Source organism: Bicyclus anynana, chromosome 8, assembly GCF_947172395.1.
Source record: "Bicyclus anynana chromosome 8, ilBicAnyn1.1, whole genome shotgun sequence".
Classification (NCBI taxonomy): domain Eukaryota; kingdom Metazoa; phylum Arthropoda; class Insecta; order Lepidoptera; family Nymphalidae; genus Bicyclus; species Bicyclus anynana.
In genome coordinates this window covers 8,153,477-8,270,885 of record NC_069090.1, presented here as the reverse complement: position 1 = coordinate 8,270,885, position 117,409 = coordinate 8,153,477, and the positions used below count along the sequence as shown (strand labels likewise).

Genomic DNA, 117,409 nt, shown 5'->3' with positions numbered 1-117,409 from the left:
TAAATTGAACTTTATTTTGATTGTATTAGTGTTATAAATAATTATTTGGCTCAATTGCTTATAATGTCGAATCATCATTCGCAAGTACAATCTGTAGTTGTCTCTTTGATTCGTATGTAAAGGAAGATATGTATTACTCTGTATTTATGAGTTTCATCGGCTTCATCTCGGGGCTTGTAAAGATATCATTCTCTATTCTGTAGTTGATAATGATGATGACTTGAGTGGTAAATTCGTAAAGAATAAAGTCTAAAATATATATGTAGGTATGTATTACTTTTAGCAATAGTTTTATCTACATAATATATAATAACTTTAATTATTTACATTTTTTTATCTACATTCATAAAAACATAAAATAAAATTCCCCATTTTTCGAATGTAAATTTAGATGATAATTTAATATTATTGTATCACCACGCAAAAGCGATACAATTACAAACCACAATATTTATTTAACTGATAGTAGGCATAACTTTGTTTTGAATCCGGCGGTCAATCAAAGGATCGGGTTCCGGTTCGGGTCTTACGGGTGTTCAGTTCAAATACCTACCTACTTCAAGCCGCGTCGCAACGATACACAAAACCCAAACAACCCGTGACCCGAATGATCGAAATGATCGAATCATTGAGACCCGATCTCCATGAGTATGGGTCGCGATCGACCCGGGTTTTACGAAACGATCGAATTACACAGGTCTAAGTTGGACATTCGACATATTTTATTTTTTGTTGCAAGCAAGCAAGCTGATGTGATGTGATAGCTCTGTGCACAGACGACAAATGATATGAATTATGATGAAGATACTTACTCTACTCTTTGATATGAAGGCTCTGTGTCAAATATGTTCCTTGCTCTGTGTAGTGTGTGACTCCACAGATTACTAGCTAGATAGAGATACTGTGTGGCTCTATATTATTAACAAGCGGACGCCCGCGACTTCGTCCACGTCGAAATCGGTGTAAACTACCCCTACTTCAACTACTATTTCACAACATTTTATTTATATTTTTACAAGTTTTTAAAGTATAACAAATAGTTCACTAATCATTTTACATTTACAAATGTACCTTGAAAACTGAAGGAATTTCCATACAAATTTATACCCCTAGTTTACTTCTTTCTCATTTTATTTTCGCGACAAAAACTATCCTTATTATTATTACTTATTACTTCTATTATGGTCACAAATCCTGGCAAGTTTCATTTGATTTCATTCAGTAGCTTCAGCGTGATGCCCGGTAGTAAAAAAGACGGACGGACAGACAGACAGACAAAAAATAACAAAAAAGAGTTTACGGCTTCAGTATCGGTCATATTAATTATAATGCCCTCTAACAAATATTTTCAAAATATATTCAATAACTTGACAACCCGGTCAAGTTTCGCTTTTACTCTTAGGCCATTATTAACTGGACGTGGTTCGCACCTAAATTCACCAACAAAAAAGTCTGTCATTTTTTGTCCGTGCGTTCGTCACTGCGGCACAGTCGTGACTGCCTGCACCCCATGCACGCCCTGAGTTCGAGGTTCATAGGTATAGCTCGCGTTTCGACCTCTAGTACGAAGTCAAACTACTGCTTGTATATATATTTACTGTGACATTGCTTAGACTATCCACAGATTAAATACATAGAATACTCGATTACTGATCGATGTTTGGCTGTTTGGTCAAAAGAAGCGATTCTTTTTATAAATTGTTTTTATTAAAAAATTGATAAAATTAAGGTTTAAATACTTTAAAATGAAACGTTACTCCATCTTTTACTAAACTACAAGTTTTTGGCCGTTTTTTATGCCATTTAACTACACAAACCGGCATTTTTAGGGAGCTCTTTACACAACGAAAACGATTACAACAATGAAACATCGATTCTATTCTATAGCAACAGTTTTTATAAACGTGTTAGATTATTGGTTTTTGATCTTTGCTAGAGGGAGTAGGTAGCAAGGCAGATCCCTATATAATTCGTCTGAGTCTGACATAAAAGCCATTTATGTATTTAAAGTCTGTGCAACATACATCATTAATTAATCTGTGCTGAAACTGCTGTCAAGTGACAACCAAACTGTCAAGGTCTTAAACCTTCATTTGACGTTTGTGGTCTCAAAGTTCTCAAACCAAACCAACATAACCTACCAAAATTAATTCCTTAAAAAATAGTTATAAAAACTCTTTACGTTTGCGACGAAAACTTTGAAGAATATTATTGTGTAGCAATATATGTATTTATTGTTTTAGAAATGAAGTTAACGTTATGTTTGTTTCGTCGTAATAGACTTCCAAATGGTCATATATTTCGGGGTAAAGACCGTCTAGTCAGAAAAGTAGAACCCAAACACCTTCGTAAATTGGAACAAAACTTTGCTGTTGAAGAGCAAAATATGTTTTATCTGCGACATCCATACTTAACAGAGGTTTGTAAAAATACGGGGATAATATATTTTGGCACTCACAAATAACGAGATATTTATTGGTAGATAGTAGATTTCCTCCTACAACCTCACACACTAATTTATATTTATATGAAAGATATTATGGATATCCCCAAAAATTTCCTGTTTAATCTAAATATCATTTTCAGGAAGAAAGCCATGGACATGCAAAAGCATTGGGTAAACAGGAAGCTAGGAAAAAACAATTTGCGGACACAACCAAGAGAATGTTCAAAGAAGATGTCACATTATACGAACGGTTACAGCATCTGAGAGTCAAAGAAGGGTGGGATTAGAGAAATATGTTCAATATTATTGGTCATTTAGTTTTACTACATATAATATTATAGAATTAGAAGGCAATAAAGTTTACGAAAATTGGTTAAAAATTTTATTCACACTATTAAAATAAATAAAAATTATCACAATGTATTTATATTCTTATAGAACTTAATTTCTGATACAGTTAGTGACAATGTAGGTTTATAAATCTTTTATACACTAAATTTCAAAAACATGCTAACATAGTTTCACTTTAAACAAAGTGTTTAGAAACTGATACCCATCAAACCCATCAAACCATCATTATGTGGGTTTAACATTATCACTATGGTGAGTGCTTAAAGTAGATTCAGTAAAACAAAACAAAGTTTTGGCTGGTTAAAAATCACTCAATTTGGAATGTTCTATTTTAATAAAAGTGAATTGCAATTATCACAACAGTTTTCTAAATTAATGTCACCCTTTTTCTTAAATAATAATTAGAGATGTGCCGACTCTGCTGCTATCATAGTCAGCTAATAGCACTGACTAGTCTGCTTATGAATTTGTAAACAATATTATGTATGAAGGAAGAAAAATACATCCTAAAGTTTAATTCAGCTCTTTCACTTCCATATAAAATATCAGTAATGTCTGTATTCTTAGGGTGCCCACTCACTTACAATTTTTAGTTGGCCGACTATCAAACAACTAAATTGCAAACGCTTACAGTTTAGTTGGACAACTTTTTAATTGTGCATGACCAGAAGTGAGACACACAGAGCTGCGATGCTCTGATAAGATCGTGTCTAATTTATTAGTTGGAGAAGATGTGCGGGCTGTCATATATTGCTATACCTGTTAGTACCTACACTACATTCTGCGATTTAGTCGGCCAACTAAGAATTGTAAGTGAGCGGGAGCTCTTACTCGGCCATATCAGCAAGCAAAAGTAATTTTTTTTTAATTTAGAAAGTATTGAGTATTATAATAGTTAATTTTTTAAATTACGTTTAAGTTGACAGTTAAAATGAACAGGCTGTATAGTTGAAGTCATTGCCTGTGACAAGTATCTACTCCTACCGTAAATTAAAAAAGAATTCGCGATATTTTTACGCACATGAATAAAAAATTCATTGTATTTTAATAATAAAATAAAAACTATAAAACAAGTGAGGTTGATATTACATGAATTTTACATCTATAGAGATATTACAAATTGAGATTTCTTATGTTCAGTATTTCCCTCATTTTGGAAACATTTTGCTACATACTCTCTCTGTAACTATTCACGTACGTTCTCGCGACGACTTCTTTTCAGAATTCTTCTTTTGATTCATATAATCCTACCCTTGGTCGGCATTCATGCACGCGGATGAAAATTAAGAAAACAATACCAAGTAAACGAAACATATAGACACAATCAAAGTCGGCCTCTTTGCAACTAACTATTTGGCTAGTCAGCTCAAGTCTTAGTCGGCACATATCAAAAATAATATAGAAGTATTTGTACGACTTTTGTAGCTATTGTAATTTTGTAACTACATCAAGTACACTGGAAATGCAAACCATTATTTTTGAAAAAATTACAATATTAAGTATAATAATATTTTTAAGATTAACTGCATATATAAACAACACTTAATAACATTTAAATATACATAACATACATTATGATTATTACATTATGATATAGTTAAAGCATAAGTACAATTTGTTAAAAATAAAGCATAAATACAAGTTGTTTTATAATAAATACTTTACATTATTCCTTAAAATAAATGAGATAAGTTACTTATAATATCAACATAATCAAGGCACAGCTTCTAATATTAATAAAATGAAGAGATATCAAACAATAAGATTTTCTTGCAGAAATAACAATAGATACAGGTATGGGCTTAAATTGATGAGCCCAAACCCAAGTGGCAAATGCAAGTGATAAGTAAATAAAAATATCCTAACATTACCATACAGTGATAAAAAAGCGTCATAATTTGAGATTTTATTTAGGCTGTATACCTATTCGGTTTCAGACAGGTAGTTTTGATAAAATTATTCATTTTATAATAACAAATTTTATCTATAAAATCTAACAACAAGCCAAACTGAACTGCATGAATTTTATATCAGAATAAATATTCGTTATATATCCATTAATCTCCAACGTAAACTATCGTAAATGCTTCATAAATATCAAGAACGAGATTTTCGTACAAATATTAATACTGGTTTAATATAAAATATATTATAAACTAATTTATATTTTTAATCCAAGCAAATGGATCATCTTTCAGATCTTTTTTGTACAGTGGTTTACCCTGATAAAGCAGTTCCGCAAATTGTGACACGACAGGATCTCTCATACATGACGCAACCGAAATTACTTTTTCAGCCTCATTAAAGAAAAATATAACAAATTTTAATGATGAGATATCCCCTTCAATTTGGAAACTGACAGGTTTACCACATCCAGCATAACGAATTGACTTGCCAAATACCATTGTCCAGAAAAATGGGACAGTTTTGAGAGGTGTTTCTTTCTTTAGAATATTCTTAGCTGCGACTTGACCATGGTATTGGGCTAAGCCTATATGTCCAATAGACATAGGTTCATTATCTAAAGCGTAAACTGGAGCGAAAGCAATATCGCCACCGGCGTATATGTTTTTGATATTAGTTTCCAACTTATCAGTGACTACAACCGCACCGTTTGGTTTTAATGTGATACCACTATCTCTGAGAAATTCTGTGTAGAATGTGGTTCCCACACCCAAAATTAACATATCAGCAGGAAGTGTTGTACCGTTGGTCAATTCTACAGATTTAATTACGCCATTTTCACCATTACATTTCACAATAGTGGTTTCAAAATAGAACGAAACTCCATTATCTTGGAATAATTTTTGGAGACTCTGACCTATTTCTTTACCGAATATTTGACCGAGAGGCGCGACGTCTTTGCCCACTACAGTCATAGATTTGGCTTTCGAGACGCACGAGGAAGCAGTCTCCAAACCAATAAAACTCAAGCCTAAGACCACAACATCTTTATCTTTTTCTGTACCCAACGTTTTAAGAATGTTAATAGAGTCATCGAAGTTTCGAACTGTAAATATGTTTTTTAAATCTACGCCTGGTATATCAGGTACGCGCGGCTTTGAACCGGTAGCGAGATACAACGAACTAAATGATAATTTCGAGCCGTCGCTTAATTCTACGGATTTGCTGTCTGCGTTCAGTTTGGTCACTTCGACTCCTTTTATAACATTTATGTTTGCGTCTTGATAGTACTGCTGAGATCTGGCCTGCAGTTTATCTATGTCAGTCACCGTGCCGATCTTCGATACCTTTATTCTGTCGTATGGTAAGTAGTTCTCCTTAGCGACTACAGTAATTCGTCCAGTGAAGCCTTCGCTCCGAAGCGTCTCTGCGCAGGTCGCGCCCGACGGGCCGCCGCCGACGATCACGACGGATGACTCATCAAGCGATGACGTCAATCCCATATCTTTTATTCGTTTGTTGGACTTCAAGTCGCTAAGTTTAGCTCTAACCTGAAATTAAAAAATCGAACTTGTTTGACTGAATGTACATTGGATTAGTTAAAAACTGGAACTTGAAATCCATATTACTGAATTTTAATTACTAAACAACGTCAAAACAACAATTGTGACGGCCTCTGTGGCGCAGTGGTATGCGCGGTGGATTAACAAGACGGAGGTCCTGGATTTTGGGTCCTGGTGGGAGGCTTCGGCCGTGGCTAGTTACCACCCTACCGGCGGTACGATGTAGAGTAGAAATCGAAAGGGGTGTGGTTTTTTCATCCTTCTCCTACCAAGTTAGCCCGCTTCCATCTTAGATTGCATCATCACTTACCATCAGGTGAGAATATAGTCAAGGGCTAATTTGTAAAAAATAAAAAAAAATTGTGCGTGACCAATGTGGTCACAGTGTTAAGACAAGTTACAGTCTAAAAATGAATGCTCACAGTGCACGTTAAGCCATTGGTTGCAGTCATTACCATTATCACCTGATAGTGATTGTTGCAAAACAATATAAACATTTAACAACAGAACGCCAAACACATTGGAGCAGCGTGTTGGGTCAAAGCTCCATATCTCCTCTCCACAAGGCGTTAGTAATGCAATTTCCATATTTGGCGTGTTAAATTAGGCAGATAACTTATGTCAACTACTAATGACGAATTTTCCAGTGAATCCACTGGGCAAATGAAATTATTTATATTTATAATATAAAAACTAGCGGACGCCCGCGACTTCATCCGCGTGGAATTCAATTTTCACAGATCAGGGAACCATGAACTTTTCCGGGATGAAAAGTAGCCTATGTGTTAAGCTAGGGTATTATTTATCTTCATTTTGAATTTTAACCAAATCGGTTCAGTAGTTGCGGCGTTAGAGTAACAAACATCCAAACAAATATCCAAACAAACATCCATACAAACTTTCGCGTTTGTAATATTAGTAGAATAGGATATGATTTTCCTCTTTCCTACTACAAACCGATTGGAACCTCGGGTTTTAAAAATACTCGAATTTCATTCCATACTGTTAACTATACCTAACACGTTATGCTAATGTGTGCACCTGTAATATAGTTAAGATACCGTCACATACAAGGTCACATTGAAACTAAAAAAAAAGGAAATGATCGCATAGCCTTACTCACTAACAACACATTAGTCACATACACATACTGAGATACTAGTGTACACAGTTATGGCAATAAAATTCATTAGTACCTAGACCGATATATCGCTATCAACCCGTATTCGGCTCACTGCTGAGCTCGAGTCTCCTCTCAAAATGAGAGGGGTTAGGCCAATTAGTCCACCACGCTGGCCCAATCCGGATTGGCAGACTTCACAGAGACGCGCAGAGAATTAAGAAAATTCTCTGGTATGCAGGTTTCCTCACGTTTTCCTTCACCGTTTGAGACATGTGATATTTAACTTCTTAAAGTGCACACAACTAAAAAGTTGGAGGTGCATGCCCCAGACCGGATTCGAACCCACACTCTCCAGAATCGGAAGCGGAGGTCATGTCACGGCTCACCGATATATAGCAGAATATAAATAAACTGTATTCTATGATAAAACTGAGTTTTCATATACCCTAGCTGTGACCTGCGGACTCGCGTAGATTTTTTCCACGTGAAAATTTGTTTAAAAAGTAATGTAATGAATTCCAGACCTTAAATCTGTGCGGATCCAAATTTGTTGAGCAGTTTTAGAGTTATAAATCGTGTAGTTACAGTTACACTATTTTGGCGCAGTGGTTAGCGCGGTGGATTTACTAGTCGGAGTTCTTGGGTTCGATCCCCGGCTGGGCCGATTCAGGTTTTCTTAATTGGTCCAGGTCTGGCTGGTGGGAGGCTTCAGCCGTGGCTAGTTACCACCCTACCGACAAAGACGTACCGCCAAACGATTTAGCGTTCCGGTACGATGTCGTGTAGAAACTGCAAGTGTGGATTTTCATCCTCTTCCTAATAAGTTAGACCGCTTACATCTTAGAATGCATCATCACTTACCATCAGGTGAGATTGCAGTCAAGGGCTAACTCGTAAAGAATAAAAAAAATTGTAACCAGGTTAACAAACTGCTTAAAAAGCGTAAAAATAGGTTGTCTGGAAAGAAATCATGTAATCATGATATTATGAACCCTTTTTAACCAACTTCCAAAAAGGAGGACGTTCTTCGTTCGGCTGTATGTATGTTTTTTTTCAAGAAAAACTGCTGACTGGATTCGTCTTTTACTTAGAAAAAAAAATGTGGAAACCGCGGACAAAGTCGCGACAAAGTATTTCCATAATAAGAACCATTTTGATTATCTATAAATATATTTGAAATACAGACTGTATAAGTATACCTAACTTTAGATATTAGATTATTATATAAGACAAAAGGTCAATCAATGCAGTTGGTTATCACATTGCAATATCTTAATCACTTTCGAGATAGTCTATATAACTATACTAAAGTCTAACTAAATACATATAAGACAAATGCAATATGATTAAAGTATACAAATCTGTGTGGAAATTGATTAGAGCTGGGGTGAATGAACATGAAGTTTTCATGTTACACTATTATCATCATTTACCATAGGTAAATAACAGCCAAGTCAAGCAATAATTTATGTTTGAATGAAAACATTTATAAAATACAGTTAAGCTCATACATTATCTTTTATCAGAGTTGCTATGGGGTTTCATGGGATACACCAGTAGTCAGATTACATCTCCTACCAAAATATTTAGTTAGCAGTGTACATGCCAGCAACATAAATACAACAGGCTATTGGCCAATAACACTCTGTTTAAGAATTTAACAATATTTGCATATCTTGTAATAATTGAGAATTTTATGCAAAATGAATGGAAATATTTATAAATAGAAAAACAACAATTTACCTTAACTTCTCCTTTTTCAGATACAGTGACTTGATAGCAAGGCAGAGAATCAAATCCAGGGAAGTCCTCAATGTCTCCTGTTTTTAAATTGAAGCATGCTCCGTGCCAGGGGCATCTTATTCTACCGTCACCTAAGGCCCCAGACACCAATGGGGCTCCGTAATGAGTACACTTAGTGCCTACAGCACTAAATTCTCCATTCTGTTTGACAACTAACACTTTCCCTTCTTCTCCAAGTTCAAACACTTTCATCTCATTTTCTTTGAGATCATTCTCTTTACACACCACAGACTCAACATATTCACAAGTTGAATCAGTGCGCGATATAGTTCCACCTTGTGAAAAAAAATAATGGACTAAGTACAAATTACTTTTATTAGAGATTGTCTGGTTACTACCACCAGGAACAATACCGGTTGCAGTTATTATATTTGTCGAGAAAACATTAGATGAGGCCAGATTTATGAGGGAGTGCTTCAAAGGGACTATTTCACACTTGAAGCCTGGCCGCTCAGAGCTTGTCTTTCTGACAGGTTGTGAGCGAATGAGACAAACATCTTTGATTATGTTGTCTCATTATTTTGTCTTATCCAATATGAGATGAGACAAAAGTCCATTTGCTCACAACCTGTCAGAAACACAAACTTTGAGCCTGGCTTTAACTTGGTTAATCTCTATGACTTCTATTATCGAGCATGTGGTTATTGTATGAAGTGTCATCTGTTAAATATAGATTTTCTCTTTACATCAAATAGGTGATCTGTTTGTTCTACCAATTGATACTATAAAAAAATTGTACTATTTTGTATGTAGTGGTCACTATCATCATCATTATTTTTATCAGCTGATGGACATCCACTGCTAGACATAGGCCTCTTTCAAGGATCTCCAAGCACAACAGTTTCGAGCCTTGATGTCCTCGGTCCACCTTGTAGGGGGTCAACAAACACTGTGATTTTCAGAGCATTGCCACTTCAGCTTCACGACTTGCTGAGATATGTCAGTGACTTTGGTTCGTATGCGGATCTCCTCATATCTGATTTGATCACACAGAGAAACTCCAAGCATAGCTCGCTCCATCACCTGCCGAGTGACTTTAAGCCATAGTAGTAGTATTGAATTATATTGTAGCACACAAGTAGGTTTGCTTTAAGAAATAAACTGTTAAGGTGTTCATATCATTATTTTACATTCATGACATTAATTAAAATTGCACATAGATGTGATCAAGATCTTTTAATAGATGATTTGCTAATAAAACCCGAACAAAGAATTAACCTTAGTACTTACGGTTTTCGGGTTCACTTTTTGCTGGGCCACAATTTGGTGAATACGACCTGGAGTAGGAACTTCCCATTTTGTTTGATGTTAAGATCTGTTGACCTAATTCCGGAATACCAAGAACTAGTATTAATTTTTCAGACAATTATTGACCTGTAATATTACACTTGAGAGTTATAAATTGGAACTGTGAAATGGAACTTAGTAAATTGAAACGATTATGGAGTTTAAAAAATTTAATAAAAGCAATAGGAAATTAAATTTTCCAAGTCGAAAGAATAATCAGTTAATGTTTAGAAAGGTATCACCTTGAACAACCCGCCGGGCGCCGTACGACCTTAGCCACAAATATTCTACACTACACAAACGGCTAAAACCACAACTGCGAAATAAATAAAAACATTTCATGATTTTTCCATTTCCTGTCACCACAAACGTCAAATAAAGCCAGTTAAAGCCTGTCACTAATCTACACAGATTAAATTATTAGTAACTTAGCCATGTCAATGTCATGCTTATTTCAAACCACAATAGATTATACAGGTTACCAAAGAGTATAACTTCAGACTGACAATCACATCGCTTGCACACGTTAAACTGATTATTCGTAACTCGATCACTTGATCGGTGTTTTGCTGTTGCGTCAGAAGAATCGATTCTTTTTAAATATTGTTTAGAATTAATGATAATAATTAAGTTAGAAATATGTACTTACAAATGAACGTAACTTTATCTTAAATAAATAAATCTTTATTTAGTGAATTACAAGTTGTTGACCGTTTTTAATGCCATTCCATTACACAAATCGTCATTTTTAGGCAGCTCTTTACACGACAAAAACTATTACAACAATGAAACATCAATTCTATATAGAAACAGTTCATTTAAACGCGTTAGATCATTGATTCTTGATCTTGGAGCTTGGGCAGATGGGTAACATCTAGCGAGTCAGGTCCTTTTATAATTGATCTGAGTACAGTATGTGTATGGTGTGTTTCTATGACTGCGTAAGCCACAGAATATAATATAAATATACTCCTCTATGCCACAGACTAAATTATATAAATAATGATAATGAATGAAGTTTGAATATGAACGTGGCCTTGTCGGTGTGCTAGTGCTATGTTTTTTTCCATCTTCGTAAACTAAATTTTATCTAAAAATGTCCGACGCAATTGTGCCGCCCAAGGGTCAACCTGTTCCCGGTGATCCTGAAAAAAAGGGATGGCTCTTTAAGTGGACGAATTATCTTAAAGGATATCAGCGAAGATGGTTCGTGTTGTCAAATGGTTTATTATCATATTACAGGTAAATTATTTTTTCATATTAAAATTATAATTAAAGGCATATTTGTTGATATTATCGATTATTTCCAATAAGTATATGTCCATATTTAGTTTTAAAAAATATATATAATAATGTATTGTTGTCCAAGTAATCATAATTTTTACTGTGGATTTTATCTTTAATTTAATCAGTTAATGTTTTGTTCACGCCTGAGATATGCCGCCTCGACATACTAAACACGTTGGTATTTAATTTACCATAATTTTCGGTAGTGTGATGAAGTCAGCAAGTTAACTGTACATGCCCTTTCGTTCAGAGCTGCCCACCTTCGTATCGCTCTTTGATAATTTTCCTTTACTGTCCTATTCAACAATGAGAATGCATATGTTTTTTTTTGTATTTCAATATCTCCTGTGTTGTCTGACAATGAGTTTATGCTACTGCAGGGATTCTGGACAACATTAGGAATGGAATAATACAAATTATACTACAATGGTCCCTTTTTAACTAGTCATATTAGATAACTTGCATTTCCTTGCCATCCAACAATTATTTGTTGAAGGGCAAAGAGAGACATAGTGAGTTATTTTTAGAAAACTCTAATATCTTTGTAAATGGGATGAATGGCTGAGACTAATAAACAGCCATGGCTGACAGACAAACAATGTAGAATGCCTGCTTTCTGTATCCACAGCTGTAATGCCATGTGTGTAATGGTCAAATATATTTATTTAATATAATATACATTACACATATTTCTTGCCCATTGCCTTTTACTTTGGGCCAAAGGGTTGTGTTGATTGTATGTATTTTTTGTACTTTTGCTCTACTTAGCCAGCCATGTTTTGGATGAATTTCACCATATTAAATGTAATTAGATTTGTCTCCAATACATAGCAATCTAAGGATTCAGTGTGTGTGTTGGGTCCACTGGCAAAGAGAAAAACTCAGAAAATATCCTAAGACTTGTGGCAGTGTGGTTAGGTTGAAAGGGCTCCATAAGACCCATTTTAATACCCACATTCATTGCTCATGTTGTACTCCTTGTCCATTCAAATGTGGTAAAATCCTGCTACAGCAGCATTCAATATAGTAGTACATTTAGCAGTTTTGGTTCTATATTATTCCTGGGATTTTCCATTACTTCTATTAAAAACCTGACTTACACAGTCATTTAATTAAAGTTCATTCATGTTAAATTCACACAGTAATTTTTTTTATTCTTTTTGACTTTTTAAATTAACTTATTATGATTTCCTTTGTATTGAAATTGATCTCTAATTATACTTAACATGTATAGCTTATTTAAATGGTACTAGATATTATTATAATTTCTACCAGTAAATCACCAGATGTTGTTGTTTCAGAAACCAGGCTGAGATGTCACATACATGCCGTGGCACTATATCTTTGCTTGGTGCATTGATTCACACTGCAGACTCATGCACATTTGTTATCAGCAATGGAGGCACACAGACTTTCCACATCCGAGCCCATGATGAAGTAGAGCGTCAAAGCTGGGTCACAGCACTTGAACTAGCGAAGGCAAAGGCCATGTAAGCCATTTAAAAAAACATAAGTCAACCTTCATTACATTAAATATTAAATTTGAAAAACAATTGTAGTAAAAATATCAAATTTTATAAAATTTTAAAGACCTACAAATAATAATATAACTTTACTGAAATTATTATGGTGTCAATTGTATGTTGTACAGTCGGGCGCAGGAATCAGATGATGATGAAGATCAAATGTCAACGGGGCCAGCAGTTATGGGTGGAACTGACTGTGATAATGAAGATGCAGGTGGAATAGCCCGAGAAATGGGAGCTAGATTTCATGACTTGCGCACATGTTCTGAACTGGTCGCAAGACATGGGGCAGCTCTGCAGCGCTCTCTTGTGGACTTGGAGATACCTCCCACTGACACTACAAAGCAAGTCTCTGAGCGGGCCACTTTATTTAGGATATCCTGTAATGCAATGATGAATGTAAGTTGTACTACTAAAGATTGTCTGTTTTTATCAAATGACATTATGATAAATATTAGGTGTGGAAATTTAATTTTCATATTCATTTAAATCCTGCAATTATTTCTAATTAGTTGCTATTTGCAAATCTACTCTGACTGAACAACTACTTTTCACTGGAATGTAAAGGTGTTTGAAGATTACTAACCTATGACCGGCCACAAAAATATTTGAATTCCTATGAATTTATATTTGTTATGTAGGCATGTTCAGAGTTCATGAGTGCAGCAGCAGCATCCAGTGCCCGTATGAGCCGGGCATTGCAGCATGAACGTGAACAGAAGATGAGACTACAAGAGGTAGTTGAACAACTGGCACGGCAACACGACAACCTGGAGAAGACAGTAACTGCTAGAAGTACTCCTCACACAGGTAAGCAGTGCAGATAATGTAAGTTTATTGTTCTCTAGAGCTCTCATTTCCAGTAGGCCTAGAAATTGACTAATCTCAACTAATAGTGGCACTACTGGATATACCACTATCTCTTTCATTGAGTTGGAACTGGTACAACTCTGCCGCCATTGGAGGACATTATGTCCATTTCTCTACACTAGATATTTTTTTTAGACAAGCTAGACCTACAGAAATTCATTAAAAGAGCTATTAACGCATCTTTTATTTTTATAGTTTTACAATAACAGTTAATAAACTGTTACATTAAAAACATTTTAGAATAAGTTTTAGAGTTAGAGAAATAACAAAAAAGCAATTGAATTTTATTATTTAACTACTATGTATTCTAAAATAAATAAAACAAATGGGTTTAAAAATGAAATGTTTGAAATTGAAATCGCGCTGATGATATTTTACTTTGTTTAAAACCGTCGCCATTTATTTATGAAAAATTTTAAAATTAATTTGTGAATTTTAAAATTCAGTTTTTCACATGCATTTTTCCGGGATAAAAAGTCGCCCTTTATTTTGCTCATTAGCTGCCTCTATCGTCCAGTGAAAGTTCCATTAAAATCGGTCCAGCCATTCCAAAGATTAGAATGAACAAACATGTGGACAAAAATCAACTAAAACAAATACAAAGAGCTTGAAAAACAGTCATTTTAAAATCACAAACTCACCCTTGTTTTCTTTTTTAGTTGCAAAAAACATACATACAACCGAACGTAGAACCTCCTTTTTGGAAGTCGGTTAAAAATGAGATTTTTGTGGTACTCTCTGGTTGAATTTTCCTTTTACATACTCTGTGACTGTTTAACCGACTGACACAGACTCGAAAACACTAGAATCCATAGTGACTTCGTGACATCAAACATAAAAAAAAAGAAAGTTGACGCATGACTCGTGAGGTGACGGATATTTTTATTGGGCGATTTGTAAATTAATAAATCTGGATTGTTTTTGAGTGCATTTAAAATTAATAGTGGAATTAGAAAATGTTTTAACAAATAATTGGTTCCGGTACGTAAATCGCAATTGTTTATATTTAGTTTCGGTTGTCGTTCTTTTTACAATTTTGGTAGATTCAAGGTTGAAGGTTGTGTACGATTACAATAAAATTTCTCTAATTGGTACAATGGGGAACTTGATTCTATATTTATTTACCTAATTATCGTTCGCCTGGTATGTTAGTAACAGTAGCAGTACTGTGTCTTCTCATCAGTGACATACGTGTATTTCGTGATCTTGGCCTTGCGGATCCAGTGGTTTTCATAAAATTAATGTTGATAGATTAATTAGCGATGCTCATGACAATAATTCTTCGTTATAGTATTCAGTATGGGCGGCAAGTGTAGTACAAAACCAGAAAGTTTATTGGTGTTAGTGGATTTGGACATATTCAAATCCTACACATCACTTTTACACAAGTCTCAGAGTTACATTAGGGCAACAGGAATAATTTTACTTGGTGCGTGTTTTCTCCATCCACTTCTTCTGTCTTTGTTTTTTTTAAAGAGATGTTTATCAAAATGTTTCTCTCTATCCACTAAGTTAGTACTAATGCTTTTGTATATTAACTATGCATGCTGCGTTGTACCCTATAGTTCTTGATCCCATGGGATTACAAGGATAAAATATAGCCTATGTTATTTGGAGAAAGTGTAGCTTCAATAGTAAAAGAATTTTTAAAATTGGTTGAATAGTTTTGAGTTAAATTGTAACAAACAGACAAAAAATCAAATCTTTATAATATTAGTTTTACATCATGCTTGCTTATTTTTCAGGAAATGTGCAAAACCTTATTTTATTTACAAAACTGTTCAAAATTATACAGTTAATGAATATACAACTATAAAAATGTAAACCAAGTTCAAATTAAGAGTGAAAAGGTTAAATGGTTTTCATTGATGAATATTTTCTTTTTTTTTTTAAGAAACTAACAAAAATGACAAAAGTTGTGTATTGTAGGAGGGAAAATATTTCGCCTCACTTGAGAGGAAATGTCCAGTTTGTTCCAATGGTGTGTAAACTACCTGTATGCAATGCTTTACCCAGCACCGACTCTGCAAAGTGATGTACCACTGCTTTTATTCATTTAAGCGTTTTTATGTAACTTATGTTTCAATTTGTTAGAAACCATAAAAATTGCTTTATTTAATTTTTAGATATTGTATACTCGACACCTAACTTCTAGTCTGCTCTGAAGTTGCAACACGGTTCACAATTGCAAGTTAGGTGGGATTGGTGTCACATTTAGGCTGGTTTTAGAGTCACGCTTAGAAGACTTCCTCGATTAGTTAGAGGGGAATGAGAATACGGTGGATGGTGCGCTATGCGCTGAGCGTTCAGTGCCGATTGTCAGCATCCGGTCAGCATGACTCTAAAACCAGCCTTAATGTAATTGGTTATAAGTTAAGAATAGGATGAAAAGCACCTTATGTTTTTGTCTGTACCCTGACAATGTGTATGTAATATTTCAAGATATTAGCTTGAGCTGTGTATGAAAAACAGCGAAGAAACCCACATATCTAATATTACTTAGGATATATCACTACTTATTCTGTCTTGACTGTGTCAAAAACTGTATAGTTAAATTTCGTCATTTACATAAATTTACATATATCCTTTGGTCATACCATTACGTGTGAATGGCTGGTCTGATTTCACTATTTTTTTTTTGATGTGTTTGTTATTGTTAGGTTGAAATTTAAAAAAGGGACAGTTGAAAGTTGACATCGAGTTTCACGCGTACGAAGTCGCGGGCGTCCGCTAGTGTATTTATATTTTGTTGAAAAAACTCATATAAGATGATTCATAACTTACAAACAAAATGCTAATAAATGAATATATTAAATTTTAGGTCATTCTCTAATGATCTACAACACTAATATAGTTGTTTATTTAGTTTCCAATAAAATCAATATTAATAAATCACAATAGCACCATTAGATAATCAACTCATTTGTCTGTTGTTATATTTTACAACAATTTGTAGTATTTGTTTTTAATTTATATTGTGGTATGTCAAGAATAATGTAAACATGTTGATTTCTATTAGTGTTGTTGTATTAATCACATAAACGATTGATAGAAAAGATACCTAATCATGTAGTCAGAGCATGTGAACAAAGGAAAGAACAGACTGGTTTCGTTGATGCAACATATTATGCACTTGATAAAATTAAACCAAGAGCCAGTCATTTCCTGTGTGTGAATGTTTGTATCAGATATTAGTATATCTTTAAGTAAACCAGCGGACTGTGTGAATTTGACATTTCTATTCCAAAAAAAAAATAAAAATCATTTATTCAAGTGAATTTAGTAAGTAAGCAGTTTACAAGCACTTTAGAAACATCAAGTTTGATTATTTTTAAAGTCACTACCGCCGGTTCGGTAGGCAGGTTCTGCTGAGAAGAGCCATCGATAAACTTAATATTTGCTCTTATTAATATAAATATTAATTTAAAAGTTTTCAAACCCCCAGAAAGTCCTGAAATCATTAGAATAAAAGTAATGATAAAAGATAAAATAAAGACTGCCAGAAATGCTTCACATAAGTCACCTTGAATACAAAAAAATCAAATTGAAATCCTCTCATACATTCAGGAGCTATGATGCCATAGGCAGGCAGACACACACACATACAGACACATCAAATTTATAACACTCATCTTTTTGTGTCTGGGATAAAAAACCATTCTTTGTCATAATTTACAATTGGTCAAATCATTACAATTTCTTTTACTTTAATCTGTGAACATGAAAGCAAATCCAATGGCCTCCAAGCATCTTTATTCATTATTCTATTATATATCATATCCCCTTATAGGGTGAATTTTGAAAAAACCCTTCTGGCATCTGCCTACATCATAATAACTACCTCCATGTCAAATTTTATCACAATCTTATACAAGTGTGTTGATAGATCCATTTGTGTATGTAATTTATTTTACGTTTGTTACCATCTTTTTTTGTTTGTAAGAGTACTTTCAAATTAGTCCCATTTCATTCCATAAAAATCGGTTTAGTAATTTTGTGTTAAAATCAAAATAACTGACATATGTCTATGAAGTTGGTTTCTATTTTTATATAAAAAAAGTTAGGTTACAATACATATATTGTTTTTTATATATTTATATATATTGTGATATTAATATACACAAAACACTTAGCCTCTGTTTAGTAGAGATCAAATAATAATTGAATATAGGTTTGCTCCACATTCTTAGTATATGAGTATGTCTTAAATATATCCAATGTACACAGCTGTGTACACTATAACATTTCTATCATAAAATAACTTGTCTTTGTCAAAGATTACCAATGTTGAAATAAAATGAAAAGTTGTTATTTGATAAATCTATACATCATACGAGTAGATATATAATTGTATTTTATTACCAAAAAATATTTTTGTGGAGATTTCGTAGAAAAATTAGCAGGTTCCAGAGGTCTAGATAATCACAGGATATACATGAATACTCTTTTCCCTTTGTCTGGTAAACAAACTAACAAAGAATTTATATTATTATTATAGAAACAATCTGTAAAAACTATATGAAAATCTATTTAGTAGACAAAGAGTCTAGCAAAAACAGGAAGATCTTAGAGTACACATAAACATTTAACTTAACTTAAAGAGAGTTATTTAACTCGAAAATCTGATACACAATTTTGTCCCTACTATATTATAGTTTTTTGTAAGTAATTATTTTCTTTGTACTCAGGAGGAAACGGTTCGGGACAAGGTAACGAAACCGATGAGGAAAATGAGTTCTTTGACGCTATGGAAGAAGGAGTCTCCTCTGCTATGGAGGACAAGACTTCGTTTGTAATTAAAGTGCCTGTAAGTTTGTCATGTCTTAAGTTTGAATCATTAGACTCAGAAGTTTAGGAGAAAAAGAGATTGACTGTTCAATTCCAATATATTTTTCTTGTATTTATTTAATTGTAATTACTCTTAACACAAGCATCTCTTAAAGAGAAAAAAAAGCATACTTCAAAATGGAGGATGTTCTCAAGTTGATCTTGACAACTTCCTCCTTTTTGAAGTTGGCTAAAAAGTGGAAGTATTTTTCCTAAAGAAAGAACTGTTACATATAATATACCTGTTATTTTGTAACATTAACTAATTTATATTCAGTTTAGTTTGTCAGCTGATGGTAACCTTGTATTAGTTGCAATGAGTGCACAATGGTTTGATTAAGTAACCAAATTATGAGAGACGTCATTATTATATTTCAACAGTGTTTTTGTTCAGTCATTTTATATTTGGTATGTGAGTGTTTTATTTTAATGATAGAAAACCTACCTTTCAACACGACACATACATTTATAATGAATTCTATGATTTGCAGGTAAATAGAAAAAACAAAGTAAAAAGTGGGGAAAGTTCTGATGAGTCTGAAGGTGAAACTTTGACGGAAACTCAACAGGTTTGCGTCTTTTTATTTAGTTGTAGTAAAATTTATAATGACTTCATCATTATAAATTATTTAAACATTTTGTATGTCGAAAACTACTGAATCTATAAAATTAAGTGTGTTACATGAAAACGGTTTTTTTTTATCATCATCATATCAGCCGATGGACGTCCACTGCAGGACATAGCCCTTTTATAGGGACTTCCAAACATCACGATACTGAGCCGCCAGCTTCCAGCAAATCCCTGCGATTCGCTTGATATCGTCAGTCCACCTGGTGGGGGGGTCTACCAACACTGCGCTTTGTAGTGCGGGGTCCCTATTCCAGCACCTTTGGACCCCAACGTCCATCGGCTGTTCGAACTATGCCACCATCCGCCCACTGCCACTTCAGATTCGCGACTCGTTGAGCTATGTCGGTGACTTTGGTTCTTCTGCGGATCTCCTCATTTCTGATTCGATCACGCAGAGATACTCCGAGCTTAGCTCCATCGCCCGCTGTGTAACTGAGCCTTATGAGGCCCATAGTTAGCGACCAAGTCTCGAAACCATATGTCATCACTGGTAACACGCACTGTTCGAAGACTTTTGTCTTAAGGCACTGAGAAATTTCAGACGAAAAGATATCGCAGAGTTTCCCGAATGCTGCCCAGCCGAGTTGGATTTGGCGGTTCACCTCTTTATTTTTTTAAAATCACGTTTATTATTAATAGACAATAACTATAATGAAATTGTTTGTGGTAGGTGATATTTGTGGAAGATAAGGAGAGAGCAGAGAGTGCGATGGGCGGCGCGGATGCGGCCACGGCCAGCAAACTAACCGACAACAAAGAGAAACAGGAAATTGTAATATGGGTGAGTGAAATTATAATAACACTAGCAGATTCTTGCGGTTCCACCCGCGTAGTTCTCATTCCCGTGGGAATACGAAGACAAAATATATATATAAACTGTGTTACTCCCTGATAATATAGCTGTTTATTGATGTAAGAATTTTTCGAATCAGTAGTTTTTATACAAATAAACAAATCTTTACTATTTTTGTTGACAACTGTAAAAAAGTAGCCACCAATTTCCAAATTGTAAACTATTTTAGTGTAGGTAACAGGTGAACAACGATGAATTATTGTATTGATTTTTGATTTAACTCATATTATACCAATTTTACGATAAACTTCCATAGTCCAAACGAGGAAGCATTGGTGATAATAACGCTAATGTGGTTTGAAGCTACAGTTCCCCAAGTGTATGCGTCATTCCATTAGAAAACAAATAACACAATTAGTAAATGTATCTACTTCATTTGTTGTTTGTTTTGATGATGTTAATAATATTTTTGACACAAGAAGGCCTAACATGCGACCATAGAAAATTTCTTTTTACGAGAAATAGACAAATTTAGACCAATAGCGGCGAAATCCGAAATACAGCTATCTCTTTCATTGGTTTGGCACGAAAAAGATGGGACAACTCCATTAGTTGACATTTGACTATTTCTCTTCTATACAAGAAGCTTTACCTTTATTCGCGTTTTCACTACTTGCGCTACTTCGCGGCAAAATATTTCTTTATTCGAGGATCTGACTGCGGAAAATGAAATCAAATCTGCACATTCAAACTTACACTAACTTAACTGCAATTATTGCCAAAATTGCGAATGGAATAGGTCGTTGTAAAGTGAAGGTTCAGACAGGTAAACGATTGTCGTCATTTCTTTATGAAAATTGATCCATCTATGAAACTAAGTTTTATACATATTTATGAGAGAAATTGGATGCCACTGCTAATTTCCAAATTAAATTTCTTATTTCATTTATATAGAGTATTCCGTACCTCAAAAGAAAAAAAACGGTACCCGTTTAGGATCACTTGGTTGTCTGTCTGTCGAGTTGAAATTAAAAGCACATGTTCAACTTTACATTACAGCTTACTTTGGGGCTAGTTAGTGATGTGTATTGTTTAAGTATATTTATTTATTTGAAAAAAAAAAAGGTTAAAATTAAAATCAAACTTCAAAGTTAACTTAAAAAAGATTTAAGTAGTTTATGCCGCAAAAAACGTATTCTTTGACTTAAAAGTAATAACATTTTACACTTAGAAGTATCTAGCGGACGCCCGCGACTTCGTCCGCGTAGTATCCAGTTTTTCAAAAGTTCTGGGAGTTGAAAGTGGGGAAGAACCAATAAGAAATAAAAGAATAAGTGCATACTCGAGTGGGATCTCAAATGAAGGCGCACTGAAAGATAATATTGAATAAATGGTCAGAAACTTTCGTTTTTGCGGTTGTAGCCCCACGTGTCGGAGGCCACGTCGAGTACAGTGGACGGGCACCCGCGGCGGACGCGCGTGCCCGACAAGCCCAACTACCCGCTCTCACTGTGGTCCATCATGAAAAACTGCATCGGTTAGTATCTGTGCAAATCCTTTCTCCACAGGTTTCTTTTGACTATAACCAATATTAATACCATATATACCAATATGAGCCGTGATAGCACAGTGGATACTTCAGCCTCCGATTCTGGAGGGTGTGAGTCGAATCCGGACCGTGGCATGCACCTCCAACTTTTCAGTTGTGTGTATTTTAAGAAATTAAATATCACGTGTCTCAAACGGTGAAGGAAAAACATCGTGAGGAAACCTGTATACCAGAGAATTTTCTTAATTCTCTGCGTGTGTGAAGTCTGCCAATCCACATTGGGCCAGCGTGGTGGACTATTGGCCTAACCCCTCTCAATCTGTGAGTAGACTCTAGCTCTCAGCAGTGAGCCGAATATGGGTTGATAATGATGATGATGATGACTATGACCAATATTCCTGTTCATCTTCAAGTAGTATGATAAGACTATGTTAGGAGTGGGTATGACAATAGTCCAGCATGTTGGGATCGAACCAAAACCTCTCAGTGAAGAGTCCAGCCTCTTTACCCAAGAGCTATAGAGGAATTGACTTTAGCAATAAAATCTAGTAATTAGGGATGTAAAAACATTCCCTTTAACATTACTTAAAAACTTATGTCTAAACAAATAAGCACATGTTATTTTCTTTGTATAAATTTAATTTTCCACCTATACTGTAGTTTATAGATACTGCTCTATGAATGTGACTCGTAGTTTATCTTATATCAACATGTTGCAAAGGTCAAAAGTTCAAGAAGCTGCTTTTTGAAATAATAATAATCGTCATGCATATTTATATACGATAGACAAGATAATACTGTAAAGAAATCAATTAGGGGGTATCTGATACCCCTAATAATTCTGTATCCTCCTCCTCCAAAAATGTCTACAATCGAATCCAGTTAGAGATAGATCTATACTTACGAAGGAGTTAACTGCTGAATAGAGTTTTGTTCGATATTTAACTCTTACGTTAGCATAAGAATGGCCGGTCTGCGATTGGACATTTCAATTATTCAGATTCAACATGGAACTGTGTTGCATTACATTGTGCTTGGGCAGCTACATATTATGTCACGTCTTTTGTCTCAATGCCTGAAAACGAAAGTCTAAACATTACGTGTGTGTTGTGATGTTTTATGGACTTCAAAAATAGACTTAGGGGTAAGAAGGTTCTGAGTCATTCAGTCTGAGTGAGAGCTATTGTCGCAGTATCTTTATGTGATCCAATCAGAAATGAATACATGTTATGTATAATGGCCATTGGCTAGTGTTACTATGTCAGTACCAAGTGTCAGTCAGTAAGGTCAAGGAATGGCATAGATATAATATGGTAGGCAGGACATGCATTTCGAAGAAACTATGAACACTGGCTCAGAAGGTGTTCGTGTAGTGATAATTCATTGTATCCAATGCTTGTGTTGGTTGAATATGTGAACTAATGAATTGAAAGTGCAGAATCGTTGGTAGTTACTATAAGAGGTCCAGCAGTGGATGCAAGAGGGCTAATGTTGATATATCTTTTCACAGGCAAAGAACTATCGAAAATCCCAATCCCGGTAAACTTCAGCGAGCCGCTGTCCATGCTGCAGCGGCTGGTGGAGGACTACGAGTACTCGTCCATCCTGGACCAGGCGGCGCAGTTCACCGACCCCGCGCAACAGCTGGCGTACGTGGCCGCCTTCACCGTGTCGTCGTACGCCACCACAGCGTGCAGGTACGTGCAGCATTGCTGTGATGCACTCCGAGATCTGTCCATGCTCCACTGGCTGGTGGGAGGCTTCGGCCGTGGCTAGTTACCACCCTACCGACAAAGACGTACCGCCAAGCGATTTAGGGTTCCGGTACGATGCCGTGTAGAAACCGAAAGGGGTGTGGATTTTCATCGTCCTCCTAAGAAGTTAGCCCGCTTCCATCTTAGACTGCATCATCACTTACCATCAGGTGAGATTGTAGTCAAGGGCTAACTTGTAAAGAATAAAAAAAAAATGGAGGACTACGAGTACTCGTCCATCCTGGATCTGGATTATGTCCTTGTGCTAGGTTTTTAGTGGATATTCTGTTCTTACCACCACATTTTCTGTATATTTGCCTCATTCTTTCTTTACCACCTCTGGGTATTAGTAACAATATCTGTATTGCTGTCTGTGGATATGGTAAAACGATATAAAAAAGAAATGTAATATTAGTTTTAAAATAGAGTAAAAAAAATAGAACACAGTGAACAGTGCAGTGATTGTCTCCATACATAATATAAAGAGTGATTGATGTACGTAAATAGCTTGCTCAATAAGCAGGGTCACGAACTCACTTGTCCCATTAACCTGCATTATTTCAAACATGAATTAGACCACAAAATTGAAGAATGTTGGAGTTTCAATTGCAGTTTTTTTTCATATCGTCACAAGTTGTTTGACAAACCACTGTACCAACTTGGGCCTTTGTATCATGAGGTCCTAGGTTCGAATTTTGAATCTGGTTAGTAAATATTGAGCTCTACTGTTTTACTAGATATTCTCAATACAAATTCACAGCCCAAAGTTGGACAGTTGGTGGTTTTACACCTTCATGTCTCAGAGAGCATGTTAAGCCGTCGCTGTCCTTATTTAACATCTGATAGTGATTGTTACAAAGTCAATCACTATCGCCTTAAGCCTACCAATGTGCATTGGAAGAGATTAAAGGGTCTAAGTTCCCCATTCCCACTCCTACAAGGAGGAAGTCCCGCTGGCCTTATCGCTATTTTAGTCTTTATTATCAACTCATTAAAGTAAACAAATCAATTGAGAAACCTTCTCTGCCTACTGTATGATATCCACCAGTAGGCACCGGATGACATTTGTTAGAGTAATTTTTATGAAATTCCCGCGGCTAAATATTATGACCTAACAAATGAACTGACTAAAAATGGCTATGTTAGTCTTTACACCGTAGAAGTAGGTGCGAGAGGATTACCAGCAAAATCTCTCTATAACTAGCTTAAAGACCTTGGCCTATGTAGAAGTGCAGCAAGTACTATATTAGAACGGGTATCCAAAGCTGCTCTAATAGTATGTTACCAAATTTGGCTAGGCAGGGTGAACAACACGAGCGGAGGAGGTCAGTGTTGATCGATCGTCAAGGAATTAACCCTTAACCCTACATCCTATAGTCACAAGTCCAGGACTCTGCTCGGAGTTTTTCTCTCTAGCACGCGATATTCGTCTCCCCTCTGAATTCAAATTGACAGCGCGTTACACAAATGACAATAAAACCACCATAACCAAATTACAATGAAAATTACAATTACCATAACCATTAAGACATTAGCGCCGTATCTGGGGGACTTCTTTCATGAAAAGAACTATCCGAATCTCACTCTCGTATATGTCAACTAGCATACGTTAAAGATTAATTAGCCTGGTGGCCCAGTGTTGAGACATTTAAATAGCCTGCTAATGCTGATGTTTCAGGACAACGAAGCCGTTCAACCCGCTGCTGGGCGAGACGTACGAGTGCGACCGTATGACGGACCTCGGCTGGCGGGCCATCTCTGAACAGGTAAGGTGTTTTATACACTTTATTATAACTAAAAACCTGATTCTCGAACAAATAACGCTCAGAAAGAGGAGCTGGGTAGGGCAAGTCTTACGCAGATCATCTGGTGTTGCAGTCCTTCCAGTGACATCCTAGTGGGGGCAGGAGAAAACTTGGTAGGCCAAAGGCAACATGGAAGTGAAAGTCTGATGACGTCACGTTAACAAATCCTTTACAAACGGAACGTTTGACAAAAATATTACTAAACAATTAGTTTGACGTCTAGCATATCAAGTAGCATTGTGACGTTGCAAAATGGAAAGTTTTTGACGATTGGAAAATTTGTAAAAATACATGATTTTTAAATTATGTTTTATAAGAAATCCTTAACTTTTATTAATTAATATTGATATATTTCGGACCCTTTTTCCATGAACTACACGAAATTAATATTGTTTATATTAAATTTGATACAATTAAATTTCCCTATTCCTTAACCCTACGTCCTTTGGTCACAAGTCCAGGACTCTGCTTGGAGTTTTTCTCTCTACCACGCGATGACCCGCACGGTGAATCCATAGAATGCTAAGATTCGTCTCCCTGTCTATTGATCAAAATGTAGCTGTTATAAAACGACATAGCTGTTAGCCTATTTGGATGACCAAGTACATGGTTGCTGTTGAGTTTATTGATAGCTTTTCGTGAAGTTCAGAAAGCAGGATAGAGTCTGTACAAAAAGTCTAACTTTACATATCAAAAGTGTTTGTAATCTAAGCCTATTTGAAATAGAGTAAATTTTGATTTGTGAAACTTTTTCGCATTGTAGGTGTCGCACCACCCGCCGATGGTGGCGCAGTTCTGCGAGGGGGTGGCGGGCTGGCAGTGCTGGCAGGAGTTCACCATGACCACCAAGTTCCGCGGCAAGTACCTGCAGGTCATCCCGCTGGGCGGCGCCTTCGCATACTTCCCCGCTGAGGGCAACAAGTACACTTGGAGGAAGGTACGGTGACAGGACGAACACCAAACACTATACTAGAGCTTGGTAACTTCGTTCGTAACACTCCCGATGGCCCGCGGGAGCCGGGGGGCGTGTAGCGATGAATGAAAGGCCTACGACTGATGCACCTCACTTCCCCACACGCACGATTTCACACTACCGCAATCTTTCCCCCCGTCGCCCGCATATCATGGGAGTGTCATCAACGAACTTTAAGACTAAAGCCAAACTCAATGTGGATAGATACCTATAAACAATTTAACATTAATAATAAGAAAATATATTGATTACATTAATGAGAATAAATTTGACTTATAAGCTTAGAACAATTAGGTATATAATATTTTTAAATAACATTTTATAAAAAATGATATATAATTTTAATTAAATTACGTATAAAATGACTTTAATGTTCTGCCTCTATTTTTAATTTGTTTGTTGATAAACATTCCACATTGCGTTTGGCTTTAGTATAGATAGTTTTCAATATTTTGATGTATGCCCAAACTCAAATAAATCCATTTTGTCTCTGTCATGCACATTATTCAATTATCTCCATTTGAAGAGCGGTGATAGCCCAGTGGATATGACCTCTGCCTCAGATTCTGGAGGGTGTGGGTTCAAATCCGGTGAAGGAAAAACATCGTGAGGAAACCTGCATACCAGAGAATTTTCTCAATTCTCTGTGTGTGTGAAGTCTGCCAATCTGCATTGGCCCAGCGTTGTGGACTACTGGCCTAATCGAGGAGACTCGAGCTCAGCAGTGAGCCAAATATGGGTTGCTAATGATGAATAGCCCACTGGCCAGGCTTACATGTTAATAGAATAGGGAATTTGGCGGTGGGTGTATACTTCAGCCCTACTTGATGTGTACTGTTTACCAACAAACAAATTAAAAATGATTGCTGATTTCATGATTTATGGACCTGTAAAGAGAAACAACATTAAAAGCTATTGCTTCAAATATTCACAATCATAGTTGCAATTATATGTCATAAAATTGCTATCACTTACTTGTACAAAAACCTCGAGAATTTTCCTATAGATGGATTTTATAATAAATAGAGTAAATCACACATCACAGATAATACTTTGACGTATGTCTAAACAGCGTGGGAAATTCAATTTAAATGAAGTGTAAAAGAGCTTAATTTACATTGATAATTTGACTTGGTGTCTTGCTTCAGGTGACGACGACGGTGCACAACATAATCGTGGGCAAGCTGTGGGTGGACAACCACGGCGACATGGACATCGCGGGCGAGGCGGGCCCCGCCGCCGGCTACGTGGCGCACCTCAAGTACCTGCCCTACGGCTACTTCAGCAAGGACACGCAGCGCAAGGTCACCGGCGTGGTGAAGGACCCGCAGGGCGTGCCGCGCTACGTGCTGCAGGGCCACTGGGACAGCCGCGTCGAGGTATGCCTATTCATTGTATTGTTTTGTGAAATTAAATATTTATATGTGTGCTGCTGTATAGACCACACGATTGAAGTGAAACTTTCTTGAAAAGATGAAAAAATAAAGCGCCATCTTTGAGCAGGCATTGCGACAAATTCTTGAAATGCCCAAAAAGGGATTGTTAAAAAAAACCACTAACCTTCCCATAATAAGAACCCCCATCAACACTATTCCTGTAGATGGCAGCTCGCTCAATTATACTTCAACCATTCACCAACTTACTCCTCAAATTTTACTTCGACAAATGAATTTTGAATTTGTATTGTAGGTTGCGCCAGTCACCTCCGCCTCGCCCGACAACACCGTGTGCAAGACGGGCAAGTTCACGCTCGCCTGGCAACGCGTGCCCGCGCCGCCCGACGCCGACAAGTGCTACAACTTCACGCTGCTGGCGGCGCAGCTCAACGAGCCGGAGTCCGGCGTGGCGCCCACCGACTCGCGCCTGCGCCCCGACCAGCGCCTCATGGAGGAGGGGCTGTGGGACGAGGCCAACGCGGAGAAGCTGAGGCTGGAGGAGAAGCAGCGCGCAGCGCGGCGCGGGCTGGAGGCGGCGGCGGAGCAGGCGGCGGCGCGCGGGCTGGCGCCGCCCCCGCCGCCCGCGCCGCTGTGGTTCACGCGGCAGGCGGCGCCGGGCCAGCCGCACCTGCGCCACCTCTACAACCACCGCTACTGGGACGCCAAGCGCGCGCAGGACTGGGCCGCCTGCCCCGACATCTTCTAGTGCTAGTGCTGACCCGTGCGGTATAACGTGGAATGTATTCAAAATGTGCCCTGACGTGTGCTAGTGCTCACCCGTGCGATAAAACATGGAATGTATGAAAACTGTGCCCCAACATCTTCTAGTGCTAGTGCTGACCCGTGCGATATTACGTGAAATGTATGAAAAATATTTAACTTCAGTGATGCTTCAATGGAGTGTGAACACCATTAAGCTTGGTCTATCGCTCCAATTCAAATTTCAATTAGTATTTAGAATACTAATTGAGCAATGAATAAATGGAATAGTTCCGCTCGCTAAGTGTTAAGGCGAAACAGTACAACTGTATAATAGTGTAAGCACTGCCCTTTGCAAAGTTGGTATATAAGAACTGAGCCATTGCAGGCTCTTAATAGCTTAATTTGGATTCAACACTAAAACCGATCACTCATCACAACCTAGTTGCACAAGTTAAATTTGAAATATTCAATGTTAAAAAAAAAAATGTGCAACTGATAAAATTATTGCTGCAACTAGTCTTGAAACATGTGACCATTGTGTTTACTTGTATTGTACACAATTCTCTGATAGTATTATTCTCTACACCATAGGTTCTCAACTTTATTTTGTTCAACGCCCCTTTTGAGAGGTATCTTCATCAGAATATAATTTCTTAATGCTTAAAAAATAAATTAACAACTTTTTTTATTATACAATTTAATGTGGATCTAAAATCTGTTCAATCTGCATCTACTTAATTGAATTTCTACTCATAATATTTTCCAAGTCTGAGGGAGCCTGCTGTAGAGACTGTATTATTTCAATCTATTTTCTTCCTGTTGTTACATCTTGTTGTCTTTTGGTTTTCTCTCAAGTTGGGTTTTTTTTGCACAAAAGTGGCATTATGGCACATATTAAGAACCTATGCCCTATATCTCAGTGTATGATTTAAAATTCAAACCACTACATAGTTTTTCATCCATATTTCATTTTTGCAATCATCTAACATAGTTATTTCAGCCAAATGTCTTTGATAACATCATTTGTTACATCAAGTAGCTGTGATTTTTCTGTTTTAATGATCATCCACAATGATTATTTCAACAAAATTATTTTGTTTAACGGTTTTTGTAAAAAAATGGCGTCACTACACTAATGCTACTTTACGTAAAATGTCATTAGTACTGGTGGTAGTGTAGTAAAAATAATGTTAGATTATCGCAAAAATTAAAATATGGTTAAAAACTATGTAGTAGCCCATATTTTTAATTGTATACTGACATACATAATAGATAGGCTGATATTGTAAACAATTGTGTACAACTGGCTGTGCTGCTAAATGGTAGACGTCTACATATCCGCATTGTAAGTATCAGCCACATCACATCAAACTGATTGAATTCGTATAAAAAGTCGTACAAGTGTGGCGACTGATACACATCATATAAATCTCATGAATCTACCGTAAAATAAAAATCTATTGAATGTGATGCGGATATGTGGACACATTCCTAAAGTTGGAACTTTAGAACTATGTTGAATGTTTTAATTTATTATATTGAGTCTCACAAGCTGTTACAAATATTATTAATACTGTACAATTTGTATAGTGCAAGTGTATATTTTGTTCATTTCATATTTCCCGTCACTCAGTTTTTTTTATAACTACTGTCATTTGTAAGGTCTATTCAACATCAGTTTAGATAGACTAATGTAACATGATGGGATTAGCCTGGCAAAAAGAGGAACTATCATCTGGCATTAATAGAGGAACTATCGCCAATATGACAACATATGTGAAATAGGGGTTGAATCCTTTATTATTAAAGCTTTAGCTATGAAATTTTAGGTACATAAATCATGAAATAGATATGAAATATAATTTATTCAAGAATTTTTAAAAATTAATTAAAAAATTAAAATCAATCAAAATTTAACCGAATGTTTTCAGAAATATAACAAAACAAGAATTTTAAGAATGGGGTTGAATCTTTTTATGAAAGTGTATTTTGACTTACCCTATTTTTTAGCGGGAGTCCGCTAGTGATTCTATATATTAATCTAGAATTCATACTATTAGTATGTGTGCCAAATTTCATTTAAATCAGTTCACCTGTTTTTGTGTGATCTAGTAACATACATACAAACTTTTACATATATATTAATATGATTTTGTAGCAGTAACTTGACATGAGAGAACACATTTTTTAGTATTTGTCAGACGTAAGACATGTTTATTTTGTGAACTTTCCCTCTCAATTGAATAGTTTACAAATCTGTTGTAATATATGTACAGTATTTTCATATTGTAATGAATACTTACTTTTTTGTGATTTGAATTTTAAAGATTATGTAAATCTTACAATAATGTATCAAATAGGTGTTTGATTTTGAGTTATATGTAACAAAGTAAATTTACAAGTTGTAAATTGTAAGTAGACCTTCTTCGACTTTTGTGTTTGTTTTGATTAGATAGACATTTTATTTTGTTTTGTTACTATTTATAGAACGCCTGAGATGAAAGAGAGAACGATAGTGTCAATGCCACCGCTTAAGTCCGGCCGCTCAGAGACGTGCGTTTCTGACAGGTCGTGATTGTTGAACTGCGCTTTTTCAAGGTTATGCCAACTGTTTGTCTTTGTAGTAATGAGACTAAATAAAGAGGCGATTGTAATTGAATGTTTGCTCCATTCGATCACAACCTGTCAAAAACGCAATCTCTGAGCGGTCAGACTTTAGTGGTTGCCTATGACATTTTTCTCTTTACAAGATATGTCATTACACATACCGCTCGCTTTCGTGCCATTGCAACGAAAGAGTGAGCAATGACATAAATATGTTATTTTTATTGGACCGGGACGAAAGAGCATAGACAACATACTCTCTTGGCGATACGTTAGAACACGTGTATAGGTCAATTCCATTAGAATAACAAACTCACTGATTAAAAAAGAAACATAAATGGGGACAGCAAATTCCCAAATATAATTTTTGTAAATTTTTCAATTTATTGCCAGAGCTAAGTGTCGATTAATTCGGCGACGTATTGCTTTGCAGTTATCTTTTCTATCATATTTTTAACCAACTTCCAAAAAGGAGGAGGTTCTACATTCAACTGTATGTATGTTTTTTTTTGTATATTTACCATTGTATAGATCGCACTGTGGAATGTAAACTCGCCCTTTGCGAGTCTTTAGTGTATTGTGACAACGAAACTCAATTATCGGCATACCTACTACTGATTTACATTTTTATATGACAACAAATACTATATTGTATTTTTTTTGAAAAATAGGGTCATTGTATAGAAATTTCAATTCCAACATAAACAGTATGGATTTTTTTTATACAGTTTAATTTATTATATAAAATTATTGTAATTGTAATTATGCGAAGTATTAGCTTTAGTATCATTAAATTCATTCAAGTTAATTTATATTAGACGGTGAGAAAAAGTATAACGAGGGTGCTATTTCCATTTAAAAAAAATAGCACGCTTTTCACGCTTCCATTTTAGATAATATTAAAGGAATTAAAATAGTGGGCACGGAAAGCTATTTAGAAACAGTATACCTAATTTATATAATTAATAAATAGTAATCAATTAACATAGGTAAATAAACTATTAAGCTTTTAAAGCTATAAATGACGATTATTATAATCAGGGGGTTAATTATGCAACTTTGATTCAAATGAAGTAGTTTATTTGCAAGTTTTACTGTTATACCTAATAATAAAATATACGAACGACTTGCAAAGATTCTTAGTTGTTTAAATAGACGATTTTAGGTCTTCTAAATATTCTTTCTTCTAATTTTGCCAAGTGTCGCGTATTAACTCTCTGGTTTAAAAATACAATGCAAAAAACGTTAAAAAAAAGATTTTTACGTTTTAATTTGTCACAGGCTTTTGGCATAATGTGGTCAAATTCAAATAAATCCTTGTGACAAATTGAACAACAAAAATCACAACTTCTATTCTGAAAACATTTGTTTATTTAAGGACATTGGAAACTATCAAACCTGTTTGACAAATTTTGCTTTCCAAACTTGACGTTTTCTTCAAGCTATGTTTAACAAAGTCGCAAATTGTCAAATTATTTGACAAACACTTTGTGTTGACATGGTTTTGACTAAGGTTTGATCGTTTCTAAGGCGCTTAAGGACTGAAGTCAAAAAGTACTAATTAACTACAAACAATAGAGGGTGACAAATTAACCAGAGGTCATGATTTGACAAAATATAGGCTTTTTCTGAAACTACCCTTGCCAGTATAACATGTTAATTACTGGGCACCCCGTCCTGTATAGTATCACCGTTCGTTCGGTGTTTATTATTTAATATTTATTTATGTGACAGTTCCGAGACATAATAAAAATTGCTCTTGCGTACATTTATGAGATGATAGTTTAATTTTTAGGCGAAAGCTGACTTGAAGCTTGGATGCTTTCACTTTAAAAGCATGACGAAGCTTTCGCTGCTGACCTGACGCTATCCGTAATGCCTTATCGTAAGAGCAATGGTTTGTCATAAGTGTTAAAAATAACTCAAGTTTATATCAAAGCACATTCTAATCTCATTGTTGACTGTACTGTTGATATGGACTTGACGCGGTTTATAGTATTTTGTAAGATCTATTACAAATTGTACATTTTCAAGTGGATGTAAGATAATTTGTTAATATTTTATTATTAATAGAAAATATTTGAATACAAAGCCATAATCTCTGTATCATGTTGATTATAAAAATAAAATATCTCACTAAGATTGTGTTTCATTATATTTCAAAATGCACCAAGCTGCTGCTTCATAGAAAAAGTGCAAAAATGCACTGCCTACCATATTAACTCATTAAAAACAATATAGAACGAATTTCCCTATTGTACGTATAGTGCTTACCCTAATTAAAAACGTTGAGCACAAAGCTTTTTAAAACTTTTGTAAAAAGTTTCCCATCTTCTTTTTTCAAAAAATAACGAACTGTAATGGGCATATTTAAAATTGTGGCTGCCTACGAGGCTCAGCTCGTAGAAACGAGAAACAAAAAAAAGGTTCTCAGTTATGGGTTAATAATGCATGATTTGACTTAACGTTATAATGCAGTAAGATTACAATTAAAATGAAACTACCCGTAATTTCAACATTTTTATTAAGAAAACGGAAACAGTGAAAAAGTACTGTAAATAGCAGTTGTTACATAATTGTTAATATATAAACAAAACATTCAATTAAATGTTACTAGATTTTTACTCTGTTACCTAAAAATAACAAATACTGTAACTATTACTTCTAATTAGTATTCACCCTAATTAGATCACTATGCAACTTTAATAATTGTCTAACTCCTAATTAGGGTACATTCTTCGTTTTAAGCTGAAATATTTACAGTCACCACGATCGCAAGCCTTTTAAAGTATTCAAAGTTACGGTTCTACCCTCACAAAACACCTACATTCCACGTAAAGTTTCACAAAAATGGACTTAGTCTCGTTATGACGTCAAGTTGTCTGTTTATTGTTTGCTCTATGATATTAAATACATCTATGTCCAAAGTTAAACTAATATGTATGTACATACATCATCGCATGTAGCTACCTACTCGTATGTTCGTAAATGTAGGAATTTGGAAGTCGTGAAAAGGACTTTTGATATGAAGGTTTGAACCTAATTCACTTGAACATTAGATAGGCTAGCGACCATGCTGAACTTTGAACAAATATAAAAAAAATGCATTTTTTACAGAAGGGATTATTTTGGATGTAATTACATCTAAATAATATACAAACAATATAATTTCAAACTCAAAAAATTTATTAAGAGGAACTTATTTACTAAGTTTAGAAACAGAATAAAAATATAGACCGCTGAGTTAGATGTAAAGCAGATAAATATATTTTTTTTTATTTTTATACATTGTGATATACGACAGTTGCCTCGACTTCTGAATATAATATATAAAAAAAAAAACATCAGTCCAGCGGGAAAAATAAAGGAGTAAATAATTTCATGGTCTCTTGAGAATATAACGATGATTTTTTTTCGCACTAAAAATTTTCATTATCATCATCATCTTAATAATCAACATGTTATTAAAAAACAATAACTATTATTCCTTCAAATTATGTAATTACAAAATTTTAACATAATTTATTTAAGATATTTATATTCAGAAATCAAGACAAGTGCACAAAATGATGTATCTGCATTAATTTATTTATACATTTACACTTCGCCAATATTTTCTAAGCATCATCACTTCAGTTCTCAGGAACCGAACCACTTAACCTCAAAATAAAGTAATGCTATAATCTATTTATATTTTCACAAGTAGACTTTTTAGAGCTCGAGGCATTATGCATTTAAAATATTTCAATAAATATAATGAATATAATATTGCAGCTATTAAGAGATAGTATACAATGGCTTAAAACAGCTCAGGCGAAAGGGCCAGCGAGCACTTCTAGTTGCAAGAGTGACTCGCCCCACCTTGTACGCTAAAAACAATGCTTATAGTGTTTTTCAGTTAGCATTGGTATGGTGATAGTTGCCTTATGACGTTCATAATACGTACTATTATCGTAAATCGCGGCAAACTCTCAAGAGTGAAACGAACTGTCACCGTATCCATGCTATCTGAAAAACATTTTAATTAACGTTTCATTAGGATACGTCAACGACATCTTGTGACGAAAATACCGCACTCTTGTGTGTCATCAAATCAAGAAAGAGAACTTTCTCGATTTTCGATTTTCCCGCCAATGGTCCGTCACGAAATCCCATAGCGCTATCCTGGGCCTAATAATGGAGTTCTCCAAAAACGAATCAAGACGGTAATTCAGTTTTACCTTGAAGTCAACATTGCCAGCTCCAGTTCAAACGAACACACAAAACATTTCACGTACCTACGCACTTAAAACAATAATGACTTTCCACTATCCTTAGCTCCATCCGGCGGAAGTTTCTCAGACTAAAGCCATATTCATCAACTCAGACCTTTTCATCTCTAAAATCAACAAACCCAACATGTCTGCACAATGCACATCTATTTACATTTTTACAAGGAAATGAAATAAATAATATTTTTATGCTTTTGATATGAGCGTTTACAGTTTACGCCAATCGTTCTCTAAATACCGAACATAAGGAGATAAAAAAAAACGTTTTTTTTTTTTCGTTATTATTGTCTTATCTGTCTGTCTGATTCGAGCTGGGCTCCGACTGTATCTGACAACATAATGTTTATTACAGATTGATCAAATATTATTTTCCAAATTTTAGTATTGTTTTAAATTGAGACACTAAAAATGGTTTTAACTAAACAAATCGGCGAGAAGCGAAATAAAGTTCAACATAAAATTAGTACAAAATATTAATTCAAATGGTTAAACGAAACAAATACTTTTTTTAAATAATGTAACATTTTTTTCTATATTAGGTAAACACATTTTCATAAAACAGCCTTTTCTGGGTATGAATTTTTATAATGTACAAAACTATAGCATATTTTATTTTAATATCTAGTTATGATTTACATAATCTTTGACACCTACAACAATTTCGTTAATAAGGAATACGATTAGGTACACGACACTAATGAATCAGTTATAGGGAGCATATACATTGGTCGATACAGAACGCCCGTATGTGAAATATATCTGGAACACATTCCATACAAAAATTCGAGGAATTACTTTGTGTAATCAATTTGATAGTTCTCTATGTAGCACAAATTAAACAGTAGACATTGTGATACTTAGCACTAAATAAAATAAATAAAAACTCAAAATATCGTTTCTTAGTTTATTACAAGGTGATACAATAGTAGTTTTTAACCGACTTCAAAAAGGAGGAGGTTCTCAATTCTTAATAATGATAATAATTTTCTACCTATGAAACTACTTTATAATCATTCTATAAATGAAACACTAACTCAACGTCCATCGTTTATATGTATAATAATTATGACCTGTCAGAAATGAACCATTATTTCAAAGAGCGGATTTTACTAGACTACTCGAAATGCTCCGTATCGACAATTGTAAATGTTCCCTTAAAGCGTATACACATTATCCAATCTGACGCGCCAATGAGATTTAGCAAATTTCTAAGGCTAGACTAGGTCCTAAATATTCAGTTCAATGATCATGTGGCAAGTTTATCATTGTAATTACTAATTAAAATTGAGATACTTAATGTTAATACTACAAAGCAAAACGAGTTACTTAATATAAGTTTTCAATATAGATATAGGTACCTATTGTAGCTATTCCTGATAGGGTTGTCAATTTAAGGGCGATCTTAGATAAGACAGTTATATTTGTTATTTTTCTTGTATAATGTAAATGCCTCACAATTAATTAACAAATAAATATTCCTCAGTGAGGAGTGGTCGTAGCTACCTAGCCTAGTAGTTATATGCCATCATAGCTATCTGATTGGATAAAGTGGTAAAGATTCCAGACAGTAGTATAAAAAAACACACACATGGAGTAACCAGTTACGGTGAGCAAAACTGTCACATTACACAGAAAGACAATATTGAAGATATTTTCATATTTACACTGACCACACACATATAATATATTCAAAGGCTTACTGTGATAAGTATATTAATATTATGACGTATATTAAATTTAAATACTAACCATACAAATCTTAAAAAGATATTTATAAGCGATCAATAACGCTATGCTCACAAAAATACGGCTTTGTTTTTTTTTCATCTCGACTAGCTTTGGGTCTTACAAGTTTAGCCCCTTTAAGAGTTGGGCGAAGACAATTTCTTTAGCTAAGTGATAATATTCGATACTAGACCACGACAAACGGCTGCCCTTTACACAATAGCAGATCCCAAACTTCAATTTACGACTGTAATAGATATATTTAAGCGAATTAAAAATAATTATCAGGACCTTTATTTTTACGTAACATGTTATAGAAAATAAGGGTGTATTCAAATTAATCACCAACGCCTATCATAATCACGTTCCACTTGGGGATCAGAACTATACTAATAATATTGATATTTTTCGATTTGCGTTTTTTTAACTCACTAGGTATATTATTTACATCAACGCTTAAAACGTACCATAATCCATACCACTTGAGTTTATGATGCATCGTTAGCAAGCAAGTGGAACGAGAAACACTGCGCCGGCGGGCATGGTCGTGATTCTTAGGAACCAAGTGGAACATAACCTATGTTGACGGGTACGGTAATGATACGCATACCTGTTACACGGTCTCGATACGATATTCTGAAACGATCATATAACACGTCTCGAGTTTCAAATTCGTCTCTATCTATAGTATCGTGTTAAAGAGAGATAGTAACTAATTCGAGTCTCACATTGTCTTATCTCTAGTATGAGTCATTTAATAATCGCGTGAAATTTAAATACACCCTTAACCTATTTATGTTTACATAATGCTCTGCTTTGTCTGTAGGCGCATGATTCGTCAACGAAATATTTCGTGAAGGCAAAATTACCTACTACCATACGTAGCGACCAGTCCCGAAACGGAGATATAGCTCTCTCTGTCGTTGCAATGGAACAAAAGAGTGATATTTTCGGTTCGATCGCTACTGGTTCACAATGTCTTTGGCTTGGCTCACATATTAGGTCGATTGGTGTATTTACTTGTAGTTTTAGATCAAAGATTTTATACTATTAGATATGTCACTAACGCGTCGAAACTGAGGCGGACTAAAGTGGCTAATTGTCTCAATTTCAATTACTTAGTTGTACCTATTGTAAACAACGAAAGTTATTTAAACAAATAATACGTAAATATTGTCTACAATGTCGAGTTGTGTTCAGGAAGTGCAAAAACTACATATACATAAATATATAAGTAAACACAAAATTGTGCATATATGTGCGTGGAGTAACTAAATTCGGATCACTTTTTTCCGGTAATTTTGTAGACACGTAACATATCTAATAGTAGGATCAGATGGAGCGCTGCCACATCAATCTATATACGACAATGTTTTTACTTATCATAATTGTAACGTATTTTTTATGGAGGCAAATTAAAAATTTATTATGGTATGAGAGATTCAACAGCAAGAGCTTACTTAACAATTTCAGGTGTCAAAGAAGTCTAGAGAAACAGGATGACTGATTCCTCATCATTTTCATGTGTTACATCTGTTGCCCAAGTTGGTACATTAAAACATTGTCTCTTATGTAAAATGTATGAAACGATCAGTGGCGTAGCTTGGGGGCCTTGTATCAAAATTAGTTGGGAGGCCCAATAGACGAGGGGCAAGTTCCGAAAATACCTTAGCAGTTTTCATGTTTTTTTTTCTCTGGGAAGCAACCAGATTAAATTTTACTAATTTTTGGTTTCACATTTAAGGGGCCCTGTAATCCGGGAGGCCCTACAAAGGATAATGAATTATTTATTATGCTTAATGTTCAAACCATTTCTATAACATTGCATGAAATTTAATAAACAAACAATCAAGTCGTATTTTTCATATGAGAACATCACATAGATTATCATTATAACAAGTATAACGTTTTGTGGTCTCAGATCTATTCACCTAGTAATATGTATAACTGTACCTATATATCGTCGTCAATTAATATTCCAGTTAATTAGTTCGATTTAATTTTTTTTTTCTGATTTTTCATCATAATATAAATATCTTTTCCAAATTATTAAGTTAAAAAAAAAAAGTTTTTTTCATTCCATCATAAAAAACAACATGATTGATTGAAATATATTTATTATTAATTGTTTTATGAGTTTATAATATTTTTCGTTTTCGGCTATTAATTTTGCTGGTTTCTTATAACAAAAGTATTTTAGTAGGTATTTGAGATAGTATATTCAATGCGCTTTGGTTAAAGATGTCCACTACATTTTATACATTTGGAAGACATTTGTATACAAGCGCTAGGTAGGAAAATGCAATATCTAAGGCCGTTCACCCACGATACTAACGACAAGCGACTCGTGGTTGATACGCTGTGCTGTCATACAATATCGCTATCCTCTGAAAACGATACGACGTACGACTGACACGTTTAAGGTCGTAGCTCATTAGACCACCCGGGACCCGACTTGCAAAGCATTGTGGATGCCTAGAGACGGGTGGCTCTAATGAGCTACGACCTTCAATGTCAGTACCACGCTACTGGATGTATCCCACTCATATAAGATTTAAACTCGGAATAACAGATAATAAGTTGTAAATTCGTATACACCTTAATTTTAGAGTTCTAAAAGTTTTTTAAAATGTCTCTTAAAATTACGCAAACACGAGACTCTATGTGATTATTGAGAACACTTTTAGAACACAAAAACGAAGATGTATTAGAGTTTAAAACTTAGTATCTCTCATTCCGTGGTTGACCTATTTTCCCTATTTGATCTGTGGGTTTTGTTGTATATCTCTGTGGGAGAACGACATAAGGCTTCCGTCACATTGGCACAGAGACAGAGCTGAAGCGACAAGGCCGGATTAAAGAGGTCGGACGAGCGGACAAAGTCGCGGTCGTCTGCTTTTATTCTACAAGCGATCTAGCGCTGCACATTTTAATAGTATGGATAAACTTAACTATTATTTTAGCGCTGCAGCAAATACCTCAATCAGCCAGGCGACATGATTTTCTTTTGGTAAAGTTCCTCTAGTACGTAGAACATAGTAACTCAATGACGATTCTTATTTATTAACCATTCGCGGACCGCGAGTTTATCGGTGAGCCCGTCTGCGTTGAAGAAGCCGACAGTCAGGGAATGCGGTTTTAATCTACCGTTGTGAGCCATTTAAAAAATCTTTATATTCCTCTATCGCGCATGCATGATACTGTGCTCGCCTATTGCCCTTAGTGAGTTTATATTTTTTTACATGTCACGTAACGGATGCGATGCGACCGGTCGTCCATTTAGGAGTCAAATGAACTTACAAAAGGAAAATACACTATTTATTTACTCATTTAAGGGTGAGGTTCCAAACAAGCGTAATTTTGTGAGTTGTCAGTCGCGTAATTTCGGTCGCAGAAATTCGCTTTCAGTCGGAACACAACTCATTTTGCGACGCCGTGTGACAGGAACCGGACCTTTAATGAAACCGAATGCAGCAGAAATTACGCGACTGACAACTCACAAAATTACGCACGTTTGGCCTCAACTTAAACCTAATAATGAGAGTTACATTTTTTTGAGCCGAGCCTGGGATTTTATGGCATTGACCTTTGTACGCGAATATTCGCTCGACTCGAAAGCACTAGCAAATGCATATTTGTGTTTACTTAAAAGTACCATGAACTCGAGAGTTCATGACATAATATCGCAAAAATATTTAGCGATTTGCGACACTTCTCTTCGATTCTGCGCCAGTGTGAAGGGAGCCTTACATTAATTGCTGTTATAAATGCAGGTCTTGAAGTCAGAGCCTCTTGGCTGAAAAGTCTTTCATAATATCATAGTTATTATTAATTGTTAGGTACCAATTCTCTTTCATTGGGAAAGTGATTCTTGTCTCCAGTATTTATATACAACCAAATTTCAAATTCTGCAAAAGATGTCGGTTAGCTTGCTTTGCTTAAAATTCTGAATAAGATTTAAAAAATGGAAAATTTCTTCATATTTGTTTAATTTTTGCTTTTAGATTAGACAAAAAAAAAACAATTTAAAAAGTAAGCTGACACCACGGCCTATTATAGACATGAAACTTTCACGTAACTTACATTAACTTATCTTATGTACATAATTTTAGAGAACATAAAACGTGTATGCATACTACATCAATATAGATATAGTATCCAATTTTATATATTTTTTTCAATAATACATAAAAATTTAAAATTTTAACATAAATGATTTGTATCTTAGTTATTGTACATGTGAGTACATTATACTAAAAGAAGAATCTATAGAGAAACAGCTTAACTATAGTCTGGCAAGTTCGTTGATGACACTCCCATGATATGCGGGCGACGGGGGAAAGACTGCGCGGGTGTGAAATCGTGCGTGCGGGGAAGTGAGGTGCATCAGTCGTGGGTTTTTCGTTCATCGCTACGCGCTCCCCGGCCCCCGCGGACCATTGGGAGTGTTACGAACGAAGTTGCCAAGCTATAACTCTTCGTCCGGTCGGTAAAGGTGCGAGGTGAGACGTAAGAGGCGGGAGAGGTGCGGGCGGCAATGGCAACATTCGCGCTTGAAGGGCTTGTCCACGTTCATCTTCATCATCATTATCAACCCATATTCGGCTCACTGCTGAGCACGAGTCTCCTCTCAGAATGAGAGGGGTTAGTCCAATAATCCACCACACTGGCCCAATGCGGGTTGGCAGATTTCACACATGTAGAGAACTAAGAAAATTCTCAGGAGGAAATCTGCATACAGGTTTCCTCACGATGTTTTCTTCACCGTTTGAGACACGTGATATTTAATTTCTTAAAATGCACATAACTGAAAAGTTGGAGGTGCATGCCTAAGACCGAATTCGAACCAACGCCCTCCTAAATCGGAGGCAGAGGACATAACCACTTAGGCTATCACGGCTCTTCTACATTAGTAGACAAGTATTGTGATTTTGGCTTGTCTCAGGTTTCCCGAGTTCTTATTGTAGTGTAAATGCTAGACGAGATAAGAACGGTCTTTAGACCGTGCATCGAGACAACGGAATTTTGATTATACTGGAAATCGCTTCTGTCAACAGTGCTAAACTAAAATTCACTCTATATAACCGTTATTAAAGTCCATTTTCTTATGACAACACATTAGCGTATGTCATCTTATATGAGGATACGCAAGGCTCGCCCCCTTGCTCTTTCTATTGCTAAAGAGTTTGCTTTAGCATACTGTTCTGTGACCTGCCTATGTTCCGTCTCTAGACAGTCTAAAGGAAAATCACGAAAAGTCCTTTTCATGAAGTCCCCCAGACGCGGCGCTAATGTCTTAATGGCGCTCATTGTCATTTAGTGATGGCGGTCTTATTGTAATTTGTGTAGGGCGCTGTCAATTTTAGTTCAGGTTTTAGCCGCGGTACTTCTTTCATGAAAAGGACTCTAACATGAATTACTAGTCGTTAATGAATGAATAAGGAATACGCCAGGTATCCTCCTCTGTCATCATACCGCGCGCGACTGTACCAAGTGAGAGAGGACTTACTTAACCGGTTTGCCTATAGTCACACGTTGAAGTAAATCTTTAAATAAAATAATATATGTTCATGTATATATAACTTATGTATATACATATATATAACTGACAAATAATTAAAAAGAAAAAACGTAAAATATTCGTCTATATTAGTGTGCAAACAATTCGTTAACCATAAATCTCTAATTATTGTTATACATATAAAACGACTTTTAATCATGTTACAATTCATAAAACCTAGCCAACAGAAAATCAATACAAGAACTTTGACATAATATTAAGAGACTTCCACTCGGCCAGTTATAACTTATGCGATGCAATTAATGTTCATTTTATGTACAATGTAAAATAGTATGACTTAAAAATACATAACAAATTAAATATAAGTAGCTAAATAGTTAGAGAGGATCTATAATAGTGAATACGTAACAAACTCAAGCACAACAAACATTAACATAACAAAACATGTTTCTTTTTACATTCAGTTTTAATTAACAAATATTTCGGCTTCTTCAGCTGTTAGCTACTTTGGACAATTCGTACATAAATTTTGATACATTACTGAATACACATTTTTACATAATTATATAATTCCAGGCATAAGGGAACGTTCTGTGGTTTACGCATTTGGGGTGAGAGAATATTTTTAATACGAGGGCTGCCATTTTTAGCCCTCATTCACATGAGAGCTTTTTTAACAGACGTTAAAAAAGCAAATATAGTATGAAGTTAAAGAAAGTCTATTTCCAACGCTCAAAATTGAAAACGCAACACTGCTCGAAAAAGCGTTGTGTTTTGAAAACGCTGTCCTGTGAATATATAGGTACTTGGATGCATTTGTTGTATTTGAACGTTTCCTTAACGTCCGTTAAAAAATCTCTCGTGCGAACGAGGGCTTCAGTCGTGTCGTTCGCCAACTTCCCGCGATTATTAAAAAAAACAAATGGCATTTTAATACATGCACTTTTATGCATTTTGAGATTGTAACATGTTTTATATGGAATTCATATATGTTGCAGGGGTACCTCCAGGGGACCATTCACCCGCTGAGTGTCGAATTCTCAAACGCATAGTTTAAATTGGACACTTAGCGAGTGAACGATCCCCTGGGGGCGCCTCCAAAACTTCTACGAATTCCACTGTTAATCTTCCAAATCCTAAAACAGAAAAACGCGATAGACACAAAATATGCCAAAGACGGTTGACGAAAATAGGTTCGCATTGTGTAATATTTTTCAAAGAATAATCCAGATCACCCCAGGCAAATATGAGAAATCTATTGCCCAGCGGAGACGTCTGTGAGTTACAATACGTTTTCTATGTCCCCGATGTGTCTTCAACGAATCAGTGTCCTGTAAATCCTAGAGTAGACCTAACCTAACCCTAGATTAATTGTTTTTGCGTGTGCCGCTGGGTAGACACGTTACTTTGCAAAACGGTCCCATAGCTCACCCATCAGTCCACAATTTGAAACACCATAGTGTCTGTGGGGATTAAAAATGTCCTCCCATGGCGAGGCGATATCCATGAGATATTCCCAAAAAACAAAAGAAAGAAAAACGACAGAATATTCCCTTACACCTAATAGTATGACTGCAAGTAACGTTTGTCCATCAAAAGATGGAGTACTAACTAACAGTACTATAGGCTAGTCGTATGGCTGAGCCCTCAACCGCGTAGTACAGTTAACCAATGATATAATGCCGTGAATAGAAATAAACAAAATTCAACCAATGGCGGAGCAACCGTTATTTCTTTCTAGCGTTAGGACGAAAGAGATGTGACTGGGACAACTCCATCGCCATTGGGCGATATTTTGGTGGACAAGGAACTCAGACAATATAGATAGAAGGACCAGTATCACACCCAAAATCACGAACAAAATTGTCTGTCATTTCCTAAGGAAAACGAGCTCAGATTTATTATATGTCTTATACTAAACTATGAGTTTTTTCCGTTTTTAAAATAAAGTTGTCACACCACTGTACCACAGGGATGAGGACTCAAGTCTTGTGATTTGCCTGTACTGCAAGTTCGCGTAGTGCTATAATAACAACAATAATTATTAATTATAATAATTATCATTATTTATTAGCACCGTCCAGTTCGGACAGTAAGCCTTCAATCAGGGCTGCCGGTCATATTTTCATGTTATTTTTACTAAGCCTGTTTTTAAGTTTTAACTACTTTTTTGCATTCATGCAAAAATAAGTAATGTCTGTTTAAGTTAACTCATTTTGTATATTATACAATTTCTGGCAACCCTGACATTCATACTACTGAGCCATATTAGTATTTTTTGTGTGCGATTATTGAGAATCGGGAATTTTGTATTTGTAGTAAATTAAATTTACCCTAAGAAAACACACAGTTTGTATGTGGTTGATTTAAAAACAACTCAGTAGTACAAATAGCATGTTCATTTACAATTGCATTTTTGCCCTAACCCTCGTGAGATACGCGAATAATACCATGATCATAATAAAAGGCATCACATAATTCATAAAGTAAATAATTTCTTTTTTTTTTGTTACTGAATCTTTTTTTAATAAGAGTTAAATGCTCTAGACCATTTATCTTATATACAAAGCGTAAAAGTAATCAATTTCAGCATCAACGCTATAGTCTGCATATGCATTGAATCGAAATATACGAGCACGACATCGTACGACCATACTATTGTTTGTCGACAACAACTCGATTTCACCTCGGGAGTCTTTCTCTCGTCTCCGCACTGACTGCACCAGCAACCACATTACACTCACATATTTAACGTAGCTTCACTTACATCGTATATCGAAACTCACTCGATAGTTCACTTTGAAAGTCAACGGTGGCCGTCGTCGTCGGCAGCGATTAGTTGTTGCGCGCCGCACACTCGCTGAAGTAGTGCACCTTGCTGCCGCCGCGTATCGCGTCCTCCCAAGCTGCAACAATAAACAGACGTTATAGACGTCGAGTACACGTGGTCGTAGTCGTTCACATACGAGTGTGTGTGGTGCGGCTACCTGCGGCCACGTAGTCGACGATCTGGTGCAGGCGCGCGGCGAGGCGCGGCGCGGGCGGCGCGGGCGGCACGTAGCGCAGCGCCGCGCAACCCGCGCGCACGGGCACGGCGCCGTGCGCCAGCAGGTCGCAGCGCGCGCCCAGCAGCTGCTCGTTGACGTCGAAGCCGAAGGTGACGCCGTCCATGTCGCGCGGACGCGCGCCCGCCGCCAGCAGCACGACGGGCGGGCGCCGGTCGGCCACCACGTCGGGCGCGGGCGGCGCGGCGGGCTCCTTGCGCGCGCGCGGCTCGGCCGGCTCGTCGGGCGCGCGGCGCGCGGCCAGCGCGGGGTAGGCGTCGGCGGCGGGCGCGGCGGGCCGCTCGTCGCCCTCGGCGTAGAAGTTGCACGACTCGATGAGGTCGGGGATGTTGTGGCGCGTGCGCGCGATGTCGGCGTAGGAGGCGCAGGCGGGCGGCGGCGCGGGCGCGGGCGGCGGCGAGTGCGCGCAGTCCGTGTCGTCGTTGGAGTCGTTGCTGCGCTCGGAGGCGGGCGCGGAGGCGGGCGCGCGCGCGGGCGAGGGCGCGCGGCGGCGCGGCGGCGAGGGCGCGCGCTCGTCGGCGCGGCGGCGCGCGCGGCGCTTCTTGGTGACGGTCTGGAAGTCGGCCAGCTCGGGCGGGTCGGGCTCGAGCAGCGCGCGCGCGTCGGCGCCCCACGAGCGGCGCTCGGGCTTGGCGCCGGGCGGCGGCTCGCACGTGAGGTCGGCGAGCGTGGTGCGCGACAGCTCCTCCAGCGACGAGGCGCGCTTGGGCTCGCCGCCCTTGTCCTTGCGCCGCTCGCCGGAGCGCTTCTTGCCCTTGTCGTCGTCGTCCTTGTGCTTGCGCAGCTTGGGCGCGCGCGCCGTCTCCGCGTTGGACTCGATGAAGCGCAGCACCTCGTCGATGTCCTTGTTGCCCTGGTATCCGTCTATCTGGTGCGATTTGATGACGGTCTCGTTTTTGGACGTTTTTTTTCTCCTCGGTTTCTTTTGTTGGCTGGAGCCCGAGAGGGGCGAACCGAACCCTTGCACCGCGTTGCCGTTTTCATCGAGAGATTTCTGTAAACGGTAGTGCACAGTGAGTATAGGAACCTGAATAGGAAGGAAAAAATAGATGTTAGAAGTTTCAGAACACGGAGCGGCAGAGCACGAATCGTGGTCAATCGTGATGATCGTAGCGATGCGACAGCGCGAGTGATCATGATCGCGGATGGGACAAGCGTCAGTGCGGTGCGGTGGGTGCGGTGCGGCGCGTACCTTGTACTCGGCGGCGGGCGCGGGGCGCGCCAGCGGCAGGCCGCCGAGAGCGCTCGCAGCCGCGCCGCGGGGCTGCTCCGCGACACACAAAACGTTACACTTTCATTGGCATATCAACAAACATCGATTTCGATTCCTCTCTGTCACACCATTTGCAATCCTAAAGTATTAATACCTGAACGGTATACACAAAAGTGTAATTATGTTAATAGCATGCTAAAAGTTAAGTATCACTGTGAAATATGATATTAATCGGATTAGATGCTATTGTAAAAATCATATGTTTACATAGTAAAATCACTATGAAAATAACTGCTCTAAGATTAATTTTGTTATGTTGACTGCATTTGTAAAGCTCACTCCGTTAAATTTATCAAATGCACTCTTAGTTCAATAGCCATTATGCAACCATTTATAATCTATACTATTAATTATGTAATGTATTTTTTTGTATGAGTGTGTGTACTGTTAATGAATTTGCTCAACGCGTCGCCAAGCTGAAGTGACACTGGGCGGGCGACAAACAGTTCGAACCCGTCATACCTTAACAGAGACAAATAAGTATGTCCAGTGAACATTCACCGGCTGATAATGTTGATAGTGATATTTACAATATCTACTATATGTCGATGTTCACACCACCTTCAAACTGATCAAAAGGCAGAAAATACTATATTATTTTTCGCTTTTTGACCGTTTCATAATCTAATGCAGTGCATGTATGTGTGTGTGTTGTGCGTGTGTGTGTGTGCGTGCGCACCTGTTGCACGGGCGAGGTGGGGTGCGCGGGGGCGGCGGGCGCGGCGTGCGGCGGCGAGGGCGCGCGCGGCGGGAAGGCGCCGTCCATGAGGCACGCCACGGCGCGGTAGCTCGACACCAGCTGCAGCGGCTGCGCATATCATCGCGTGAGGACCAATATAGGCTCAGTACAGAAAGGGCGAATTCGCTGCGATTCACTCGCGCGTGTTACGCGCGACCGTTGCGTCCACAAGGTGTGTACCAACACGCGAGCATTTGAGGAGGAATTCAGTACGAAATATGGAGTTCGCTAGAGCGAATTCGCGCGTTAACTGGACGCAACAAGACGTCCCTAGTATTTCGACTCGCACGCAATACGCGCGAATCAAGCGCGCGTCGAAAGTATGGCGTAGTGCACGCGATTTACGTGTCTCGTACTTCGACAACGCGCGTATGAATTCGCGCGACATGATTCGCGACGAATTCGCCCCTTCTGGACAAGGACATAGACATTCTACTTGGACGGCTTGGCTTTGTACGATATAGTCTGGTGTACAGACAGGCGTTTGAGCGGCGCTTTTGTGTAAACTGGTCCTGTATCCATGACGTACGTCGAATCTCTTTCTTGTATGGAAATGACATTCACTAAAGACAGGTCACGTGATCAAGTTGTTGATCGGATCTGTCATTCCCATACATTTTGCTAGTTTTCGAAGCGTTCGCGTTTGTAGAAAGAGAGTCGACGTGCCACATAGCTAAGGCTCCTGAAGCGTTAGTTACAATCGGGATGATGACAAGGTTTGAATAGGTATATTGATTTTTATGATATATTCGGGTAAATAAGGTAATCGTTAACTAATTTATACATAAAAAGCCAAGATTGTCTGGATATTTGCAAAATAAATAAGATTATAAAACTTCAAAATCTATTAAAAATCATTTATCGTAATTAGATGAAATATCATACAGTTTTAGCTTCCTTATATTAAATGTGACATTTTTCAATACATGAACTATAAACATAAGCGCACAAATAACAAAGGTATTAGTAATTTTGTTCGTACGTTCATACAAATCTAACGATCATTATGGACCTACGACGTCATTAAATCGTACCATTTTGTATGGGGCGTTTTTCAGGTATCCGCGGAGGCGCCGCAAATCTGACCCTTTAAATCCCTGTAGCTCCGAAAGTAATGATTGCAGATTACCTGTTACTTTTACAAAATTGCTTTACTATTAGCATACTCCTAATTTATATTTAATTTACAATTTAAAAAACTGTCATCATTCTTATATTCTTAGTTGGCCGACTAAATCGCAGTTTAACAAAGCCTAAGCAAAGGTGCATTAAAATAAATGCCACCATATTGGATTTGTAATGACGTTTCTTAGCTAGTCATGTATTGTCATCAGAACGCAGAGCGTGTGCAAAATTTCATTCTAATAGACGACCGGGAAGTGGGTCAAATTAAGATTTTCTTACATACATAATTATAAGTGAAGCTTATATAAGCGTGTTGAAAAAAATCCTAAATAATACATTTTATTTCATTTATTGTCGACATTTTTTATGTACATACTTATGCTAAATGAAAGCTTTCTAGTAGCAATACTTTTGGAGCTAAACCACGGACAGATAAACGGACATGGCGAAAGTATAAGGGTTGACTACGGAACCTTAAAAAAGCGTTTATTGGTGGCAGCTCAAAAATCATCGACCATTACAAGAGCACAAGACACATTATACAAAGCACACACACAGAGCAAAGCTAGATTATAGTCGGATGCAATATTTTTGACCCGCGCACATGACACTGCTCAGTCCACGTTTTTATAGCTTGGCAAATTCGTTCGTAACACTCCCGATGGTCCGCGCGGGCCGGGAGGGGGGAAGCGATGCCCCTCGCGTACGACTTCATACCCGCGCAGACCTTCCCCTCCCGTCGCCCGCATATCATGGGACTGTCATCAACGAACTTGCCAAACTATAGGTGTTAGAGGGGAGTGGTGAGACACGCGGGTTACGGCACCGCCCCATGCGCTCTGCCACTCTACACGCGGTCGTCGCGCGTGGGGTGGGGATACCATATTATTTTGTAATGTAATTTATAATCAAGGTCTTTTGGAGAATTTTGGTTATAGCTTAAATTAAATTCTCAACACAGACAGACAAACAGAAAGACGACAGACAGGCAGACAAACAGACAGACAGGCAAACAGACATATAGAAAGACAAAAAGATTACAATCAAAAGTATTTTTTTTCCTTTAGATGCAGAACCTTAGAAAATAGATACAGGATTACTGGAAATATATAGCGAACCGGGATAGCTCCTCCAATACCAACCCGCCGATCAGGTGATGTATTGAGAGACCTATCACATCCCATAAATCATCATTCAACATTTCTATTGATTTTTTGTATTATTATTACATTTTAGGGTGCAAACTAAAACACCAAAAACAACCATTAAATACGCAAGTCAATTTTTTAATACACTTTGGAATTGTTTCATTTTTGTCCCATCTATCCGAGGGCACTTGGACAGATAATAATTTCTACTATTACTGTTTAATGAAAATACGTAGCGATGCCATAGAAAATTAAATTTTAAGCAAAAAGTGTGTGTCAGCTCCGACGCACGAATGGAGTTTAATCTTTTAGATCGACTGTCTAAATAGGTGTATGTTGCCCAGCAGCATACGCAATGAACGCCTCAATAACCTGAAAGGTGAAAGGTGCGCACCGACGAGCAGCAGGACGCTGTTGGCGGCAGCGAACGTTGAAAGGTGCGTAGAATAGGTTGCGCACAAAAAACGTAACGCTGTCATTCGTTATCGAATTTTATCCACTTCCAAGTACAGTAACTCAAATAAAAAAGATATTAATAAATTGCCTTCGAGTATGTGGTGCAAAAATGTAGAAAAATTTTGCCCCACATACTTTTAGAACATACGAAGGCAATTTAATAATTATTGATCCCTACAATTACCCCTTTAAGGGATCGCTATATATTTTCAGTAACCTTGTATACAAACTAGCTACTGCTTTATACAGGTATTTTACGCCCAATTTACTAAAACAAAAACTCAAAATAAAAAAAAACATCAAAATTTTTTGATGATTTTTAAGATGTAATATGATTCGAGTTTTGAATTTTATCTTTGTTTTGTAACAAAAATACATAATAGCAAATGGTGCGACTATAAGCGAGTGTGGCGTCGACTACAAACAACGTCGAACGTGTCATGTACCTTGGGATCGATAGCGACCGCCGTAGAGGAAGTCGTGTTGCAACTGGCCACAACTTCTGGTGTTGTGATGCAACTAAAGGGAATGGCAGAATCCACCTGCAAAATAAAACAATTTTTATCTATGTGCTGGCAATAATTCTTTTCACAGACAATACTAAATAACTCCTACCTCTTTTTCCTTGTAAGAAGACAGTTTCTTTTGTATTACACTGTTTGTGTCTTCTGGACTGTCACTATAGAGTAGCATTTTAAGGAGATTTTTATTTGTAATGTCCATACTAACGTTACTAGCTTTTTGTTGTTTAAGCTTTTTTTTGTTCTTTTTATTTGCATTGTTTTCACTGCAATCTGTTGTGTTAGTAGTGTTACCACTAACGATCTCTTTTATTTTGGAAGATGGTTCGTTTGTTGTGGAAGAATTTGAAAGAAAGCTTTTAGGAAATGTTAGAAGGATGTAAGCGTTATTTGGAAGGTCAGCCACAACCGACTTGCTGCTCGAGACTGTATTAACGTCTGATTTAGATGTCGTGCTTATTACTTCTGTTGCGTAATTTGTACTGATGTTATTTTTTTCATCCAATTTCAGATACTTTATTTTACTATCAGCTTCTTTTAGACTGGTTGTATCATTCAGTTTATTGTCCGTATCTGTGTTTCTATAGCAATTATTCGAAATATCCTCATTGTTATTTATTTCCAATTTCTTCATAAGCTTTTTCTGAGTAGCTACGTATTCAAGAAATGAATCAGATTCTACTGTAGCTTCACAATAATTAGGTATTTCGACCAGCTCTATTTCGGTTTTTAATGTTTCAACTAAATATGATTTGTTGATCATTTCAATATCTGAGTTAATATCATTTTTGGTATTTTTTGTATTTTCTGTGGGCAAATTAATTGTGGAAAGGTTGTCTGTTTCTAATTCTTTATCTTGGACAGTTTCTTTCAAATTAAACATTGGATCAACTTTTGGTAACTTTTTATTACTTTTAAGATTTTTATGACATTCTGTGATAGGTTGCTCAACTTTGCTCGCGATATTAGTGGTGCACAGGGGCTTAGCTATAGTTGACTTTCTAATATATCTTGGACTCGTTACCTTTGTAGGTGGTACCAAATTATATCCTACTCTTTCTCTATATTGTTTTCTTAATATAATATCACTTTGATCATCATCATTATTATTATCTAATTTAATTTCAGTATTATCACAATTGAGCTTATCTTTAGATTTATCTTTTAACCGTAAACTTTTACAATTTTTATTGCTATCTTTCATATCATAGTTGCATATATCTTTACTAGCAGGTTTTATGGTTTGGATATTGTTATCAAAAATATTTATATTAGAAGATAAATCCGCATTTTGTCCTATACCACAAAATGCTTTTGTAAACTTGTTCACATTTTTATAGCCTGTATGATGAGAATAACGATCCAAGTTTTTATACCAATTATTGACACTATTTATCCACACATCGCTAGTTTCTTCGGTATTATGTTTTTCGGTTATATTCTTAGTGTTACAGTTTTCGGATTGTCTGTTCGTCGGGGCCGGGCCGCGCGGTCGTTTCCCGCGTTTGCGAGAGTGCACTCGACGTTCAGTGATCACTCCGTCAGTGGCACCACCGCCTGGAGACTTGTTGAGGGAGGCACACAGGGCGTTCATGAGTTTGGCTTGGTTGGATGGTAGGGAGCGCGCGCTGGGGGCGGAGGGGGTACGCACCTGGTTGGAGGCGGTGGTGGTGGTGACCGCGCGGCCCGAGCACACGCTGCCGCTGCCGATCTCGAGAGTGGCGCGCGCCGTATACGTCATCGGGAACATCGGCTTGCTCCTCCTGTGGAACAAATGACCGTTTTCACCCTTCAATGTGACTGAATTTTTGACTGCCTCCGTGGCGCAGTGGTATACGCGGTGGATTTACAAGACGAAGGTCCTGGGTTTGATCCCCGGCTGGGCCGATTGAGATTTTCTTAATTGGTCCAGGTCTGGCTGGTGGGAGGCTTTGGCCGTGGCTAGTTACCACTCTACCGGCAAAGACGTACCGCCAAGCGATTTAGCGTTCTGGTACGATGCCGTGTAGAAACCGAAAGGAGTGTGGATTTTTTAACCTCCTCCTAACAAGTTAGCCCGCTTCCATCTTAGATTGCATCATCACTTACCATCAGGTGAGATTGTAGTCAAGGGCTAACTTGTAAAGAATAATAATAAAAAAAAACACAAGATTTGTGCAGTGGGTAGTGCTAGCTTGGCAACTTCGTTCGTAACACTCCCGATAGTCCGCGTGAGCGATTCGTTAGCGATGAATGAAGAACCCACGACTGATGCACCTCACTTCCCCACACGCACGATTTCACACCCGTGCAGTCTTTCCCCCGTCACCCGCATATTATTGGAGTGTCATCAACGAACTTGCCAGATTATAGCAGCCGTGGGTTCAATTCCCATAAATAAAAATATTCGAGTGATGAAGGTGGGTTTTTTTTTGTTTTTTTACAACAATTTCCTGAAATCCTGAAGATGATTCAATCTAAGATAGAAGCAGGCTAACTTGTTAGGAGTTGTGGTATGTATACATAACAAATTCTACATTCGAAAGCCTGTTTAATTTTACGTAATAGTAAAGGTACAAACAGGCGTTTGTCGGCATGTTGGTGTGTAATTTTGCTCAACGGCAACTCTTTGAAAAACGCCGTCCCATATTCTTTTTCGGAGGACTTCAAGATACTCCGAAGAAGAATATGATGATAATTAAGAAAATTCTCTGGTATGTAGGTTTCCTCACGATGTTTTCCTTCACCTTTTTTTGAGACACGTGATATTTAATTTCCTAAAATGCACACAACTGAAAAGTTGGAGGTGCATGCCCCGGACCGGATTCGAACCCACGTCCTTTGGAATCGGACGCAGAGGACATATCCACTGGGCTATCACGGCTTTACTGTAGTTTATATTTACTAGGTATCTGCTTAGAAAGGCTTTTGCGACAGGGACGGATTAAGGAGGTCTAAGGGCGGACGAAGTTGCGTGTACGTCAAGTAACATAATGTCATAATGTAGGTAAGGAGATGGTAATCAACCTGGTGATCACGTCCAGGTCCTGCGGCGGCTGCTGCGGCTGCGGCGCGTTGGCGTCGCCCGTGGACACGCGGCGCTCGGCCAGCGGCGGCGGGTTCACGCAGCGCACCGTGGCCAGGTACCCGCCGCGCGCGCCCGCGCCCACGCCCACGCCCACGCCCGCCTCCTCGCCCAACAGGAACGCTGCATACACAGTCAGAAATAAAAATATGGTTTTTATCATTAATAACACATAGTTAAGATCATACAGAGTGAGTCTATATAAGCAGCGTGGTGAAGCCGCGTCGCGTCCTTGACATCCGCTTAATATACAAACATTTTTCATAATTATATTTCATAATTTAACACTCATAACAATTACGTAATAAATGTTATAATAATCATTAATTACCAATGAAAAAATACTCCTTCCTGTTTCTTTAGTTTTAGTAAACACTTTTTAAAATATTTACAAAAATAAGACACCAATTTTCTTGAATAATATTAAAAGTTACTGATGCGACATTTCGTGTCATACTGACTCGAGAATGTATTAGTTTTTGAATATTGTATTTGGAGCGGCTACGACATTGTCGTGTTTTGTGCACTCCATTTGCCTATTATTCTTAATCTGTGATTGATACTATGTGTTATTAAATATTTAATCGCATTAAGGGCATACGTATTTATAACAACATTTCAACGTTTTTATTAAACTTAGGCTTATAGAAAAGTCGTATTATAGTGTTAATAATAATATAAACGATAAAAAAGCTTGGAAATGAAATTCACTATAGTATGACTGGATACTTATAATACCTTGTTAAATGGTGATAAACTAAAAAAGAAAAACGTGGCTGGGTTTGTCGTGGGCTCTTTTCGGATCAGGGCGCCTTTGGAACTTTATGTAGAAACCCAAAGGGGTGTGGATTTTCGTCCTCCTTCTAACAAGTTTACATCATCTTAGATTACATCATCACCCATCAGTTGAGATTGTAGTCAAATAATAAAAAAGAAAACAAAACGACGGCTATAGCTTGGCAAGTTCGTCGATGACACTCCCACGAGTGGGAAAAACTGCGGTGGTGTGAAATCATGCGTGCGGGGAAGTGAGGTGCATCAATCGTGTGTTTTTCATTTATTTATTTATTTATTATTCTACAAAAAACACATTAATTAAGCCTAACCATAATGCAACACAAAACACAATTGGTTATTATTACATAATACAATATTTAAGAACAAAAATAATTAACAAACAAAAGAGAAGAAAAACCAAGAACAATCATTAGCGGGTAGTTAAATAAATATCGTAAAAGTGTGAGTGAACCGCTGCTGCGACGCTACACAGGCTGTCCCAAAAAGTATTCCTTTAGTTTATACTTATGTACGTTCGTTAATATATTAGTATCTTTTAAAAGATTTTTGATTGTATCCGGAAAATCGTTAAAGATTGTTGGAACAATATATTCCAGCCTTCGCTTACCATACCCATTCATCGCTACACGCCCCCCGGCCCGCGTGTGTGTTACGAACGAAGTTGCCAAGCTATCGAATCAGTCAGTTGCATATCACCAGAAGCATACGCACAGGTGTCGACGCCGGAGGGCAGGCTGCCGCCGTGCAGCGCGCGCGCCGACACGTTCCCCGCGGGCGGCGCGGGCGCGTGCGAGTGCGCGTGCGCGCGCCCGCGCCGCGGCGCCGCCTCGCCCGCCATCGCCGCTACGAGGTCCTGCCGAGCGAACGCACTACTTCAATTCACATCATATATGACTCATAAGGCTACGAAAACCAACTTTGTTCACTAATATCAAATACTATACTCTTCCCCCGGACCCTCTGTACAGAGCAGACGTGCCTAATAGATATATTTTATTCATATTTTTCGAAAAATATAAAGTCAAAAATCAAATAATATTCAAGTAAATAAACGCGAGTGTACAGGAGCGCATAGCTGACCCAGCTGCCATATGCGTTAGCGGCACGCACACCACCATAAGATTGGCAGGTTTTTTGTCCATCCCTATCACACGACCGTGATTCTACGTATCGCTGTCGTTTTTCAACTGCGCTGTCCCAAGCTAGAAGAGTACCTTCATTCTGACTACTGAGAAAGAGTTGTCTGTTTACCAACAAATAAATTAGAAATGAAGGTAGAAAACGCATGTCATTTTATAACTTATTTATTTTAAATTATATATGGTTTTATCATGAAATGTCATGTGAAAATATATATAAACACTAACTAATTGTTCTAAGCTAAAATTTATTTTCATTAATTTAAGAACAAGTTAATTATAATTATTATTAGGTGTGTGTTTAGATTAATAAGCTAAATATATAACTCAAAACACAGTCATACGTCGTCGTTTGCTATAATTGTTTAGTACCTAACCACAAAATATTTAAATGTAGGGTTAGATTATGCTGTAAATTTTGTAAACGGCGTCACCATTCTTTCCGTCACCATTCAGTAAATACAGCGATGGCGTCTTCAATGAGTACTAAACAAACCAAAATTGCTCTATTAGCAACTGCTTTAGTCACAGTAAGAGGTGAGGACGGTAATACGACTGTGCTAAAGACGCTTATAGACTTGGGCTCTCAAGCGTGTTTTATCAGTAAAAAGGCGGCTCAAACACTGAGGCTCAGAAAACACAACACAAACAAAATCGTTACAGGAATAGAATCTAGGAGAGTGGCAGTAAGTGAAGCGGTTAACCTACAAGTATTATCACCAAGTAATCCTAATTTTTGTCTTCCTATAGAAGCATTCATTAGAGCAAAACAGATAAAAAATGACATACCATGGATAAATAATAAAACTCTCAAGAAATGGCCACATATTACCAATCTTGACTTGGCAGATTCAGAATACTTCAAGTCAAGACCTATAGATCTACTTCTTGGTGTTAACGAATATGCTAAATTGCTGCGTCAAGGTCTAGAAAAGGGTCCTCAAGGTACACCTTGTGCACAAAATACTGCGTTGGGCTGGATAATATTTGGTGAGATAGATACAAAGGTACTAAATGAAGTAGATGATACAATAAACGAACACCAACAAAGTGTAAGAAAACAAAGGATTTTAAATACATATAGAAAACATACAAATAATGAGGAACTATCGAAAGAAGTTTACGAGAAAGGATATCATAGATATTAAAGTGAATTTAAATCAAGAAAGTTAAAACTTACAGAAAGAAAATATTTATACAGCGATGACAATTTTCTGAACATGAAGAAAATTCAAGAAAATATGTTTGTGCGTGTATTAAGAGTCAAGTTGTGAAAAGTACCAAAATGTGATAGTTTATTTAAACTTAAGCTAATATTATGTATAAACTCTAGAAACATTTATAGTATTAATTGAATGCTTAAAACGAAGTTAATGCTAAACTTACCTACAAGTATCTATACCTATTTTAGAATCTACGTGCATATTTCTCGTTTCTCAAATTGCTATTATTTTTGTATGTCTTTAGATGTAGAAAGTAACGTGTCTCCTTATTGTGTTTTGTATTGATTTGTAATTTTACAGTTTGGAAAGGACCCGTAGTGTCCTTTGGGGGGGAGTATGTTTAGATTAATAAGCTAAATATATAACTCAAAACACAGTCATACGTCGTATACAAAACGTTACATACATAACATTCATATTGCAAGCTATCACACAACAAACATTCGTTTAATATGCATACACAACGCACACACGCACATCTATCATTAGTAAAACAGCCAATAAGTATTAAATCAGTCGCAATAAAACCTTGTCAAAGTGCATACGTATTTTCTTTAAAACATCTCCACTACCTGCAGGCGGAATTCGACCTTAACGAGTTCAACAGTGTGAAATGACTAGTGATTTATATCTTCATTTTTAATTTGTTTGTTGGTAAGCAGTACTCATCAAGAAAGGCTATAGTATAAATAGGAATAGTGCTTCGGTTTAGGGCGGTAAATTTTCGTATCTATAGCGTCATCCAACGACCAATGGGGATATTTTGCCTCAAATATATTTTTGCGGAAAAAATCCTCAGTTTGCAGGTAAAGGGGGTTTAAGCTTTAGCCAGGTGTACAGTTCTGTGTTAGGGTATTATAGACGATATACAAGACAAGTTTTCAGCTCATAAGGCTACAAAAGCCAGCATGTGGCTACAGAATATGACCATCCCATATCCTGGGTACCAAGTTTTTCTTTTTTCCAAGAATATCCTTACTAATTCACGGTAGCTAATGAGAATTTCATATTATTTAATTACATATTTCAACTTAGCTAGCATAACAAATTGCAATTAGCTCTGGATTCACACATGGGCTTACTTTTCATGCCGGAAAATTCCATGATACCCGCAGAATTTGTGAAAAATCCCCCCGGTGTCCCCTAGTCTCTTACAAACCCCGTCCCCTCCCTCACCTGTAGACTAGAGTGGTGCTCGCGGTGGGCGCGGCCGCGTCTGTTGTTCCTGCCCGCGCCCAGTCGCGCCGCCGCCTCGCACGCCTGCTCGTCCTGTTCCACTTCTTCCAACAGTTCCTGAAAAATGGATTTCGTACCAATTTCAAAAAGAACGCATCCAGTATGCCCTAGCAGCAGCGAGGATTCTAAGCTATATTCCTAGCGGATTACCATAAATACTCGTACATTTTCATAATTATAATTCGAACAGATTCTCGAATCCATAGGTCATCACTGGCACGTGTTGCCAGTGATGACCTATGGATTCGAGAATCTGTAGACTAAGACTTGGTCGCTAACTATGGTCCTCATAAGAAGGCTCAGAGTCACACAGCGAGCGGTGGAACGAGCACTAGTAAACGTAGTTTTGGTCGACCCCCCACCAGGTGGACTGACGACATCAAGCGACTCGCAGGGATTCGCTGGATGCTGGTAGCTCAGTATCGTGATATTTGGAAGTCCCTACAAAAGGCCTACGTCCTACAGTGGACGTCCATTGTCTGATATGATGATGATTTCTACAATATGTACAATAAATGCCTCGGCATGACTAAAAACACATGACCGCGCTACCTATTACAAAATTTCAGCCTTTGCTACTGATGCCTAGCATCGTTGGTCGTATCAGCGACATATATCAAGAGAAATATACAAAATGTGAACCAACGTTGGCGGACTACTCCCAGTATCATCTCTTTTGCCCCAATGCAACGAAAGATATACCGATATTTCCGGTTGCTATTGGTTAACATTTGTATATTTCTCTTCATTTAAAAATATATAATTGAGCAACAATTATCATCACCACTAACTATTTCATATTCACCTTAAATAAACTACTCTTTCCCTCGCGATCTTTGGGACACTTGTACGTGATAGCCTCATCGAGCAGGGCGCGCAGTTGGCCGTCATCTAGAGCCTCCACGTGTTTATTGTTCTGAAACAACATATCACAACTTTATTCATCATCATCATTAACATTATTAACCCATATTCGGCTCGCTGCTGAGCTCGTGTCTCCTCTCAGAATAAGAGGGGTTAGGCCAATAGTCCACCACGCTGGCCCAATGCGGATTGGCAAACTTCACACACGCAGAGAATTAAGATAATTCTCTGGTATGCAGGTTTCTTCACGATGTTTTCCTTCACCGATTGAGACACGTGATATTTAATTTCTTAAAATGCACACAACTGTAAAGTAAGTTAATTCGAACCCACACCCTCCGGAATCGGAGGCAGAGGTCATATCCACCGGGCTATCACGGCTCTCACGGGACACACATAACACACAATAATTATAATCCATAGCACTTTCACAGACACAATATGCAGAGGCGTAGCTAGCGCCGTATCCGCCATATCAATGACTAGCGGACGCACGCGACTTCGTCCGCGTGAAATTTGATATAAACTTTCAACTACCTAACCTAACCTACCCTACCCTACCCCTAATCTCAGGATCTACTGAACCGATTTTGAAAATTCTTTCACCGATAGAAAGCTACGGCTAGTGTCATAGGCAATGTTTTTACTCCGTGTTCTTTCGGAAACAGGAACTATGTGGGTGAAACCGTAGAGCGTCTTTTAGCGGCATGTTTGCGTCTTTTAGAAATTTTGTATTATCTCCGAAACTATATGACTAATTAACATACTGTAAAAGGCAAATCTTATCTCTATAATATCCTCTTAATTATTAAGTAATTAATTTTATAAGGATTTAAGTTTAGTTGTGTAAATATTGACGTAAACCTTAGTATTTGTACTATTTCTGCTAAAATATAGAAGATAGATATATGCTGTCGCGACACTTTTTGTAGAAAATGATGTGTTCTGCAAAGTTGTAGTACATTATTTTATTCTAACATCAATAGTTTTTGCAGCGCACGCTATGTAAACAAAACTTGGGTTACATTATTGCAGTTTCAGGAAGGATCCCTATTTTTTTTTAAATATAATATAGCCTATATATAGCCTTCCTCGATAAATGGGCTATCTATCACTAAAAGCATTTTTCAAATCGGACCTGTTAGTTCTTACTAATGTTTCTAAGATTCGTTGTTAGTTCCTGAGATTAGCGCGTTCAATCAAACAAACAAACTTTTCAGCTTTATAACATTAGTATACGTGTGAAAGCTAAAATTAACTTAACTTTATTTTTTAAGAAATCTTTACCTTTGATTGAAGGGGGCCCCCTTCCAAGGCACGCTACGCCACTGACTATATGCCTACGTAGTCCGACTACAGCTACTCGTAAAAGCAGTTAGTTAATTATGAAGTTTATTAAGAACATTACGTAAATAATTGTTTGAAAAGTAAAAACATAGTGTTACTTGCGAAACTTTTTTTTAATTGTGATGCCTTTTGAAATCCGCTCATTATGTACCTACCTACCTACCTACCTACCTAACTAATACTTTTTAGACATTTTACATATTACGTTATTGAAGTAATAACACCAAAAAACCGCAAATGCGGTAAATAACTCAGAACTGCGGCAAAACGCTACGTAACCGCTGTATTCAATTGGGATAACCGATAGTTATTTTGTTTTTCTTACTCCAAGTCAGTTTTGGCTAAGTACTTACGGAATAAAAATTCGCTAACATAAGAATAGTGATATTTTGGCAATATTTTTATTACAAATACCTAAATTATAGATATTTTTTTAATCGATTAAGTTAGACGTTGAGTGCACTTTTACATAATGTTACATTGCAGTTTTTGACCTACCGTATTAAAACGCAAACTTGTAAGCATAGGCGTATATGGGAGGAGGGCGGCGTATCCATCCGAACCTGTGTTCACCCTAGGATTCTGGGCTACCAATATGGAATTCTATTATGATACTAATAATAGACTTCATATCGGGGGCCAGACCCCCCCCCCCCCCCTCTAGGAAATAATCCTAGATACGCCAATGCTTGGAAGTAGTTTAACCATTCGCTGCCCGCGAGTATTTTATCGAAAAGCCCGTCTGCGTTGAAGAAGCCGACAGTCAGGGAATGCGGTTTTAATCTACCGTTGTGAGGCATTTAAAAAATCTTTATATTCCTCTATCGCGCGGATACTGTGCTCGCCTATTGCCCTTAGTTTACTTTATATTTTTTTACATGTTTAGGAGTCAAATGGTTAAGAAATGGTACCATGTCTACAGTACTCATCCTATAGCAATCCCGATTAAAGTTTCTCTCACTGAGTTGGTATCTAAGCACGGCCAAAGCATATCACCAAACCAAACAAGAGCTAACTCGAAACCCTAAAAATATGAATTTTTAAATTGCGCCGAACTTGAAATCGAGCCTTAAAGTGTTTTACAGATAGCATGGGTACGGTGACAGTCGCCTGCATGACGTTCATAATACGTAGGTATTATCATGAATCGCGGCAAACTTTCAACAGTGAAACGAACTGTCACCCGCACCACCCTACATGAAACGAACTGTAGTCCTCCGGTGATGATGCAGCGCATAAAACTAGTGAGGTCGTAAAAATACAACGTCTAATGGACCATATTCTTATAACAGCGAATGCCGTAGATGCCTATCCGCGTGTTTTGCATCATTGCAGTGGCGTGTAATTAGGCGTCCCCGTTTCGAGAATGTTCTACTTTTAGAGGATGCTCCTAGTCTCTAAAGATTGCGACTATTCGACGTCCAATAGAAGAAAAATGACAACTTACTTATGTTTCCAAGATTCATTTGGGTGAATGTGTTTAAGAATTTTCATCTATACTACAGCCTTTCATGATGAGTACGGTTTACCAACAAACAAATTAAAAATGAGGGTATAAATCACTAATCATTTCACACCTAATAATAATTTTAATTAACTTTTTCTTAAATTAATGAAAATAAATGTGATTATTAAGCATAGAACGATTAATGGTTAATATATTTTATTTAACATTTTTTAAACAAACCATACATCATTTATAAAATAATAAAAATAAGTCGGGTTTTCCTTCCTGACGCTATAACTCCAGAACGCGCAAACCGATTTCCACGATTTTGCATTCGTTGGAAAGGTCTCGGGCTCCGTGAGGTTTATAGCAAAAAAAAAATCAGGAAAAGGTAGGGGTAGGGTAGGGGTAGGGGTAGGGTAGGGTAGGGGTAGGTAGGGGTAGGGTAGGGGTAGAGTTGGGTAGGGGTAGGTAGGGGTAGGGTAGGGGTAGGGTAGGGGTAGAGTTGGGTAGGGGTAGTTGAAAGTTTACATCGAGTTTCACGCGGACGAAGTCGCGGGTGTCCGCTAGTTTAAAATAAATAAGTTATGAAATGACATACATTTTCTACCTCCATTTCTAATTTATTTCTTGGTATACAGTATTCATCAAGAAAGGCTGTATAGTTTCTCTAGTAGTTACCTCAGCTGCACCATTACACATTGTATATGGAGACGTAATAATGTTCAGTTATGTGGACACTATCTGGATGCGTCAGCGATATATTTCGCGTAGAGAAAAATACATATTGTCGACCAATACCGACAGAATCGAATCGTTCGTTCACTTTCTTTGCGCTGGGACGAAAAAAAAGGGCGATCATCAACCATGAACCTATCTAAAGCTTTAAAAAATTTGCCAGTGTTTTTTTTTATTATTATTTACAAGTTAGCCCTTGACTACAATCTCACCTGATGATGAAATTTAAGATGGAAGCGGGCTAACTTGTTATGAGGATGAAAATCCACACCCCTTACGGTTTCTACACGACATTGTACGGGAACGCTAAATCGCTTGGCGGTACGTCTTTGCCGGTAGAGTGGTAGCTAGCCACGGCCGAAGCCAGCCAGATCTGGATCAATTAAGCTCTCACCAGTATACCTCAATCGGCCCAGCCGGAGATCGAACCCAGGACCTCCGTCTTGTAAATCCACCGCGCACACCACTGCACCACGGAGGCCGTCAAATAGTGTGTACAAGTAAATAGATTTTTAACGATACAGTCAAACGATTTATAACAAAAATAACAAACCAGTTGTAGATATAATTAAGTTTATCAAACTTTATCAAGAAAAAAATTTAAAACAACTCGCTATACAAGAGCAAATAGCAATAAGATGTTTAGTGTCGCCGATGACGATAAACAAGCGTATTACGTAATTCAATTATGGCGAATAGAACTCAGTGTTGTGATATCGGCTATCACAGTACAATATCAGTTACTCCGGCGCCAAGGTCAACGTATGTTTAACAATATCCCCCAAACTATGACTATCACGGTCAAGTCTACGTCACAAATTCCCTTCTAGCTTTGACAAACACGTAAAAGTGATGGGTTTTAATTAATAGCAATAGGGTAGTTGACTCGTCAAATTTAATATAAACAATGTTAATTTCGCATAGTACATGGAATAAGGGTCCGAAATATATCGATATTAATTAATAAAAGTTAAGGATTTCCTATAAAACTTAATTTAAAAATTATGTCTTTCGAAAATAATTCCAAACGTGAAAACCGCTGTCGTTCATTTTGTGACGTCACGATGTTACTTGATCCACGTCAAACTTTATATTTTTGTCGAACGCTCCGTGTGTAAGGGAATTGTTACAGTGACGTCACGAAACAGTTGAAATTACGAGTTTAGACCATAATGACCGACAGGTTTTGGCTCAAAAAAACATGAAAAAATGACTATTTAAGACCATTTAAGTGTTAAAAGCCTCAATTGCTCAACGGTAAAGGAGCTGGACTCAACACCGAGAGGTCTTGGTTCGAACGCCGCCCGCTGTGACACAATCTCTTTCATTTGCTTGGAGGGGAACATTGGTCAAGAAATACCATCATCATTATCAGCCCATATTCGGCTCACTGTTGAGCACGTGTCTCCTCTCAGAATGAGATGGGTTAGGCCAATAATCCACCACGCTGGCCCAATGAGGATTGGGAGACTTTACAAAAATAGAGAATTAAGAAAATTCTCAGGTATGCAGGGTTCCTCACGATCTTTTTCCTTCGCGTCTCAAACGCGTGATATTTAATTTCTTAAAATGCACAAAAAGTTGGAGAAAGCAGAGGTCATATCCACTGGACTATCACGGCTCTAAAAAAACTACATGACAAATATTCTTTTTTTTTTAAATAAAAAATAACGATCTTAGATTATGGTTTGTTTGTTTAATTTAATTGGGAAAATCCTAGAACTTAAATATACCTATGCCAAACTATGATTATATGATTTATCATGAACAATGTAAATCCACAATATTAAAATTTTCAACGTCGCCGGGTTCAGTGCTACTCGTAAAGTATCCCATTAAAAGTCGCCAATTATCTCCTACAGCCACAGAACACTTCACCGCCAAGAAGCTTTTTCGTTTAGGTTAGGTAAGGTTAGGGTTTTTTTTGTATACCTATACTATAAAAGTAGAGAAATAAAACGTTAAAATTGTGAATGGCTAGTTCGAAATTATAAATTTTGCGTCGGTTTATAAGTACTGAAGATCCTCAATTAAATCTAAAAACTCTGTATATCAGGATCCCCTGACTACATCGATTCCGAGGGCTATAGGAAAGAGAGGAGACGATACATTTCTATGAGACTGATCTCGGGTTACGAGTGACGATGGGACTGATGGGGTTTGTGGGTTGACTAAGATTATTCCTGACGCACCCGTGATTGCTGGTTAGAATTAATGTCCTATTGGACATGGACTCTAACCACGGTCACGGTCATTATCAACCCATATTCGGCTCACTGCTGAGTTCAAGTCTCAGAATAGAGGGGCTAGGCCAATAATCCACCACGCTGGCCCAATGCGGATTCGTAGGTACACACGCAGAGAATTAAGAAAGTTCTCTGGTATGATGTTTTTCGTTCACCATTAATTTCTTAAAATGCTCACAACTGAAAAGTTGGAGGTGCATGTCCCGGACCGGATTCGAACCCACATAATATCTAGGCTATCAAGGCTCTCCGTTTCTTGTTTTAGTCCCCAATTATTTATTTCGTGTGTACTACAATTAATTATTTTACGTCTTAAAAAATATTTAAATTATATGTAACCATGTGCGAGGATCTCATTTATGAGTTTCTTTAAGACACCGTATCTGAACAGTGTTATGTCATAGCAGTATACATAACATACAACCTTATTTCCGGTTGACTCAAATATCACAACTAGCCTAAAGTTTCAAACTGTCTATTCTGTCTATATCATCACTTTAGGAGTTGAATTTTAAAAATTCTTGAATCACATTCTATTTCGTATTTTCTATGACTTATGAACAATTTTTTTAAAACTGTAACTCTAAAAATGAAGGACTTTCCATACAAACATGAGCTTTCCAAAGATTAATTTAACAATCTTTCGAGTATGAGAAGAACATTATCAAACAGGCTCAACAATAACGAACTAGGTCAATAGGTTGACTTACTATAAAAAAAAAATTAGATACCAGTGTTCTGCAGACGCGTAACTAATTCTGTAGTTGCGAGTGTGTTTCGGTCGATTGGATGCTGAATCATTAAACTCAAGGACCCACGCGCAGGTTCGCGCAAATCTTAAAAATATCGTAACACTGTCGTCAGTTTACTGTTAGTTCATATACGTTGTTAGGATGATAATACATACGGTGATAATTTTTATTCATTCAATTTTATAAAGTTTTACAATAATATTAAATCTACGTACCTAAATATCTATAACTACATATTATAAAAATTTAAAAGAAAATATACTAAATTTAAACTTAAACTATATCTAAAGGCTCAGGCGTCGTAGAATTCGTACATACATACGGTTATGTTTATTATAATATAACTTTTTTTTTGTCTCTCATTATTCCTGCAATCTGTCGTGAGACATTTGTTTGGTGCGAAATCTAGCGGTTTGCCCAAATACAACAATGTAGTGTCTATTTCACGACATCTGCTCGGTCTCTTGAGCCTTTTGAAAGTTGTACCAGGTTTCTTCATCATTAGGTTCCTTGCAAGTTGATTTGGATGTTTACGAATACGCTTTTGGTATATTTTCATTGAATGTGCAACTTCTGTCTTTATAGTTTTAATTTTTAGTTCACGATGCAGGCCATCATTTTTGATGTACCTACCAAGGAGCATTGGTAATCATGCGCAGCATTTTTGACTGGAACCGTTAGCGGAACTGGCATAATTTAATTATAATAATCTTATAAAAACATAAGACTTGATATTACTTTCTCAATTATCTTGTTGAGAAAGTGAAGATAACTGGGCTCCATGGCTTTACAGATTTTTTTTTTCAAATAGTAAAGCTCTCCTCCATTTACTTCGATAGGATGAGCACAAGATTAAGAAGAATAAATAAATTAATATAAAATTTATTGCCATCCCATACCCAGTACGCAGACTGGTAGGCCTGCAGGAGGTTTCCTACTCTGTCATGGCATGTCATGGTCATGCATAAGATGCTTTTATCAGTTAACTCAGTCAGTTTATCGTAGGCGTAGGTTCGAATCCAGCCCTGACCATGTACCTCCAACTTTTCAGTTATGTGCATTTTAATAAATTAAATATCACGTGTCTCAAACGGTGAAGGGAAAAAAATCGTGAGGAAACCTGCATACCTGAGAATTTTCGTTATTCTCTACGTGTGAGAAGTCTGCCAATTCGCAATGGGCCAGCGCGGTGGACTAAAGCCTAACCTCTCTTTCTGAGAGGAGACTCGTGCTCAACAGTTAGCCGAATATGGGTCGTTAATGATAATCAGTCAACTACGTATACTATTTCCACCGTAATAGACTTCATCTTCATGTTTAACGAAATGGTCAGCACTATTTATCTTATCTATTTCTGCATATAAAAAATAACAGAAGATATAAACATTATCTAAGTTTAGATGGATTGCGTATATCACAATGATCATCAAATACAAATAATCTAAATAGATATAATTTTATGTACATTACTCGTATAATGAATAAACACTCGATAACGATTGTTGTTTAAGTAAAGTTATACATAATATAACTTAAAGAGATACGGACTGACTATATTTATATGGGGTCTGATAGTCCCATTCGCACGAGAGATTTTACTTACTTAGATTATAGTTTTTAAAATTTTTTTATTTATTACCTGCGAATATTTTGTTACCTTCACAAAACAAAGGCCGTTCTACTAGAACGTTAGCGAGACCTTAAAAAATTACTACTAAATACTGATTCATTTTACCAACGGCGGAATAGACAGTTTATACATTCAGCTTTAACATTTAAAATCGGTCAAGAACTCGTACAGTCAGATTACGTTAAATTAACAAAACAAGTTAGATAACACTGTATAATAATAAACGTTGTGTAATTTGTAATTATATGTCTAATGGTTTTCCATTAGTCATATACTACGTACCTACATATTTGAATGTAGAAAGGAAATAAATGTTTCCGACAACCAATCGATTTTAATGGGACTCTCACTGGTAGAAAGAAGATTTTCCGCAACATACAGGCCACATTTTATACTAGAACAATCAATGGTTCCTGCGAAATTTGTGAAAATCTGAATTGCATAGAGATAAAGGCGTCCGGCAGTTATAGTATAAAAATGTATTTAAATTATTATTAGAAAAAAAAGTGAAAAGAGTATTTGTAGCAATATTGTAATTAATAAACGTGTTACATTTTAGTTCCACAAGTTAAATTTTGTAATTTTAGTAACACGTAGGATAGGAATATCGAATAGTTAGTCCACTACGCTGTCCAAATGTGGATTGGTAGATATCACTTCAGTAGAAAATTAAGTAAATTTACATGTAGGTATGCAGGTATCCTTAAAATGTTTTCACCATTTGAGACACGTGATAATTTCTTAAAATATATGACTGAAAAATTTAAGGTGCATGCCCTGAACTTGATTTGAACCTACACCCTCCGAATCAAAGGCAGAAGTCATATCAACTGGGCTATCACGGCTTCCGCTGGGCTATTACTCACGTTTCTATCACTGGGATTATCGAATATCAATATCAAATTATGGTCTAGCAGAAACACGGGATCCTATAGTTTGATGCACTGCGCAGTTGCCCTTAGTAACTGTTGGCAGAGAAATCTGTTTGCTGCTGTTATCGAACACATGTCTCGACGTTGGCTTTAATAGACTAAGAGCTTGTGAACCCCAGACCTTCGTCATTTTATAACAGCTGAAAGTTTGTCAGCTCATGCTGCTACTATAAGTAAGTACGGTAGCCAATTAGGGAGTTTGCAACTTGGTAACTTTGGCAGGTAACAGGTTTTAAAGATCAACCGTTTAAGTATAAAGTATATTTTTTTATATTTTATCAGTATTATATGAGAAATTATATCCCCATTTGCCAGACATTTGGCTTAATGACAACCCTTTGAAAAACACTATTTAATTTGAAGGGTTTCCATGAAGTGTCTGGCAAATGGGAATATCATTTCTCATATTATGCCGATAAAAAAATAAATACATACTTTATAGACGGTTGAGGGTCTGGATCCTTGAAACCGGCTATCCCCCAATCCCACCACGGTACAAACTCCATAGTTGTTTACTGTACTTATCTATGGTAGGAGCATGAGCTGACAAACTTTCAGCTCATAAAATGGTACTTATCTATGGTATGAGCATGAGCTGACAAACTTTCTGCTTTTATAAAAAATAAAAAATACCGACCGAATTGAGAACCTCCGCCTTTTTGAAGTCGGTTAAAAATGACGAAGGTCTGGCTGTCACTGGCTCTCTGTCTATAAGTGATTACGAGAATTGATCGTAGTCTGTAGCAATGGCGTAGCAACTCGGGTGCAAATGTACCCACTTTGCTACGATGCTACAGAATGTAATGTGAAATCATGTATTTTCATGACATTTGCTACTCGGACATGACTAATACGCGAAAAAGTATAACATTAGATAAATAAGGTATCACAGAAAGCAGGTCATTCGTTTTTTTATTGAATGACAAGATAACCCTTGATTGCAGTCTCACCTGATGTTATGTGACGATGCAGTAAAAGATGGAAGCGGGCTTCCTTGGCAGAGGTATAAGTTTATTTTACCGATTCCTCTGACGGTTTATACGCATTCTAGGTACCGGAACTCTAAATCGCTTGGCGGCAATGATAATTTCATACTATAGATCGGTTACGTCCCTACAAAATCACCGCAAAAAGTGATCCGAATAATAGGCTACAAGATCAAGCGCACACATGCACAATTTTGTCTTTAATTCCATCATATAGTCTCCTCTCAGAATGAGGGGGGTAGACCACTAAGTCCACTACGCTGGCCAAATGCGGATTGGCAGACAACACACACGCAGAGAATTAAGATTCCGGAGGGTGTATGTTCGAATCCGGTCCGGGGCATGCACCTCCAACTTTTCAGTTGTGTGCATTTTAAGAAATTAAATATCACGTGTCTTTAACGGTGAAGGAAAACATCGTAAAGAAACCTGCATACCTGAGAATGTTCATTATTCTCTGCGTGTGTCTGCCAATCCGTATATGGGCGGTAGATGGACTATTGGCCTAACCCCTCTCATTCTGAGAGGAAACTCGAGCTCAGCAGTGAGCCGACGAATATGGGTTGAGTATAATAACCAGAACTTCAATATAATAATATCTAGACACATATTTAGCTAACTAATTCAACACCAATCACTTAATTAGATTTAAAAGCGCTATAAAAACGGTACTCGGTTCTGCTCGGCGCGATAACGGCTTATCGAGGATTGCGTTACGTTTTACATTTTTAACCGTGACTAGGTAAGATTTAAGCTCGAATCACACACAAAAACACAGAAAACGGAACACGGTCTGAATTACATTTAACAGTATCAATATATCTTTTTAATTCGTGTAATTATATAGATTGCGTGCAACTTGATCATCTAATCATTATCAAGAGGTAAAATTTATGAGGTTGCAGGGAGGGCGGTTATGTTGTAGAATCTCTGGGTCTACTTGTCTATTTTTATGTTTTCTGAAGTGCTTATGTAGTTCGTAAATAGCACTCCAATGATATGCGGGCGACAGGGGGAAAGACTGCGCGGCTGTGAAATCGTGCGTCCAGGGAAGTGACGTGCATCAGTCGTGGGTTTTTAATTCATCGCTACATCGGAACATCGGAAGTGTTACGAAGTTGCCAAGCTATAGTTATTTATACTTTGTGTTTTAAACCAACCAAAACACAAACCTTTTTTGTGATTCCTGTCTGTCAAGGTTAATCTCTGAACGGCTGAATCTGAATAACAACGCTATTGAACAAACCCTCTATAAATGAAAAAAATGCAACCGCATAGTAAAATATAGTAATTCATTTAAAAATGTATATACCTTTTTGTTTTTGTGAACGTTGTAGGTGGGTACAAAAAGCAACCTCGTTTTAGCTTAGTGCCGACTAACAAAAGTTAACGTTCAATTCATATTGTTTACAGAGTTACCGACAGCAGAGTGAAGGCTACGTTTGTAATTGTACTGAATATCTGACGTCATAAACACTGGAGGGTGGGTCACAGGCGCTCGCAAAGGTCACGGTCGGGCCAGGAGAGAGAGGACGTCCGCTAAGGAGATCGATGCTACGCAGTTTTATCTCGACAATTTACCTCTGTCTATATGTCTATCACTGCATAACATTGGCTTATTAACATACCTATTAATACCTGTTAGATACATATTACTATAGGGACAGTTGACTCATATCAAATTACTTGCTGACGCCCCGCGGTTTCACCCGCATGGTTCCCGTTCCCGTAGGAATATGGGGACAATTTATAGCCTATAGCCTTCCTCGATAAATGGGCTATCTAACACTGAAAGAATTTTTTCAAGTCGGACCAGTAGTTCCTGAGATTAGCGCGTTCAATCAAACAAACAAACTTCAGCTTTATAATATTAGTATAGATTTACCTCTGTCTATATGTCTATCACTGCATAACAGTGGCTTATTAACATAGTTATTTATTACTTGTTAAGTACTTCCATATTACTTTAAGGACAGTTGACTCATATCAAATTATATAATAAACAATATTAATTTCGTGTAGTACATGGAATAAGGGTCCGAAATATATCAATATCAATTAGTGACGTCATGAAACAGTTGAAACATAGACCGTCATGGCCGACAGGCGTTTTGGCTCGTATTGTCAAAAACATATTTCAAAACTGAAATTTTCATGTAAACACGTCTCAAAAAATTAAGAAAAAAACCATTTCGATCTATACTACAGCCTTTCTTGATGAGTACTGTTTACCAACAAACAAAAAAATGAGGGTATACATCACTAGCCATTTCACACCTAATAATAATTGTAATTAAATAGTTTTTAAATTAATGAAAATAAACTTGATTAAAAAGCTTTCATCAATTATTTATGGTTAATATATTTTATATAACATTTTTTAAACAAACCATACATAATTCAAAATAAATAAGTTATGAAATTACATGCGTTTTCTACCCACATTTCTAATGTATTTGTTGGTAAACAGTACTCATCAATACAGGCTGTAGTATAAGTAGAACAATAATGAACTATTTAAGAACATTTAAAAAAAGTGACTCACCTATTTAAATTGTACTGAATATCTGTACGTCATAAACACTAGGGGGTGGGTCACAGGCGCTCGTAAGGGTCATGGTCGGGCCAGGAGCGAGGGAGGACGTCCGGGAGTTAAGGAGATCGATTGTGCGCAGTTTCATCTCGTCAAATTACCTGTATATAGCTCAGTGTTTATTACCGTCTTCATCGCTTTAATAACATACTTTTTATTGCTTTCTACTTCCATACTTACTATAATTGTAATTGTAAATATAATATATAATTGTAAATGCGTAAGTAAGTCGGTCTGTCTGTTGCCCGCTGAACCGAATTTTAGTAGACTCAAAAGTGATTACAAAAATTAGAAAACTAACGTTAATGGTTACTGATTCACAACATTTGTCAGGACAACTTAATTAACAAATCAAACTGTAACCAAAATAAGACCCTAGAATGGCAGAAAATGACCTTGAGTGAAGTCACGCACTTGTGAACGTTGTATGTAGGTTAAAGGTACCTTTGAGTATTAAAAAACACTCCCCTTTTCCACTCAAGTCACTCTCACTGCCTATTCCAAGTAACCCATAAAGAATTACACAACAAGAGATGTGGATGACTCGAACGCAACGAGCACACTGTAGCCGTCCGCACCGAAAGTTGTTGCAACGCGGCGATACGGACGGGAATTTGATGAAGAGATAAATTGAAACTCGGAAAAGTATTGCTTCCCGCGAGATTCGTACAGTACCTACAGAACTTCACGCGAACGTATTTGCATAGGCATCCGCTAGGCTGGTAGATACAGCATTTGAGTCCTAATTAAAAACTGGACATCTATAGATAGGTTATATAATTGTATCTAATCAAAAAACATAAATACAAAACCTTTTCCATTTGTCTTTATATTTCAAGAGTACTGAATGCATAATTATTTATACGATAACCTCGTCTTTGCTGTTATTTTTTATAGTTTTACGGAAACTTCTACTGGTAATAATAAAGTTGCAGTATTTAACGGCTTCCTTTTAGATACCTCCTATTAATATTTAAACACTATAATTAGCAAGGAAACTTAACTAAATAGCAACGACTAAGCTATTATTAACGCAAAAAATAACTATTTATTCACGGTCGACCGTTAGTAAATAGTATATTTTATTTATAAGAGTAAATAAACAGTTTTCATCGATATTATAATGTCAAACAAAATGTTGAATGCAATACTCGAATAATATTAGTTTGCACCAAATGCACAATTAGTTTAGTTGTATTTCTGTTAATATAGCTAACCTAACAAAGTGAAATATAGCATTTCTTGTAAGATGAACAGTCGACAAAGGTGTGCCAGTTATTTTTATAATATATACCTGCAGTATTGGACGCTTGCCACGATGTTCGTGGGGATGCAGGTCCTGTGATAAGAATCTACTGGAGTAGAAGTAACAGATACAAAAATAAGCCAAAAAAAAAACGTTTCAAACGACAAATAAGCGTGGAATAAATGTGTAATCGCTTTGAATTTAAATTATATTTTAGAGAAATAATTTCTTCGATTTCACAGTTACCCTGTTATCGATTTCTTACGCGTTTACCAGTATAACGCCATTGCTAGGTGTTAAAAAATAAACAAACTTGGTTATGATATCTAAAATCTATACTAATAATATCAAGTTGAAGAGTTTGTTTGTTTGTTTTATTGAACGCGCTAATCTCATCTCAGGAACTACTGGTCCGATTTGAAAAATTCTTTAAGTTTTGGATAGCCCATAATTCGAGGAAGGCTATAGGCTATACATTATTACGCTAAAACTAATAGGAGCGGAGCACCAATGAAGAATGTTTAAAAATCGGGGGATTTTTTCCTATTGAGTACTTGCGCTGCGTGCGCTGTGCAAACGGTTAAAGTTTTGCAAAAATCATGTGTGACAGAATTGTTCCCTTTAAAAGTTCTAATAAAGGCCTTGAAGTTACCGCGGGATTTGTGAAAAATTTAAATCTACGCGGACGAAGTCGCGGGCATCCGCTAGTATTATTATACTGAAGAAATATATAACTTTCAAATCATTACAGGAACATCAAATTGCTTGATGATATAACCAGTCCAGAACTGTTCCAATTTATGAAAATCTAAAATCCTAAAATGACCTAGTTAGAAAGCGAACCCCGGAATTATCGCAAGGCATTTTTAACTGCTGTAAAGAGGTTATCAAGCATAGGTAATTAGAGATATGTGTGGATATGACCTCTGCCTCCGATTCCGGAGGGTGTAGGTTCGAATCCGGTCCGGGGCATGCACCTACAACTTTTCAGTTATGTGAATTAAAAAAAATTAAATATCACGCGTTTCAAACCGCAAAGGAAAACATCATGAGGAAACCTGCATACCTACGAATTTTCTTAATTCTCTCTGTGTGAAGTCTGCCAATCTGCATTGGGCCAGCGTGGTGGACTATTTTGCCTACCCCCTCTCATTTTGACAGCAGACTCGAGCTCAGCAGTGAGTCGAATATAGGTTGAAAATGATGAATGAGCTCCGTAAAAATCTTTTTGTGTAGTTGAATGATGTAAAAAACGGGCAAAAACTTCTAGTTTAGTATAAGATATATGCCAAATCTAAGCTCCTTTTCCTCAGAAAATGACAGACAATTTTGCTCGTGACTATGGATGTGATACAGGTCCTTCTATAATTGGTCTGAGCTTGTATAGTATGCCACGTGGGTACTGCCGTTTGCTTTTCCGAAACGTGAGAATCATTGACCGTCAATGGCGACCTCAAGCCAGCTCACAGACCGCCGCCGTCATTGTCTCCGCAGCGTCACCGCAAGTCCGATACGCTGCCCGCAACTTATCTGTGCCACACGACCACCGGCCGGAAAATAACACCGCTCACAAATTAAATTTTGTAATTGTTATGAGAAAGTTTTACTTGCAAGATAATTAAATTTTATATTTAACTGGCAGACGCCCGCGTGGATTTCAGCTTTTCACAAGTCTCGTGGCAACAACCATGGATGTTATTATACCTACATATAAACCTTCCTCATTAATCACTCTATCTATTAAAAAACGCATCAAAATCCGTGGCGTAATTTTAAAGATTTAAGCATGCATAGGGACTAGCTAGACTATGTTTTATACTATGTAATGACTAGCAGACGCCACGCGGTTTCAGATGCCACGCGGTTCCCGAGGGATAGTGTATCATCCCAATATTGAAAGAAATCAAATCGGTTTAATAATTTTGTAGCCTATTCAATGCAACCAAACCATCAAACAAATCTTTCCTCTTTATAATATTAGTATAAATAAGAATTGTCCAGTCTTCAAAAATAAGACTGTATGTCGTTTGAAATATTATTTTCTTGACTATTAAGTGAGTCAAAATCGACTGTAGGTAATTGCACTATGAGAAAAAAAATCACATTTGTTGTATTATGTTTTATTACTATTTGTTATTATAGTAGCAACAATCTGTGAAAATTTCAACTGTCCAACTACCACAGTACAAGAGATACAGCCTGGTGACAGATAACCAACAGATGGACGGAAAGAGGAGTCTTAGTGTTTAACACCCAAAGTGTACAGAACCCTATAATTGGAGTTGGGCTTGGGACATAAAAGAGGAACTGCAGGACAAAAACTTTTTAATTTTTTTTTTCGTATTGGTTTCTATTTCATGAATTCTTGAGAAACATATAGGTATTCTTTCTTTTATCATGTTTGGATGTAAAGAAAAATAGATATCTGTAAAACACAGAATTTCATGCAGACCAAAATCAGGGGTTTGTTTATAAGCATATTGTAGCATTTTTCTTGTCTACATTATTTATGTTTTACAACTATCTACTGTGCATTACAACCATATCCACTTATTCTCAAAATCAGGTAAGTGAGATCAGTTGTTATTCCGTTCACCACCTAAATCTCTGAGGAAAGAATACAGTGGTACATACATTTAGATATAATTTTATAGCTTTAATAGCAGGCAAATTAACATGTGGGTTGTCTGATGTCTAGTAACACTAGCACCATCAGAGGCACTGCTCATATGCATTGCTTTGCCTTTAAGGGATTTGTATATCTGCCCAATAAATATGTAAACATAATTGGCACATTATTTTTAAAAGAGAGATGAATATCTTGGCTTTCCATGGATTCACCATGTGGATGCCGGGTCCATCACGTGGCAGCGAGAAAAACTCTGAGAAGAGCCCTGGACTTATGAGTAATGGGCGTAGGGTTAAGTAATTCCTTGAGAATCGATTAACATCTCTCTGCTCGTGTTATTCTCCCTGCCTAGCCAAATTTGGTAAGATCCTATTAGAGCAGCTTTGTGTACCTGTTCTAATATAGAACTTGCAGAAGTTCTACCAACCATGGTACTTGTGTAAAATAAGGTGACAAGCTGCTTATATGGGATTCAATAGCAATTCAAATAATGGTACCATATGGGCAGACAATAAGCTTGTCACAAAATATTTTGTAATCTGCACTTAACTGTATTATGCAACACAAAACACATTGCCCAGTAGAAAGTTGTGTACAATTGTACAAAACTGGTACACTATCTGTAGATGAGAAGTTTGTTCATCATAATAAAGATTACTTATTTTTACAATTTATTATTAAAAAATTTTAGACAAACAATTAATCCTCAATAGTTCAACAGTAAAGAGGCATTACTCATGGTCAACTCATAGTCATGGCTTTGATCCTTGCCTATTGTAATGACTCCTAACATATTATTTCCAACCAATTCAAAGGGAACAGGAATCAAACAAAATTGTTTATTTGTCTCTTGTTGTTCTTGGAATCTATTATAACTCATGATAGCCCAATAGATATGACCTCTGCCTTCCATTCAGAGGGTGTAGGTTTGAATCTGGTCCAGGACATGCACCTCAAACTTTTCAGTTATGCACATTTTTTAAGAAATTAAATATCACATGTTCCAGACAATGAAAGAAAAACATTGTGAGGAAACGTGCATGCCTGAGAATTTTCTAAATTCTGTGTGTGAAGACTGCTAACCTGCATTGGGCCAGCATGGTGGACTATTAGCCTAACCCCTCTCATTCAGAGAGGAGATCCCTGCTTAACAGCGAGCTGAATATGAGTTTTTGATGAAACCCACAAGATTAAAAAAATGTCACTATGAATAGCATTGGTTTTTGATGTACCCAGAAATTGATGATTTTGTTATTACAAACAATTAAGTCTATCTAAAGTCAATCTTTTGTCTTTATGTACACAATTATTATTGGTAATTACTAATTATGTACCAATATTGGTTATGTGCCCATTACGTGTTTATGTGTTATGTGCCCATTACGTATTATATTATGTGTTTATTGTAACCATTACTTCAAGGCCTGAATAACTTCATTGTTAGAGGGTCAACCTCAAATATGAAAGGTCTATAATTAGGTCGATTCCCTGCCGGTCAAGACAATGGACACACTCTTAATACTAGCTTTAATTTAGTTTGAGGAGAAATTGGAATATTAGTTGTTTTTAGTAGACTAAGATAATGAAGTTGAAGCTTGTTTAAATACACTAATCTCTGGAACAAGTAAGAGTAGTAGTAACCTTACAAGGTATGCAAGCATGCATTACTATGAGCTTCCTCTTACCTTGCACATCAAACTTAGGCATGGGTTGTCAGCCATATTTGCCTGTATGCAACAATACCCATCACACTTGAAGATTTTCAATTGAACTGGCAGTCAAAGTTCCACAAAAATGTTTGAAAACCTTAGCATAGTTGGATATTTACTTGTTTTGCAATAGGTAATTGTTATTACATCACTTAATATCATTTGATAACATGTTTACAGGTAGAGAAGGCAATATAACAACAGCTTGGCCCCAATGTTTCATCATTATCAACCCATTTCGGCTCACTGCTGAGCTCGAGTCTGCTGTCAGAATGAGAGGGGTTAGGCCAATAGTCCACCACACTGGCCCAATGCGGATTGGCAGACTTCACACACGCAGAGATTTAAGGTAATTCTCTGGTATGCAGGTTTCCTCACGATGTTTCTACTTCACCGTTTGAGACACGTGATATTTAATTTCCTAGAATGCACACAACTGTAAAGTTGGAAGTGCATGCCCCGGACCAGATTTGACCCTACACCCTCTGGAATCAGAGGCAGAGGTCATATTCACTGGGCTACCATGGCCCAATGTTTAGTGCAATATTATAAATGAAAATTAACAATAAGTGAATGAGAATACACAATATTTTTTATTTAATTCAAAACTAAACCATAATTATGATGTGTTGAATCTAGGAGTTTATGGGCTTAGAGTAATGATAGGTAACATAAAAAACACCCCACAATCCCCACTGGAGGATGGAGGTCAGAGTAGCTGTCAGGTGATGGTCTAAAGCTAAGCAGATAAGCACCAAATTCCCATTCCTACAAGGGAGGATGGGTACTTTAATGTGCTGTTCAAATGGCCTGATTATAATTAATTATTGGAAAGAGACTTGTGAGGGATGCCTAATGTCCTCCCAGGCACTTAATTTTTTTTAAATTTTATGACCAAACTTCAGATATACAAAAACCACTCAGTTACAGGTTTCAATCATAATTTATTAACCAGTTCAATCAACCGACTAGCGAGGTCGCAATTAGACCATACTACCCGCAAATGAATATCGATACAAAAAAACGCAACTGGAATTACAATTTCCAAGTAAAAAAAAATACGCGAGTGTATTTTTGACATGTAATGTACTTCGCCATTTTCGTTTATCAAAGGAAACTGATCTATCGAATGCGTTAAATACAACTGTTCCTCGCGATTAATTTCCTAACTCTTCAAAATACTAATTTAAACTTCAACTTTGGTTAAAAATTGAGTAACTCAGCAATTATAAAACGCCGCTGGACGAATAAATAGAGGAAAAGGTCAACTCACCTCTACATCAACGTTGCCCACCGCAGTCGTGGTTTTGTGTTCCGTATTCGCAGATTGATCCTTTATATGGTTGTACACTAATTTTGATTCTTCAGTTGAATTACTTGTCACACTTTTATCTGGAGCTTTCGGTTCCTTATCATACTCCGGTGGAGGAGCCATCTTGAAGGAAGAGTAGACAGATGACACAAGTCTTATGACTTTAACACACTGAAATCACTCTACCTCTTTTCAACTATAATAACAAACTAATTATATTTTAGACCATTGTAATAGAATCCATCTGCATTATACCTAAAGTTCTAAAAATCCACAAAAACGAATACATCATTTTCGACATATTCCTGACATTTTCACAAATGTTGAATGTTCAGAAATTCATCACCGAAATCACAGACTCAGATTACATACCGAACCGAAACGAAATTCATCACAGATACTCAAAGCTGCTCAAAGTGCCTTTTACCACAGATGATCGGTATTGTCTTATTCGTCTGAGTATACTACCGTAGACGTAACCTGATAAAGGCAATACAGACTACTTTAGTAATTTAGTCGAGTACAAACAATTTTTGGATTTACCGCCCTAAAATCGTTCGTACTCGACTAAAATACTAAAGTAGTCCGAAGTAGGCCTTAATTCTATTTCAATAAAAAAGTTGCATTAATTTTACTTTTTTCATTATTTCAACATGTGGGGGTTAGGGGCTAAAGGATGTTTTCTCACCAAATTCAGGGATTTTCGCTCTGAATTTCGAGGAATTTGGAAAATAGGCAATGACAACGTTGATCTTGAGTATGTTCTGTGCTCAATCAACTCAACGTTGTGTCAGTGGTGTCAGGCTATCACCATTCATTTGTGGTCTGTGGCTATCACTGTCACTGTCAAGTGTCAACTGGCAACAAAAAGATTTGTTGAGTGAATTTTTAAGGTTATAGTTATGTCATGATCACAGAAAACATATATTCAAGTACAGAAGATTCACTCCACAACGTCATTAAAATAAATTGCGACTCTCGCTGCGCCACAAAAGTAGTGCGTGCGTCATTGATTGGACCACAGAAATACAAAAAAAAACTCCGTTCGGGAGCTATGGTGCCACATACTGACAGACATACCAGTCAAACTTATAATTTTGCGTCCCCCCCTATTTTTGCGTCGGGGGTTAAAAAATAAACACAATCCGATTTTTAATAAGGCCTAGTTCGGACTACTTTAGTATTTTAGTCGAGTACGAACAATTTTTGGATTTACCGTCCAAAAATCGTTCTTACTCGACTAAAATACTAAAGTGGTCCGAACTAGGCCTGAATGAAAAAAAAAAACAACTGTCAATGTCATTGTCAATTTGAAATTCAAATCTTTCAAACTTTTACCGCGGCAAACTAAAGCAAATTAATTCTGCGACGAGCGTTTTAAAATTTAATTAGTATTTTGTTTTAGCACTTTTAGCATTCCATAATCCGTAGCCCTAAATTATGTAATTAACTACATACTTATATACAATTTACAAATTAGTATGAGTTAACTTGTAATTTATTTCGTTTTATTTATAATAAACATATAATAATGAGTAATGGCTCTCCGTGTATTACATTGTTTGCAGACACTGTTTTGGATTATCTAGAAAAGAGACTTCAAGATTCTAATTCTAAACAAGGTTAATATAACTCAATGGTTCAATACCACTAATGTTATTAAGTGTCTCACATAAAATATTTGACAAACAAAATTGCAGTTTCAGATGAGGACTTGTTAACTTTACATTCAGTTTACGGTACTGTATTACAACGTGCTTTGGACGTCTTGGAAAAACACCCTCAATTTGAAACTTATTCAACGGCGAATAAGGGTAGAGTTTTGATAGAAATAAAAGGCGAGAATGACCGGTGTTACAGAATCTTCCCACGGATAAATTATTGCTCATGCCGCGCGTTTAAACACCAAGTGATCGAGAAAAAATGTCAAGTGACTTGTAAGCATATTTTAGTTGGAAGACTTGCCACTATTCTAGGTAGGTAAATATTACTTTGCATTCATTCATCATCATCATTATTAACCCATATTCGGCTCACTGCTGACCTCGAGTCTCCTCTCAGAATGAGAGGGGTTAGGCCACAACACTGGCCCAATGCGGATTGTCAGACTTCACAGAGAATTAAGATAATTCTCTTGTGTGCAGGTTTCCTCATGATGTTTTCCTTCACAATTTAAGACAAGTGACATTTAATTTCGTAAAATGCACACAACTGAAAAGTTAGAGGTTCATACCCTGGACCGGATTTGAACCTACGCCCTCCAGAATCGAAGGCAGAGGTCATATCCACTGGGCTATCACGGCTCTGTACTTTGTATTCGTCGACTTTTATATTATTTTTTGGTAATCTGAAATTTACTGAGATTAGGTACTGTGGTGTAGCATAGACATAGCCAAGGTCGCATCAGCGAGACACTTTTTTATAAACTGTATCTAAAAATCTATACATTTGAATAAAATGTTAAGAGCCCATCAACCCATGTTGGAGCAATGTGGTGGGTCTTAGCTTCATATCCCTTACTAAAAGGAGGAGGCCTGGCACTGTAGTGTGCCATTGAAATAGGCTGTAAATAATATATTCAGAGTACAGTTGTAGACATCAACTGGGAAGAGATAGTGCGAGAGGGCCAGATTAAGTAAGTCTGACTAAGTGGTGGGCATCAACTAGTATAATAATTTATTACTTATTAATAATTTTATTATAAGTGTACTTTAAAAAAAAATTACAGATTAAAATTACTTGTACTTTACTGGAACTCGTTAAATAATAGTTTTAAACGATTTTCACTCCATGTTTTACTTTCCAGGCAAAACTGTGAATAGGGAAGTGACACAGGAACAATATTTGATGTTGGTGCAGTCAATGTTTGATTTTGATTAATCAAAATGGATGACGGCACATCACAGTACTATTTCACAGCTTCAATGGACTCAGGAAAAACTTTACACAGCTTATTGAAAGCCATACAATTTCAAGAGGTATGATAAAAATTAGTTAGATATGTAATATGAGATAAACCATAGGCTCTCAACCTTATTACCTGCCACTTTTGAGAATATAATTTTTTTTGTCTCTGTAATTTATTTTTGTTTGAATCAAAAAATATTTCTTATCAATTTGCACCTCTGTCAAGAAAGTCTGCTTCTATCTTAGACTTGTATTGTCATTTAACATCAAGTGAGATTGTCAATCAGGAGTTCTGTGCATTTTCAAACACATTATATTATGGTAATCAAATGATCTTTTAAATAAAAATGGAATCAACTTCAAAGACACCAGTTATTTTGATTTTAACACAAAATTACTAAACCTATTTTCTTGAAAATGAAATCAACCAACCACCAACCCAAAGTATACTCTTTCAAATAAAAAAAAAAAAATTTCAATATTGGTTAATATATGATGAAGTTATGAACTACAAGCATGAAAAAAAAAACAAACATGTTGAATTTTGAACATGAACATGAACATGTTTTTATTATGAAATGTCTTGCAATAAGGAAAGTGATTTGTCATGCCATCCGGCTAACCCCCGGCGCTCTCTGGTATCCGGGCTAGAGAGTGTGAAATCTGTTACCGAAGACACCACTGGAGTGAGTAACCAGGCTCCAGTGCATGTTAATGTTACTGGAAAGAAACTAATTCAGCAGTCTTTTCATCCCAGCCTATTTGTGAGAACAAGGAGTATGTCTACAGGTAGTGCACCATGCTTTAGTAAAACAGAACCACCTATAGATCTCACTGAACACAACAACAAGGAACCCCAAACACATACATCTGTTCAACACCCTGAGTGGCAGAGGGTACCTACAATCAGAAACCCAAAACGAAAGAATATGTCGGCCACACCATCACCAAAAGGGAACACGCCAGTGTCAAACCAATTCGGATCATTGGATATTGATGTAGATGATTCTGAAACCCTACCTACAAACAATAAACAGCATGTATTCAAACCTCCACCCATCATGCTATATGGCATTGAAGATGTTGCAAAACTGACAGAACTAATCAGATCAAAATTAGATAAAGAAGAGTTCACCATCAAAATTGTTACCCGAAACCAATTAAGACTTAGTTGTCCGACTATAGAGTCTTATCACTGCCTTATGAAAATAGTAAGAGAAAACAATCTGATTGGACACACCTTTTCTAGAAAGGATACAAGACCTTACAGAATTGTAATTAAGAAACTCCATCCAAGTACACCTAAAGAGGCAATACAAGAAGCTATAGAGCAGTCCGGAAACACAGTTTGTGGTGAAATAATAAATGCTCGATATGGACCTAATAAAATACCACTATCGACATTCTTTGTAAACCTAGACCCACATCCAAACAATACAGAGGTTAAGAAAATTACCCATATATTCAATACAAAGGTCATTATTGAAGATCCAATAAGAAAGGCAAATGTGCCCCAATGCAAAAGGTGTCAGCAATATGGCCACACTAAGAATAACTGCCTTAGGCCATATAGATGCGTGAAATGTGCAGAGAGCCATAACACAGTAGACTGCCCTAAAAAAGACCGGAATACCCCAGCAAAGTGTTGCCTCTGTTTAGGTAATCACCCAGCAAACTACAAAGGCTGTGAAGTTTATGTAGAAATCAACAAAAGAAAAAGAAATACTTCACGAAGAGACTATATAAAACCAAGAAAACAAACAGAGGCTAAAGACCAACAACAAAGCACTGGAAAACAAGAAAATATACAAAAATTAGATAGACCCTTCGCATCAAAGGAGAAGGAACACGCATATACTAGACAACACTCCTCAAGCCAGTTTAATACTAGGACATATGCAGAAGTCGCTAAAATTCAGAACATAGATGAAACTACAACAGAATCTAAGCTAGAAATACTACTCACAAAACAAGCTGAAAAGCTAGATAAATTAATAGACCAAATGTCAATAATGATGAATTTATTGACCACAGTAATACAAAAGATAATCTAATGGCTACTCTAAGATTGGCAACATGGAATGTTAATGGTCTGATTGGACATAAGAGTGACGTCGAACTACTATTGAAAATCCACAAAATAGACGTACTACTGGTGTCAGAATCTCATCTTACTACCAACCACAATTTTGCTATAAAAGACTATATAACATACACAACACCCCATCCTGATGGAACTGCCCATGCTGGAACAGCAGTAATTGTAAGGAAAGCTTTGAAACATGATATCCTTGAAGACTACAAAACACCTCACTTACAAGCTACAACCATTGTATTGTACGATAATCATGGGTCACTTACTCTCTCAGCTGTTTACTGCCCCCCAAAACCAAACCCAAAGGAAACTCACTTCACAGAATATTTTAAAACGCTTGGAAATAGATACATCTGTGGTGGTGACTGGAATGCCAAAAACGTGCAATGGGGATCACGACTAACTCTACCTCGAGGCAGAGAACTTAATTCAAGTATAATCAAAAATAACCTCAGTATTTTAAGCACAGGTGAACCAACTTACTGGCCTACAGATCCCAACAAATTACCGGACCTCTTAGACTTCTATATATATAAAGGGCTATCAAACTTGTATATAAGTATAGATAGTTGCTATGATAGTTGCTCAGACCATACACCAGTACTAAGTACGGTTAGTACATCAATAATTTCAAGACCCGCCAAAGAATGTCTATACAACAAACAAACTGATTGGTCAGCATTCAGAAAATATATTGATACTAATCTATCGCTAAAAGTTTCACTCAAAACGAATGACGACATCGATAAAGCAGCAGAAACCATAACAAACATGATACAAACTGCAGCATGGATTTCTACACCGGCTATAAGATACACGCCAGGTAGTAACAACTTACCCATGGATATCAAAAATAAGGTACTAGAGAAAAGGAGGCTCAGAAGAGTTTGGCATACTAGTCGTCATCCGTTGGACAAAAAGGCGCTAAACCTGGCAGCAGCGGAACTTACATCCTATTTAAAAGACGTAGAAAATGACACATTGAAACATAAACTGATTAATCTGTCTGCTTCGAAAAACAATGAATATTCATTGTATAGAGCCGTAAAGACTAACAAAGCTTCGCCTGTAACCATAAAACACCCACTAAAACTAGATAATGGTACTTGGGCCAGGAAAGATAATGAACGTGCGGAAGCCTTTGCCAAGTTTCTAAGTGAAGTTTTTACTTCAAATAACGGCGACCCAGACACTGATAGAGAAGTCGCAGAATTTCTGGATAGCGACCTTCAACTAAGCTTACCAATAAAAAGCTGCACCCCCAGAGAGGTCTGGAGAGTAATAAAAGAACTTGAACTTCACAAAGCTCCAGGATTCTGTTTAATAACGGCAGAGGTCTTACTACAACTTCCAAGAAAAGCGATTGTCTTTGTGACTCAGCTTTTTAATGGCATCTTGAGAACATCCCACTACCCGTCTATTTGGAAAATTTCGGAAATTATTATGATACCGAAACCTGGGAAGCCACCGCATCTAGTCACATCTTATAGACCAATAAGCCTACTACCAACATTGTCCAAGGTATTTGAAAAAATAACTCTGTCCAGACTCAAAACCATTCTTCATGAAAGGGAAATTATTCCCCAGCATCAATTTGGATTCCGAAGCCGACACTCCACTGTGGAACAGGTACACAGAATAGTCAAACAAATTAGAGAAGCCCTAGAAAGTAAACAATATTGCTCTGCTGTTTTTTTGGATGTTCAACAGGCTTTTGATAAGGTCTGGCACAATGGATTGCTCTTTAAAGCCAAACATTGCCTCCCACACAACTTCTTCATGTTACTGAAGTCATATGTCAATCAGAGAATATTTCGAGTGAAAATCAATGACGCATATTCGAACTTCCATGACATTCAAGCAGGTGTTCCCCAGGGTTCCGTTTTGGGTCCCACACTCTATTTATTATACACTGCAGATATTCCTATCTCAAACAGTGTACTCACCGCTACATTTGCTGATGATACAGCTGTATTGTGTAATAACAAAGACGCAAATATGGCTTCAAATATTCTACAAGTACACCTGAACAAGATAAATTCATGGATGATTAAATGGCGTATCAAAGCTAGTTCCACGAAGTCAACACATGTGACATTTACCTTGCGAATGGACGAATGCACTCCTGTTAAACTGGGACTTGATATTATCCCCCACAGTGACACCGCAAAATATCTTGGGATACACCTAGACAAAAAACAAACATGGAGAACGCATATAGTAAAAAAACGCGATGAACTAAATCAAACCTTCAGAAAACTTAACTGGCTTATGGGAAGGCATTCGCATGTCTCACTCAGTAATAAACTGCTCATTTATAAAACAGTAATAAAACCAGTGTGGACCTACGGCATTGAACTGTGGGGCACAGCCAAAAACTCAAACTTGGAAATACTACAAAGATTTCAGAATAAAGTTTTAAAAACCATCACAAATGCTCCATGGTTCACTAAGATATCGGAACTACATGAGTATCTTGACATAAAAACAGTAAAAGAAGAGGTTGAACTCAGATCAATGTGCTATAAAAATCGCATAAACACCCATGAAAATAAACTTGCTACTGCCCTCGGTCATCCAATAGATGTTAGAAGGCTAAAGCGCGCCTACATATGGGATCTCCTGTAAAAAAAAAAAATCAAAATAATAAGAATGTACAAATGTACAAATGAAATACAAAAAATTAACAAATAAAATAAATTAGCATGGCCTTCAATGGAAGGTCAGCTACACATGCCATGTAGTACCCACAAGCAATTTGCTTAAAGCTGTTGCAGCTGGTTGCACAATAGTAATGAATTAAAAAAAAAAAAAAAAAAAAAAAAAAAAAAAAAAAAAAAAAAAAAAAAAAAAAAAAAAAAAAAAAACATGTTGAATTGAGAACCTCCTCCTTTTTTTGAAGTTGGTTGAAAATTATTTTGTAATGTTTTGTTTCTGCCAACTTCCGTTCATAAAAAAAAAAAATCTGATGGGCTGTATGAATAGCAAATACTTTGGCTGTATTTACAGAGTGCCGTGTTCTGTGCCATGTCCGAAGGGCTGAAGTTGACGGTGGAAGAGGGCAAATGTGTGCAGGCCTCAGCCTACGTGCCTGCTGACAACTTTACCGAGTACCATGTCAGAGATGATGTAGATGTTATATTTAAAGTAAGAAAACTTCTATAATAATAATAATCATCTCTTTTAGGCCTGATCACAGTGAATCTCCTTAGAGCCAATGATATTAAATACTGTTAGATGTGTTGCTAGCGCATGAAAAATGAGGCACTCAAAAGAGGAAATTCATACACAACTCAATGTTAGTTGTGGTCAACAATGAACGTTTTTAAACAAATTATACCTAAATATCGTCTACAATGTCTAGTTGTGTGTTCAGAAAGTGTAAAAAATATATACATAAATATGTATTTATAATGGAATTGCTCAGTGTTGTACCCTATATTCTGTACACTTTTGTGGTGATTTTGTAGGGATGTAACCAATCTATAGTATAAAATTATCATTGCTCAGAGCTAGTTATTGTAAATTAAAAATAATTAATGATAGCTGTCACAGCATTTGTTATTTTTTTACAGATAAGTATAGCAGTGTTAACAGAGTGTCTAAACATATTTGGCGCCAGTGAAGAGTCCAGTTTAAAAATGTATTACAGGAGTGAGGGATCGCCTTTGTTACTTGTGTAAGTTAATCTTAATAATCTATACTAATCTATAATCTATAATAATATTATAAAGCTGAAGAGTTTGTTAGTTTGTTTGATTGAACGCGCTAATCTCAGGAACTACTGGTCTAATTTGAAAAATTCTTTCAGTGTTAGATAGCTCATTTATAGAGGAAGGCTATAGGCTATATATTAGTCCCATATTCCTAAGGGAACAGGAACCACGCGGGTAAAACCGCGCGGCATCAGCTAGTAATATTATAAAAAGGTAAAGTTTTTGAGATTGTAGGGGGTAATCTCTGAATCTACTAAACCGATAACGTGGGCAATGCAATTGCGACGTGACTGGTAGCAGCGACAGTGATTGTACCATTATTTTGTGGTAGAGGAAACACCTCGAACAGGTCCCAGGACTTGTGACTTTGAGAGTAGGTTCATAATGCGAAACCCTCACCTTACCTGCCCTGCCCGACATGTTCTCCATGCCCACACTAAACAATCAAACTAATGTTATAAATGTGAACGTTTGTGTGTAAGTTTGTATGTATATTCCTCCTTTGCATTGCGGCTATTGAAGCGATTTGGCTGAAATTTCGAATGCAAATAGGTTTTACAACAAACAACTAAACTAAACAAAACAACACAAATTCTACTTTTCATCCCGGAAAAGTCTATGGTTCCCGCGGGATTTGTGAAAAACTGGATCCCACGCAGGCGAAGTCGCGGGCGTCCGCTAATTTATGATAAACAATAATTACAACACAAAACATTATTGCACGAAATCACTAACGCGACTGGCAGCGTGACGGTGTCTACGCTGCCTAACAAACAACTGAGCATCAAATCAAGTCATCAAATACCCTCTTATTTATACAAACACTGATACCTCCCCTCCAGAATAACATAAATAATGAATGTTAATACCACCTGTAATCGAGGAATTTGTTACACAAAATACGTAAATGAAAGCGGGTGGTGCTATAAACTGTAAAATAGGTAAAAAAAATATTTTAATTTAGATGATTTTATGATGTAGGTGTACTAAAAACAAAATCGATTTCCACCTCCTATTGTCGTACCCCACTTTGCTTTTTTCGACTAGTTAAACAACAAGAATTATAAGTTATTTTAAAATATGACAAATATTATTAATTGATTATGTAATACGGTTAAAACTCACGCGATAGAACGCCAGAGTATGAATATAACCCATACGGAGCCTTTAGTCATGAGCTAGTTCTTGCAACGCTTGTTAGAGCCGTGCCGCGTTGCAAGAACCAGCCCATGCGCACTCACGATAGTTTAAATTCTAAAATATGGCAAATATTAAAAAAAAAAGAAATAGCTGGCAAAAATCAGATGGCTGCGTAATATACAAGATATATGTTCGTAATATTTATTTATTTATTTATTTATTATTTGGACCACCAACAAAATTATATGTATACAGAATTAATAAACTTAATAAATAGGGTATAGAAACACATATAACTTTACTTAAAGGTAGTCACATCATGTACATAAAGTGTAGGTCGTACTAACAATTAAAAATTAAGTGTTAAAAAGAAGTTAAAAAATTAATTAACATAAATTTACACAAATTAAAAACAGAGAAAGAGAAAAAAAAACAACAATATACACTAGGAATTAGTTAAAAAATAAAAGGAAACTGTGGAATTTCACAACTAAACTCAAAGGTTATTAATTTTAGTAAGTACCTAACTTAAAGCAAAAGTAAAATAGCCAAACTTAAAACAAAACTAAGAATTAGATAAAACATGGTTTATACAAACAATGACACATGAAAGGCGGATTATTAAACAGAACTCTTCTTAATAGTATTAATTATTTTGGACTTAAACTTATACATCTTATCACAAAATATGTCAATGGTATTATCTTTCTTGGTTAGTTTCCTATATAATCTAAAATATTAGTTACATTAACGATATTTATCACTTGATATCCTCCTCCTCCTTCTTATCCTCAGTTTGCAGCCCCAATCGGTCCACACCGTGATGACAGACTGTGAGATAGCCACTCAGACGGCCGACTGTCTCCTGGAGCTGAGAGACGAGGACGCGACCGAAGTCGCCAAGCTGGTGCTGAAGGCGTCCGCCTTCCTCGGCCTGCTGGCGGACTTGGAGAGGTCCTGTGACGTCATGGAGCTGCACCTCTCTCCCGACCATCCTAATGTCAGCATTGTTACGTATGGAATGCAGGTGTGTGAAACATGTACTAACAAGTTTACAACAAACTATTTAAGGGGAATTTTATTAGGTCTTGATAGTTATCGGAAAAAAAATCTAGAATTTATCTAGGCTGTTTTTACTGCTTTAAAACTTTTTTTATATGTTAAATTTTCCATTAAATCCTTCATTTATCGTATCGTTGCCAAAGTGTTAAAAAAAAGCAAAGTGCCAAACATAGAATAAAGAATGATCCAGATTGAGTCTTTACAAGCGGCATGGTGAAGCCGGTGAAACCGATGAAAAACAGACGTCATGCATATACAAACCTTGACATCCGCATATACCTACAAACATTTTCATTATTTGTATTTCAAAATTTAACACTAACAACAATTACGTAATTAATATAATAATCAATTATTACCAATAAAAAACTCTCTATCTTATTTCTTTAGCTTTTGTGAACAGTTTTTAAAATATTTAAAAAGATAAGACACCATTTTTCTTGAATAACATTGAAAATTACTGATGCGACGCTTCGTGTCGTACTGACTCGAGAATGTATTCGTTTTCGAATTTTGTATTTGGAACGGCTACGACATCGTCGTGTTCCGTGCGCTCTATCTGCCTATTATTCTTTAATCTGTAGTTCTCTTCATATACAGCATCTTTAAGAAACCATACCCTAATTGCAGGACAGATCCTGTATAGAAGTGCCGAAGTCTTCAGACATGATGCAGAGCTTCAGCTGCGAGCAGCCGGTCACGCTCAAGTACCAGCTGCCGCACATACGACTCATCATGAAGGCGCTGGCTATATCTTCGAAGGTCAGTCTTTTATACTACCTTTTTACACTATGTCGTATGTTCGGGGGGAAAGATTGCTCGGGTGTGAGATCGTGCGTGCGGGGAAGTGAGGTGCATCAGTGGGTTTTTCATTCATCGCTACACGCCCCCCGGCCCGCTCGGACCATCGGGAGTGGTACGAACGAAGTTGCCAATGCATAACGTCCATCCTTTATAGAGACAAAGTTTGTGATAGTGTAAGGGGTATGCTTAAAAATACCTGATTCATCATTACCAACATATCCGGCTCACTGCTGAGCTCGAGTCTCCTCTCAGAATGACAGCAGTTAGCCTAATAGTACTCCACGCTAGCCTAATGCGGATTGGCAGACTTTACACACGTAGATAATTAAGATAATTCTCAGGTATGCTGCTTCCTCACGATGTTTTTCCTTAAACGTAAGACATGTGGTATTTAATTTCTTAAAATGCACATATTGAAAAGTTGGAGGTGCATAAACCTACAGCATGGGCTTAGCCAGGATTGTATCTAGGGTCCCCCCCTAGATACAATCCTGGCTATCCGTGGGGGGGAGAGAGCACCTATACTTACACCCCTGCCCGTACCTCGCTACGTCCATGACCTACGCTGAGATCATATCTAGCTATCACGGTTCACAAATACTTACTTAAATTAAAATAGTGCACTGATTGAATGCATTTATTTGTAGGTGGTGCTAAGGTGTAGCTCAAATGGATTATTGCTTCTACAACTGAAACTGGAAAAGGATGAACAACGGCAAATGTTTTCGGAGTTCCATATCGTGCCTTTACTAGACGATTATTAACTAAATAAGTGAAATGTAGTATGTAATAAGTATTGATTTATAATAATTTATTTTATTGAAGATAAGTGGATGCCGCGGAAATTCTGATTTAAAGTGCTAAATTAATCTACGAAACCCTACACTGCGCGTGGTTTGTCACGCACTTGGTCGGTTTTTACAAATATATGTTGCTTAATAATCTCATCTCAAACTCCCACTAAAATCGGTTCCACCGTTCCAGAGACTAGTCTAGACATACCTACAAATAAAGATTTCAACAAAGTTTGTGTTTTAGTATCGTGTAAATAACTATAAATACTTGAGAAAACCGTTGTTTTGAAGACTTTTTTCCCTACAGAGTAGGGAGTTAGAGAGGGGTGTCATCACTTACCAGCAGGTGACATTGTAGTCAAGGGCTAACTTGTAAGATAATTAAAAAAAATGGATACTACGTGGCTGAAACCGCGGGGCGTCGGCTAGTAATAAATGAAACCAGAACATGTGCAAAATATATAATGTAGTCTATATTTTAAACATACCAGATATTACATGCATGCATCTTAGATACGGAATGTTACATTCATTTACCCAGCGTAATGCGTATACGACGAAAATAACATAGTACATTGAACATAGGCGTAAATAGGGGGGGGGGAGGGCCGTGCCCACTCTAGAATGGACTTGTGCCCACCCTAGAATTCTGAACTGGAATTCTGGAATTCTATTATGATACTGATAATAGGCTTGATGTCAGGGGCCAGGCCCCCCCTAGAAAATAATCAGTACATTGAACATAGGCGTAAATAGGAGGGCCATGCCCACTCTAGAATGGACTTCTGCCTACCCTAGGATCCTGTGCTGGAATGCAGGAATTCTATAATGATACTAATAATAGGCTTGATGTCGGGGGCCAGCCCCCCCTAGGAAATAATCCTAGATACGCCAATGGCATTGAGTGTCTGTATGTAGGTGGGGATTTAATTTAATGTTGCTTTTTTTACAAGATACAATTAAAGCGAAACATTTACGATAATATTTTTAACAAGAAAAAATCAAAACTATAACATGACAGGATTATTTAGATTATACATAACTTTTAAATGAAATAGACCGTCTTTTATTTGTTGGTAGTTTTCTGTATTTTATTATTATTTATCATCAACCAATTATACAGGGTGCTCGGGAGTATTTCCCATAACTCTAGGGTTATATTCTCTAGGGAAAACTAATTATAAATGTCTAAGGAACGTGTATTTTAAAATGATTAATTTAGTTGTAAAAAAAATTCTTTAAATTGTGTACCTTATTAGCCAATCTAATTCATTGATTAATATCATGAAGTAGCTTACTAGTGAAGTGTGAAGCAATTGCAATATCTCGTCGATATCGACAGTCTTACCACTACGATTATATATTTTAAAATGCAAGGATAGAGGTGTGTTACATGGATAGTCGGAATTATTTGAATTACTTATTATGAGAACTTAAAAAGTTTTTTTTTAGTTAAAAAAAAATAGTTATTCAGTTCGGCTTCTATAAGTGGACCTTGAAGTTACGGAAACTACTCCCGAGCACCCTGTATACAGTCAGGTGCAGAGTCATGCCTCTTGTCAGTGGCGTGCATGTTTTTAACTAGGGTAGGCATTATACACACAAAATGGAAAATCGTAATGAGCCACTAGTACAGGCAGTGATTTTTTACATCTATGGAGTGCACGCCACTGTTCCTTGTAGAATGATTTATATCCCCCACTACTGAGTTCCCCAACACTGATTGGTAGACTAAATAATATCTATTATAGTCTAGGACATAGACTCTAGGTTATCGATAAGTTAGTCATTCTAAGTTCTAACAATTAAAGACTTACGAGGGAACAGGATAACCGTACATACAGACTGCTAAAATAATGCTTATTACCCTTCCATTGGGTGTACCTACGTATATAAAAAATGTAATACTTATTTTATTATATATAGATACTCAATTCCAACAACATTTACATGTTAATTCTATATTTTTTTACATTTAAAACGATTCGCCAACGTATATGTCAATATTTAAATAGTGCAAGATACCGATTCACAATAGTTTTCTCTTATCGTGTTTGTTTAAAGAAATTTACAATATTATGTGTACCTGTACCTACAGACTTCCTTAAAGTGGGTATGTAAGGGTTTTGTTTAATTTTTGTCTACATTTTCGATCTAATATTACACTAATATTAGTCTTTAAGTCAGTTCAGAGTTATCATTCCAATATTTACTATATATTTTATAACTCCAGTGCAGTATTTACATCAAATAATAATAAATACAAATAGCTACTAAATGTTTTAAACAGACATTAAATAAATAAATTATTATCCCTAATAATTTTACTCTATACAATTCACTAATTATAACATTAAATTCAACATACTGTATGAATTAATTGGAATTGCATTGGCTATGCGATGCAAATAAATAAAAATCATCAATAAATAACAAAAATAACGGTTAGAAATATGAAATTAATTAATAATTAATAATATAAAGAAGTCATTGAAACATAATTTTGTTTTTTTATCTAAATAAATTAAGATGTTTTTTTTTATTCAGTAAAACAATAAAATTTAAGTAAACAATTCTCACAATATGAGCTGTCTCAAGGACTATACTTCCTTCCTAGCCTTCAGAACCTCACACATGATTCGAATCCAAAATGCTAATTATTAACTACTGTGTTTATTACCTACTTAATGTTATTTTTGTTTATTAATATTAAGTAATAAAGCTAAAACCGGGTTTGTGATAAAAATATGTCCCATAGTGCTTAGTTGCAGCGTTAAGTTGCATATAGTCATAAGTTTCAAGGCTCTATGTCTAGGCGACATTAAGGATGTTGAGTAAGTATAACTAAAATAATAAACACATTATAGGCTAGTTGCCTTTTTTTAATGGTCATAGTTCATTATCGTTTTACTAGATTGTTTTTTTTTATATTTTTCGAGACGCGATTACATTAAAATTTTAGTTTTTAAATATATTTTTGACAATACGAGCCAATACGTCTGTCGGCCATGATCTTAGACCATTAATAACATGATGTTCTATATTTCAACTGTTTCATGACGTCACTTTTTCATGTCCCATTAAACGGAGTATTTGTAAAAAACATTAGTTATCAGTTAGTTTGACGTTTAGTACATAAAGTAACATTGTGACGTCACAAAATGAATGACAGCGTTTTTGACGTTTGGAAAAAATACATGATATTCAAATTGAGTTTTTTTTATGAAATCCTTAACTTTTATTAGTTAATATTGATATATTTTAGGCCCTATATTCCATGTACTATGCGAAATTAATATTGTTTATATTTGATTCAACTACCCTAAACGACCCGCTGTTTATTGGTTGATGACGTCACACATCAAGTGTGACACCTGTTCACCTCTGTGACGTATGTGTGTGTATGTGTGTGTGGCAACTAGAACGTCTCAACAGAAAATTCGAAAAAACAATTTAAAATTACGTTGTATATTTTTGTGATCTATAACAAAAAGCGATTTGTGAAAATTAGTCAAATTAGTCAATATCCCTATTCTGTTCGCCTTTATCGCAGACTTTACTAGAAATGGACCTAGGTATATGTATATGAGTACCTAAATTATTTTTATATTGTACAACCTTTTCTATTCATTGAATATATTATACTCAGAGGCACAATCACCCGCCCACTTTAAAATACTCGCGTCATATTAAAGAGGGCGGATAATTGTGCCTCTGAGTATATTTTACCTACTTGAACTGTAAAAGTTGAATACAAGCAAGGATTGGTTCATTATGAGCATGACGAAGTAACACTTAGCAGTAACACAAAGGTAATTGAGTATACCTATCTATTAATATTTGTCACTTTGCTCCTAAACTACCATAAGTATTTAAAACGGCTGGACTGATTTCAATAAAACTTTACTTGTTTAATTGAAGTTAAAAATAAATAATGTAAAACAACAAACAAACAAGTAATGAAACAATGACACTCCATACAGGAAATGGTGTGGGTTCTTCAATTTGAACACATTGGATTGGCTGGCCAACTTTTGAAATGCACATGGATGTAACCGCCACTTCGCACAGATTTTCTTTAGACGACCAGTTGGTATAAGTAATATAACATTACTAGTAGACGCCGCGCGGTTTCACCCGCGTGGTTCCCGTTCCCGTAGAAATACAGGGATAAAATATAGCCTATAGCCTTCCTCGATAAATGGGTTATCTAAAACTGAAAGAATTTTTGAAATCGGACCAGTAGTTCCTGAGATTAGCGCTTTCAATCAAACAAACAAACAAACAAACTGTTCAGCTTTATAATATTAGTATAGATTATTATATTATAACTATTCATTAATAATAATAAGTTATATAAGTTACGGCTGATACGACTGTAGCTACGCCCTTGCTCAACTTTAGTTATTTCTGATTCAATGACATACTCATAAAGTCACTTAGCTTGCCCGTTGAGTGTCTGAGCTTTCTTATAGGTCCCAAAGTAATCTAACTAACTTATTTTAACTACGTTATTGAGCACCTATAACGGGAAATCTCATTAGTGCGTTTCGTTTCGTCGACGCAACTGATTAATGCATTGTGCGCCACGCCTGCGCAGTGGCGTAGCTTGCTTTGGAGGGGCCCTGTATAAAAATTTGTTGGGACCCAGAAGAGCCAGATTTTTAATGTTTTCTGCGGGAAGCAGATTAAATGAGATTGTGGATTAAATTACACTAATTTTAGGTTTCGCAATTCAAGAGGACGGCACACGCACCCAGTGAGTCAACAATGAATCAAAAGTTCAAAACAAGTGAAACACTGTCCCTTTTTCATTGAAACAACGCAACGCTTCAATGTGGCATGTCATTTAAAATATATAGAAAATGATGCAGCGTCGACGATGTGACGTAGCGACGCAACGCGCTAATGGGACTCGGTCTAAATTGTTTATGCGCCGCGCTCTATAGTCGATGGTCGCATGTAGCACAGCACGTATTGTTTGTCCATCGCATATGAGTCCCAACGTTAGCTAACCAAGTTATTCTATGAATGTAACATTATTGAGCACCTATAGATAAGTTGTTTATGCCCCGCGCTCTATAGTCGATGGTCGCATGTAGCACAGCACGTATTGTTTGTCCACCGCATATGAATCCCAACGTTAGCTAACCAAGTTATTCTATGAATGTAACGTTCTTGAGCACCTATAGGTAAGAAACACCGTCCCTTCTCCGTTGAAACGACGTAACGCTTTAATGTGGCACGTCATTAAAAATATATAGAAAATGACGCAGCGTCGACGATGTGACGTCGCAACAACGCAACACGCTAATGGGACATCGTTCTAAATTGTTTATGCGCCGCGCTCTATAGTCGATGGTCGCAAGTTGCACAGCACGTATTGGTTGTCCACCGCTCGTATATCGTGGTGGGCCCCGCTCGCCATCAGCAGCGCTTCTAGCTCCGCGCGCCTCATTCGGACGTCGCTCCCGTGGGATACCCCCAACTGAAAATAAAACATACGGAACATATAAAAACATATTTGTCACAATAATACATTACTATAGTTTTTTTAAACATTAATAATTAATTCAAATGCGGTAAAGGTTCAGAGTTGGCATAGAGGCAGATTTAATAATCTATACTTAATATTATAAAGAGGTAAAGTTTGTAAGTTTGTAAGTTTGTAACAATTTTTTGAAATGGGGTAATCTTCGGAACTACTGGTCCGATTTTAAAAATTCTTTCACCAGTAGAATGCTATATTATCGGTGAGTGCTATAGGCTATATTTTATATTTCTATCATATATAACTACAGAGTTATCGCGAGTTTTCTCTTACAGGTCGGACCGAAAAACTTACTTATTCGCATGCGCTGCCTCAACCATTGCGTATAACTGAAATAAATGTATGGAGGCTTTTTGAACCTTTAAAAGTTCTACAAAAAAGTCCGCGACACCATATATCTATCTTTTATATTTTAGCAGATATAGTACCTTTAGTACTTTAATAAATTATTTAAATTTTAAATTAAGGTTTACGTCATTATTTACACAACTAAACTTAAATCCTTATCAAAATAAATTATTTAATAATCACAAGAATATTATGGAGATAAGATTTGCCCTTTACAGTATGTTAATTACTTAAATAGTTTCGGAGATAATACAAAATTTCTAAAAGACGCAGAAATTCCGCTAGATGACGCACCGCGCTTTGATTTACGTAGTTCCCGTTCCCGTGTGAATATGGGGATCAAACATAGCCTATGACACTCGCAAATAACGTAGCTTTCTATTGGTAAAACAATTTTCCAAATCGGTCCAGTAGATCCAGAGATTACCCCCGACAACCACACAAACTTTACCTCTTTATAGTATTAGCATAGAAGTCGCTTGGGAAATTATAGTCTTTTGGTCATTGCACCACGCACAAAAGGCTGGACCAATTTTGCTGAGGGTAGGGATAGGATAGGGGTAGGATAGAGGTAGGGTAGGGGTAATTTAGGGAAAGTGTAGGGTAGGGTAGGGTAGTGTAAGTAAGTAGGGGCAAGGTAGGCGAAGGATATGGAACGTATAGGGAGGAGTAGGATAGGGGTAGGGTACGGTTAGGGTAGGGGTAAGGTAGGGGTAGGGTAGGATAGGGTATGGATAGGTTACGGGTAGGGTTAGGGTAGGGGTAAGGTGGGGGGATGGTAGGGTTAGCGTTAGCGGTAGGGTAGGAGTAAGGTAGGGTAGAGAAGTTTACATCAATTTTTACGCGGACGAAGACGCGGGCGTCCGCTAGTATTAAATATACCTACATACATTAGTCATTACAAAGTTCTTCTTATATTGATTAGTTTTTTCAAAACTAGTGAAAATTGACTTGATCTGTAGTAGTGGAATCCATTGCATTGAATTGAAAAATTGGCGTTTGACTAAAAAAGGTGACAAATAATGGGGGAGTTAAATTGGTCAGCTATGAAAGGGCGCCATATTTAATTAAGAATGACGTAAATAAAATAAAGTCAGTTAGCCATCTTTGTTCGCCTCAGTTTCGACGCGCTAGTGACATATTATCCAATAGTATTAAATTTTTGTAAGTTATTCATTGTTACCTAAACTAATTCGTTTATGGATTTGAACTAAACAAACATTTAGTCAAATAAAAGCTTGTAAAAAACCACTTGACGATAGTAAAAATCAGTGCTGTAGTTTGTCATGTTGTGGCAATAACAAATAAACAAATTACAATATGTGCGAAACATTTTTTCTTTTTTCATCAAGGTTGTTAACAGCGAAAATAAAATAAGTAGAGACTTGAGTTGCGCATATTTGTAATATTGGTAAAAAGCAGTATAATAAAAAGCAAAGTATACAGTAAACTCACCTGTGAAGATGAATACATATTACAAACGGCAAACACAGGCATGAAACTAAAAACAGACAGCAAAATAAAAAAAAAAAACAAAGCCATTCAGCAAAATAAATTTTAATAATAAAAAATATGTACAACCACAATATTATATGATTAAAGCTCCAAAAATGAGTACTTTTGTGTACATTAACAAAAAAAAATATTTACGTTAATTGTTTAAAAATATATTAACTTCTACATGTTAGAGTACTAAAACAATCAACAGTCCGATTTGAAGTGAATCATTGTAATATATTTATATAATTTTCACGTGGCACCTCAATACATAAACACAATATACTCGTGCAGTGTGACGTCATCTCTCATAAACACCGTAGACAAAAAGTAAATAGACGTTTCATTTGCGTACTGTTAGTAAGTTATGCGACTATTTACTTTTCTGTCTATTTGTCTATGCTCCACAAGCAGAGTAAATGTGGCAATAGTCCAGAAATTTTAGGTCTTTTATACACCAATCTGGGGAAAAATTCTATTCGCTTTCTCAGCACTTTATTCCGAAAACAGTTAATTTTACAGAAAAATTGCAAAGCCATTTTTTGTAGATAATTTTATGAGAAACAATTTTTATAATGACCTCTATTGACCTCCAAACAAGTAGATCGCGAAATATTTGCGACAAAACAGATTTTCGTGACCCTTTGACTTTTGTAACTTTTTGAGCCGGCACGACATCGATGTCGATTTTTCACATCTTTATAATAACAGGTGTATACAAAAATTTAGCTCACTAGGATTTTTTCCCCAGATTAATCCTAAAACGACTGGACTATAGGTGTGGCAAAAATAATTTACTTATATCATAACACTATCCTATATGAACAAAACAATACATCTAGCTCTAACTGGCAATATTAAATGTCTTACTGGAGTAAAATAAAACATCGCTTTTAAATCGCTTATCTAAAACGTCATAGAAATTAAAAATACACCTTGTCTTAAAATCTACTTGTAAGTCTAATGCCTAATTTATATTGTAAAACAAAATTTATAAATAAAATGCATATTTAGGAATTGTGAGGGAAAGCTTTCACTCATTTCACTCCGGACTAATAATAATTATTGTAAATTATTATATTATACCAAAATATTACAAATAAATCGACATTTAAAACTACTATACAAGTAAAATATCAAACAGTACAGTCAAATGTAGCAAGTAGATTATTTTGATCATACATTTCTTTTGTATGAGTGCCTTTGTCTTTGCAATATTAAAGTCCTATAAATAATATTGCCATGTTTTGTATCAAATTATGGTGATTTTATTGAACGTAAACCTAGTAATATATAGAATAAGTGAATGTATAAAATATAAAATGCAGCCTCAATGGAAGTAATGGGGTTGCCAACCTTCCAAGTGGAGTTATAATAAATGGTTCCTAAATAGCAGCTTTTTGTATGGGAAAAATTAGGAAATAATTTATAATAATTATAATGACGTTTTGCTCCTGTTTCAGTATTTGTTGTGGTCATAAAAGAAAGATATTTTCAAAACACTTTAATAAGACATCCCATTTGAAATGCTAGCCACGAAATATCTATTCAACACACAACATTAGAAATAATAATATATCGTCCAAACTAGAATTACTTAAGCAATAACTAGCTATAAATAAAATAATTTTATTATTGCCACTAATAAGCAACATAGACTATATCCAAAAGCTTAGAAAACAATAATGAACTACAGTTTATTAGCAACAAACTAAACAAAAAGAAAAAAAGTAATGTCAACAACACAAAATAAAGAGTGACAAACATTAAATGCATGCGAGAGAAAAGGTCAGTTAAATTGTAGTACAGGAAATCTAGAAGAAATTTTATATGATTTATACAAGAATTACATGACTCGAGATTTTTTAACCATCAGTAGGGAGCAACGAAAGAAGCTCAACTTTGTTGTAGATGAGACAACTCAATTGATAGATGAGAATGTCCTCTACATTTTTTGTCAAATAAACTTTAATATAAAACTCATAGTTTAGGAGAAAAATGCAATCCAAAAAACTTTTTGAATTTCTGAGCCACTCCAAATGTACTCAAGTTAAACTTGTTGGGTTGCTCCCTACCGATGGTTAAAAAATCTCGAGTCATGTAATTCTTGTAGTCATATATCCAAGATTTCCTGTACTTTTGGCTTCTATATTGTTTTATATACTAACTGTATATTGCAATGCAATGCAATGAAGACTGTAAGCAAATGTGGCTTTAATATAGATATTTGGTCTTATTCTTTTTTTTTGGTTGACAAGATTACCCCAAGGAAAGAAACAATAATACATTTTTTTGTTGTTGTATGGATTGTATGTATTGCAGCATGCAGTACACTTTTCTGTTAGTACAAGTATAGTAACAATTTTCTCTCACACACAACAACATTAAAGCTCGTTTTAATTTTGTTTCATTCTAGCCTAGTTTATGATAAGACAAACACCAAGATGGATTCATGTCGAATGATTGGCATAAACTGTAAATTCAAACAATAATTAGAAACATTTCAATATCAATGTAAAAGTATTTCACCACTTTGAATGAAAGACAAAAACCAAGTTCAATCCTTGGCTTTAAGTTATTTACATAATATTGTCTTTTAAATATTTATAATTTTCTAGTTACAGAGCCATGGTATGGAAAACTTCAATTACAATACTTGTTGTAGTAGAAGAAAACTACCATTCATCATTATTGAATGGATTAGGTAGTGATTGTGATTTGTGACAGTTCACTGTATTCATAAAATTGTAATAATTTTATGGAATAAAGAAACTTGAAAGTTTTGGTGGGATATAAAGCCTCTAACATAAGAATGTGTTAGTTTAATATAATTAACACTAAATATATACAAAATGAGGAATTAATATAGGAAAAATGTATGCTGCATAATTTCTGTTTCAATTCATCATATTAGTGGTGTAGATCTACATGAAATTTTTGTACTAAAATAATATTTAAAAGAAAGAATATAGAAGCTTTTATAGGCTACCTTATTTTGAAATATTTTAAAATATACAAATGCTTAATATTAAGAGGATCGCAGCATCAAACAAGGATTTAGTGTAGTGCATTGTGATGTCAAGCAAATTATTTCGACTGACAAAAACACTAGTCTATTTATTTCTCTGTCTACTGTAACATAGTAATAAGACAGTTTATATTAACTACTAAGTAAGGAAGTGATTTTTAAAGGGTTAAAACATTACCACTAAAGCCTGTAGCAGTGTGGTGTTTCTAAGTTAAAAATTATCTCTTTTGTAGGCCTAGAATGCGCCAGCAACACATCTCGTGTAGAGAAAAAGATATATTCTCGACCAATAGCGGCGGCATCATTAGAGGCATGTCTCGTTATATTGTTCCATATATAGTCCGTTTAACCATGTTTAGTCCATTAACCATATTTACAGTGTAAGCCTGCTAGTCAGTTTAAAGTTTGCTGCGGGTACTCTGGGCGTGTGACATGAGGGGAGGCGGAGGGGGTCGGTGGCGGGTCACGTGACGGCGGGCGGGCGGCTCACTTGCGGGCGCGCGGCGTCCTGGCAGACCACGTACTCGGTGAGCGTGACGTCAGCGGCGCCGCCCGACTCCAGCGGGATGGGGTGCGCGCGGAAGTGCTCCAGCATGTCGTGCACGTTGGGGAACCACAGGTGCTGCACGCGGCACTGGCCCGTCTCGCTCAGCGTCATACGCAGGTGCTTCGCGCGACCCTGCCGATGTACTTACGTTAATGACTAGCGGACGCTCGCTACTTTGACCATGTGCTAAAAGTTTACCCACTTTTCTATATGTCTGTTCTTTTTGTGTGTAAAGTCGAATTTACATTTGTCTGACGTGACGTGACTTTACGGAGAATAGGTACCATATTGTGTATGGTAATTTTTACACTATGTTTACACATATATGTCACAACATATAAGTGCTATATAAGGCTTCAAATGCGTCGCATACAAAATGTATGTTACCGATTCTGTTCTGATGCATCACAACACGACACGTCAGACAAATATAAATCCGGCTTTACACATTAAAACATTTATTGAGACAAGGGACATACCAATATTGACCAGATCATGAACTCCTGAGTCACGGTATGGAATGTTGAGCTTTTTTTTCTTTTAAGAATTCTCAGTAAAAACTCAGCTGTAAAAGCCGTGGTTCTAACGACTGCTTTATTGGTCCAGTGGTTAGCTCATGTGGGCTATATGAAATACTAAGATTTTCTTTCTTCTAAAAACTTAGGTGAATTCTCCGGCCGAGTTGGAAAGCTGGTGGTGTTAAATCCTTGTGACTCAGGGAGCACATTAATCCAGCGGTCCTGTTCACTATCATTAACATCTTATAATAGTTGTTAATGAATTCCGCATTATAACCCTAAGCTCGCCAACCTGCATCCATTACAGGATGGCAGCCTTTAAGGTGGGAGGCCTTGTAGTGGGCCATTAAATTTGATAAAGTTGATCAACTCTTCAACTCACTGCTGAGCTCAAATCTCCTTTCAGAATAAGAGGAGTTAGGCCAATAGTCCAACACATTGGCCCTATGTCGATTGGCAAACTTCACACACGCAGAGAATTAAGAAAATTATCAGGTATGCAGGTTTCAGGAGGCAGAGGTCATATCCACTGGGCTATCACGGCTCTTAATTCTTATTAGCCTCAATAGCTCTACGGTTAGAGCGGTCGGACTCATCACCAAGGGGTACCGTACCCACAGATATAAGAGGTAACTAGATTTATAAAGTGCCAATTCTTTGTATTGAACCCAGCGTACCCAGGGGCGTGGCCTAAATGACTGTTTAATATTTAATGAAAAATTTAATATGTTACCCTTACGTTAGAGTTGAATATTATTTATTCCTTTTGTCACAGGACAAAGCAAGACTGCTAGTTCATGCGCGGACACGCTTGCGCTGTTCCGCACACCCGGGTGTACGCGGGCCAAGCCCTTGCTACTTCTATTGCTAAAAGTGTTAGCTTTTAGCGTTGTCTGTTCTGTGGTCGTACCCACTCCTGGCACAGTCTTTCCCGACTAGTTGGAGGGGAATGGGAATATTGGTCATATTATAAATGTGGCAAATATTCTTAAAAAAAAAAAATAATAAAGGTAAAATATGTGCAAAGCCAACTCACCTGAAAATTAAAGGTGAGCACATACTCCCCGCGCCTGGTCTCGCTCTGGCGCACCAGGTAGCAGCCGTGCGCCGCCGCGCCGCCCGCCAGCACGCAGCCCGCCGCCGCCGCGCGCGCCAGCGTGCCGTGGAACCACGGCCACTCCGCCAGCGACAGCCGCGGCGGCGACTCGCACGCCTCCTCCGCTATTGAGCCTGGTGCACATTTTTTTATTAATTTTTTTTACAAGTCCCTTGACTACAATCTTACCTGTTGGTAAATGATGATCTATCTATACTAATATTATAAAGAGGTAAAGTTTGTAAGTTTGTAACATTTTTTAAATGGGGTAATCTTCGGAACTACTGGTCCAATTTCAAAAATTCTTTCACCAGTAGAATGCTACATTATCGGGGAGTGCTATAGGCTATTTTATATTGGTATCATATATATTAGTATCATATATTTTAGCCGAGTTATCACAGTTTTTGTCATATAGGTCGGACCGAAAATCCTCTTAAACAGATTTATTCGCATGCGCTGCCTTAACTATTGCGTAAAATTTAAATTAATGTATGGAGACCTTATGTATCTTTAAAATTTCTACAAAAAAAGTCCGCGACACCATATATCTATCTTCTATATATTAGCAGATATAGTACCTTTAGTAGTAAAGTTGACATCGAATTTTACGCGGACGTAGTCGCGGGCGTCCGCTAGTACAAACTGGTCGAATTCTATACATTTATCCGCAATTTGAGCTTTTATTTATACCATTTGTAACACCAAACTTTAGCGTGGCATAACGGACGCCAGCGCCATCTAGAATCTATACTTACAATACAAATTCTGTACATTGAAACTCACCTGAAACTCACCTGATTGCTCAGTATCATGTTGTTTGGAAGTCCCTACAAAAGGCCTATGATGGTAAGTGATGATTCAATCTAAGATGGAAGCAGGTAACTTGTTAGGAGTAGGATGAAATCCACACTCCTTTCAGTTTCTACACAACATTGTAGGAACGCATTGACCTTCCCTCCATTAAATACCATAATGTAACATAATTATGTCTATTACCCCCGTAAATTTAATATAAAATAAACAAAAATCACCCATAATCCAAAATTTACATTCAACTATCAATTTAGGAGTTCCCCCATATAAACACATCCTAATCCTAAATAAAACCATATAAAATACATTCTTTGAATGCCCCTCTTGCTACTGAAACAAATACCTTTCCCTCAAACTATGATAATGACGGACAAATCCCACAGGAATCATGAATTTTCCAGGATGAAATGTAAATGATATGTGGCTATGTTTTCATCCAGAGTGAAATCTATTTCCATTCAAAATTTTAGCTGAATCGGTCCAGTAGCAGCGGTAAAGAGTAACAAACATCCATACAAACTTTCGTGTTTATAATATTAGTAGGATTATGTTGAATAATTACAATTAATTAGCTTAGATGATTGTTATACTTTTATTACCTAATTCTGCATCATCTGGTGTATCAGTAGTTAAGTCTGCATTGCTACTACTGGTTGGCAGGTCTCTCCGAGGCGGCAGGTCGGGTGGTGCTGGTTCAGACAGGCCCGCCAGTGTGTCTGGAGGTGGTTGAGTGGTGGGAGGTGACCGCATACAATACTTTATTGTGGCCAACCATGATTTCATATCGTCAACATCAGCGGCTTCTATTACATATTCCATGTTGTTGTCTGCCTGGAATTACAAACAATATTCTGTTATCTACTACTACTAGTAGTAGTATTAGGTGGCGTGCACTTCACAGATGCATAAATGCAATGCATACCATAGAGGATTACATACTTGCATTGGAGGAGTAATATTTGTATGTGTAGTGCCTACTCTAGTTAAAAACCTTATGCACGCCACTGCATATTATAAATTTTATTAGGTTGTAGGGATCATCAAACTGAACCAATTTTGAAAATTATTATACCAATAGAAAACCACATTATTTGTGTCATATTTTATGCTCCTATTATAAAATATCATAATATCATAAAGCTAGAATTGTGTTTGTTGAATAATTTTAAATAACTTATTCTTAAATTAATGAAAATAAATTTGATTAATAAGCTTAGAACAATTAGATATAGTTAATATACCTTCAATAATATTGTATAAAGAAAATACATAAGTAATTAAATTTAAACATGTAATTTTGACACAGACTATCAAACCCAATGCTTATACTATCCGCAGAATATTGATTACTTGATCAGTGTTTTGCTGTTCCATCAGAAGAATTGATTCTTTCAAATATTGTTTTTGTTACAGATTTGATATATTTCAGGTAGAAATACCAACAAAACTTAACTTCTCTTTTAGTAAACTAGAAGTTGTTGCCATTTTTTATGTCATGCAACTACTCAAACCAGCATTTTTAGGGAGCTCATTACATAACGCAAACTATTACAGCTATTAAACATTAGATCGTGATCCTATACTAATGACATAGGGGTAACATCTAGCGAGGCAGGTCCAAAGGTAATTGGTCTGAGACATCGAGTAGGGCTTTAGTATAGATGCAGATATTATTTATAGGTTACTAAGGCCAACACCTTTCCTATTGGAAAGATTTTGTAGGTACACTAATTATAACAGTTTAAGGTGATTTTAACATTTAGCTTACTTCAATTCCTGTTTTATTTAAACTATAGACTATAGATATAAGACTTTATACTGCAATGGTAATGTTCTTTTTCACACCATCCTACACAGTACACTTTAACTGGGCAGTCAAATTAATTCCCAACACTTTTTAATGTATATGTAATCTCTTATGTATGAGTATATAATATACATATTATCTTACCTTCAGCACAAATGTATTTTCATGGTCGGGCATTTCTAGGGCAGTAGTTTCTCGGGCTTCTGATATAAGGAAACAAAACACCCCACTTCGAGGTTTTTGAGCTTTTGGTGGAGAATAAAACTCTAACATATAACCACCTACAGTTTTTACTAGGGCTAGTCTACATCTCTCCCACTTCTGGGGACCACTCGGCTGTTCAAGACTCTCCGGCGTTAAGTAATTCACGAGACCTTCCTTCCGACATTCGACCACAATCTTAGCCAACTTCGTCTTGTGTTTGTTTTGGTTTGAAATATCTGCATCCTCCGAATGTTGTTTATGAAACAAACCCTTACCGCGACGTAGACCTTTGAACGATAACCTTCTGAAGAACGGTTTGTGTTGAGTTTTTGGCGAATCAGTGTCTTCGGAATAATCGCTTTCATCGTGTCCAGTGTGCGTGCCATTCGGTAATTTGTGTTGAGCCTTCAGTTTACCGAACTCGAAGTCGAAATGCTCAGAAAAATGTTCAACAAATTTCTTGAGAAGTTCCTTCTGAGAAACCGGCCGGGCTGTCGTCTCACTGGCGTTGGCCTGTATGTATTGTATGCACGCCTTGGCGAAGTCCTGAGCGGCGGTTTTAGCTTGACGCTCGCAGAACTCGACCCATCCGTCGGCCTCGCCGTCGGACGGGCCGGCCATGGCGAGCAGCTTCTTTATGAGCTCCACTTGTATCGAGTATTGAATACACATAAAATATAAAAACCACTGCCCTGATTATACTGATTAGATTTTATCTTATCTATGTATTTTTATTTCTATTTCGCAATCAAAATAAATTTTGGTGATGCTCTCAATTTCATGCGAAAACAACTTTTGTTGCCATAAGGTAAAAATAATTCCGTAATGTATTATTTTAAACAAATTTGTATAAAAGTATAAATTATCGATTTAATTAAATGTTTTATTGCTTTTTGTACATAATTTATATTTATATATAAAGGCATTTTTATTTATAACTAATTATTGATTTTACACATAAATTAATTATTCTCATTTATTTTAAGTGGTCACACCAAAACAATGTCTCTCCATAGAATAAAAATCTGAAGCTGTAGAGGGAGAATAACTTAGACTTAGGAGAATAGGGACTCTGTCTACGGCTGAAGCGAAAATTATTGATGCCACGATGCCACCATGATGCCACAAAAATGGTACAATCTATTGGTGATATTGCTGACACTTGACAGCCGCATGTTATAAACTTATATTTATATATGTCGCGACGGCCGCGTTCATCTTCCGAGACCCGGATAGGAACCAAAATATTTCGGCCTTAGGCCAAAGGGGATGAAATCTTCTATATCAATACATATAATAAATCTGTAGAGAGATCAATTCTATACTGTAACTGTAATGTAGGGGTAGGGTTGAGTCCTTACTCATCCCCTGTATGGTAGGGTAGCTGTAGAGTGGGAGTAGGGTATGGTAGTTGTAGGGCTTCACGCGGACGAAGTTATAAGAAATTTCATATCTCGTGTCTCAAACGGTAAAGGAAAAAAATGGGGAAACCTGCAAGTCATGTGTGAAGTCTGCCAACCAGCATTAAGCTAACGTGGTGGATTATTAGCCTGACTCCTCCAATGATAATTTTATACCTACTATAGACCGGTTACTTCCATACAAAATCAGCGCAAAAAGTGATCCGAATAATAGGCTACAAAACTGATAGCACACTTGCACAATTTTGTCTTTAATTCCATTATTTTTTTATGTATAGGTACATAGTTTATACACTTCCTGAACACACTACACCATATTGTAGACGATATTTAGCTATTATTTGTTTAATTAACGTTCGTTGTTGACCAAAACTATCTTTGAGATGTGGAAATTTCCTCTTTTGAGCGCCTCATTGTTCAATGTTCATGACTAGTAACACATCTAATAATATTTAATATCATTGGACCCCTCTCATTCTAAAAGGTCTGGAGAGACTCGTGCTCTATGAGTCAAATATCTATGGGTTGTTAAAAATGATGATGACGAATGTAAAGTTGTATGTAGAATTTTCGCAGACAATGTCGCGGGCATCCAGTAGTCGAATAATAGGAAGAAGAAAAACTAAGAGGTTATGTCTGATTGTAGTTTATTGAGCTTACTATAAAAAATAACATATTATCTTTGGATTAAACTAAGCGAACGCTATGCTTTCATCGTAGTCGGGGGCTAATAAAAATAGTTCCGTTGAACCAGAAATATTGAGGAGCACTCAAATACGTCATCACTATCGGGACGCCGCGGAGGATCGTAAACTTTCAGGGCTGCTCAATGTTAGAATATAAAATAAAATTGACTAAATACAACTATAGGTAAAACATTTTTTTTTAATTTTGTTAGGAGCGGGTAAGACAACACTTGAGAGGGTTTTGAACCCATGTGCTCCCGGTGCTAAGTGCGGGCCAGTTATCTACCGTAAAGGTATTGAGGTTTCCCTCCTAAAAGAAGAGCTTTTATTACAAACTAATAATAAATTTGACGGCCTCCGTGGTATGCGCGGTGAATTTACAAGACGGAGGTCCTGGGTACGATCCCCGGCTGGGCCGATTGAGGTTTAGTCAGGTAGAAACCGAAAGGGGTGTGGATTTTCATTCTACTCCTAACAAGTTAGCCCGCTTCTATCTTGGATTGCATCATCAATTACCATCAGGTGAGATTGTAGTCAAGGGCTAACATATAAAGAATATAAAAAATAAAAAATAAAACAAGGCACGTAATTGACGTTACTCAAATCAAGATTATGTACCTACCTAGTACCTATCGTTATAAATTCAGTGTTGAGCCACCATATTAATACACATAACAACTATATGATCTCGAGTTGCTTGAACATCAAATTCTACATTTTTTACATTTTGACTTATAAATAACAAAAATTTTACACACAAAACTAAAAAAATGTATATTTAGCAACCACGTTGTTGGTTGAGTTGTCTTGCGACATAGGCCTCCCCCGTTTTTTTTTTCCACTCATGTAGATATGTCTCGAGCTAACCTCCTCCATCCTTTTGGTTAATTACTCACCCATTTTTGATTTGACGTCCTTGACGTCTTTTTCCGTTTCAAAAATACCATTCCATTACATCCTATTGTCCATTTTCCTCTATCTGTCCTTAATATATGACCTCCAATTTAATTTTTCTTATTTTTTGTTTGTCGCACAAAAAACGTTCTACTATCATTCGTTCATCGAATTTTAATCCCCGTATTATTTTCATAGCGGTTGCTATAATATATGAAAAATCGATTCATAAGGAGTAAACTCCAATAAAACATAGTACGACGAATTGAGAACCTTCTCCTCTTTTTGAAGTCGGTTTAAAAATAGGCCTTAATCAAGTTGGATAGAAGCAGGTGTTACTTTGCGGAAGTTCATCATAATTATATAATGATTTATTTATTTTGCTATCATCCGCCATGCGACAATTTTATTTAATTTAATTAATTTAATTTAATTAATTTTAATACTTTTTAATTGTACTTGTACTGCAGCTAAAAATATTGTAATCTTCGTTCGTGAAGAGATGGTGGTTGTAACACAAAATCTTTTATAGATTTTAGCACAACTGCCGTTTCAACCTATTCTGTATAAAAATGTTTTTTGCTCAATAAATCATTTATTCATTTATTTATTCATGCGACAACGTCACCCAGGTCCGACAAAATACTCTCTATGTACGTTTCACCCCGAAACCGGAGCATCCTCAGGAGATGTTGACTCTACAACGTGCAATGGGGATGATGACTAGGTTTGAATATATCTATTGATTTTTATGATACATTCGGGTAAATAAGGTCAATGTTAACTAATTTATACATAAAAAGCAAAGATTGTCTGGATATTTGCAAAATAAATGAGATTATAAAATTTCAAAATCTATTAAGAATCTTTTATCGTAATTAGATGAAAATTCATACAGTTTTAGCTTTCTTACATTAAATGTGACATTTTTTAATGTATAAACTATAAACATAAACGCACAAATAACAAAGATATTAGTAGTTTTGTTTGAACGCACATACAAATCTAACGATCATTACATTACTTACGACGTCATTAGTTCGTGTCATTTTGTATGGGGCGTTTTTCAGGGATCCGCGGCAGCGCCGCAAATCTGACCCTTTAAATCCCTGTAGCTCCGAAAGTAATGATCGCAGATACCCTGTTCTTTTTACAAAATTGCTTTACTATTAGCATACTCATAATTTATATACAATTTTAAAAACAGTCATCATCCCTATTGCAAAGTCGTTGCAACCAAAACCGAAACCGGAGCATCCTCAGGAGATGTTGACTCTACAACGTGCAATTGTAGAGTCGTTGCAACCGAAACCGAAACCGGAGCATCCTCAGGAGATGTTGACTCTACAAAGTGCAATTGCAAAGTCGCTGCAACCAAAACCGGAGCATCCTCAGGAGATGTTGACTCTACAACGTGCAATTGTTGTACGTGTACGTAAGTGTTGTAAAAAACGTTTCAAAAAACGAGTCAACGTCAACAACACGCACAACCCTGTGCGCGTTCGTGTGTCAAATTTCCAATAATCTTATTTTGGCGCGCATCAGACACATCGATGACGGAAATATGGGAGACATGTTGCGAACGACGCGCGGCCGTTCACCTGAACCGCGACGATGGGTTTATGGAGGCTCTGTATCACTCTATATTCTGCACTGATAAAAATAATACGCACCTTGACCAATTTATAATGTGAACGCTTTTGAATGGCGAACATTATCATTATGTTGCCTGTTGACAATTTGCGTTTTGTGTTGCCATTTGTTAGTCCCCAACGCAAAATGAAGGGTGTTTGGTAATTGCTTTTATCTATGGTATGGTTAATTGTAATAGATTTGAAGTGTTTGTAATCTATACTAATATTAAAAACTAGCTGACGTCGCGCGGTTTCACCCGCGTAGTTCCCGTTCCCGTAGGAATACTGCGATAATATATAGCCTATAGCCTTCTTCGATAAATGGGCCATCTAATACTAAAATCATTTTCAAATCGGATCAGTAGTTCCTGAGATTAGCGCATTCAATCAAAGAGACAAACAAACTCTTCCGCTTTATAACATTAGTATAGATGCGAAAGTTAATCTGTCTTTTACCTTTTCGCGGCTAAAAGGTTGAACCGATTAAGTTGATTTTTGGTATGACGGTAAATGGGACCTTGAAGCAAAAAATAGGGTAGTTTTTGGCCCTAAAATAAAAATAGGCCTAAAAGTTTGTATGGAAAGTCCTTCATTTTTAGTTACAATTTTAAAAATTTGTTTATAAATCGTAAAAAAACTACGAAATATAATGTGATTCAAGAATTCGTAAAATTAAACCCCTAAAGTAGTGTTATAAGGGTTGAAAGTTTACATTGATTTTCAAGCGGATGAAGTCGCGGGTGACCGCTAGTTTGTAAATAATTGGGAAATACTAATTTTTGAAGAATTTGTAAAACATTTTTATCCTCTTAGGCTTAGGTCGTGAGCCTTTCAGCGATCGCCAACGATTGCCAACGTCATCGACGCCTACCTACTGCTTTCCTAATATCATTTAGGAAATTATAAATAATCTGCGGGAAGTTTTTATACTCGTAATATACTACAAACTAGAAGTACCTCGTGGTTTCATCCGCGCAATTCCCCAACACATACTGGGATAAAATAAAATGTGTAATTAGATGAGAAGAGAGTCTGTCTGTCTGTTAAGTAGCTACTATTCGTGAAATAGTACCTACTTAACAAATAAACCATTAAACTAAGCTAAGATTTTAGTACAGTCTATAAATCAGCCTGTAACTGTACCTACCTGCCTGGAATCTTGAAGGAGAAAATAGGCTGTTTTTTGTATCTATGTATCAGAAAATTTCGGTGGTTCGTGCGGGATTTGTGAAAAACAGAATTTTCATGCGAATGAAGTCTGAAGTTATTCGCTAGTATGAAATAGAATTATCGAAAAACTTAGTGGCAATTTTAAGTAACGTTGAAAGAACTTCAGTGTTCTAAAATTGATTCAGACTTTTAGGCGTGAAAGCTTACTTCTGACGAAATTAATCTATACGCAATTTCGAACGAGAAATCGGTATTTCTCAATTTTTTTCTGTAGGTATTTAGCTCACCTGGTTATTTTTAAAGTTAGGTTTATAAGAAATGTCGCTATCAGGATACGCTTTAAATCAGTACAAAAAGAGCCCGATCTCGAGCCGGTTTACGACTCTTCAGAGTTCCTATAAACAAAGCTACTGTTTTGTTTGGAGTGAAAGTATAGAAGAATAGGGTGACCAAATAATAAAATTAACACAAAAATGTGTTTTCAATATAAAAAACGCTTTTGATGGATTTTAGGTTTTTAGATTTTTTAATAGGTATGGGTAAGGCTTTGCATCGGGCTCCGGAATTAAAGACAAAATTGTACATGTGTGCGCTCATTATTCGGATCACTTTTTGTGGTGATTTCGTAGGGACGTAATCGATCTATAGTATAAAATTGTCATTGTTTGTTAGTGAATTTGAGTGCGACACAAGACGAATTTTGAAGACTCAGACCAAGAAGGTAATTGGTCTGAGTCTTCAAGAATGGTCACAACACTAGTGAACGTTTCTCTCGCATCCGGCGCGCGCGAGTGGCCGCTGACAGACAAATGCGCGGCAGGAAGATGGCGTCGTTAGCGCTGTCATCGCCCGCGCCGCCAATGTAAATATAGGTACCCGAGATTTTTCTATACGGAAATGCACTTATACTTATAGCGTTCTTATAAAATCTAATGTTAGTCAAATTTTTATCCCTGTGTCGTAACTATAACTGGGGTTTGCCGTTTGTGGCAATTTCATTAGAATAGGCTCTACAAAAATCGTCACGAATTTTTTAATGTTACCTAGATTACTTTTAAGCTGACGACCTCGCATGCGGGTCCCGTCGACTCGTAGGTCCGTGGCGTTTTGCTAATCTCGCCATTACGCTGTTGAGTTTAAGTTTGTCACAATTGTTACAACCTAAGTAAAATCAATTGTGACAAACCAGGGGACGACGTTAGCGTTTGAAAAAATAGTTCTTGTGAGAAGTTGAATGTTCAATCTGTTCGTTCTTCGTTCACTCATTTTTATTTTAATTTCCGAAATGAACTCAAAGTCTGCCGTACTTACGGATACACTAACTCATTAGCAAGCGGATCCTGAAGATGGACATGTTTGATTCCCAAAATCGAGCAGAGGTTTAAAGTTTCAGCGAGCGCCAACTTGTGGTTACGGCATTAAAATTGAAGGTAGATACATTTTTAAAAGCCTAGACTTAGGTACCTAAATAAAACCCACGGGATGAAAAAAAAAGCGTTAGTTTTAGCGATTTCCATGTTCTATGCTCTTTCGTTCCAAAAAAAGATTTGAGAAAGTCTTTTAAGACTTTCTTAAATCTTTTTTTGGAACGAAAGCTTAGGTACTTTAGGTAGGTATATAATACTTAGGTTATTGACCATTAATTAAATTTCAATTGAGATTATAAAGATTAGATATAACCTTTAAACTTCAATTGACGAATAAAATAATAAGAAGGAAACAAAAAAATAACTGTAGGTCAGTATGAATAAGTTACCTACCTTTGCCTCTTTTTCAGAAATATAGAACTAAACAAATAGATAGTCCGTTTAGTGATATAGACTGATTGAAATCTATTAACATAATGTCAGTACTAATTCCATCAGTTATTCTTGAGCTTTGGATTTTTATTACTTCTTCAGTTTTTCGTTTTTCTTTTAACGGTTGTGGGTTGATCTCGCCGCGTACAAGCTACGCTCCGCCTAATCTATTTTCGGCTCTTTCCCGCCAGCCTCATTTGGTACACGAGTAAAAGAGATGAGAAGCCACGCCCATTGCGTAGCTCTACAGCCAACGGAATTTGAATACAATGTTTCTAAAGACCTTTGTACTGAATTTTTGGATCACTATTCTTACTTGACAGTAATTAATTAATTATTTACATACATCTCGTTGTGTCGATCTGTTTAGTTTGCTAATTTTTATTGTCAGGTTGTAAATTCAGATAAAAAATAGTAAATCGGTATATCCTTCAGATCACCCCGGCAACATCCTGCGAATTTTTAATAAGTATAGATAAATCTTTGTCACTTTAATAGTACAATATGATACAAGTGCGGTAAGTTGAAAATTACAGCCGAGACGATATTGCAGCTCGAGCCAAAGGCGAGAGCTATACCTACCTATATACCTAATATATAGTACCTAAGGAAGCAGAGACTGAAATTATCAAAGCGCATGTACCTATGTCATACGACCTTTTTTATAACACACTAGCTGACGTCGCGCGGTTTCACCCGCGTGGTTCCCGTTCCCGTAGCAATATGGGGATAATATATAGCCTATAGCCTTCCTCGATAACTGGGCATCTAACACTGAAATAATCTCTCAAATCGGACCAGTAGTTCCTGAGATTAGCGCGTTCAATCAATCAATCAAACAAACAAACTCTTCAGCTTTACAATATTAGTATAGATTTGCAAGGAAACACACTTTGAACACACTTTCTGAAAATGAATTTGCATCTTTGCCTGTTCTCCAGATGACATTTTGATACGCTTGTAATTTTTGCACAGATAACGAAGTGCGCACACCAGCGTTTGTTTTTTTAGACCATGCAAATGCACCAAAAACAACCAGCATTACTAATAAAGTAAATTAATATTTTTGTGTTTCCGATACAGATAAATGGTTAACAAATTATTGTGAAATTTCCTACCTCCAAAAGCATAATTAGCTACCGTAACTACCTTGGTTCGGAGCGTCGGCTGACAAGCTTTCAGTCTTCTTAAAATACGGGATGTCTGGGTATCACAGGCTCGTTGTATATCTATAGTGATCGTTTCACACAATGTTTTTGTTTATACCGGAGCTGACAGACACGGCTACAGTATGGTAGGTACGGCTGAGTTCATGCCTCAGGTAAACTGTTTTAAAATAAACCAAAGAGCAATGTGGCTTCGCACGATTCTTGTTAACATCACTGTGATGTATTAACAAGTAGCTGTATGGATAGGCTATTGTGGACTTTATTTTATGTTCTGTTTTTAAAAGTCAACTTATCTTTATTACTTTCTTCTTTGCCTTAGCCATTAATTGTCTGAAGCAAAAACTCCGAGAGTGTACAAAGCCCAATTCGCCCGATTTTTATGAACACAAAACATGAGTAGGTATCTATATTTACCATTTTAAAGCACATAGTGCGTCCTGTGCACAGTCCAGTGATTAAGTTCTTAGAACTTCTTAAGTAGTACTTTATTCGTTGTAAATTAGAACCTACTCGTTGAATAGTATATACCTACCTACTCGTCTCAGACAAATTATAAAGAGACCTGCCTCGCTAGACGTTATCCCTTTGTCAAAGATCAAGGATCAACATTTTGCATTATGTAAAGTTACAGCGATGTGACATCGCTCATTTAGTTAGTGATATCTTAGTTTTGGCATCCCATAGAAATAAACTTCAAATTCTAATAAAAGTTACTTATAGGTGAATATTATATCGACGAGTATTAAGTAGCGGAATTACACCCATGAACGTTAACAAAAACTGTTTCTATAGAATCGATTTGATCATTGTTGTAACCGTTTTCGTCGTGTAAAGAGTCCCCTAAAAATGCCGGTTTGAATAGTTACATCTTACTGGCATAAAAAAACGGTCATCAACTTCTAGTTTACTAAAAAATTAATTTATACATTTCACTTATACGTATAGTGAAACTTTCACTTATAGATAAGTATTTTTAACTTAATTACCTACCTATATCAAATTTGCAATAAAAACAATATAGCTAAAAAGAAACGGCGGAACAGCAAAACATCGATCAAGTAATCGAATATTCTGTGTTATGAGTAGAAGCGATGTGTTTGTTAATCCGTGTAAAAATTACACGTGTGTGTATTGCGAATCAAATTTATAGTAGTGGTAGTGTAAGGACACAAAATATATTTATTGGTGTTAAATATTCTCGATGTGTAGGTAAGCTTACCTCGTCGCCTTTATAAAATTGACAGACAATTTTAATTGTAAACGGATTTTTAAATTTACGGCAGATTAGTGCGATCCGGACGATGCGGATCAGTGGGACGGTTGGCAACATGCAATAAAAAAAAACATTGATAGTAAATATGGTTAGTAAAAGAAAACCACTGTGTATTGACGAAAAAGTTTAACTCATACATTTTTCTTCTTTTCATATAACGACCACTCTCCTAATGCTATAAAATGTACAGTCCCTTTATTGTCGGTATATAGAGTTTACACTGTAATTATAATCTTGTATGGGCAGTGTGCACTTTAAAGATGCAAAAACAAACTGCCTACCCTAAAGACTCATTACGTACCTACCTATATTAAAGAAGAAATTCTCGATGTTGTATAATTTTTACTTATAATGCCTACCTTAGTTATAAACATTGTGCACGCCACTGAGTCTGGACGACTGAATCTAACGTAGAAATGCGAGCATGAGCACCTACCTAATTTTGTAAACTTGAAGATAACTTC

The 117,409-nt window shown here is 36.7% G+C and overlaps 6 protein-coding genes and 1 long non-coding RNA gene across 13 annotated transcripts; 4 read left to right on the top strand and 3 right to left on the bottom strand.

Moving 5' to 3' along the window:
- The first annotated feature begins 2,118 nt into the window (after positions 1-2,118).
- On the top strand, positions 2,119-2,826 carry LOC112050080 (ribosomal protein 63, mitochondrial). Its single transcript, XM_024088219.2, has 2 exons — positions 2,119-2,419; positions 2,587-2,826. Exons 1-2 carry the CDS (start codon positions 2,246-2,248, stop codon positions 2,731-2,733), a joined length of 321 nt encoding a protein of 106 aa, XP_023943987.2. The 5' UTR covers positions 2,119-2,245; the 3' UTR covers positions 2,734-2,826.
- On the bottom strand, positions 2,816-10,874 carry LOC112050079 (apoptosis-inducing factor 3). Of its 2 annotated transcripts, none has more exons than XM_024088217.2 (4): positions 10,720-10,874; positions 10,421-10,513; positions 9,131-9,465; positions 2,816-6,252 (listed from the first exon to the last, which is right to left on the bottom strand). In XM_024088217.2, exons 1-4 carry the CDS (start codon positions 10,817-10,819, stop codon positions 4,954-4,956), a joined length of 1,827 nt encoding a protein of 608 aa, XP_023943985.2. In that variant the 5' UTR covers positions 10,820-10,874; the 3' UTR covers positions 2,816-4,953. The 2 variants fall into 2 exon arrangements, with proteins under 2 accessions (XP_023943985.2, XP_023943986.2); XM_024088218.2 differs by having other exon boundaries at positions 10,421-10,564; positions 10,720-10,857.
- Positions 10,875-11,490: 616 nt separating this feature from the next.
- Positions 11,491-33,374, top strand: LOC112050098 (oxysterol-binding protein 1). The gene is made up of 13 exons (XM_052883019.1): positions 11,491-11,719; positions 13,066-13,254; positions 13,416-13,689; positions 13,932-14,100; positions 18,849-18,967; positions 19,479-19,556; positions 20,289-20,399; positions 21,834-21,948; positions 23,471-23,657; positions 25,393-25,480; positions 26,283-26,456; positions 27,641-27,871; positions 28,182-33,374. Exons 1-13 carry the CDS (start codon positions 11,574-11,576, stop codon positions 28,632-28,634), a joined length of 2,334 nt encoding a protein of 777 aa, XP_052738979.1. The 5' UTR covers positions 11,491-11,573; the 3' UTR covers positions 28,635-33,374.
- A 367-nt stretch (positions 33,375-33,741) lies between these two features.
- Positions 33,742-79,361, bottom strand: LOC112055358 (uncharacterized). 4 transcript variants are annotated; one of them, XM_052883015.1, is made up of 11 exons: positions 78,931-79,361; positions 59,344-59,454; positions 58,479-58,595; positions 55,652-55,793; positions 54,085-54,265; positions 51,173-52,841; positions 51,004-51,099; positions 47,769-47,897; positions 47,009-47,080; positions 45,739-46,843; positions 33,742-45,657 (listed from the first exon to the last, which is right to left on the bottom strand). In XM_052883015.1, exons 1-11 carry the CDS (start codon positions 79,090-79,092, stop codon positions 45,587-45,589), a joined length of 3,855 nt encoding a protein of 1,284 aa, XP_052738975.1. In that variant the 5' UTR covers positions 79,093-79,361; the 3' UTR covers positions 33,742-45,586. The 4 variants fall into 4 exon arrangements, with proteins under 4 accessions (XP_052738975.1, XP_052738976.1, XP_052738978.1 ...); XM_052883016.1 differs by having other exon boundaries at positions 45,739-46,810; XM_052883018.1 differs by having other exon boundaries at positions 52,730-52,841; positions 78,931-79,355.
- An 889-nt stretch (positions 79,362-80,250) lies between these two features.
- Positions 80,251-80,755, top strand: LOC112055355 (uncharacterized). Its single transcript, XR_002887496.2, has 3 exons — positions 80,251-80,411; positions 80,538-80,591; positions 80,670-80,755. It is a non-coding gene; the product is annotated as an uncharacterized LOC112055355 (long non-coding RNA).
- On the top strand, positions 80,751-91,718 carry LOC112055354 (cell cycle checkpoint protein RAD1). Of its 3 annotated transcripts, none has more exons than XM_024095430.2 (7): positions 80,751-80,906; positions 81,776-81,947; positions 86,981-87,118; positions 87,547-87,650; positions 89,623-89,854; positions 90,520-90,651; positions 91,341-91,718. In XM_024095430.2, the coding sequence occupies exons 2-7, from the start codon at positions 81,855-81,857 to the stop codon at positions 91,455-91,457; spliced, it is 816 nt and encodes a 271-aa protein (XP_023951198.2). In that variant the 5' UTR covers positions 80,751-80,906; positions 81,776-81,854; the 3' UTR covers positions 91,458-91,718. The 3 variants fall into 3 exon arrangements, with proteins under 3 accessions (XP_023951198.2, XP_052738980.1, XP_052738981.1); XM_052883020.1 differs by having other exon boundaries at positions 80,806-80,945; XM_052883021.1 differs by having other exon boundaries at positions 80,811-80,949.
- Positions 91,719-91,938: 220 nt separating this feature from the next.
- Positions 91,939-107,692, bottom strand: LOC112055353 (SH2B adapter protein 2). The gene is made up of 5 exons (XM_024095429.2): positions 106,840-107,692; positions 105,488-105,719; positions 104,013-104,206; positions 102,402-102,590; positions 91,939-96,975 (listed from the first exon to the last, which is right to left on the bottom strand). The coding sequence occupies exons 1-5, from the start codon at positions 107,569-107,571 to the stop codon at positions 96,823-96,825; spliced, it is 1,500 nt and encodes a 499-aa protein (XP_023951197.1). The 5' UTR covers positions 107,572-107,692; the 3' UTR covers positions 91,939-96,822.
- Positions 107,693-117,409: the final 9,717 nt, after the last annotated feature.

Coding starts and splice junctions, on each gene's coding strand:
- LOC112055354 (XM_024095430.2), top strand. CDS start 81,855: ATGGATGACGGCACATCACAGTACTATTTCACAGCTTCAATGGACTCA. Junction 87,119..87,546: donor ATGTAGATGTTATATTTAAA/GTAAGAAAACTT, acceptor ATTTTTTTACAG/ATAAGTATAGCAGTGTTAAC. Junction 87,651..89,622: donor GGATCGCCTTTGTTACTTGT/GTAAGTTAATCT, acceptor TCTTATCCTCAG/TTTGCAGCCCCAATCGGTCC.
- LOC112055358 (XM_052883015.1), bottom strand. CDS start 79,092: ATGGCTCCTCCACCGGAGTATGATAAGGAACCGAAAGCTCCAGATAAA. Junction 58,596..59,343: donor GAAAGAGTAGTTTATTTAAG/GTGAATATGAAA, acceptor TCCATTTTTCAG/GAACTGTTGGAAGAAGTGGA. Junction 51,100..51,172: donor CTTCTTACAAGGAAAAAGAG/GTAGGAGTTATT, acceptor TTTATTTTGCAG/GTGGATTCTGCCATTCCCTT.
- LOC112050098 (XM_052883019.1), top strand. CDS start 11,574: ATGTCCGACGCAATTGTGCCGCCCAAGGGTCAACCTGTTCCCGGTGAT. Junction 14,101..18,848: donor TAGAAGTACTCCTCACACAG/GTAAGCAGTGCA, acceptor CTTTGTACTCAG/GAGGAAACGGTTCGGGACAA. Junction 23,658..25,392: donor TACGCCACCACAGCGTGCAG/GTACGTGCAGCA, acceptor CTGATGTTTCAG/GACAACGAAGCCGTTCAACC.
- LOC112050079 (XM_024088217.2), bottom strand. CDS start 10,819: ATGAAATGTTTTTATTTATTTCGCAGTTGTGGTTTTAGCCGTTTGTGT. Junction 9,466..10,420: donor AAAAAGTGAACCCGAAAACC/GTAAGTACTAAG, acceptor TTTTTTCACAAG/GTGGAACTATATCGCGCACT. Junction 6,253..9,130: donor CTGAAAAAGGAGAAGTTAAG/GTAAATTGTTGT, acceptor TTTTAATTTCAG/GTTAGAGCTAAACTTAGCGA.
- LOC112050080 (XM_024088219.2), top strand. CDS start 2,246: ATGAAGTTAACGTTATGTTTGTTTCGTCGTAATAGACTTCCAAATGGT. Junction 2,420..2,586: donor GACATCCATACTTAACAGAG/GTTTGTAAAAAT, acceptor TATCATTTTCAG/GAAGAAAGCCATGGACATGC.
- LOC112055353 (XM_024095429.2), bottom strand. CDS start 107,571: ATGTGTATTCAATACTCGATACAAGTGGAGCTCATAAAGAAGCTGCTC. Junction 102,591..104,012: donor TGCTCACCTTTAATTTTCAG/GTGAGTTGGCTT, acceptor GTACATCGGCAG/GGTCGCGCGAAGCACCTGCG. Junction 96,976..102,401: donor AGGACGCCGCGCGCCCGCAA/GTGAGCCGCCCG, acceptor TTTTATTTTCAG/TTGGGGGTATCCCACGGGAG.